General features: G+C 38.6%; 1 protein-coding gene across 3 annotated transcripts; it reads right to left on the bottom strand.

Annotated features, from left to right (window-relative positions):
• Nucleotides 1–5,481: 5,481 nt before the first annotated feature.
• On the bottom strand, nucleotides 5,482–122,566 carry ARK2N (arkadia (RNF111) N-terminal like PKA signaling regulator 2N). 3 transcript variants are annotated; one of them, XM_049900056.1, is made up of 5 exons: nucleotides 122,424–122,566; nucleotides 57,510–58,292; nucleotides 34,954–35,136; nucleotides 16,777–16,903; nucleotides 5,482–5,839 (listed from the first exon to the last, which is right to left on the bottom strand). In XM_049900056.1, exons 2-5 carry the CDS (start codon nucleotides 58,222–58,224, stop codon nucleotides 5,650–5,652), a joined length of 1,215 nt encoding a protein of 404 aa, XP_049756013.1. In that variant the 5' UTR covers nucleotides 58,225–58,292; nucleotides 122,424–122,566; the 3' UTR covers nucleotides 5,482–5,649. The 3 variants fall into 3 exon arrangements, with proteins under 3 accessions (XP_049756013.1, XP_049756012.1, XP_049756014.1); XM_049900055.1 differs by lacking the exon at nucleotides 122,424–122,566 and adding an exon at nucleotides 121,814–122,106; XM_049900057.1 differs by lacking the exons at nucleotides 34,954–35,136; nucleotides 122,424–122,566 and adding an exon at nucleotides 121,814–122,106.
• Between the last annotated feature and the right edge of the window lie 594 nt (nucleotides 122,567–123,160).

Genomic DNA, 123,160 nt, shown 5'->3' with positions numbered 1-123,160 from the left:
TACTGTGAAAAACAAACCAATAAGGGAAAAAAAAAAATAAGGGAAGGCAAGGCCAAAAGCCAGCTGAGAGTAGAAGGAAGCCAGAATGAGATTAAGATGGGCCACATAATATTATACTTACTCATGCCTAGTCTATTATTTAAAAGAAGCATCCAAGCACAAAAGAGTTCAAAAGCAAGGCCCTAGGTAAACAATTTTCTTCTAGAGCCAAAGGAAAACAAGGTTTCTCACAGGCACTAATGCATCTACGTTGCAGATACAAAGAACCATTTCAAAAAAATGTTTCTTAATTGTTAACAGTATATTGGTAGATCTCTTTTCAGTGCAAGTAGAACTGAAGATTCTTGCAGGAAATTTAGAGAAACAGGACTCTGCTGTTTTAATAAATACAGATCTCTCTCTCCCTGGTTCCTCATTCTCCTTTACATGAAAATAAATTACAAAAACCATGAGATGTTAATATGGCAGTTACTATCATTTTGGATATTCAAATAAAAATCTCAAAACAGAACCAATTTTCGGAAAAATTTTTTCAGCTATTTTTTGACACATCTACATTTGTTTTAATATTCAGTCATGTTGTCTTACCCTGGTGCACTTTCTGGGAAGTGACTGGCAGCTGTGTTTTGTTCCCAGGAGCAAGAGTGCCAATACTACGGAAACCTTCCCCCTCCTTGAACTCTCCCTGGATATTCTACCTAATCTAGTCTAGCTGGAGAGGAAGGTAGGGGCTACAGGAAAACAAATGCAAAGTTATTTTTATCTAGCCCCAAGACACTACAGGCCACTTGCAAAACATCTTGGGAGTAGGGCCTTGGAGAGATAGATTTATTGCTTGGGAAAATCAGGCATCTTATAACAATTAAGTGTTAAAACATAATCTACTTTCTAACTGGCCTAATAACATATTTAGTGCTTCTGCTCTACCTCCTAGTTTGCTGCGTAATGCTTGGGGTCTTAAAAGCTTGCAAGCAGCCATCCAAGGCACAACAATTGGTCTCTATTTACCGGAAGCAACAGGGAGAAGGAGAGTCAGAAATAGGAGGAGAAAATTGAATGTGTGGCTAATTGCCTCCATGAACAACTGCCTCCTTTGCTATGAGACCAGAAGAACTGAATGGTGCCCATCTACCATTAGTGAACGTTTTGATCAAAGGTTCCACAGGAGAATCCTGATCAAAAAGGGGAAAATGCAGAACAGAATTTCAAGTTCTCACGGACTCCAGACTTTCTGGAGCTATGGAAGCTGGCTAAACCCCCAAAACTACTGCCCCAAGATAATCTTTAAACATTAAACCAAAAAATATCCCCTGAAGCCTTCTTAACGCCAAACAATAGCTTAGCTTAACTAGTAAAAAATATCTGCCTTGAGCATTATGCTCTTTTAAGAACTATCTATGTGGGATCAAAGTGCCAAAAACAACTTGAAAGATTAGATAGGAACCTTAAGGGGCAGTGAATTTATGTTAAGGAAGGAAGAATAATTCAGAAAAGGAGGGTGAGAATGGTTGCACAACTCAAAAGAATGTAACCAGTGTCACTGAATTGTACATGTAGAAATGGTTGAATTGGTGTACATTTTTCTGTGTATATTCTCAAAAATAAAATAAAATAAAAAATTAAAAACCACAATCTACTTTCACATACACCTGGGAAGAGCTCCAGGTACAACCTAATTAGCTGAAGCAGACAGGAAAAAAAAAAAACTCCTCAGAAAATTATCATTGTTTAAATACACTCTATTTTATTTTGTCTTAAAATAGTTTAACCTTTATGCTACAGACTTATTTCAAAAAACAGAAAATCTTATCTTGCACCAAAAAATATATATATAACACTCTGTTTTATTATTTTTTTCTCCAAAGACCATTAAATACTAAATGGAAACACAAACCAAATAATGAATGTAAAGAAGAACCAAATTTTCTTTTTAAAAACTAGAGTTGCACATTTGAAAACATTAATTCTAAGCAATGATTTGTCGTCACTGCATCAAGTTCCACGCTCAAGCTCCAGCAACAGCAGATTGTTAACCACCAAGTGCATTGGTTCCTAGCCATACAATGGCTAACGTTTCATTTTCATGGTAAGAGGAGCAGAAGGCTTCCATGACCTTTGTACTCTTTAAAAAATAAAACAACAAAAATATTTCCTAGTTATCCAGTGATTTTTTTTTTAATATCACTACCCTTTAAAATTTGTTAAAAGAATATGTAGTGTTTTAAATAAAATGAAAAAAAAAAAATACAACAGCATTGGACTAAAATACGTGATTATTTTAAACAAACAGTGCACAATCTGAGGAAGTTTGGTTAGGGCACAATCATTTTTATATATACATGGAAGTCACATCATACACATACTGGAAAACAGGGGTTAGAGGCTCTGTGCCTTAAAAAAAAAAAAATTAGAATAGACAAAGTTGTGTCCTCAGCTTTTTCAAAACCCTTGTGAAATAGTACAAAAAGCAAGCAACAAATTCATTTTTAAGTTACCTATGAAGCTAATCTGCTTAAAGTAACAAACAATTGACTAAATTAGCAAATCAGATGGTTCATATTCACAACTGGTAACAATAAGGGCAGAATTTATGGGATGTTCAATTGTAAATATGGAGTCTAGTCTATTCAGTCTGGCCCCTTCTATCAAAAATGAAAAGACAACTATGGGACAGCAGCAATTACACATGCCGGGCAGTTGTGAGGATGCAGGAGCTAGGTTACTGCTCTGTGGTTCAAACTGGAGGAGGGGAGATGTAACCAAATCTGTAGAATAAATCCATCTATGACCCAAGTACACCATTTTCGCAAAGATATTGGTTTGAATAGACAATGTCCTGTGAAAGCATAAAAATCCACTTATGCTACCAAACGCAAAACTTTGGTTTAAAAAAAAAATCCCTTTAAAAGAAATTACAAATATCAAAGAACTGTTTACCACAGAATTTTATCATTAATGCATTTCCAGAAACCATATCCCCACTCTTCGGGATCTAACAATGAGAGAAGAGTTGAAACCTAGTCTCTCTATAGTGAGTTAGGTGGAAAAAGAAAGTCCCACCCCAGCAAGGGAGAGAAACTGTCTCTACTACCCCCACTCCTCCTTTTTCACACCTTAATCTCTAAATCTCTGTTCTGGTCATCAAATCAGGAAGTCAGCCCACTTGACTAGGAAGAGGTGAGGGAAAAGTAAAACCTAGTGTAAAAGGAAAAAAAGCAAGAGAAGAGTTTGGTTACCACTCCACCCTCTGCTCCCAGTCCACAGAGCACACAGCACACCATAGAAGTTCTCTCTTTAGAGAATGAGTGTTAGGGGCTAAAGGAAATATAGCATGGGCAACCACCTGCTATATGGAATTGTTAACATCAGAATAAGACAAACAAACAAACAACCAAACCTGCTGCCATTGAGTTGATTCCGACTCACAGTGACCTTATAGGATAGAATAGAACTGCCCCATAGGGTTCCCAAGGAGGGCCTCCTGTATTCAAACTATATTTGAACTGCTGACATTTTGGTTAGCAGCCAAGCTCAACATTAAGAACAGGTAATGCAAAAACAGCTTTTAAAATGAGGCTCTGCCCTGATACTGGGGAAAAAATAAACTGTAAAAACTTCAAGTCATATAATCCACCCTTATTCTCCTCCCAATGATTTTCCTGGAAAACACAGACCAGAAATTGTACATTTCTGCTTTGTCTAGCATTTTAGTTCAAGTCAAAAAAAAAAAAAACAATATGTAACAGTAAAATTCAATAAATTAACCCTAAAGCAAAATGTGAAGGTCTAAGGGTACACCAGTAGTGAATTTGCAGAAGGTCCTATTTCACTCTGGCCTCTGGATCTTTGGTTTCTGTCTAGAATTGTGGCCATGTGAGAGACTGATACACGAGGTGCTAAAAGTAGAGGTTCATGATTTTTATAAAAGCCTGATCTATAAAGGTAGATTGGAGGAAAAATAAAATCGATGAAGAACAGAGGCCAGATCAAATGAGACACTGTCTAAGGAGATCAAAGAACACATGCTGAAATACACTCCAATGGAGGAAGGAGATACAGAAGAGACAAAGCAGCAGGAAGAAGGGTAAGAGAATAAACTTGTCTTTAAAGAAAAAAAGGCCAGGCAGGCGGACCAGGCAGGCTCTGACGCATGCGCATGCAGGGTATGTCTCAGCCATCTCAGCGAGCTGACAGCACCCACCCCACACAGTGCCTTATGCAGATCAGGCACTTGATAAATGTGTGTTTGCAGAATGAAAAATGACAACTGTAGTTCTCGTGCTCCTATGGTAAGCGAGGGCCATCAAGGCATTTGGACAGGGAGACTAAGGACCATCGCAAGGTTACATGGTTAAAATGGAAAAACAAAAAGACTGTGACAAACAAAAGGTAAGGTCTTCTTCAGCCTAAAATATTACTTCACTCCCCCTGTGCACAGACATAGTGTTCTAATTCTAGGTATTGCTTTGAAAATAATTCACTAAGCTACAGCATGTTACAGAAGAAAGGTAGTGACTAATGCCATAAAACTCCAATGCTGGCATTTCCTGAATTCCCTGAAGCTCCCACTACCCTTTGCTATAGTGCCATTAATGTGCTTTACCTCTGATTTTGTAAGTATATTTTTATTTTTCCGTTTTTAGAAGGTAGAGGAGAAAAATACCCAATTATAGCATCAGGTCAACTGCAGCTCAGGTGTTAAGCAGTTGTTATACACCCTTTACAGACAGACCAGCTATGAAAGAAGGCACTTTCCTCTCAACTTTGCAAGTGCCTGTAGCCTTAGAAGCCACATAACTTTTTATATTTTACCTAAATAATAGGTTTCTATGTTCTCCTGCTATTTAAATAAACCATGAAAAAAAGTTAGGGAGAGAGATTTCCCCACTGATCTCTCAATGCTCTCTTCAGATGCCCAGAAAACCTCATGGTGGGTATCTCTCTGAAATGCCTCTGCCCCGAGGAGACACGTTCCAAAGAGTTATCAATTATTGCAATGAGGGGATCAATTAAGTCACCTTTATAGTATTTATAAACATAAAGGGACATGTCAATTATTTGTGCTGTGGGAAGTCAATCAGGAGCAAAGTCAGGGAAGAAGACGGAAGACTTAAGCTAACAGGAAAAGTAATACTTCTGTCTTCTATTTTTAAGCACAGGTTTTTAAATGTATATGCCCTGCTAGGTGCCAATAAGGACCTGACTGGTATGTGTGCAAATGCCCTAAGGTGGAAGTGCCAATGGGGTGGGCTGATAGTGGTCAAGTCTAAACATTAATTTCATTACAAAGAAATAAATACGAGATTGAAAAACTGAAATCCATTTCACCTGGTCATTAAGATATTATTTTGGAAGGAAGGCAGAGTTTTCTAAGACTGAAAGTCGCCAAGTAAAATAAAGTTGTTTAATAATCCATCATTCACACCAAAAGAAATTCTTTTCTCTGTTGATAAGTTATTGTCCTAAGTGACTTTTTTAATTAAAAAAAAAAAAAAAAGGAGGGGGAGTCGCAATTTTCCATGAGTTTCAATTCTACAAATGCCACAAACAGCTTCTGACGCTGAAGCTATGACAATGAACTTCCGTGCTACAAAGAGGAGGAGGAGGAAGTGGAAGGGAACAGTGCAGAGGAAACACAGTGACATCGTATTACAGTAGGTATTTACGTCTGCTATCCTCATCCAAGGTAAGATCAACAACTTCCGCAGGTGAAGCCCAACTCTGCTGGGGAGTCACAGCAGTCCATGACTGTGTTTGCCGGGCGCTAACATACTGCGTGCCTGAACCATGCTTCCATGAAGAAACACTCTGGATCACACCTCCTCGAGGATGAACACACCTGCAATTGAAATCAACAGCAAAAGCATGGTTAATTCCACCACAGGAAAAATAGAAGGCAATATAGCTTTGGTTGTACAATTAATACTTTTTACTTTGCAAGTTCAGGAAACCCACAATCAATACCCTTCTTTTCCTCTCTAAAATGGATCAAGTTTAGCCTAAAACAGGGTTAAGGGTCTCAGTCAGAAACTCCTGAACTGTGTCTAGATCAGTCACTGACTGACCAATCAATAAGATGACGTTTCTCCGGACTCCATTAAAACTATGGGATTTTCAGGACACGGTAATATACAATTTCAGAGAAAAATTAAAATCACCAAACAACCTTAGCCTAAACAATTAAAAACAGTAAGAAATAGGCGAAACTTGTTTTTGAAATAAGTTCTGTGCCCAGTCATCCAAGGCACAATAATTGGTCTCTATTCACCTGGAGCAACAAAGGAAGAAGGAATGTCAGGAATAGGAGGAGGAAACGGATGTGTGGCTGACTGCCTCGTCTGCCATGAGACCAGAAGAACTGAATGGTACTGGCTATCATTACTGAACATTTTGGTCAATGAGTCTATAGAAGAATCCTGATCAAAAGGGGGGGAAAATGCAGAGCAGAATTTCAAATCCTCAGGGACTTCAGACTTTCTGGGGCCATGGAGGCTGGATGAACCCCTGAAACTATTGCCCTGAGATAATTTTTTAAACTTAAACCAAAAATATTCCCTGAAATCTTCTTAAAACCATGTAATACTTTGTTTTAACTAGTAAAGAATGTCTGTCTTGCACACTGTGTTCTTTTAAGATCTACCTATATGGGATCAAAAGTGACAGCGGTAACTCCCAAGATTAGATAGGAAGGAATCTTAGGGGGCAGTGAATTTATGTTAACGGGGGAGGAATTACTCAGAAAAAGAGGGTGAGAATAGTTGCACAACTCAAAGAATGTAATCGTCACTGAATTGTACATGTAAAAACTATTGAATTGGTGTATGTTTTTCTGTGTATATTATCAACAATAATTAAAAAAAAGTTCTGTACCATAGTTGGTAAGAACACCTTTAAAGACAATGACAGTACTACCCCGTCACAGATTAGATTTCTAAACACCTGTAAGTAGTAGGCCATGCATGAAGGATCATTTTCCTTAGTCCTGAAGGTCACAATAGAAACACCTGGCTCTTTCATCAGAACTGCTTATTGCTTTGATTCAATGAAAGTAACAAGGCTGAAGTACTCAGTCTAAACATCAGTTTAGAAGCTCTAAAAAGGTCATATCAGAGGGACAGAACTGCCTTATTGACAAATCTCACCAAGCGCTTCTTGGGAGAAATTTGTTACAGAAACACTGACAGCTTGAATTCCATGTTCCAGTCAAATGACAGACAGGCAGTTCAAGCCATCATTGCTACTTACGTTCTCACATCTATTGGCCAGTCCTTATTTGGGTTATGTGAGAAGTGGCAAAGGCATGATTCTAGTCATGTAACTACCACCGTGGGTCTTGAGTAGCCATTCTAATAAACTGTAAACAACGAGTGATGTTGGCTCACTTGAGAATTCAAGCTTTGACTTAATGCCACTGTACCGCCAGGTTCAAAATAACACTAGGGTAACAATGGACAAGACTCAGTTGTAAAACTGCCCCAAGGAGCCCTAAAATCCTAGAAAGAAGCCCTTGCTCCTAAGGAAGACTAATCTAAAAACTACTCCCTTACTAAGAGAGGCGCCAAAGAACAGATTCCCTTGTGGATACAGTAGCGGGCAGAGCTCAGGATTGTTACAATACCAGAGGCCCGCCATCTGTTCAGAAATGGATTAAGTACCTACTCAGCCAGAGGAGACTACATTTTCAAAGATTAGGTTAGTGAAAAAGCATTAAAAAAAGGGACATAAAGTCCAAGCTCTAATCCAAATCTGCCCAACCCACATGTACACTCACACTAAGTGATCATGTAGTCATGGGAGAATGTCAGCCAAAGGAGTCCATTCAACGTTTATACAGTTTCATGACTGATGACCAACAGAACAATAACTGTTTATTAAGCAGGCTCATGCATATTATCTCATTTGACAATTCCAATAGACCTATGAGGTAGACATGGAAGTTATCCATACTCTACCGACAGGGATTAAAAAAAAAAAAAAACTTTTTTTTTTTTTTTACTGCGGCTTAAAGAAGTCACATGGTTTGCCCAGGGTCACATTGCTTGAAAGTGGTAGGCCAAGGAACTTCAATCCAGGTCTGACTCTGGGTTTAATGCTTTCCACTACATCATGTTTTCGCTTTACAGATGTGTGTACTAAATTGGATGAGGTAAAACATAGTAAGAATTAGTAGTGTACAAAGTTAGGCCCAGATTTAACAATTTAAAAGTTCTTCAACAGTTCAAAAGCTCATCTGTACAGGTACAAATTGAGGGAAAGCTCGCTTAGAAGCTTAGTAGCAATTTAGGAAACGAGTGGCTACAAAGAGAGTCAATACGGTCTTTGGCAGAATTTAATCTTTGAATTAAAGTTATTTAGCCCCAACTGTTACTCCTCACTACACCATATGCAATTATACAATGTAACATCAGGAAGTGGCTTTAAAAGGGATCTGATCCAATCTGTTCATTTTACAGAAAAGAAAGCTGAGGCCAAAAGACAAATGCCCAGGATATTAAGCAAGTTAAACATAGAGCCAAGGAGAAAATCAAGTCTCCACTGGGGGCTTATTTTCCACTAAACAACTTTGCCTTCCTCAGACTATACCTAAAGTACTATGCTTGATTGTGAGTACTGCCTGACCCCTGAGGGTATTCAAAAAACAGCAAACTCTGGCAAGTGTCCCATGAGGGAAGACTAAGAGGGTGACAGGTTTAGAGACTGTGTTTACTACTGGTGAGTGGTTGAAGAGATTGGGAATATTTAGTCTGGAGAAAGAAGAATAAAGAGATGAGGCAATTCTTCAACTATTTAAAAATATATCACTTCTCTACTTATGCGGCAAATGGTTCCCTGTACCAGAAATCATCTTGGGCTGCTTTAAGTAAAAAAAAGCGAGTTTACTGGAAGGACACCAGAGAATCTCAAAGAATCCAAGGATGACGGAACAACTAGGCCTCATTCATTTGACTCAAGCCCCAATCCTCTCAGTACTTTTCCTTCAATATTTAGATTCTCTGGAGAAAGTGATGGTCCCACTTTGGGTCAAAAGCTTGCCTGCTCCTATTAATTGTAAGAGGGGCAGGTCCTAAAGAAGGAAGAATCACTGTGAGCTGGGCAGCCGCCATGAAAGCACCAACTCCACCTTGTACAGAGATCTCAAAAACGTAATAAGAACTGTGAATCAGTTTCTGGGAGGTCATTTTTGGATGATTATTACCACACAACAATTAAACAGCCACTATAAAATGAAGAATGTGAGAGGCTCAAAATTTTGTGAGGTGGCTAAAATACAAAACAGGTTTTCGTGCATTATCACATATCCTTTTCTTTATTATGAAAGATATGGGATGGGAGCATACTCAGCTACTTTTTAATTGGTCCAATCAAATTTTGGTAGAGATACAGCTTTGTTTTTACAAAGCACTTAATGGGCACATGACTGTGGACAGATATAAATACACTAGCTAGAGCTATATTCTGAGCCTTAAAACTAAGAAAGTACTTACGACTGACTTCCCGAAACGCTTGAAGAAACTTTATTAAAGACTAAGTTTTTGATAATTTTCTGCTCTTCGAACATTGAAACCAATAAAGACTTCGTATTAGCAAAGAAGAAAACACAGAGAAATAGAGCAGGCTCTGATGGTCAGCTTTTGATACAGCCAACTTACTATTCTAGGAAAATGACATTAAAAATTAAACATTTTGCTCTCATTTACAGAGCCTGAAGGGGACCTCTTAGATAACATTCCTACTTATTTCTCCCAACTGAAGATGATGTGAATGCTTGCGGTTTTAGGAAAATCTTCCTTTCCTAGACTTTGTTCACTCATCTGCCTCCCTAAGGTTTTCAGGGTAAATGTTCGCAACTGGTTGGAGGAAGCATTCGGTCTTAAAAGCAAAAGCCTTCCTGCAGCAACTCTTTTGCTGAGGGATGAACCAATATTAACACCAATGCCCACAGGACTAGTAGACAGTGAAATGAGGTAAGGGTCTGACTGATTATTCACAAAAAGTCTCAGACAACAGGGACAGGAACTGTTCAACGCAGTTCTATAAATCTCCACTAGAAACCTTCATCTCCCTAGGGCAATTGTCACTGAGGCTGGTAAAAGAAAAGGAACAAGGACAAAGAAAACTATTGACATGAGGGTTATAAATTAAAACTTTTGGCAAAATTAAGTGGGCACAGAAGAACTAGAGATGTTGGAAAAGTCTTCATGTCACTGGCAAAGAACATCTTGTGAACTGGATGGTCCAAAAATTAACATTTGAAATGATAATGTATAGGTAACATCAGGAGTCCAAATCTCAGCAACGCAAGGCAGTCGTAAAAGATGCATTCAACCATTAATTCAGAAAGCATGCTTTCTAGTCTGTGACTAGAAGAAACACAGAAGCTGAACACATGAAAGTGAATACATGAAAGAGGGGAGAATATTAATGTGCAAGAAAAAAAAAACAATCAAGGAAAAAAAAGGCATAATTACAACTAGAATTACTGCCTGCAAAGGTCAAACAAATGCTTCCAATAAGAAAAAATGTCACTTGGCACAAGTCAGAACCACCACAATCCAAAGAGAAGAATACAAGGACCAAGTCTGAATTTCTAAAACTCTCAGAAGGTCCAAAACAATGTACAATAGATAAATAAATTGATAGGTAACAGGACAACTAAATCCACACAATACATCTATGCAAGCAAATCAAATTACAATAAAAAGATGTGGATCAAAACCTAAAACCTTTTTCCATGAGATAACCCTGCCAGAAGCCCATCAAGACTTCATAACTGCAACCTTAGACCTGTAAAAGAAAGAAATTCCAGATGAGATACAGGGAGCCAAAGGGGCAATTCTGAAGCAACCAACAAGAAAGCCTCTTCCCCTACCTACTCCTCATCTTTTTAATTTCAATGTTTCAAAGGTTATCAGTCTACTTCTAAAGAAACTGCTAAAAAAAACTTCAGAAAGAAAAGGGCAGAGTCAGTGAGACTCTACTCAGGCCTAGCCCCAAAGACCAATATAAATGACACCCTCAAAATAATATAGATTTCAGTGAAAAAATAGTCTAACAGAGTCTGTAAAGTCCGCATTTCATTGTGTGGACAGTATTAACCACTACTGAGGTTTCAAAATGGATTTGTCACCTCCAAGACATGAGTTCCCCAGTATTCAAACCAAAGGATCACAATAAAACACATCTTTATGCTTCAGAGCCTGGACGGAAATATCCTTGCAAGTAATGTTAAAGCACATTATTTAAAATGTACCTCAAAATCACTTGACTTAGTTCAAGAGTGGAACAAATATGTCTATAGAATAAATTGACAAATCTAAATAAAAGATCTGACAAGTTCTCTGAACTTGTCAGATCGCCAGTTTGTGTATCTGTGTGTTGGGGGGAGGGGAGCTTATAATTTAAATCTCCAAGTTTTAATAGAAATATCATGATACTTTTAACTCCTCAAAACTCCAGATACCAGAAATATTGGTGAAAAAGACGCTAAACATGACAGAAGAAAATTTAAAGAAGGGAGTTAAAAAGAAGATTGGCTCACTCCGTAAGATTTCTAGGCAAAAGGAAACCGTAAAGAAGGGAAACTTGATAGAAGTTCATAGAGAACTGGACCAAGTGATACATCTCAGCAGAGAGTAAAGATTAGATAAGCAACACAGGTTATCACCTACTCTCTCCCACTTAAATAGGAACATGCGAGCTTAATGAATTATAACTTGAAATGTAAAACACAAGAGGAAGTTGGTGAAGGGATAATGTGCCCCTGGTACAACTTAAGGTAATTTACTTATATCAATCTACCAGTAAGTGAGGAAGTATTACAGAAAGGAGCCCAAAATAAAAATTACTATAATATTCTACAAAGATCCTGACATGGGGTTTAAGAGAACAATGTCTCCTACAATATAAGGAACGATGGTGGAATAAACTAATAGCAAACACATTTTGAAGTAAAGGAAGAAATCAGTAGGTATAGCGCCTCACTATGACTGACAAGTCAGAAGAGAATAAATGAAAAAGGAAGAGGACCTAATATTAAACGTTTCTTATTAAAATAGGAAAAAGGAAAATTCTTTTCTACCAGAATAGGGGAAACAACCATTTTAAAAGAAATGAAAAAGAGAGGAGAAGAAAAAGAAGACAGCTATGCAGGCATACTTAGGGAATAAATAGTCTAGAGGATGAAGTGCTAGGACAATTATACTTCTGATGAAGACAGAACTGGCCACTTTGGGGAGAAGGAGTGTTTAACTATTTGAGTAAACTCTACATCCTTAAAGTTCCAATTGTTTAACTGAAAAACGTTCTCAGAAAGTGTAATCCGATCTCATCAGAAAAGGGAGCCCTCAAATTTACATGCATCCGTGTTTCACCACCACTCTCCACTCTTAAGTTCAGCTTTTATGTAAGCAACGAAAGAAATGACAGTAAATGTTTTTATCATCTTGCTAACCATCAAGTCAGATCTCAGAGTAAGGTGATGTAGGTACCGTGCTGTCTTAGTTATCTAGCGCAGCTATAACACAAATACCACAAATGGTTGCTTTAACAAACAGAAATTTATTTTCTCAGTTTAGGAGACTAAGTCCAAATTCAGGGTACCAGCTCTAGGGGAAGGCTTTCTCTCTGTCAGCTCTGGGGAAGGTCCTTGTCTCTTCTGAGCTTCTGCTTCTGGGCAATCTTGATGTGGCTTGGCATCTCTCTTCCCCCATATGTCTGTTTCTCTTGCTTGCCTATTTAATCTCCTTTATATCTCAAAAGAGACTGACTTAAAACACACCCTACACTAATCCTGTATCATGAACATAACAAGGAAAACCCATTCCCAAATGGGATTATAATCACAGGCAGAGAGGTTAGGATTTACAACACATATTTTTGGGGCATACAATCCAGTCTATAACATTCTACCCTTTGGCTCCCCAAAATTCATGTCCTTGCCACATGCAAAATACATTCACCCTATCGCATCATTCCAAATGTCTTAAACCAACTCCAAGTCCAGATTCCATCCCAGGGCAAAATTCCTCTTTATCTGTGAGCTGTGAAATCTAGAATACAAATTATCTGCTTCCCAAGTACAATAGTGGAACAGGCACAAGGTAGACATTTCTACTACAAATGGGAGAAATTGGAGGGAAGAAAAGATAACAGGCACTAAGCAAGCCCCAAATCCAGCATAGCAAATTACATTAACGTTCAAGGCTTGAAAATAATCCTCTGCTCTCTGAGACCATCTGGGAAAAATAAAAATAGTCCCATTCTCCTGGTCCATTTGAGTGGCACCTTCTCAGCCACGGCAAGTCCTGTTCTTCTGCCCTTTGGGAATGGCAGCACCATCCTCTCAGCCTCAGGCAGCAACGCCACCCTCTTGGTGCACTTTAATGGCAGCCCCACACTCCGCAACCGAGGTGGCAAAGGTCCAACTCTTTGAAACCTAGAAGGCTGTATCCCCACCCTTTGAGATCCAGGAGACCATGGCCCCACCCTCTGAAATGCTGAGAAGGCCCTGCTTCTTGTGTTCCTTCCAACAGTTCTGCTGATCTCCGAGATGCTCCAGGGATGGGTCCTTTTCTTTTCCTGAAGGACAACAGATATAGCTCCTTTGGCCTGTTTCCTGCCTGTAGAATTCCAAGAGGCAGACGGCATTCTCCTTTTCCTTCTTTCTCTGTCCCCTTCTGTCTAAGCTGATGAGTTTTCTACTGTGGTAGTTGGTTATATCCATCAGTCACAGGCTTAATCTCTTTAACAAAAAATTGTGTAGCCACATCTTTGGTGAACATTCTAGGATACATGTCCTTAGTTTGTACAACAGGGTTTTCCAAATCTTTAAGTTTTGTTTTCATTTTGCACAGCTCATTTTCAAGTCCATTTCTTTCCTCTCGCATTTTACTGTAAGTGGCAAGGAGAAATCACCAGGCCCCTTTAAGATGCTGCTTAGAAATCTCATTAGTTCAATATCCAAGTTCATTACTTCCAAGTTCTACCTTCCACGAAGCATCTGAACACAATTCAGACAAGTTCTCTGCCACTCCATAAAAAGCATCACCATTCCTTCATTGTCCAATCACATGTTCCTCATTTCCTTTTAAAAGCCTCACCAGAAGAATATTTAACATCCACATTTCTATTTTCTGTTGCTGGCACCATATGTATTCTCTAAAACAAGAGACTTTATCTTTCTCCTCACTTCCTTCTGAGCCCTCATCAGAATCGCCTTTGATGTCCATAATTCTACCAACAGTTTCTTCAAGGCAATCTAGGCTTTTACTATTAGGTACCTTAAACCTCTTCCAGCCTCTACCCATTACAGTTTCAAAATCACTTCCATATTTCACATATCTGTTAGAGCAACACCCCACTCTCGATACCAAATTCTGTTGTAGTTATCTAGTGCTGCTATAACAGAAATACCACAAATGGGTGGCTTTAACAAACAGAAATTTATTTTCTCACAGTTTAGGAGGCTAGAAGTTCAAATTCGAGATACTGGCTCTAGAGAAAGGCTTTCTCTCTCTTTTGGCTCTGGAGAAAGACCCTTGTCTCTTCTGAGGTTTTGCTCCTGGGCAATCTTCAAGTAGCTTGGCATCTCTCTTCCCCCATCTCTGCTTCTCTTGCTTGCTTGTTTAATTTAATCTCTTTTATGCCTCAAAAGAGATATACCAGACACATCTACAATAATACTGTCTCATTAACACAACAAAGACAATCCATTCCCAAATGGGATTATAACCATAGGCATAGAGTTTAGAATTTACAACACATATTTTGGGGGGACATAATTCAATGCATAACATGTTATGCACCTACTTGGGAAAAATCAGGAAATCATAACTTAACCCTTGTGGCATGGGAGGAAAGCTGTTTGCTATGTAGATCACACACATTTCAAAGCCTAAGTTTTTGTTTTGTGTATGTGTGTGTTAAATGCTCCTTAGGAATGACTCAGAGAGAACTCTAACCAATTCTTATGAGCATACCTTAAAGCAGGGAGCAGTGACTTTTTTCTGCAAAGGGTTTGAGATAGGCTTTATGGGGCTGACAGTCTCTGTTACAACTACTCAACTTTGCCATTGGAGTGTAAAAGCAGCCACAGGCAATGTGTGTAAAAGCAGCCACAGGCAATGTGTAAATGAATGAACATGTGTGTAATCCAATAAAACTTTGTTTATTTGAATTTTGAATTTCAATGTAATTTTATTGAAATTTGAATTTCATGTAATTTTCACATGGCACAAAGAAGTATTCTTTTTTTTTTTTCTCAATCATTCTAAAATATAAAAATCATTCTTAGCTCATGGTCCAGGCAGCAGGCCAGATCTGATCCATGGGCTGTAGTTTACTTGGCCCCTGACTTTAAGAAAGGTACTTGGGTGTTATGAACTGTTTGCGCTTGACTACCGATCTAGAGTTTGGCAGTCTGAACTCACACAGTGGTACCACAGGAGAAAGACCTGGCAACCTGCTTCCGTTATGATTACAGCAAGAAAACCCTATACAGCAGCTCTACTCTGTAACTCATGGGGTAGCCATGAGCTGGAATCAATTCAACAGCAATGGATTTGGTTTTTGAGTTTCAGCCTTAATGCCAAACTTCAAAAAATTATTTTCTGTAGAACAGAGCTCAAATTCATGTAAAAAGACCAGACTTAATGGTCTGACAAGAGCCTGGAGGAATCCCTCAAACTGTGGCTTCTGGAGTCACTGTTAACCCAGAACTGAAGCCATTCCAAAGCCCACTCTTCAGATAAAGATTAGACAGGACTATAAAACAAAAAGGAAACCCTGGTGATGTAGTAGTTAAGAGCTACGGCTGCTACCCAAAAGGTCGGCAGTTTGAATCAGTCACTCCTTGGAAACCCTATGGGGCAGTTCTACTCTGTCCTATAGGATTGCTGTGAGTCAGAATCGACTTGATAGCAATGGGCTTGGTTTTTTTAATAAAACAAAATAAAATACACATGAGGAATGTACTTCTTGGTTCTATCAGATATATGAGACCAAATGGGCAGCTCCTGTCCAGAAGCAGGATGAGAAGACAGCAAGGGATAGGAACTGTAGAATAGACACAGGTAACCCAGAGTGGCTAGGGGGAGTATGCTGTCACATTGTGGGGGTTACACCTAATGTCACAAAACGATATGTGTATAAATTTTTGAATGAGAAATTAACTTGAGCTGTGAACTTTCACCTAAAGCGTAATAATAAATACTTACAACTGTAAAAAAAATTTTTTCATAATACTACACACTTAATTTGATGTCTTGTGGCCTTTTTTTATCCTAAGAAACTGGACTCCCAGTGTCACATTAACATCACTAGAAATAGAGCACTCTGCAGGAGTGACCAAAAAGACTTGCAAGTTTACTTTTAATGAAAGACCAGGAAAGGTGCTCTTAGGAAAAGCACCTATTTCGAGGTAAAGTGAAAGGCAAGAAAATATGAATGACCGGGGAAAAACATGGTGATACTTCTGTCGTAAGACAAAAATCTGTCAAGCTGTCTAGACATTTGCTGAAGATGGAGAAACACATCAACTCTAGTTCACATACATGTATAGTAAACTTGACATGGGACAATATGCAGCACATTGTTAAGCTCAGTGTCATGTCTAGTCATCAGAAAGTATCTTTTAAGCCATTGGAAGCTGATAGGAAGCCTGGCTCCTACTGTTCATGCCAGTCATGCTGTGAGGCCTACCATTTTCTTCTCACTTGTTCTCTGCTTAAAATAAAATTCACAATTTAAAATATCACCATAATGCAGTTAATATCCTACCTTGCATGTTCCTGAACCCCCACAATCTCCACTTCGCTATCTGAAGAGGCGATATTAATTTCTTCATTGAGCGGTGCATTACCAGCGGATGTTTTGTCACTTGCTAGGAAACCTGGATCCAAATGACCTGAGAGGGGAAGGGAGACAAAGCAAATGCCACAGTTTGACTTCTTATAAATAGCCAAAAGAATTCATTGATAGATTTTTCGTCCAGGTTTAGTCACAGAAACAGAAACTTGCTGCGGTGAAACTGTTACCCAAGTCAAATAATTGCAGGCAGTGTTGTATCTGGTTTTTAAATAAACTGGGTTTTAAGAAACGTTAAGCAGGATATATGCTTATGGTTAAAAGAATTTTCAAATACATGGAAGTCTGTTAAAGGAAGAACACTCAAAGTCTCTCACCTCTCTACTATTCCTGAGGAGAAAAAAACTTTGAATGTTTTGGTAAATATGTATTAAGTATATATAAAATGTCATAATATTCTATACTTTATTCTGTAACTTTTTTTTGCATTCAACTCCAGTCTACTTTTATATCACCTGCATAACAGGTTTAACACCATCTAGAGAGTAAAGGGGTTCTCTCCTGTTTACCGTTTCCATAGAATAAAATTCTCAACCAGAAAAGCTCAAAGGCACATGGAAGAATAACAGAACTAATCATTAATACCATGTTTACGCTGGGCTGCTTTGTGAGAAATTAGCATGTTTTCCCTAAAGGAATGCAGATTTGGCAAAATCTGACCCAGAGCTACATCTAAAAGAGAAGGCTAGAGGTAGATCACAAGGTTGGCTCTGTGTAAACTGAGACAAAACCTGCATATTATCGACAGTTCTCACTAGGCAGAAACAGACCACACAGTCTGGAAAAGCACGACAGTCTGCAGCACTGGCACGTGCAGGGACTTTTTCACAAGGGTCTTCATAAAGCATATATTATATGATGCAATAAAACACATTCTCTAACATCACAGAACATGTAAGCTTCACAGGACTCTCTTTCAATAAAGGCAAAAGGCATAGCATCAAAGTAGACAGCTCTAAAATCAATTCTAGCAAGTCAAAACAATTTGGCCTATGTACCCAGCTCATGAATAGACAAATTTTAGAATACCTACAAGTTAACACGGGATAAACAGAGTTGCAATGGGTAAAAATTTTCATTTACTTTTTAAAGAATATTTTTATTTATACAGTTACATGTTACAAAATTATTTCTCTGTGTTAAAAAAAAAAAAAACCCTTCATGACACCTCATACAAACTAAACCAGCATAAGGAAAATAAAACTTTACACATGAAACTCTCTCTTCCCTCTCCCTCAGCCCCTTACCTCACTTATTCCAGTGTAGTCCAAGGTCACTGAACAGCTTTTAGTGTAAACCATTTAGAAAGCTATAGACGGCCTCAAACAAAAACCTTACACAATTTTTACATCCTCTGACCTTCTAATCCCGTCCTTGAGAATTTAGCCTAAGGAAAATAAACTTTAAATAAGCAAAATGTTATGGTGTCTAAAGATACTCACTACAGTGTTATATAGAAACTTAGGAAAATGTATGGATAGCATACAAAGTGTCACATATAACACTATAAAAATATGTGTAAGTGCTGGGTAAAAGTTGTGAAAAGTAATCAAGTTTGAATGACTGTGGGTCTTTTTCACAATTCTTTAATATTGCTTTTATTTTTTCCTTCAATTGAAAATGATCCACATGAGAAAACAGAAAAAAAAAAAAAAGCTTAAGATGGCTTCTCTATATAATTGGTAGTTGAGATTATATTACCGTCTGCACTGACTTGTTAACCTTCAGTATTAAAGAATTGCTTAAATACGATTACATGGGATGTTGGGGTGGGCACAGAGCTTTGAACCCTACAAGCACCCAAAAGGTGGCATTCATCAGAAAAAACTCGTTTTGTTTAAGTCTAAGGTGAATGCTTACATGGAGTTTAGCTTACACAGAATCTGGTAAATCTAGATTCTTACTCTGACCCTAACAATACCTCACCTGTGACCAAGACTTTTATTAAAGTCCTTCTTCAATGTTCTAGTTATATCTATCATCACACACACTGTTCCTACTGCACAGCTAGGAAGGAATGCAAATTGACAGTCTCTCTTTTTTTCAAACTATGTCCCTTCAACTCATCTGTATTCAAAAAGCAGTCAGGTGCACTGTGGCTTGAAAACTGCTCTGACAGAGTAAAAGAATAACAAGTGTCCTGGAAGCACACAGAAAAGGCATGTTTCCCCAGACTTGGGGGTGATCGGGAAGCTGGGCTTGCCTTTTATGGTATAAAAGATCAAGATCGGTGAGATTTGGGGGAATGGCAGTAATAAGAGTGATGAGAAACAAGGCTGGCAAAGCCAGCAGAGATCAGATTATTGTAAGGAGTCTGAACTTGACCCTAAAAATTAGGAAGCCACTGAAGGATTTAAGCAGAGGAGTGATATGATTTGGTTTTGCATTTTAGAAAATTTCTTTCTGAAGTACAGAAATGGAACTGATAGCAGGATAGGGACTACACTATGACTGCTGCAGTTTCCTGGATGAGAAATGACTGTGGCGGAGCTAGGACAGGGACAAAATAGGCAACACCGTGTGTGTGTGTGCATGTGTGTGCAAATGGAGGTTAGGAATGTTGGGAATCAGAAAAATGAAAGGACACAAATAGTAAAAAATGATGCCTGGGTTTCTGATTTAGGCAACTGAATGAGCTACAGTGCCATTTGGTGTGCTAATGAATAAAACAGAAGAACAGGCTGAGGGTAGGTGCTTAGGATATGATGACGATGTGCCATTGAGATGTCCACAGGCAGTTGGACATACTGTTCTAAAGGTCAGGACAGACAGAGGTCTAGACAAGAAATACAGACTTGCTAATCCCCAGCAACGGGTGGGAAGGTAAAGGCAGTCCTGCGAAGTGAAGGGGGCCTAGAACAGAACCCTGATGAACGCCAATAATTAAAGGATAGACAGGGGAAGAGGAGCCCACAAAGAAAAATGATATTGGCCAGAAAGAAAGAAAACTCCAAGATGTAAAGCCATGGACACTACAGGAAGAGCATTTTGAGGGAGAAAGCACTTCACAGTGCCCAGGAGAGAGGTTATATAAGAAGGGGGACTAAGAGGATCCCACTAGAATCAGTGATGAGCATAGAAGAGCTTAGCAAGGGGAGCCTCAGAGGAGTGACAGGGCTAAAACCAATGTAGCACACCGAAGAATAACGGAAAAAAGCAAAAACCAAACCCATTGCTGTCGAGTTGATTCCGACTCAAAGCGATCCTAAAAGACAGAGTAGAACTGCCCCATAGGGTTTCCAAGGAGCGCCTGGTAGATTTGAACTGCCGACTTTTGGTTAGCAGCCGTAGCTTTTAACCACTACACCACCAGGGTTTCCAAGAATAATGGAAGGTACAGTTAAAAATAGACAAATTTCAAGAAGTTTGATTATGTAGGAAAGGAAATAAAATGGTGCTGAGAGAAGATGGGTTTAAGGGAAGGGGATGTGTGTGTGTATATATATATGTATACCTTTTAAAGATGGAATAGACATGTCCACATTTAAACACTGAGGATAGAAAAAATGGCAGAGAACAGCCATAGGTTTGATGGCAGAGAGCTGAGGTAATCTTGACCTCTAACGAATGTGGCAAGTTCATCTGCAGAGCACAGGTGTGGATAGGGGAGCAGGGTTGGGATTTAGAAAAGTGAAGTAGCTATTGCGAAGAGGAACGCTGCCTAAGAAAATAGAGGAACTGCTGAACAGCACTGAGAGCCAGGATGAGGTTGCAGATTACAAAATTAACAAGATCCTTAACTCTCAAAATCCTTAACTCCGCAGCTACGTTATTTTCTCCAGCTATGCTTAGCAGCTGGATACAGGCTCAAATGATACCTTCAGGGGCGAGATTGTGCCAAGGGAGAGTTGGGCCTATTTATGCTACCTAGGGAAGGAAGGGAAGCTAAAACGGGACTCATAAAGGACTAGGTGGGTGGTCTCAATGAGGCAAAGGAACAGATGTAGTGAAGTAACAGATTGAGAAGCTCCCAGTGGCAAAGTAGAAAGCATTAGGAGAGGTAGGAGGAAAACCAATGGTGTTAAAAGTATAGGGAACAGAGAGCCTGAAGAAGACATCTGGACCATTCAAAACTATAAAAAGTCACAGAAATGTAAGTAAGATGATAAATAAGCCATTGTATTTCCACTCTCTTGACTATCTACAAAATACAAGCCTTTGGAATTATCCATTTTCTCCTGTCTTATGCCCCACTCTCTTATCTCCTTTGCTCCAGCCTCCCACTACTCACTGTCCTACAACTTCTCCGCTCCCTTCTGGAAGGCCAGTTCCAGGATAAACCACACTGAATTTTTTCTCATTCTCCTTCTGGAAACCTGATTCTCCTGAAGATGCTACCTCCTTGGCAGCACTCTGAAGAGGAAGTTACTCCTACACCTCAATTTCAGGATCAGAATCACTTACAAACTACTGTCTTCTGTTTTCATGTACCATCAGCAGCAGCCTCTGTCTTCCAGGACATTACCTTTTCACCATCATGGACTGACTCCAGGCCATTTTCATTCATTCATGAAACATTATTTGCACGTTGTTCTTAGGTCTCTTGCTCCACTTCAAGTCCCGCTATAAACGGATACTCAGTATCTATGTGGACAATTCCCCTCAAAACCCTCCATACTGACTCACTTAGAAACAAAGAGCTGAGCTCCAAGAGGCGCTTAAAGTCACTTGTGTTAGACTCACAGCAAGGGGCTCAGCCTGTTACGGGCCTAAAAATAAATTAATGAATTGAACTAAAAAGAGTCATCGTTGCTATAACCAAACTCTTCCTCCTTGATAACTTGATGTTTATAAACAATGATTAAGGAAACACAAGAAAAAGATGACAGAGTTTGTTAATTCTTAGTATCCCTGGGCCCTCTTTTATTACCATAGTACTAATTTGTAATTCCAACTTGGTAAGAATTTTTTATGAACTGTCTCAGTCATCAATATTTCTGAATAACCAGACTCTTTACTGGTTAGGCTTCCCATCCTAACCTTACCACCTACTACAGCCTCATTTCAGAACTGAATCTAGAAATATCTTTATCACTCCACCCAATTCTTTTTTTTTTTTTTCAAAGAAGTGACAAGTTACCATGCTACTTCTGCTCACGATCTTACAATGTTTTAAGAAAAATAAGGTACCCATCACCAATATTTCAGATTCTTGCAACTTCATTGATCCATTATGGATCCACTAACTAAACATTTAGATACTGCTTTCACATTATTAGATCAATCCAAATGATTTGGACACTATATAATTTTGGCCATAAAAATTGCAGCCAACCCTGATGATATTTAGTATTGTTACAGAACCTGCATGATGCTCTAAAGCTGATCACTTAAAATCAAGATCTTCTCTGGTAGCCAGTATCTTTATTCCTTAATTAAAAAATAAGTACCCGATCATGGTTTCATGGGACATCCCAGTTAACTAGCCTAATAGCATGTTTAGTGTTTCTGTTCTACCTCCTACTTGCTTGTGTAGTGCCTGGGGTCTTAAAAGCTTGCAAGCAGCCATCCCAGTCACAACAATTGGTCTCTATTCACCTGGAGCAAAGAGGAAGGAGTGTCAGAAATAGGAAGAGGGTATGAAACGTGTGGCTAATTGCTTCCATGAATAACTTCCTCCTCTGCCATGAGACCAGAACTGGATGGTGTCCAGCTACCACTACTGAACATTTTGATCAAAAATTCTACAGAAGAATCTTGATCAAAAGGGGGACAATGCAGAATTTCAAATTCTCATAGGCTCCAGGCTTTCTGGAGCCACGGAGGCTGACTAAATCCCTGAAACTATTGCCCTGAGATAATCTTTAAACTTAAACCAAAAATATTCCCTTAAGTCTTCTTAAAACCAAACAATGGTTTAGCTTAACTAGTAAAAAATGTCTGCCTTGAGCATTATGCTCTTTTAAGGTCTATCTATATGAGATCAAGCGGACAACAGCAACTTGAAAGATTAGACAGCAACCTTCGGGGGCAATGAGTTTATGTTAGCGGGGAAGGAACAAGTCAGAAAAAGAAGGTGGGAATGGCTGCTCAACTTGATGTAATCAACGTCACTGAATTGTATATGCAGAAACTGTTGAACTGGATATGTTTTATGTGTATATTCTCAACAACAAAACAAATTTAAAAATCAATACCTGATAAAATGAAATAAATGAGGTAAGTGTAGAGGGGACTAAATACAAATTTCCTGGTGACTGTTAACTACTCCTGGACTAATGGTATAAGAGTTTTGCCACATTACCTGTTAGACCCATTAGATAAGATGTGCAAAACAGATATCAAGTCAGCTGGAACCCACGCCAAATCTGCAGGATGCTTTGCTCTACAAGAAAACACCAAAGTCATTCTCAACCATCCAGGAATGCATCCCCTCTTCCATCTATTTCAGAGCCAGGATAATTAGTCCTTTTCCCTCAGTGTAACCCTCTTCAGCATACCACACATTCTTCTGGGAACTCCTGGGCAAAGCCTGACAATCTCTGGCCTTTAGGCCATCCTCCGCTCCCCAGGATGACTTCACAGGAATCCAATGGCAAAGCAGTGTCTAAGGGACACACGCAAGTATGTCAAAGATGCTAAGAGGGTATCTCAAAAACTCCCAGTGGGAGTTGTCTTTTCTGGTAAATACTATACATTAAACTGAGAGTAAAGCAGAGGATTTATACTTAGTTATTGTAGCAGCTGGCTGTCTCTGTGCAGGTCTTTGCCTCTTTGGAAAGATAACTTCTTTCACTCTGTGACAAAATTCTCAATTTTTGTCCTCCCACTAGAGGCCTTTTCAACACATAAAAAAGTCACAAACAGCTACCAAGCTAGGGTAAAACAGCTAAAGCTAGAAAAAGTGCTAACTAAGTTATAGCAAACATTTTTTTTTTTCTCAAATAGAAATACAGTAGCTACCTTTAAATTATAAATTCACTGGATAAGAAGTAGTCCTGAGCCTATTTGCAGCACAGAAAAAGGAGATCATTACATACTAGAGGACACATGTATGCTAGGTATAAAAAAATGTTGATACATACCTTAAGTCACTACTCACTTAGCTTAAAAACTTCCTTTGTATTTAGCTCTTTCAACAAGAATGTTAAAAACAACTTTAAAAAGTAGGGAAGAAGATGTCAGAAATCTAAGAATTAGAGTCCACATGAAGCAGGTTCACAAGGGGAACCTGATCAAACTTTATCATCTACAAAAGATGGATACATTGACTTTAAATGTTAATATTGGAAACACGGCCATTAACGTCTGATGGTAATTCAGGAAACCCAAGATCTGTTTCTCTGCCCTACTACACCAGCGAACCCTATGACAGCTGAACTCAACAGGACTGCCTTGTTTTTCCAGGTCTCACAAGTTTTCTGCCTTGGACAGGGTGCAGTCTTACCACTTTTCTGTCACTCTTTTTAGTGGAAAATAATCTGAATTTTCCTTCTCTGACAAGTTTCCACCTTACACAGGTTCTAGCTTTTTACAGATTTTACTGTACTATGCTTGCATTATAAACAAATCAAGATTACCGTCTCTATTCTAAGGATGGGGGAAATGCTTATAACCTATCTTCTTGACAAGAAGTCTGATGGAAAAAAATGAGATCACGTTCAGAATTTACAATTTCCCAGAAAAAAATTGTTCTAAATAAATTCTATTTATCACAATTATAAGCCGTCCACACAAAGCATACTTCGGAGTTCTGTATTTCTCTTGGTCTCATACATATTGATGCTTAAACTATTAATAGCATTTTAACAAAAAATATGCCATGCTCAGATACAGGCAATCCCCGGGTTATGAATTCCCAACTTACATATAACCTGCAGCTACGAATGAACTTCTATAAAGCCAATCAGGAAAAAATTTACTTGGTGTTCGGGCCCCCAGGTTCCCTCAATGAGCCATGGCGCTTCTCCCATGTACATAGCTGCCACAGTGGGTCCTTGGGCGGCCACTGGAGGCAGGCAGGCCCCCGTGACCTGGTGTGCCCAACCTGTAGCCGCAGAGAGCCCACATGCACCTGCTCAGAACTCGGAAAGGGCCAGCCCTACCGTCCTTGTGCCCCAAGCCCTACCACTCTGCTCCACATGGTGGGCATGCAGGTGGTGGTGCCAGCCAGGATGTGGGCGCTGCACTCCACATGTTCTGCAAATATAACCGGTCAGTGTGCTGCACTGGGCACATGGCCGGGCCTCCACAGTGCCCCCTTGCCCAACTCCCCCCACCACCCCATCCCACTGGGCCCTCTGTACTGTGCAGCCCAGAGGCCATCACAGTACCTCTCTGGGCTTCTATTTCCCCTACCTTACACATGTGGGGTTTCACTACTGCAGTGGTTCTTGGCCTTTTGGTGGCTGGATGGGGCAGAGGGGGGAGCAGTCTTAGAGTCCTGATCTCTGTATGTCCATATGGTTTCCAGTGGTCCATGGAGAACTCTGAACTTGCGTTTCCCTAAGCATCCTCTTCCCAACCCTCGGGCCCTGGACTTGCCCTTAGCACATCCTAAACAGCACTTTCTCCTTCGCCCCGAGACAGGGGCCTCATAGTTGGTGTGTCTGGTGAGGAGGTGATGAGCGAATGATCCGTCTGGCCTTAGCACCATCCTACCCATGGCCCCAACCTTCCCTGCCTCTGCTGAGGAGGGTTCAAAACCCAGTAGAAATGCAGCCAGTGGAACAATGTAGGTTTTTTAGTTCAGGGTCTACACTAAAGTATCTAATTGGTCTCAGTGATTTTACAGAACAGAATTTTCTGAGTATTTTGGGTAACATTTGCCCTGTAGGTATCTCTTCAACTGTGGAGAAGGCACATACTATGGTTTGTAATAACAAACAGTAGTGACCATCAAAACATTCTTGTTATTATTACTGTATTGTCCTGTTAAAGATGTGTTAGTGTATCTGGAAGTGATTCTTTAATTTTTTTTAATGCATAGAAAGGTACACTATACACTCAGACAAACATTTGACTGACATTAGATACGTACCCATACCTAACTCTTTCAACTTACATACAAATTTGACTTAAAGACAGACTTAGGAATGGAACTTGTGCAGAATCCAGGGACTGCCTGTATACTAGTACGTTGTTTCCTAAAAATGTCTGATCCAAGTTACCTGGTGATGGTTATTAAAAACAGATTCCCAGACCCCATTTCAGATTTACTTACAGAACCTTCAGGGAAAGACCTAGGAGTCTGAACTTTTATAAGCACCCAAGTGATTTCTATGCTCAAAGGTCAGGAAATACTAGAGCAAGAACAGTTCATCGCAGGGCAGGATAAACCAAAACCAAACCCATTGCTGTCATGTCCATTCCAACTCAGAGCAACCCTACAGGATGGAGTAAAACGGCCCCATAGCGTTTCCAAGACTATAACCTTTACAGAAGCAGACTGCCACATCTTTCTCCTGTACAGCCGCTGGTGGGTTCGAACCACCAACCTTTCAGTTAGCAGTTGAGCACTTCAACTGCTGTGCCACCAGGACAGGAGAGTAAACTGGAAACCCACTGATTTGGTCCATTAATCACTTCCCTTCTCAGTCAGGAAACCCTGGTGGCGTAGCGGTTAAGTGCTATGGCTGCTAACCAAGAGGTCGGCAGTTCAAATCCGCCAGGCGCTCCTTGGAAACTATATGGGGCAGTTCTACTCTGTCCTATGGGGTCACTGTGAGTCAGAATTGACGGAAGCAGTGGGTTTCTCAGTCGACTTCAGCATAGTAATACAGTAATATTAACACAACACTGGTTAGCATTCCTGAGTGCCTACCGTGCTATACCCCGTACTAAGCACATTACATACATTATTTCACTTAATGGTAACAGCATTTTGAGACAGATATTAGCTTTATCCCAGTTTTGCAGATGAGGGAAACTCAGGCTTGAACTAATTTACCTGAGGCCAAACCATTCGTAAATGCCTACTGGTTCAAAACCAAGCTCTTGAAGCCCAGGCTTTCAGCAGCAAGCTGCCACCCACTAGCTGTTCAACTCCAGCATTAAGGAAAAGTAAGCACATGGAAAAGGCCAGTTTAAGTCTCTCCTTGAGCAGTGGCTTTCCTGATTTCAACTTAGCTTTTTAATCTGCTTGTGATTCAATTACTTTGCCCTGGTTAAAACTAAAATTAAATAGTAAAACTATTTTGAGTATAAGAACATTGTCCCAATGCCTGGAAAAAGAAGCAAGGTACTTTATTGCTAGTGACTTTTTACATGATCCTAAATGGAGTGGGGCTGCAGACGTGGTCTGACATGCTCTACTGATGAAATTGAATCTCTGCATAGTCTGGTCAATGGTTAGGTTTTTATGCTGTTAGGAGGGAAAAGGAGGAGGATCCAGAAAAATCATTAGAACATTTATCTTACACTTGAACTACAAGAATGATAATCTGATACTAATAGCCTAAGTCTGAAAACTATTAACTGGCAATCTAGCATTAACTCTATTAACATTTTGTTGTGACACTACAAGTATACTGGGATTCACACGATGGCTTCCCATTGTGACAATTGCATCAATACTAGAGTATATTAATAAGTTGTACTTTTTATTCATTTATCTGCATTTTCAGATTTAAGGGGAAAAATGAACTTCGAGTGGGAAAAATGACTTTTGAATGAGTCAATAAATGGCTTCATAAAAAAATGTCATGGAGATTTGCTGAACTGTGATGACGACCATGTTCTATGGTATACAAAAATCTACACAGAATGTATGACAACCTAGTATACACAGTGTACTCTATTATATCCCAGAGAAATTATTACACACATACCAGGAGATACATATAAGAAATATTAACACAGTATCATTTGCAATAGCATCCTAAACGTCCAACAAAGGTATACTGTCACCCATTACTGTAGAGTCAAGTCTGACTCATAGCGACCTTATAGGACAGAGGAGAACTGTCCCATATGGATTCCAAGGAATGACTGGTGGATTTGAACTGTCAACCTTTTGGTAAGCAGTAGAGCTCTTAACCACTGAGCCACCAGGGCTCCAACAAAGGTAAAAATAAAAAATTATTATTATTTTTTTAGGTACAGAATGGTAAATTTTGATATATTCATACAGCGGAATACCAAAAGAGCAGTGAAAATGAGTGAAACTAGAGCCACGCATCACTAAGAACAAGGCTCACAAAACGTTGAACTGAAGTTAGAAATTACTACCTTCAATGTGATACCCATTAGTTTTAAAACATGCTATTTACAGATACATAATAAATACATATAGATATAAAGAAATACATAGCAATATCAAACACTGAATACCAGATTCAGTACAGTTTTAGAGTAGGGAGGGGAAAAATAAGGGGAAGAGCTGAAGTCACAGGTATTTCCGGCCTCTCATATTTTTACCATGTTTTGTTAAGAAGAACAGTAGTAGGTACATGAGTCTTATATTCTTTATATTTCTGTGTGACTGAAATTTAAAAAGACAATAAAACATAGAATTAGGCACACAGATGCTATGTTGTTTTAAGTAAACTAATTCCTTGAATGTGAAAGCTATGAATGTTATTCTCAATGCTGGTGACTTTAATGATACTTTAAGACCTGAAACCTTGTACTCTTAGGTTGAATATTATGAAACTGCTAGGTGAGTTTATAGGTTAAAAAAAAAAAAAGGACAAAAAAAAATTTAAACCGACTTTTGATTTCAAGTCCAACATGTCTAACGAGCTTGGAAAAAGGCTAAACAGAAGGAAAATAAACAACTCTTTGTAGCTCCATCAGAGAATTGAGGTCACAAGGCAAACCGCTGCCCCCAAACTTGGAGAGAGAGGTTTGAGTGCAGAGAATCACAAATTACCAGGAGCAGAAGCCCACTGCTGGAGTGACAAATTGCTGGAGGCTCAGTGTGGACCAGTCTGAAAATGGAAAACTCGGAGAGGGGGGGCTCAGTCTTAGACGAGTTCCCACACTTTCTTGAGTTTTACCTCCAGAAGCCATACCAGGATCTCAAGGTGAAGGCTGCAGAAAATTCCCCCTTGCTCCTGCAATGAGGGGTACAGGTGGGAAGCAACTCTTCTCAAATATACCCAGAGCATTCTGTACCCCTTAACAAAAGCCAGACCTCAAGGAAACTATTTTACCAGAGCCTAACTGACTTAGGTTTTTCCAGACCCTATCAAACCTGGGAGAAGGGACCTAGCTATCTAATCCCACCAAACCCACTGCCGTCAAGTCATTTCCGACTCATAGCAACCCTATAGGACAGAGTAGAACTGCCCCATAGGGTTTCCAAGGCTGTAATCCTTACAGGAGTAGACTGCCACATAGTTCTCCTGTGGAGTAGTTAGTGGGTTCAAACCACCAACCTTTTGGTTGTGGCTGAGCACCACCAGAGGTCCTTTAGCCAACCTTAGCCCCTCTAACCTTTCCTGTCTCACTTAAGGGAAGTGGGAGGAAGTGGGAGGAGACCTGAAAAGCATTTCTGCAGGTCACACCCAGGTTTACAAACTCAGTAAAAAAGACCTAATTCATAGGAATATGCTTCCCCTCTCCACACACTTGACCGTATCAATTGGTCTCCTGTATAATAACAGGGTAATAGAGCTGAAAGAACTGGAAGACCCAGACCTTATTTAAGAAGAAGTCTCTAGTATTAAATACTAAAAAAAAATTAATGGCCCTATGTGCCAAGTGCAAAAACCTTTCCAAGAACAAATAAATAAAAATGGCCAACTGTGCCAGGTACAAACTTTGAAAACAACGGACTGTCTAAAAGGCAAAAACAAAACAAAAAACCACAGTCTAAACAACAGAGTATCAAAATACCTAAGAAAAAAAACTGATAGAACTGCAAGGAGAAATAGACCAAACCACTATCAACAACCCTCTATCAGTAATCGACAGATCCAGCAGGCAGAAAATCAGTTAAGGACATAGGAAAACTAAACAGCACCATTAATCACCTGGGTCTAAATGACATTTACATACTGCTTCATCCACAATATACATTCTTCTGAAGCTCACATGGAACATTCACTAAGATAGACCACATCCTAGTTCATACAACACATGGAAATCATACAAAATATGCTCTCAGACCACAATGGAATTAAACTGAAAGTCAATAATTCAAAGATAGCTAGAAAATCCCAAAATATGTGGAGATTAAACCTCACAATCCTAAATAAGGAGTCAAAAAAGAAGTGTCAAGATAAATTTTTTTTTTTACTTTAAAGCAAAGGAAAACGAAAATACAACTTATCAAAATCTGCAGGATGCAGCCAAAGCAGTGCTTGGAGGGAAATTTAATATATGTACTGAATGCGAAAGGACATTAGAGGACTGAACGCATATATCAGAAAAGAAGCTCTAAAATCCATAATCTAAGCTTCCACCTTTGTAAACTCAAAAAGAAGAGCAAAAAAATCAAAGCAAGTAGAAGAAAATAATAAAAATTAGAATAGAAATCAGTGAAATAGGAAATTAATATAGAAAAATCAACAAAACCAAAAGCTGGCTCTTTGAAAAGATCGATAAAATTGATTAACCACTAGCCAACCTAATCAAGAAAAGGACAGAAAAGACGTAAATTCCTAATATAAGAAATTGAAAGAGGGGTCATCACAACTGATCCCATGGACATTCAAAGGACAATAGAGGAATATTATGAACCACTAACTCTATGTCCACGTATTTGGTAGTTTAGATAAAATTCCTACCAATTCCTACCAAAACTCACATAGGAGAAATAGATAGTATTAACAGGCCTATATCTACTAGAGAAAATCAATCAACAATTGTCAACCTTCCAAAACAGAAAGCGCCAGTCCTAGATGGTTTCAATGGTGAATTCTACCAAACATTTAAAGAAAAAAATACCAATTCTCTACAATCCCTTCCAGAAAACAGAAGCAGAGAACCCATCCAAACTCATCCTACTTGGAAAGAAAATTCCAGACCAATTTCTCTCATAAACATAAATGCAAAAATCCTCAACAAAATATTAGCAAACTGAATCCAACAATGCATAAAAAGAATTATACACTACAATCAAATGGGATTTATTCCAGGTACGCAAGAGTAGTTTAACACTTGCAAATCAATTAATGTAATCCATTCCATCACACGCTAGCAAAAATCATATGATCATATAGATAGATGCAAAAAAAGAACAAAATGCCAACACTCACTCATTATAAAAACTCTCAACAATCTAGGAATAGAGGAGAAACTCCTTGACTAGAACATCTATGAGAAACCTACAACTGACATCATACTAAAGGGTGAGAAACTGGCAGCTTTCTCCCTGAGATTAGGAACAAGGCAAGGATGTCCTCTTTCATCACTTCTATTCAACATTGTACTGGAAGTCCTAGCTAGTGCAATAAAACAAGAAAAGGAAATAAAAGATACACTGATTGGGAAGCAAGAAATAAAAAAATATCTTTGTTTGCAGATGGCATGATTGTCTATGGAGAAAATCCTCCAAAAATTAATCACAAAAACTCCTGAAACTGCAAGTGGTTATAATAAGGCTGCAGGACACAAGGTTAATATACAACCATCAATTGCTTTCCCATATGCCAGCAATGAACAATTGGAATTTGAAATTAAAAAACACAACACCATTTACATTAGCACCAAAAGTAGTATGTGAGGAAAACTACAAAACTCTGATGAAAGAAATCAAAGATCTAAATAAATGGAGAGATTTTCTATGTTCATGGATAAGAAGACTCAATTCTGTTGAGTTGTTAGTTCTTACCAATTTCATCTACAGATTCAATGCAATCCCAATCAAAATCCCGGTAACTTATTTTTTTAATATATCAACAAAAATGATGCTAAAGTTTATATGAAAGGCAAAAGACCCAGGACAGCCAACACAACACTGAAGAATAAAGAGACTACCTGACTTTAAGACTTACTATAAAAGCTACAGTAATCAAGACAATGTGGTGTTAGCAAAAGACTAGACACATAGATCAACAGAAAGGAATAGAGAGTGAAGACACAGACCCACACAGACAAAGGCAATATGATCTTTGGCAAAGGTGCAAAGATAATTCAATGGAGAAAGGACAGTCTTTTCAACAAATGGTGATGGAACAACTGGTTTTCCACATGCAAAAAAAAAAAAAAAAAGGCATCTAGATACAGATTTTACATTTTTCACAAAAACTAACTCAAAATGGATCATAGATCTAATGTAAAACTATAAAACTTTCAGAAGATGACATAAGCGAAAATCTAGGTGATCTTGTTTGGCAATGAGTTTTTGCATACACTATCAAAAGCACAATCCATGGGACTTCACTAAAATTAAAAACTTATACTCTGTGAAAGACACTGTTAACAGAAATGAAAAGACAAGCCACAGAGTTAACATGCATCCAAAATATGCAAAGACCTCTTAAAACTCAAAAATAAGAAAACAACTCAACTAAAAAGAGGGCAAAAGATCTGAACAGATACCGTACCAAATAAGATATACCAATGACAAATAAGCATATGAAAAGATGCCAACATCAAGTCATCAGGGAACTGCAAATTAAAACAACGAGATACCACTACACACCTATTACCAGTAAAAACTAACAGATTCTGACTCGTGGCAGACCAGTTAAAATCCAAAACATTGACAAAACCAAATACTTGAAAGGATATGGCACAACAGGAACTCTCATACGTTGCTAGTGGGAATGCAAAATGGTACAGCCAGTTTGGAAGACAGTTTGGTGGTTTCTTACAAAGCTAAATAAACACAGTCTTATTATATAAACCAGCAATCTTGCTCCTTGGTATTTACCCAAACGAGCTGAAAATGTATTCCACGCAAAACTAGCACACAAATGTTTATAGCAGCTTTATTCATAACTGCCAAGACTTGGTAGCAACTAAGATGTCCTTCAATAAGTGAGTGGATAAACAAACTGCGGTATATCCACGCAATGTAATATTATTCAGCGATAAGAAGATATGAGCTATCAAGCAACGAAAAGATACAAATGAAGCTTAGATGCATATTGCTAATAAGCCAGTCTGACAAAGCGACACACTGTATGATTCCAACTATAAGATACTCTGAAAAAGGCAAGACTAGACAGATAGTAAAAAGGATCAGTAGTTGCCAGGAGTTTGGGGCGGGAGGAAAGAAGAGATAGAGCTCAAGAGATTTTTAGGGCAACAAAATTATTCTGGTTGATACCGTAATGGTAGATGCATGACATCAAAGCATCTGTCAAAACCACAGACCTGTACAATACAAAGAGTGAACCCCCATGTAAATTATGAACTTAATAATAATGTGCCCGTGTTGGCTCATCAGTTATAACGAATGTACCACACTAATAATACAGAATGTTAATAATAGAGGAAACTGTATTTGTAGAGACAGGAGGGAATATGAGAAGTCTGTTCTTTCTGCCCAATTTTTCTGTAAACCTAAAACTGCTCTAAAAAATCGAGTCAATTAATTAAAAAAATAAAAATAAGCAAGGAAAATAGTCAAATAATAACAATTTCATATGGTTCAACCCAGTATTAAGAATTCTCTCTATACGAGAGACTGACTTGACTTGTAAACTTTCAATTAAAGCACAATTAAAAAAAAAAAGATATAACCTAAAAAAAAAAAAAAAAAACTCTCTAGGAAGAGCTAAACAGTGGCAATTGTTCAATTTCTTCCCAAGAATTTACCATAAAGTGGTCTATATTTGGTGGCAACGCTAATGGAACAGGGAAATAAAATTAGAACGGATCACTTGTCAATGGATGAAAAATAAAGATAAACCATCCAGCATACAGAACAAATTTAAATTAAGTGAATGATTTATTTAACTTATCAGAAACACATATTGCACAAAACGTGGTCAAACTACTGTCACTGGATATAAGGTAAGATTACTTAATTCTTTTCAAAGTACATAAACATATTAAAAAAAGTCTTAAAAGATGGTTGTTGGGCAAAATAAGTATACATATAAAAACTGAAGTCCAGAGGAGAAATGACTTGCCAAGATCAAACAGGTAGTTAGCTGTTCCAAAATCAGCTACATAAATGAATAAGAAGCTCAACAATAAAAGAGGCTTTTATTTACTTCCAATCAAGATCATGAAAGGAAGGATTACTGAGGCACAATGATCTCTGGAACGGTCTCCCTTCATTATTTACTAACAATTTCAATATTAAAAGTTCTAAACATATAACCCATTGTTATTTTTAACTCATTTTCCACAAAAGCAATATTTTGGGTAATGATTAAGTAGCGACATTAGCTCATAAAAGCCAATGTAATTTACAACATAAACGGAAATCTAAAATCCTTCAATAACACTGAAGTAAGAAAATACATGCTACATAAAGTCAGTCAGTCCCCTCCCTCTCTTTTCTTAAGCACTAGTATTAAAAAAAAAAAAATAAAGGTTTAAATTAGGAAGAATGTTGAAAGAAAGTTTTGAGGAAAATATCAAAGGATACTTGGAGGCACTGTGAGTTTTCAAAAGTAATAAACACCAATGGGATTGTTAGTGAATATGTATCACTCTGAAGAGAGCCAAATCACAGTACCAAGATAAAAAATGCAAGAAAGGTAGAGAGATTTTTTCCCCTGAGATAACAGACGTAGAAACTGAAAGAAAAGGAGTTAGAAAAGACAAATATAAGGACTACTGAAGAAGAGTATCAGGGACATTCCACACCAAAAGGCAGAAGGCACAGCTGCCACACTGCTTTCAAACAGTCCCACAGGGAAAACTCAAATAAGCTCCTTATTAGAGCTACAAGGTCGATTTTTGAGTTAAGTGAGAGAAACCACTGAGAAATGGGGATAAGACAGGTGAGATAGGAGGAATAGGGAGTATGTGGTCATTCACATTGTTTTGCATATGTTGGGCACTTTTAACCCAAGAAATGTCTACTGAAATCTACCTATGTCTACAATTAATGTCTTATATATCCTTATCCTTTGCTTTTTAATGACATGCTACCCAAATGGCATCTCGGATAGTGATAATCATTTAATGCCAGCCGTCTCTGGTATGGCCCACTCTCCTCAGCAGGGCCCACTACCCAGCTACCAGGACACATGCACATTCCACCATTAGGGAAGAGGGGAAGGGGGGAGGGAGACCAACCTGCCTCCGCATTCAGCTCCTCTAGAAGCCCGCTGGTCCTCCAGGTAGCTCCTGTGTCCTGGCCTCCTATAGAATTACTGTGCTCTTGAACTACTGCAGCCGCCAATAAATTGTCCACATTTACCACTTCTGGGTCAGAGCTGGTGTCAGATATATCATAATGAGCTACAACTGGAGGTCCATCTAGGGAGGAAAGAAAATGTATACTTGTATCTAACTTGTGGGTGAAAAATACTTCTGAAACTAAGTAAGAGCCCTCTAAGTCAATTGTATTTACCTTATTATTCTATCTGATCACTAAAATTTTATACATGATGTGAAAGTGGAAAAGATAACCCCAGAGTACAAAGATGAGGGACAAATTTTGGGAAGAGGAAAAGTAGTATTATGAAGAACAAAAGACAAGACTATACTGAACAATGTTATGATGAATTCTCATCATACTCCTAAAGAACAAAAGATTCAGAAAAAAGGGAACACTTGACTGAGAGAGTGGAAACTTTTTTTTTTTTTTAAGAAAAAAACTGATGCAAACTACTAAAACCCAATTTACATGTTTTTAAGAGAATGAATCTAGTTCTTTCTCTTAGTAGGTAATACTAAAAGTCCCTAGTAGATTCAGAGAGAAAAATCGTAAATATATTTTCCCACTTGCTAAAGAAAGGCTAACACTAGAGCTCAATTTGACTGAGTTATCTATTTCTAGTAAAAGAATGTTATACAGTTTATTACATTCTACCAAAACCCAATACCCACAAGATCTACTTTCAGGATTTTGCTTTAAATGTTTGGTGAGGGATATTTATATTTTCTTTTTTCTGAGAAAGACAACTAGCTCACACTCCAAGGAAATGATGTACAATCTTATGGGTGATTTTAGAGGAAGATATTAAGCTTTTAATAGGAAAAATAAGAGATGGCTTCCATTCCCAAATCACCCTAATAGCTGAAAAAGGCAGCTGAGATGAGTTCCAAAATAATTACACTACAGTGATTCATGCTAAAATAATTCAATATTCATGCCTGTAGAATAGATACATGCTTTAAAAATGCTAATACTACCTTTTTTCTAATGTAACAGCAAAACGCAAAAATAAAATCTTCATTCAAGAAAGACAAGTCCCTCTTCCTATTCCCATTTTAGAGTAAAGGAGAAATAAAGGAATGCTGTTTGTCCCCACAGCTATTTATGAAGTGCAGGCAAACCATCTATTTCCATAAAGATTTTTAAAATATCATCCAACAAATGAATATTACAACACACCTAGTTTACAAAACTCTTGACTATGAAGGAACACATATGTCAATGAATCATTAAAATATAACACAATGAAGGATTATTGTTTTAATGCAAACATTCATTGTGTAGACTGCCATTGAACAAAAACACGAAACACACTTGGGGTATTTATCTCTTAAGCTAAGCTCCCAAACTGTAGGTTTATATAGCAACATTTTTAAACAAACAAACAAAAAAATGACTTAACATAAAAGCAAATGAGCTGTTAGGTGCCACTGTATAAAGAAGAGACATGTCACAATATGAAATTCTGACGGTCATGACAACTTCGGTTGACTACATAAAAATAATTGCCAGTTCCCCCAAAAGGGTAAATCAAGTTCATCAATGACCATAAAATTCAACAGTTGGCCTTGGTATCAGCTGGTAATGGATTTTATATCAAAGAGCAAAAAAAAAAAAAAACCAATTCATGTTTGAGACTTTTCTAAGAAAGAAAAGAAAACTGTAGCATTCCGTGGAGTTCTCGTCAGAGTTCAAAATGATTACTGTGGAACTGAGATACTGTGTGATGTCCAAACACTTGGGTGCAGAAGATATGAGGGTAAAGTACAATATTGACTATTTGACCTTATGTTCTTTTTTAGAAAAGGCTTTAAGTGTTGTATATTTGCAATAAATTATTCCACTGATTTCAAAATTATCGCCAATACCATTCACACCTCTTGCCACCACATTCCCCCACCACCAAAAGGAAGCAACAGGTCAACAGTCAAGTCAAAATTGTACCACTCCTACATGTATAATCATGCAAAAAGTATAAGTGTATATATACATGCAGAGTGACATCACCTACCCATGGAACAACTTGTCTGAAAGTCTTCATCAGTAGGAAATACAAGCATACACTTGTTATCTGGCTTCATTCTTGTATCTTCCATATTTTCAAACAGCATACCTTATAACTTAGCTTAAATTTAGTATTTGTAATAAACAAAGATAACAATATTTTCATATTTTAATTACACTTAACAGTTAAATTATGATCATTATCATTTTTCATTTCCAGCATATTCAAATGATGGCAAATCAATGCAATATAAACTTTAATCAAGTGATAGAACGGCAGCCTTTCCAACTTTGTCTTCCAACAAGAAACCACAATTAAGGATCTTGTGTTCTAAGGTCATCTTATACCTATCATTAGCACACCAAGATTAAATATGTTTAGAGCACTTAACACAAATATTTGCACTCAGAACCACCAAATGAATATTAGCTAACTGACGGTGACAACTTGTGATAATTCTTTTAAAATGTAATCCTTGCTGCACAGGACAACTAAGAGATAGGTAAGACTCTGTAGTCATAAGACTCTGTAGTCATTTTATGCTTTTTAAGAGAAGTTTCTCTTGAACAAAATAAAATCAGACCACTGAGGAGGAACTGGAAAACTCAGCACATTAACAACAGAACCAGATATCTATGCTTCCAATTTGACTCTATCAAATCATTATAGGATAAAATAAATGTAGAGACACCATCCTTGCTCTCACTTGATTATTCCTTTATGTTAAGACAGCTGCACAGATACTAAATAAAAGATTATTTTGATTTTCATGAATATCAAAGTAGTCACTTCACGTTACACCTGGAAAAATTTCCCATTTAAGATGTGGTTATTAATGCAAGCACGTTTCATGCTTACAACACTTAAGGTTACCCACTCAAACCACATGTTCTCCCATCTGCCAAACTGTGGTATCTGTCACAAATATTAAAACATAAATTTATAACAATGTTCATTAGTAGTTTCTCTACAAGCATCTCTCTACAAAAGAAAACTTAACACAATTATTCAATAACTACTAGGTCTGTGATTAATCCAGGTGCTGTTTCACTTTCTGAAATCTTTTGAAATTTTTCCTGCTCATTACAAAACAAGAAAAATAGAAGGTCGAGCAATCTACCAACTACTTTTTATTTAAAAAGTAGAATGAATGAGAATTATTTTAAATTGCGATAATTTAGGCTCTTTGCGGTTGTCAAAGAAAATTAGCTATATTCTAGGCCAGGGGTCAGCAAAACTATGGCCCCCTGTGCCAAAGCCAGCTGGTCATCTGTTTTTGTAAACAGCTTTAATAACACACAGCCATGCTCATTCATTTGCAGGCTGTCTGCGGCTGCTCTCGCACTACAACAGCAGAGTTGAGTAGTTGCGACAATGACCGCAACACCTAAAATATTTACTATCTGGCCCTTTAAAGAAATAGTTTGCTGACTCCTGTTCTAGGCCATTTCACCAAGTGTGACCTACTAAGATTTTCCTTTGCCTGAGATCTATGCCATACTATCTATGCTACGTTTATATACTATAAACATTTACTTATTTAAATATAGTAAATATATTTTCTCCTTCACTATTCTGAAAATAGCAATTCATCTATTTTATGATAGAAATAGGTTTGTACCATTTCACTGACCTCCTAGCCTACAAATAGATTCTAACTTCTCAAATACCAAAATACGGACATATCTGTGTAACCACACATTTCTGATACAACCGTAACCTTTTTGTATTATTGCCATTAAATACTTAATTCTATTAACTAATTTTCTTTTCACTCAGAATCGTTCTCTTCTAAATCTCATGGAAATCAATGTGAATCACAAAAGCAGAGAACAAAGCAAAAGAGAATCTCACTATGTTTATCCACGACAACTCCTTTTGAATTTGACAACCAAAAGCACAGTTTTAAAACTAAACCAGGTAATTACATAACTTATACTCTCTTTTTACAGATAAGAAATGTGAGTCCTAGTTAGGTGGAACCAGAACAGACTACAGATATTCCCATTGTTGAGGGAGTGAGGAACATACAGGATGAGGCTGTGAGCAGCACAGGAAGTTCAGATTTTTGGCAGCAGACATGCAAAGTCTTGCCTACTACCTCTTAGCTGTATGACTGATAAATTACTTCACTCCTCGGCTTCTTCATTGGGTTGTGATGAGGGTTAAAGAAAACAGATCATAAAATGTTGCTGTTGCGTGCCATCAAGTCGCTTCCAACTCACAGCGACCCTATAGGTCAGAGTAGAATGCCCACATGGTTTCCGAGGCTGTAATCTTTACGGGAACAGATCACCAGGTCTTTTCTCCTGTGGAACAGCTTGGGGGTTCCAACCTCCAACTTTCAGCTAGCAGTTGGACACTTAACTATTGCGGCACCTGGGCTCTTATATAGAAGTTCAAGTGTTGGTCCATCACCCCACCTTTCCACAATAACTAGTACTTGTCCTACCTCATTATTTGTTTGCTTATCCTTGTATGTACAGTCTGCTGTGTACAGCCTGCATGCAAGAAGCTTTGAAGAAACATCACCGTCTGGGCTGGTGCCTTATATTGGTCATAGGTGAATAAAACATGTTACGCAAATGCTTTGCTGGGATTAGTAAGTGAGGTCATCACAAATGTGGCTTTTATATTCTTATTTTTGTCTGAAGTGAAATGTCAGCTTGGATACATTCATACTACAAGTATTTCAAAGCCAAATAAAGATCATTTTAGATTACTTCATCTTTAGCATCATCCTTGCTTACAGAGCCCTTCCACTAGCACAAGTGTTGTCAGTCTCCCACTACAAAGTACAATCAGATCTAGGAAACAGGAATGCCTCTTGTATCCCAGAAACACCTGGAAATGTCACTCCTCCTTCCCTCTGTATTGCTAAGTCTTAGGTCCAAGGCTGCACAATGGCTACAAGGTTTGCTCCTTCAACCGCATTTCTATGGTTGTAGTAGGAAACCTTATGGGGCAGTTATACCCTGTCACGTGGGGTTGCTATGAGTTGGAATCAATTTGATGACATACAATAACAACAGGAAGAAAGTAAACAATAAAGCCAGAGAAAATTCCTTCTCTCCTCTCTGCCACACCCCATTCCCCAACACCCTCCCCTGCAACCAGGAGAGAAAAAGTCCATCTTGTTGCTCCCAAAGGACCCCATACAGGCTCCTTCTCCCCTGCCTTTACAGGGCCTAGGCCCAATGCCATTTTCCACAACATCAAGAGGAAGGAATAGGGGTGCAAATCACATTCAGCTGCAATTGAAATAGTCAAAAAATGTTACACCTGAAGGAGGAGTTCTTAGAAACTAGTCAAGGGGCTGAAGAAGAGGGAGTGTGTGTGGTGGCAGGTGGGGGAAAGGGGTGTGGGCATGAGGACCCGAGACAAAGCGGCCGATCTCAAGAGCTGCACAAAAAAAACTGCATTTTGTTAAAATATATTCAACAAAGGAAACTCTGGTTGCATAGTGGTTAAGTGCTACAGCTGCTAACCAAAGGGTCAGCAGTTCAAATCTGTCAGGCGCTCCTTGGAAACTCTATGGGGCAGTTCTACTCTGTTCTATAGGGTCTCTATGAGTCGGAATCGACTCGACGGCACTGGGTTTGGTTTGGGTTTTTTTTTTTTTTGTATATCCAACAAAAAAATAACCAAATGAAAGATGAAAATTTATATTTGCAAATGAGAAAAAAATATTTAAAAGAACACTTAATGCCATATTTTTACTACTATCAATAAAGAAAAAATTTTTTACAGAACAACTTGAATAAATAGAATGCAGTCATTCTGAAAGCAGCTCTTGGAAAAGATGAATAGTTAACCTCAACCACAGCACGAAAATCTGTATACAAAAGTGCCATCTCCAGTAAAAGAAGATTAAATTAAAAAAAAAAAAAAACTGCATTTATATGTTTTCTTTAGAATAACATCATAAAGCTATTTTAGTAAAAAGAAGAAAAGGAAAAATGGAAATGAAATACAGCAATAAGTACTGAAATTTTATATTTAGGAGTTATGCCATTTTTTATAAAACTGAATCAATGTCTATTTTGTACTTTTTCTACTATATTCATCTCAGTTATTAAAAATTTAAACTTTAAAAAGTTTCCAAGGTGGGAATACAGTATAAAAATTACATCTTTCCTTATATCATGGCACTAAATGACACTTCATTTTATCCACCCAGAAGAGCTACCCATGATGTGATAAAGAGTTAATTTACCATTTTGAAAAGATCAAAAAAAGAAGAGGTGAAAGCAAAGATTCAAGACGATCAGAGTAATTCAAATGTTCATCAAAAGTAAGAAAATCAATGTAATGTTTCACCACCAACTGCAGAGGTGGGAACCCTCTGCATTAAGTGAGGTTACTGAAAAGATGAACCAGGTCATTTATCTGGATATATAAAGGGAACCTATAAATACTGAAACCAAGCACTTGAAGAGGTCACCATCTTTCAATTTATCTTTTTATTTCAGGGACAAATCCATGATCTACTGCTCTGAGGGTTCAGATCTATACAGAACTAAAATACCTGTATTACATACAACCAGGAAAAACACAAAACTTGGAATTTTAACCACACTCCCATGCCTATGTGCATTATTAAAGATTCATTCATTTCATTCTTTTGATTACTCCTGGAAGTAGTCTAAATTTTGCTATTTTCCAAACACTCCTCAATTTTGAGTAGGATAACTTAGTAGAGCATGTATTTTATAGGAAAAGCAGCCCGACCTTTTTATGTTAACCTTGGTGTTTGTCATTTCCTTTTTCAATATACCAATTAAAAAAATTTTTAAATTTTTTCCAGAAACATTATCTAAAATCTATTATTGGTTATACTGACCACAAACTAACAAACTAACCATTCATTTCATTACAGAAAAGCAGGTTTCCTGATTCAAGAACATCAAATGTGAATTAACTGACAGGGAGTGACTAATAAAAACAACACTGCCCTCAACAGATTAACAAGAAACACTTTAAAAAAAATTTTTTTTTTAATCTAGGTTAGTTGTTACACTTCAAATACACAGTTAGATAAAAGACACAAATAAGATGCAATAAAATAAAAACCACAGTAATTTGACACATTCTCCCAAAATCTTAAAGTTACAATAAGACTTTGTTACCAAAGAATATACTTCTTTGTGGATTATTCCTTCACTTCACTTCTTAGGGTGTCTTTTGTTTTATGCCATGGTAATAGAATAGGAAAAGATCTACTTAATACGAGTAGACTAAGAGTTTGTTTCCAATTCCCAGTAATGTTTCTAAACTGCAGGAGAAGTAAAAAAAAATCTCATATTATTTACACTGTATATACTCATATAACTCTTCTAGACAAATTAAAAAGACAAGTTTCTTATCCCGACTATGATTGAGAGTATATATGCCATTTTGGGGAAGAATTTTGAGAATTTTTTTAAAAACAGTCTCTGCAAAACAAATTTAAAAGTAAATTAAATTTATACGCTAAGTAAGTTTGCTGGAATTGTTCTGAAACAGTATTTTCTGACATGTGGCATTCCATAGAATCTTTTTTTTCGATTGTGCCCTCACTACAAAACCAAAACTGCCTCACAGAGAACCAACAGAGTAGAAGTGCTCCATAGGGTTTCCAAGGCTGTAATCTTTACAGGAGCAGACTGCAACATCTTTCTCCCGTGCCCTCACTATACCATTTAAATAATAGGAAAAAGAGAGAGGGAAATCTACATAAGCTAAACAAAATAGAACAGGAGCAATTACTTTTAAAAGGCACTTCTGTAGGGTCCCTATGAGTCGGAATCAACTCCAAGGCAACAGGTTTGGTTTTGGGGGGGTTTTATTTTGTTTTTTCTATAACACAGCTTGCCCACAATCAGCTATTCTAAATGAACGATGATGGCACAAAGACATGTTTACCATCTTCCCTGACTTCCATGTAAATGTTCCGTTAGGCAAATTCAGATGTACATTAACAATGAAAATTAATAGTAATATCAATTTAGGGTGCTTTGTTTGCTCAACAAAGGAATTCGCCATAGCTCTTCTTTTATTAACAAGTAAACTTAATGCATTTTAAGTTATCTCATTTAAAATATTCTGACTTGCCCTTTGCCTTTTAAGTAATAAATCTTACGTAAATTGAGATATACCCAGAGACTTTTGCTGTTAAACCTACCTAACTGGAGGGGGTGACACAAGCAATGATGCAAAATTAATTAGTTTTTGTATATTAGTTTACTCAGTTTACTAGTAAGACAAATTTTTTAAAAAGGTCCAAACTTTTACTTAAAAAAAAATATATATCAAAAGACTTTGCAAAAAAAATGAAAACTCAAGCTACTGACTAGAGAGTATTTTCAGAAACCATGTATCTGACAAGAATCTAATAAACAAAATACATATAAAAATTTTGATAGCTTAACAACAAAGACAAATAACCTAATCAATATTAAACATTTCACCAAAGAGGACATTCAAATGGCTACCAAACACATGAAAAGATGCTCAGTATCATTAGCCATCAAAGAGATGCAAATCAAAGCCACAATAAGATACCATTTCACTCCCACTAGGATGGCTAAGACTAAAAAAAAAAAAAAGAAAAAAATTGGTGAGGATGTGGGAAAATTGGAACCCTTATCCATTGCTAGTGGGAAGGCAACCTGTTATAGCCATTGTGGAAAACAGTGTGGCAGTTCTTCAAAAACCTAGAAATAGAACCACTATATTTAAAACAAAACAAAACACCAAACCCACACTGTCAAGTCTATTCCAACTCATAGTGACCCTATAGGACAGAGTAATACTGCCCCATAGGGTTTCCAAGGAACGCCTGGTGGATTCGAACTGCTGAATTTTTGGTTAGCAGCCAAACTCTTAACCACTACGCCACCAGGGTTTCCAGAACTACCATATGACCCAGCAATTGCAATTCTAGGTATACACCCAAAAGACTTTATAAAGCAGAGCCTCAAACAGAGACTTGTATGCCAATGTTCACTGCAGCACTATTCACAATAGCCAACAGGAGGAAACACTCTAAATGCCCATCGACAGAAGAACGGATAAACAAAATATGCTACATACATCTCAATCAGTAGGAGAAATGAAGTCTTGATACATGCTACAGTATGCATGGAGCTTGATGACATTATGCTGAAAACAAACCAATCACAAAATGACAAATATTGTATGACCTCACTTCCATAAAAAGACAAGAAAAGGCAAATGAAGAGTTTAGTGGTTACCAGGGGTGGGAGGGAAGGGAAAAGGGGGTGTTATGGATTCAATCATATCCCCCCAAAATTTGTGTATAAACTTGGCTAGGCTATGATTCCCAGTATTGTGTGACTGTCCACCATTTTGTCATGTGATGTCATTTTCCTCTGTGTTGTAAATCCTACCTCCATGATGTTAATAGGGCAGGATTAGTGGCAGTTATATTAATGAGGCAGGATTCAAGCTACAAGATTACATTGTGTCTTAAATCAATCTCTTTCGAGATATAAGAGAGAGAAGCGAGAAGACAGACATGGGGGCCACATACCACCAAGAAAGCAGCACCAGGAGCACAATTCTTTGAACCAGGGTTCCCTGCATTGAGAAGTTCCTTGCCCAGGGAAGACTGATGACAAGGACCTTCGCCTAGAGCCAAAAGAGAAAGCCTTCCCCTGGAGCTGACACCCTGAATTCAGACTTTTAGCCTCCTAGGCTGTGAGAGAATACATTTTGCTTTGTTAAAGCCATTTGCTTGTGGTATTTCTGTTATACTGGCACTCGATAACTAAGACAGAATTTGATACTGAGAGTAGGGTGCTGCTCTGACAGATACCTAAACTGTGGAAGCACGTTTGAAACTGTGAATGGGTAAAGGCTGAAAGAGTTTTAAAGTGCCTAGTAGTAAAAGCCTAGATTGCTTTGAACAGACTGTTGGATTTTGGACTTGGAGTTGATTTAAGACTTTTGCTATGGTATGATGGGGAAAAAGTGTTTACATGTGGCAACGACATGTATTTTGGGAGACCAAAGGGTGGAATGTTATGGATTGAATTGTGTCCCCCAAAATTTGCACATAAACTTGGCTAGGCTATGATTCCCAGGTTGTGTGATTGTTCACAATTTTGTCATGTGACAAAAGATTGATGACAAGGACATTCCCCCAGAGCCAATAAAGAGAGAAAGCCTTGCCCTGGATCTGGCAACCTGAATTTGGACTTCTAGCCTCCTAGACTGTGAGAGAATAAATCTCTCTTTGTTAAAGAGATCCATTTGTGGTATTTCTGTTATAGCAGCACTAGATGACTAAGACGGGGGGGGAGGGGTTTAACAGTGAGGGAAACATCACACTGATTAAGGGTAGGATTGCACAGCCCATCATCATATATGCTGTCAATGAGTTGCACACCTATAAAAAGTTGAATTGGCAAAAGTTGTATGATAGATATATTCAAAACAAAGACCAAAAAAAAAAAAAAAGAATAACTGCTGAAGCTGCATAGGTACAACTAAACACCTCATGGGGTTTGATTGCTTGGTTTGAAGGTATAGGGTCATGGTTTCACAGGACAACCCAGTTAATTGGCCTAATGATGTGTTTAGTGTTTTTGTTCTATCTCCTAGTTTGTGGTATAGTGCCTGGGATCTTAAAAGCTTGCAAGAGGCCATCCAAGGCACAACAATTGGTGTCTGTTCACTTGCAGCAACAGAGAAAGAAGGAGAATCAGCAGCAGGAGGAGGAAATGGAAAGTTTGGCTAATTGCCTCCATGAACAATTGCCTCCTTTGCCATGAGACCAAAATAACTGGATGGTGTCCAGCTACCATTACTGAACATTTTGATCAAAGATTCTATAGAAGAATCCTGATCAAAGGGGGGTAAATGCAAAATAGAATTTCAAATTCTCATTGACTCTAGACTTTCTGGAGCCATGGAGGATGCAAGAACCCCTGAAACTATTGCCCTGAGAGAATCTTTAAACCTTAAACCAAAAATATCCCCTGAAACCATCCTAAAACTGAACAACAGTTTAGCTTAACTAGTTTTTTAATAAGTCTGCCTTAAATATTATACTTTTTTAAGAACCATCTATATGGGGTCAAACTGGACAACAGTAACTCTAAAGATTAGATAGAAACCTTAGGAGTCAGTGAGTTTGTGTTAATGAGGGAAGAATAACTCGGAAAAGGAGAGTGAGAATGGCTGCACAACTCAAAGAATGTGATCAATGTCACTAAATTGTAAATGTAGAAACTGTTGAATTGGTGTATGTTTTGCTGTGTATATTTTCAACAACAACAAAATAAAATTTAGAAAATAAACAAAACACCCCACAGGTCCAATGCACCAGCCAGGAATGAGAAACCACTGAGGTAAATGATTCAATCAAAAAATTGTTCCACATCCTGGATTCTCAAACTGATGGCCGGTTGCAAGTTTATGACTTTGAAGGCAATCTGCGTTCAGACACAGTTTTAATTATGTCGGAATTCAGATTTCTGGGCTCCATGGAGTTGGGGTAACCCATCCAAGTCACTGCCCTGAGATCTTCTTTTGAACCTTGAGCCTGGAGAAAACTGGTTTCCTAAAGTCACCTTTGGGTCAACAATAGCCTAGTTAAGTAGCTCAGTAAAGACCGTTCTGCCTTAGGTATTGTGCTCTTTTGAAGAATTACCTATATGCAGTCAGTTTCAATAAACTGAAACTCCAGGAGCCAACTGGAAGCTGTGTTTTAGGGTAAAACGTTATTATGAAAACACTATTCTGGCCCCACCTCCATGGCAATGTCAACTAGATGGGGTATAAGAATCTTTGAATGTTTTCTCATCTTTGAATGTTCTCTCATCTTTGAATGTTCTCTCATCTTTGAATGTTCTCTCATCTTTGGAACCTTTCTGACTCCCTAAGTCAAATGTTATCAATTTTGCAAACTGTGCATTAAATAACATAGGGTTGCACTGAGTCGAAATCGACTCAATGGCAACAGGCTTTATATTAAATAAATTTCAATTTCTAAAATAAATAAATAAAAATAACTTTTTTCCTACTCTAGTCACCTTAAGTAGATTTATACATGAGTAATTTTTTTTTCTTACATATACTTAGAAAGCAATAAACGGTTGTTATATGAATGACCTGAACCCATTAGAATTCCCGTAGATTACGGTATAGTTATCTGTGTCTAACAATTTGTCGGTATAGCATTCATAAAATTCAGTTAATTTCAGAATTCTGAAGGTGGGTATGTGTGTGCACACACATACACACACAACTTCCTGAGGCTAGGCTCACTCCTCTGACTTGATAATACAGCAAAAAAATAGGTAAGCTTTTATCTTAATCTTAGAGCCCCAAAATGACAAAATCCTTTATTCTAGATTTTTAAATACTAAATCTTAAAATTTTAATTTCATTGTGTTGTGTTCTAAATTAAAATTTTACTTAGGCCTTTAGAGTTGCATTCAATTTTAATAAGGCATACAAAGTACGCAACATGATTAAGACAGTCATTGTTGTCTCATAAGTGGCTCAAAAAACCAGATCACTCTGATCTCCTACTTACCTTCTCTTAAGATGATTAGGTACCTAATGTTCTAGAAGTAGTTTTAGAACACTGAACTGATAAAAACTAGGCAGAAAGCTGTCTGTAGATAGGTAATCAGAAAACGCATTCACTCTTAGTAAAGGATAATGCCCCTTCTAGATGCCAATAATTAAAGGAAAATACTACAAGGAAATATCAACATATTTAATAGCCAGTAACAGAGTTCTGACTGAATTTGTTCCCTAACATCTCCTAAGTTTTTTGCAATGCACAGAAAAAATGTAAAGTAACTTTGTTTAAAGTTTGTAGCTTAGTCTTTTAATTCTCTATTCCATGAAAACAAGCTACAAAATGATAGATTCTGATGGATTTGAGATACGGAAATCCCATACGCACATATTAAAGAGATGGAGCAGTCCAGACATGGGATTTTATTCTTAAGTAAAAAGTATTTCAGCGATGTTTGCATTAATGTTACATTGGTTGAAACATGTTTCTTTGCAGCCTCGGCTCTACCAAAAGGAAAAAAAAAAAAAAAAAATCCAAACAGGAGACATTCCTTATTCTTCTTAAAATTCTAAGGAAATTCAAAGGAAATTAAGACCACTAGGCACTTAAACAATAGTTACTAAAAATGTCAGCATGTAATCCAAAAGTACTTCCCATTTATTAGTACTAGTACTTGTAATCTTAGGAATACATAATTTGCTTCAGTCAAAGAAGAGGCAAAGCAGTCATAAAAAAAATATTAAAATTACTTCAAATACTTGATACTTTTTTTAAATGTCCACAGTAGGAAAAAAAATTATTTGAAAGATGATTTTTTTTAAATTGTGCAATCTGGAAACGGTATGATCATTTTAAAGCACAACTCACATAAAAATCTATTGTTTTTCAGAACAGTACTCCTTAAGACAGCAACACATTTTTTCAAGGCACTGTGCAAAACTAAAAATCAGGATATGGAATTTTTCTGTCTACATATTTCTGCTACAAAATTATTCTTAAGATTAAAGTCTCCAAACTACAGAAATTCAAACTTTGCTTTAGAAAAAATGTCAATACTTTGGCATATGTTCTATGAATTAAATCAATGTTTTCTAATGGTTCTTTTCTTTCTACCAAAATCTCTTTTCACATCTTTATTAAAGGTTTTATAGAAAAGGCTTCTCAACATTATTCGTGTTTAACACTTTTCAAATATTCAAAATGTTATCCATATCTTAAATATCGATTATTAAAGCCTATGCTTAATAATTCCATTAAATTTTTTAATTTTTTTCTTAAAGGTAACAACAAAAATTAGAATACATTCAGTCAATACAATGCGAGCAATAATTTGTCTATATGTTATTCTTAAAAGACAAACTCATATCTTCTATTTTAAAAATAAAAAGCATTTCAGGACATGCTTAATATATCAAATATTAAATCATGAAATAAAGAAGCTTTAGTGTTTGAAGTAGTTTATACATGCAAAGCAATCACATTAACATGCTGAAATTAAATTAATATTTTTTGTCTAAAAGTCCATGTTTAGTAAAATTCATTAATTCCAGGAAGAAATTGAAGACAGCGCAAACATTCCTGAAAACATTTCAGCTTCAAGTAAAGATAGTAGATTAGTTAAAATCCTGTCATCCAATCAAAACCCAATATGCTCTTCTCACTGATGTAAAACAATTAAAAATACTAAAATAGTTTATATATGTTACATTATCTTCAGAGAAAAATCCATCAGTTATAATAAACTCATATATTTTATGGTGAAAACTCACACTAAAGTTATGTAAGGGCTTAACATGTGTTGAAAATTTATTGACTTTGGTGTTCAAACCTTACCCGTTTGTCAAATATTGAGTTCAAGAAATCTGACAGTTATTACACAATAAAAGAGACCAGTGGTCTTCTTCATCTATTCATACATATATTCTTGAATGAAAACTGAACACATTAACAAGCCTTCCTCAAAGTTAACTCCCAATTCACATACATCAAGTTCTGAAATGAAAGAACCAAATCAGTTATTTTTCAATTCAAAACTAGAAAACGAAAAAAAAATTGTCTCAGTCTATTACAGTTAACTTACAGGTTATAAATATTTGAGTACAGAATTGAGTAGGAAAAGTAACTTTACTGACAAATATTGAAATAAGTTAAAGATGTTGATGGTTTATATGTGAAACTTCAATATACCACCCATCCTTCCTCTTATAAAACACAGAACTGGATTTCTTTCAAAGTTGCAACTTCATCAAATATTAAAATAATCAGCACTTTTCATATTAATAAGTTACTAGGTTATAAATTTGTAAGGAAATACTAAGAAGGTTTTTTTTTTAATGTAAATCCAGTAGAAAGCACAGTAAAAGTAAGTGTTAAACACGAAGTTACATATTCCTATTAAAGATTTTCTTCCTAATGTAGCTATTTCTCACAATATTCCCACTACACCTGAAAAAATAAAATATCAGTATTTCCCAATCCTAGGCCAAACATAATGTTGCAAGAGTTTCAATCCTGTGGTATTTTCTTCCCTTTGACACACTACATGGGCTCTTTAACATGCCTATGGGCTATTTACAGTAAAACCCACAAAAGTTGAACCTGTATAAGGCGGAAACCTGTCTGGGAAGGAAAACTCAAATATTTTCTACTAAAATAAGCAACAGAAAAGCAGTAAGACTGAACCCTGTCAAAGGTGGAAAACTTGCGAGACCTAGAAAAACAAGGTAGTCCCGTCAAGTTCATCTCTCGCAGGTTCCACTGTATTTCCACTTCAGGGATTAAAAAACAGCATTTAAATTGGTATTATATTAGCTAACAAGCTTAGTTACTATAATTCAGAAACCCACTGAATACATACCCATGAGACAGAGACCACTTCATCTGTATCCTCCAGAGGTATACTTAACATCAGGGTACCAGGCAATTCCACTGGATGACCTCTGCCAGGGTATCTTATCAGGTATTGAGCTTTAACTTAGAGCTCAAGAGAAAAATTCAGCTATGTAGCATTGAAAATTACTATTTTTCTCATGTATGAAACCAAACTCCTACCTAATCTGCTTTCTCTATAGTATCTTGCATAGAAGGTAAAGAGTAAATATTTGCTAAAAAAATTAATGCATTCCTCCTACATAAAATGCTACCCCTCCATATTATAACTCATTCAAGACTAGCAACAAACTAGCTGATTAGATGGCACATGGAAGGATGGCATATTCATGCAGTTTGAGTCGGCATCGGCTCGAGAGCAAGAGGGGGGCACACTGATTCCCGGTCTTCAGAGCAGGCTTAATTACATGAGCCTCCCAGATTGGAATCAGAAGGAAGTCAACAGTTTTTACAGAATAAAAGCTAAAAGATTCTGAAGGAATTAACTACCTATTTGGGTTCACTAATATTCCTGTTTTATATATTTTTTATATTTTTGTTACTGAAAAAGCATAAAGATGAGGATCACTCCTATTATCGTATAATTATGGTTCTATGTTCTAACAGTACGTAACATTAACTCAATCTAAAATTTATCAAACTCTGCTTTTTGTTTTGAATACCTAGTTTTTTGTTTTTAAACTGTTTACTATTATAGTTTTTAAATCATCATCAAAAGAAACTTACACTGGGCAAAAGCATATTCTTTCTTAAAAAAACAAAAAACAGAGCTGTTAACACATTAATTTCGTGATAGGTTCAAAGGCTGCTCTATAACATTCCCGTTTCCGGCAAAGTCAACTGGAAAATTGTTATTCTAAGTCTGGGAATTTTAATGTACTGTCAACATTTCAACAAACCACATAAGAACAGAAAGGCTGCTGCAGCAGTACTTGGGAGTCAGGCGTCTGCATGTAAGCACCTGACTGCGTGGTGGAGAAAATTCTTTGGCCAACTACCTGCATTAGGTTCCCTGCTTGTTCTCCTCGCCAGTATGAAGGTGAGTTAGTTTTTCCATCTGCACATAGAACTTCTCCTCTGTCTGCCCTGTATCTCAGAAAAACAGCTCATGGCCTCTTCTAGGACACTGCCTATGCAGTTCCTATCACACACAGCACCCCTGTCAAGTAATCCTAGAATTTCCCTGAGCTCTCCTTCAGATCCCCCAGTATGGCTGATACTGAGACCTGGATAAAATTTTAATTCAGAAAATTGTATTTTTACTAAGACATGCTTATTCAGGAAAATGGCATAAACATTGCCAAAAACAGCCAGAGAGATAACAGCATTGGTAAACAGTCTTTAAATTCATTAACCAAATAATTCCAAGAAAAATAATGAAATAACATTGCCATTTTTCATAGCTTCAATATATCTGCCTGGGAACATGTATTCTGTTACCGTACAACTGACTTAAATCTATAATCACCTTTGCTGAACATTAAGAACTACCTGGGGCAGTTTAACAAATACCAGAACCCAGGTCCCTCCTCAGAGAGTGACCCCTGGAGTGGCTCCGAGGCATCTACTTTTTTTGTTTTTAAAGCTCCCTGGGTGATTGGTGGCATAGTGGTTAAGTGCTGGCAGTTCAAATTCACTAGGCACTCCTTGGAAACTCTATGGGACAGTTCTACTCTGACCTATAGGGTCCCTGTGAGTCAGAATCAACTCAATGGCAACAGGTTTTTTTTTTTTGGGGGGGGGTGACTTTAATGTGCCGCCTTAGTTAAGAACCATTGTATCCTTGAGTATTTTAATTACTTTGACTTGGAAATGTTACCTCCTCAAAACTGCTCTTGACTAAAAAAAAAAAAGGACTACCCTACTTAAAATAGTTTTTCTACCCCATTCCTAGTCATTCTTTCTCTCTTATATCCTGCTTTATTGTTATTCCTATAATAAATCCCTTCCTACCTAATAGCATACGATGAATTCATTTATTATCTGTCTCCTCAAAGAAGACCAAGTCCCATGAGGGCAAGGGACTTTTCATTTACTGCTGTGTTCTCAAGGGCACATAGGAGGTGCTCAGATGTTTGCTGAATAAATTATTGATAAAATCAATCAATCTTGGCCTTATACCATTTGCCCACATCAAGAAGTCTTATAAAGAACAGTCCTATGAAATGCTCCATTCTATTTATCCCAGTGCACTTCTGAAAACGTGGCTTGCTTTATCACACAGTGGCTTTGTAAGAGGACAATGAAGAAAAATTTCCCAGGTCTCAGTATCAAGAATAGCAGTGTTTCTCCTAAACAATGAGAAAAGTCTAGTGAGTCCTGTCACTTCTTCTCAATGCCTAAGCAGCTATAGGACAAATCTGTACCCCAATTCTCCCTAGCAAAAAGACTTTTTAAAACCATTGTTGCCAACCTTCCCTCTGACTTCATCTTATCCGTTTTCCCGATTGCTCCATCCCAGATGATTTCGTCACTTAAAAAAAAAAAAAAGTCTTGTTGATTCATACACGTTCTAAAGAAATTCTTGGGATAAGTTCAATTACCCATTGTTTAAGGGACGCACCTTTCCCCAAAGTAAAATGTATTTTGCATATGTAAAAACAGGCTCGATGGACTTCAAAGAATATCATACTTTCTTGAAGCAGTTTATCCCCATTATAATTGCTGGGTACACTCAAGTATCGGACAAGATATCAGACTACTATTTTGATTGTTCTGCTTCAGATTCTGTTGTTGCTTCTTTCTCAGCCAATACTGAAAAATGGTTATTTCAAAGCTGAATTCAGAAGAGTGTGAACACTTAAGCTGGTGGCAGTGAGATAAGAAGCAGCCTCATAAAGATGATTACCAGTAAAAAACACATAAGCAAGATGTTTTGGAGCCTTAAAATAGTGGCCATATTTGCATCCTGAATATACATATGTCCTTTTATTAACACTAAGATATACCCTATTTTGAGAAAAAGACAATAAAAAAAAAACAAAGCTTATACTTTTGCATATAAACCAAAAAACGAAACCCAGTGCCGTCGAGTCGATTCTGACTCATAGCAACCCTACAGGACAGAGTAGAACTGCCCCATAGTTTCCAAGGAGCACCTGGCGGATTCGAACTGCCGACCCTTATGGTTAGCAGCCGTAGCACTTAACCACTACGCCACCAGGGTTTCCTTTTGCATATACAGCGTAGTTAATATAGGCACTCACTTTAGGAAATAAATTAGAAAAAAGGGGGCAAAAATAATACCTTGATCCTTTAATATTAGAGATTTCCAAAGGATACTCTCTAGCCTGAATATCTAAGGTAACATTATCCAGGCATTATTAAAACATATAAAAACCACATTTAAACAATACATACTTTTAAAATAATCATTTAAATGGGGTATAAAAGAAAAAAAGTGCTTATGCTTATTAATATAGAATTTTGCCCCCACGGTTTATAGTAAGATCTCAAAAAACTAAATTCCACTGTTTAGATCTGGATGCCTATTAGCTTACTCTGCATCTAGAAAATTGAAAATAAATGCAGTTCTCAACTGATCCCTCCAAATCTCTGTGCTTTGTTATCAATGTATTTATCAAGTCTAATTAGCTACCAAAATACACCCAATTACAAAAGGCTTAAAATAGGCACCTGGGACTTTTAGCCACTGAGAGAGTCTATCATATTTAATCTAGGAAAAATGTCAACCACTATGATTCATGGGATTCCCTATGTGGTTTTAGGGTCTTTTATCATGAGTCTCCACTGCTTAAATTAATATTAAAAATTTCTAAGTAATTAAATCTTTGGAAAGGTAAAGAACTCTCTCACAAATAAGAAAAGCAAATATGCCAATAGGAAAATGTGCAAAGAACATGAAAAGACTACTTACAAAAAAACACATACAAATGACCAAACATGATTTTTCAACTTCACTAATGATGAAAGAATGCAAATTAACACTAAGATACAATTTTTCTATCAAGTAAGCCAAAAAAAAAATTTAAGTAAATACTCGATGGCAAGAATATAGTGCAATGAACACGCCAAGTTCCTGGATGAAATAAGTTTATTTTTAACATGCAGTTTGTCAGTGTCAATAGCCTTCCATGTTCATATCCTAACTCATAATAGCAAAAACCCAAAGGACCAACGTTAGGGAAGTTATTTTGTAGTTAGCTGAACTATTCAGAATTTGTGGGAGAAGATTTAGTATTTTAGTTCAAATGTTCAAAATGCAATGTTAAGAGGGAAAGGGTAAAATAAACAGTATGCATACTATGACATTTTGCTATATATAATGGAAGGTAACATATTCAAATGTAAACAAAAGCAGGACCACGAGTGATTTTAATCTTCTACTTCACATTTTTCTATTTTCCAAAATTTCTACAAAGGATTTACTATGTAAAAATAGCTGCTGCTGCTTCTTTTTTTTTTTTTTTTAATTTCCAAGTAAGAGTTAACTGATCTACCTCAGAATAACTGTGAGGCTCTACCTCAGAAAAACTGTGAGGTAAGAAAACAGCTTGTCGGATGCATTTCATTGTAAAAATATGCACGGTGAGAAATCAATGAGAGATCCTAGCATTACTGGGGCTGAGCTGGTCTGGTCTGGCCACATGGGTTAATAAGAATTCAAGTGATCCTAGACAGCTGTTTTCAATAGCCTTCCGACATTCTCCAAAACAGACCAATCAGATTTTCTAAATACAAACCAGCCAAAACAACTGACCTTAACTATCAAGTGCCACTCGAATGTCCACGCTGTTGCACTCAAGTCAGTTCACAATTTATCCTATCTTTACAATTTATACAACTTTTCAACAATTGCCATTGCTACAAGCATGAGTACGTTTCCTTCTCCAAAGTTATAATGTGACTCAAGAAACTGAGGTATACATAATTTTTTAAATTAAAAATGCACGATTCATATTTTTTTTTTCAGAGGTAACAATACGGACAGTTTGTTTGCACTGACCAATAAAAAACACTTAAGTGATCCTGGGTCTGGCAGTTAAGAATGGATGTCTAAGAGTGGAAACAGACTTCTTAAATATTTAAGTTCTAGGCTGTTTCATCTTCACTGCTTTGCATAATTCCAGGGAGGAGCATTCAGATCCTGCCTCATGTGAACGGCACCTCCTGAAACTGCAGTGCACAGCCTAGGCGACCATATACAATTGCCCTACACCTTACCTACCATTTGATTCTCCATGATTACCTTAGGAAAGTCTACATATTTTCAAAAGCCACAAGCTTCCTAAATTTATATTGTGAACAACGGAAACTAAAGTACAGATTCAGATCATCTACTTTCATGTTTTGATTAGTGTACAATTCAGAAGTGAAAAGAAACAGACCTCTGGTGTCTCGCAAGCTTTAAAGAATGGTCAAGGCGGTCAGTTAGTAAATAGGTTCGGAAAATAGGAAGAAAGCACACATAACCTATGTAAGCTAAACAGGGAGAACGTTCGTGAAGTCATTTTTCATGCCACCTCTACAGTGGGGTTGTATCTTCAAAAAGAATCTTACTAACCCACCTTCTCCCTTTCCTTAAAAGAAACTTATTGTGTTGGTTATATAAATACCTGCTTAGTAAGTGGAAGTAAGCACTGAATCAGAGATCTATCGTTGTCTTGATTAAAAGATTAGAACAGGACATGACAATGTATGAATCATTTTACAGATGTTAATTTAAAGCTTTCTTTGAAATATTATTAAATGGAAAACTGAAATATACCTAAAACCTGCCTTAGAACAACCCCAAAGTCTGCTTCTCTCATGCAGTTGATGAGCTTCATTTAAATCCTCTTCCTGGGAATTTTAACACAAGGACATATCAAAGGTGAGCTACCAAAGGAATTCAATAGATAGTAAGCAGTAAAAAGCATTTCTAAAGACTGTTAAAAAAGCATATTTAATACACTACATGGATGAGACTTTTATTACAAGTTGAACACCTATAAAGTGCTTTACAACCAATCATTCTTATTACTAAGCTTATATAGGTTTTATCTATAGGTTTAATTAACCAATATGATTTTTCTTGAAATAGTCTTTGTATATCAGCAATATGCTGCCTTCACATTTAGAAACAGAAAACTAGGAAGAAAAACGTGGTTACCCATAAAACTTTGGAAAATTAAAACTTTCCCCTCTTTAACGTGGCAATAAACAAGGCTGACAAGCTATTAAATGCCACATAGCTTCCAGAACATTACCAATCATATTATGAATCTCTTCAATAATGAGAATTCAGCACTTAAGAACCGTTCAGACCTCACCTTTCTTCCACTGTGAAATCTTAAGACTGTCTTTGTAGTACATAGTACCAGACCTGGTATTACGGTAGACGCAGATACTTTAAACTTTAATAAAACTACAGACCCTTATACCAGTGAGAGCTGGAGCCAGAAGATTTCTAACAAACTTTGTATAGCTTGGGGGTGGATTAAGGGTGAAATTTTGCAAAAACATTATTTTCAATGCAAGTGATAACGCAGCATAGAAAAATATGCAACAAGGATAACTGGCCTATCATGCACTGAATCAGAAAAATAAAACACAAACTACTGTTGTAGGAGGAACAGAGTTATTGGGAAACTTTAACGAAAGATAGAACATGTTATTTCAGACACCATAAGCTCAAGTGCAGTGGCTATATAACAAAGCAAGGTGCCTATTCCTGAGGAGAACATATTTAGTAATAATGCTGAACAGTGAGTATTAAATCTAAGCAGAGCTAAAACGGCAATGATGGGGGTTCAGGTAATGTGTTACAGAGAATGAATTGTGAGAAATTCCATTACTTAAAAATAATCCTGTTCCTATCATTAACCATTTAGATATTTTTTGCTGATGTGCTAAAGTGCACTGGAAACCTCAGAATAGGTTTTTTAAATTGGCCATGTCTTGTTAACAGACTGCAGTCTTCAAATTTACACAGAGCTGCAGGTCTCCTGGATTTTCTCAAGTGTCACTCATCTAACTGAGCCTGACGGCTGAGAAATGCCATCAGGTGCTGTACAGTCAGTTTAAAAAACATCCTCTACCTGGTATCTCTGCAGTGATTGTCTTGCTGCTCCCTGAAACCTCTTCATCATCATCCGACGAGCTTGTGCTCGAGTCACAAGTCAGGTCACTATCACTGGTACTACTGTCCTGCAGCAGGTTGTATTTCTTCCGTGCAGCAGCCTCTCGTTTCTGCCTCAGTAGCCTGATTCTTTCCTTGTGCTTTTGGCTCCGATGACCTTTAACCTTGGCAACTCGGCCATTCTGTTTATCACTGGATTGCCGGTTTTTCTTGGCAGCCATAGTGGATGTTTCACTTTCAGATCGGGACCGCCTAGATTTGCGCCCAACTGTGGCACCAGACACTCCGGAAGGGTCTCCTTCTACTGTTGTTTCTGCCTGGGAGGGTTCATTCTCTTCTGCAGAAGACAATGTATCTGAATCAGCCAGATGACCACTAGAGGAAGGGGAAAGCATGCAGTGGTTAGAGGAGTCACTCTCATAAACTCGGCCAGTTGTCGGTTTGTCACTCTCTGTGGATGCTAACTGAGACTCAGAAGAGTCCCTTCTCAGTTCCATCAATAAGCAAGGCATTGAAGAAAGAACTGTAGAATCTGCAACACCATCTTTCTGAACTTGAGGTTCCAGTTCTACAGATCCATCTTCCTCCTTGGCTGTCTCTTGTTCGGATGTTTTTGGTGGGACTTCAGACTCAATGAGTTCTTCGACTTTTCCCACTGCCTCCTCCATCTTCATTTCAGAATTGAGTTAAATCATGGAGCAGAGTCTAGGAAACTATATCAAAGATGCAACAGGAAAGCGACCTGTACAAAAACACACAAAATCAATAAAGAGAAATGGCAGATTATTTAATCAACACAACATGCCTATCTTCCTCGGTAGTTTGGCAAAAGTTACCATTACACAGGCCTTTAAAATATATGTATCTGTTATCTCTCTGACCAACAGTCAAATTCAAAAGACTCAGTACTACTAATATTAAAATCCTAGCATATGTAGATACTAAAAACGACACAATATGAATCCTCTATTAAGGTCCCTAAAACCAAAAAAACCAATCCTGTTGCCGTTGAGTCAATTTCAACTCCTAGGTGGTACAAAATGGTTTACGCTCAACTGGCAGTTCCCACATACCTAGGGGTACTGCTGAAGAAAAGGCCTGGCAATCTGCTTTCTGTAAACAAAACCCTAAAGATCAGTTCTACTCTGTCACACATGGGGATGCCATGAGTTGGAACTGACTTGATGGCAACTCAATAACTGATCCTAGAAGGCAAGTAACTAAATAAGGATTTTCAACTTTAAACTTTATTTGAAGTGTTCAAGAAAGGAATCCTCAAAATACTAACACAGTTAATATATGTTTTGACTTTAATATAAATAAAAAAGAATGCTTTAAAAAAAAAAAAACTAGCCTAGAAAACAATGAGTTAACTGGAATGACTACTTTTACACTGAAATCTTCAAAGAAAGGAGGCAGGGGTGGGGAAGGAGTTACAGTGGAGTTATCATGATTTAAAAAAAAAAAAAAAACTTCTATGCATTTGGCAAATAAGCAAGCAAGCAAAATAGTTACAGGTAATTCCCAACTTACGATGTATTCGAGTTACGATGAACCATACTTAGGCCTGTCTGTTTTGTTTTGTTTGGGGGGGGGGGGCGGTTATATATCTTACGATTAGTAATATGTACTAATACAATGTTAAAATACATCTGTAAATTTATATGCAATGTTTCCAACCCTCAAAGACAAATAAAGATCGGATTTATAAAGATACTGATAATAATGAAAACAAAGAATTTGAGGTGTTCAACTTACATTATAACTGACTTACGTACAACACAGTCACCAGAACATAATCCCTTCGTAAGCCGGAGGCTACCTACACACACATTCAAAGCTGTCTGTGATTTCCCCTCAAAAGGTGCTCTAAAGAGGCAATGAGATGGGAGGCCTGAATTTGCTGTCCCCTCAGTCCTTCTTAGTTCCCACATACTTCTTAGTTCCCACATACTTCTCATCATGCTTAAGTCTAGAATTAAACTGTTTTCTTTCATAAACAATAGCCACTAAATACAACTACTTTGTGAACCCAGAAAACCTAGCGTACTCTATGAATGACTTCAGGGATTCAAGAGAAAACTCCTTACACACACTTCCTACCTTATATGCTGAGTTTGGAACCTAAACTGTCCACCTTGCCACCACCCCACCTTGGTGTGTGAGATGCAACTTTATCAAGGAGGAATGGGACATCACCTTTAAGAGTTGTGACCTATTTAGTGCAAGCTTCACTGACTGGTAGTTTCTCTAGGTAGATGCTAAGAAATGTGCAAAGCAAATAAAATACTTTGCTCTGTACATGGGATGTTAAAGAAGGCAGCTATCATGAAGCCCCAAAGGTCACAGACAGACATGAATATTAAGCTAGATGACATACTAAGTCAGGTGCAATAAGACACTTCTATCGCTTCATTCTATCATGTCACCGAGATAATTCAACTACGGTGAACAGCAACTAAAAGATTATCTGAAAAAACTTTTAATTGCTCTAACACGCCAGGCCTACTTTTTAATTTTTACAAACACAAATATTCTATATACCTGAATACGTCTTTCACGGCCCTGTTTTTAGCTGCCGATAAAACAGGCATTCTGATAAAGTTTCCTTTTCACACTCATAAAAACCACAACACTGACGGTCACGGGAAACACTTATTAACCGTAAAATGATTCCATGTGTAGCCTACTTTATTGGCACATTTGCATCATTACTAATTTTTGTAGTTAAATGAAGATAAGCATAATGTTATTCCTGATGCCATTCTCAAAGGAATGCAACACCTCTGAAAGCCAATAGAGGGAGTAAGAGTTAAACCAACAAACTGCCAGTGTCATAAATGAGCCACACTGGCAATATAAACAGAAAATAAAATATTAACATTCCCAGATATAAAGGCTAAACCCAGGATTTTCTAAATGAGTAAAAAGAGAGGTGATCCTTCGGGAGGGAATCAAGTTATATATTCTGGAATAAAGATTTTAAAGTTGAAATGTCTTAGAAATATACTCAAAGGAAATTAATGTTAGTCCTGCAGCACAGGCTCTGAGAAGTCTCAAATTAATTTCTGAAAGCAGAAAGCACTGAATCTTTTCAAAGTATAGAATATGACATCAGGCTAAAAAGCAAATTTGTTAAAATGACCGTTAAAAAAATCTTGTTTCTTTAGGAAATAAATTGTGTGTGCAGCACAAATAAATCTAGACTGTGTTCATCCGTGTAAGAAAACATGAAAATATCGATGGCTTTCAATATGAGACATCAAACAATTATCTTTTACTTCAAGTTCCTTGAATTTAAGTGTTGAGACTTAAAATTTCTGCTGCCTAAACAAGCAACTATAAGTTTAGTCAAAACCACTTAAATATGCCAAACCAATCACAAAAGATTGGCATAAACTGTAAGCAGGACACCAGTTAGTTCATCATGGTACGTCCATAAAATGGAAAACTATACGCCCATAAAGAATGAGAAAGGTCTTTACATACTAATGTGATATAATTTTCAATACATAGTATTAAATGGACAAAAAAAGGTGCATTATAAATGCTAGGTTGCGTATGATTTTGCAACAATAGCAACAACCAAAAAGGAGGGTGGGGGTAGAGACGCTGATACTAATAAAACATAACCAGTCATCTCTTGGGATTAGTTCTCTTGGTTCAGGGGCTTAGAGTTGTGCTCTCATGGCACAATCCATTCAACTGGCATAATATAGTTTTTAAAATTTATGTTCTACCTTGGAATATGGTGAGTAGTATCTGGGGTCTTAAAAGCTTACAAGAGGCCATCTAAGATACAACTATTGGTCTTTATTCATCTGGAACAAAAGAGAAAGAAGGAAACCCAAGAATCTGAAAAGGAACTGGACTACATGACTAATTGTCTATCTGAACCACTGTCCCCTCTACGGCGAAACCAGAAGAACCAGACCGTGCCTGGCTACCACTACTGAATGTTCTGATCAGGAACACAATAGATGAATCCTGATAAAAAGGAGAAAAACCTGGAACAAAACTTCAAGTTCTTAAAGAATCTAGACTTACTGGACCTACTGAGACTGGAGGAGTCTCCAAGACTATGGCCCTGAGTTGCTCTTCCAACCCTGAATTGGAACTATCCCCTGAAGTCATCTTTAAGTAATGGTTTAGCCCAAAGAGTAAAATAAAGATTGTTATCCTTGAGTATTGCATTAATTTTTTTTTTTAAACCTATATAAGACCAACGGGTCAACAGGTATTTTAAAGCATAGATAAGTGGGTTGGGGGACCAGGAGATTAAGTAAATCAAAGTGAAACAACTAGAACAGAAATAAGGAATGTTGACACAATGTAAAGAATGTAGCCAATGTCACCGATCATTATGTCTAGAAACTGGAATAGGAGGTTTTGCTGTGTATATTTTCACCAAAAACACAATTAAATAAAAAGTAATAGAATAAAAAAAAATTTTACAGGACAACACTTATATATGAGTTTGTTCATAGATGCACAGAATCTCTGGAAGGATACATAAGCAAATAGTAATACCCACTGCCTTGGGAAGGAAAGAGGGTAACTGAAGAAATAAAGTGGAAGACTTTTTATTGTGTGTCCTTTTGCGCCTCTTGAATTTTGTATCACATACAAAGTGTTATTTCTCCAAAAATCTACTCTAACATAAAAGTCTTCTGAAGGAAAGAGAGTTAGTTGCGCTTTGTCTAGACATGACACCAGACTACTATTTAGATGAATTTGGACAGTGCATTCTACTATGCTTTCCCCCCTGTAGTGGAATTCTGTCATAATTAATAAAAGATCAGAATAGAAAAAGTCATGGAAAGTAGAAACACAAGCTCCAACAAAACTCCCTGCAGTGGAATAAAAATGAAGTGCCTTAATCAAGAAGGAAAAGATGTAATACATAAAGATAAATTTCAAACAACCAGATTATTTACAGCATCTATTGTTTTGGTCAGGAAAACAAAGTGGATTCTTCTGGTAGGGGCAATCAAGTAGTTGGAGGTAGAAAATGACAAAATTATTAAAGGAAAATCCCATCTTGTAAATGGGACAAAAGGTTCAACCTACTGATTTAATGTTCACAGTGAATTTATGATGAAATACTGAATATACAAAACCATCCTAAACCCGTTGTTGTCAAGTCGATTCTGACTCACAGAGACCCTACAGGACAGGGTAGAGCTGCCCCATAGGGTTTCCAAGGAGCAGCTGATAGATTTGAACTGCCAACCTTTTGGTTAGTTGCCAAGCTCTTAACCACCAGGGCTCTGCTGAATATTTTTTTTATCCTATTAGAATAGCATTTTCTCCCATGCTGTTCTCTCCAATCCCAAAGCAGCACCCTTCTACATGGGTATTAGAGCCCATTCCCTCTCTCTAGATTCTTATATTGACTATTCCTTGGTTCTCATCAACTTCTCATACTCAGCTGGATCGATCCTTCCTTCCTTCTTTTTTAAACTCTTCCTTCCACCTACCATCTCAGCCTCACATCTCCTCTTCCAAGTACTACTCTAGCTTCTTTTACAGCCAACCTCATTAACAGAGTTGTCTATACTCCCTGCCTCCACGTCCTTACCTCTCATACTCCCTTCCCAGCCCATTCTAATATGACATCTGCTTCGATCCAGGGCTTCTAACTGATTTGTTCTGCTTTGAACCTCTGCTGAGAATTTGCATTTCCATCCAGATATACTGAATTAGAATCTACATTTTTAACAAGATCCTCAGGTAATTCTTATGTATAATTTCCTGGGAACTTGTCAGAAATGCTTCTGTCAAACCAGTGGAACAGTTCTTATCAGGGCCATAAATTACTCCCGTATTTCTAAAATCAACAGACATACTTGGCCCTAATCCTACTTTAATGTCTAAGCAGCCTTCTATGGCTGACTACCCCTTGTCTTCCTTAAAAACATTCTTTGGCTTCAAGGTTTCCCTTATTCTTCTGGATGCTCCTTCTCAGGCTTCTTTGTAGGCTTAACTTGCTCTACCAAATTTCAGCATTTAGTCCTAGGGCTAGGTCCTCTTCCCATTCACCTAAGTGACATGTTCTGTGTCAGCAGTTTCCAATGTCACCTCTACACCAGTAACTCTGTTTCTCCAGCTCAGACCTTCTCTGAACTCTGTAACAGTTTACCGAAGTACCCACCTGACATCTCCATTTGGTTTTCACAAAGGTAACACAATTGTGTCATTTCTAAAACCAAATTAGTCATCTCTGATGTACTCCACCCGACTCCTTCTCTAGTTTTCCTTAGCTCATTAAACATTACCACTATTCTCATAGTTGCTCACGTCAAAAACCTGAGGATTACCCTTAACAATGCCTTCTCCTTTACTCACTGCATCCCGTCATTCACTAATTCCTATCAATTGTACCTCCTAAATAGCTTTCTAATCTGTCCTCTATTCTCCATCTCTACTGCCACCACCCTATATAAAACCTATGTCATTCTTTCTCAAAGGAACTATGGACAGTCTTTTCCTAACTGGTCTCTCCACATTCAATCTTGCTTCCACCCAACAATATGTTCTTCACACAGGAGGCAGAACAATGTGTTTACAAAACAAATATGACATGTTTATATGAGAAAGTATTTTTTAAATGTCCTAGAAGGCTTTTTAGGAGGTTTAGAGGTGACCAAGAAAAGGGTAGTCAAAGGCAACTTGAGCTCTATCTGATATGCTTTACTCTTCCCTTAAAAAAGTAAATGAAAATATGTAAAAATGAAAAAATAAAAAAGTATGTAAAAATGAAAAAAGATAAGCTGTTAATTCTGGACAATGGACAGGGGCCATTTATTAGTTCTTCTACTCTTTCAGAAACTAAGATGACAGATCAAAGACCTAAATATAAAATCTAAAACGATAAAGATAATGGAAGAAAAAATAGGGACAATGTTAGGAGCCCTAATACATGGCATAAACAGTATATAAAACATTACTAACAATGCAGAAGAGAAAACAGATAACTGGGAGTTCCTAAAAATCAAACACCTGTGCTCATTCAAAGACTTCACCAAAAGAGTAAAAAGATTACCTACAGACTGGGAAGAAGTTTTTAGCTATGACATTTCCGATCAGCACCTGATCTCTAAAATCTACGTGATACTGCAAAAACTCAACCACAAAAAGACAAATAACACATTTTTAAAATGGGCATAGGATATGAGCAGATACTTCACTAAAGAAGACATTCAGGCGGATACATGAGAAAATGCTCACAATCATTAGCCATTAGAGAAATGCAAGCCAAAACTACAACGAGATTCCATCTCACTCCAACACAAAATAATAAACATTGGAGAGTTTGTGGAGTGACTGGAACACTTATACACTGCTGGTGGGAATGTCAAATGGTACAACCACTTTGGAAACTGATCTGGCGCTTCCTTAAAAAACTAGAAATAGAACTACCATATGATCCAGCAATCCCACTCCTTGGAATATATCCTAGAGAAATAAGAGCCTTTACGCAAACTTATGCACACCCATGTTGACTGTAGCACTGTTTACAACAGCATAAAGACGGAAGCAACCAAGATGCCCAACAATGGATGAACGGATAAAATAAATTATGGTATATTCACACAATGGAATATTACACACTGATAAAGAACTGTGATGACTCTGTGAAACATTTCGTAACACGGAGGAATCCGGAAGGCATTATGCTGAGCGAAATTAGTCAGCTGCAAAAGGACAAATATTGTATAAGACCACTACTATAGGAACTCAGGAAACAGTTTAAACAGAGAAGAGAATATTCTTTGATGGTTACAAGGGGAGGAGGGAGGGAAGAAGGGAGAGGGGTTTTCACTAATTAGATAGTAGGTAAGAACCATTTTAGGTGATGGGAAAGACAATACACAATACAGGAGAGGTCAGCATAACTGGAGTCAACCAAAAGCAAACAAGTTTCCTGAATAAACTGAATGCTTCAAAGGGCAGCGTAGGAGGGGCAAGGGTTTGGGGACCATGGTTTCAGGGGCATCTAGGTCAACTGGCATAATAAAATCTGTTTAAGAAAACATTCTGCATCCCACTTTGGAGAGTGGCATCTGGGGTTTTAAACACTAGCAAGCTGCCATCTAAGATGCATCAATTGGTCTCAACCCACCTGGAGGAAAGGAATGAAGAACACCAAAGACACAAGGTAATTATGAGTCCAAGAGGCAGAAGAGGGCCACATAAAGCAGAGACTACATTAGCCTGAGACTAAGAGAACTAGATGGTGCCCAGCTATAACTGATGACTGCCCTGACGGGGAACACAACAGAGAATCCCTGAGGGAACAAGAGAGCAGTGGGATGCAGACCCCAAATTCTCGTAAAAGACCAGACTTAATGGTCTGACTGAGACTAGAATGGCTCCGGAGGTCATGGTCCCCAGACCTTCTGTTAGCTCAAGACCGGAGCCATACCCAAAGCTAACTCTTCAGACAGCGATTGGACTGGACTATGGGATAGAAAATGATACTAGTGAAGAATGAGCTTCTTGGATCAAGTAGACACATGAGACTATGTTGGCATCTCCCGTCTGAAGGGGAGATGAGAGGGTAGATGGGGTCAGAAGCTGGCCGAATGGACGTGAAAAGAGAGAGTAGAGGGAAGGAGTGTGCTGTCTCATTAGGGGGAGAGCAATCAGGGGTATATAGCAAGGTGCTTCTAAATTTTTATATGAGAGTCTGATTTGATTTGTAAACTTTCACTTGAAGCACAATAAAAATTAAAAAAAAAAAAAAGATCATTTACAATATACCTGACAAATGGTATTCCAGCCCATACTCTAACTAAATACTTTCAGTGACCAAGAAAATCACTGCCTTCTGCAACACCCCTTGATGTCTTCTAGCGTTGCAGCAACATTCCTTAAGATCACATTCAGGAATAACAACTGATCTATATACACCAGTATCCACAACATGCCAGGCTAAATGGACAGAATAGTTATATCCAAGAAACTTAGCATTTTTACTTATTATCTAATACGCAGCTCCCATTAAAATGTTCCCAATTGTCCCCAAAATGTCCTTTATAGCTTTTTTGTTTGTTTTTAAGTACAGGATCCAATCAAGGAACACATGTTACATTTGGTTGTCATATTTCCATAGTTACCTTAATCTAATCAGCCCCCCCTACTTTTTGTTTTATTTTGTTTGTCTTTCATGGCACTGATATTTTCGAAGATCACAAGCCAGCTGTTTTTCAGTATGTCCCACAATCTGGATTTGTCTGATTGTTTCTTCATAGCTAGATTCACGTTAAATATTTCCAGCAAGAAAGTGTACTGGTGATGTTGCCTGCTTTAAAAAAAAAAAAAGAAGAAGAATATTCCTTACTTGGGTATCTTAAAGTCTTAACAGACTAATGTGATCCCTATTTATATGCATATTGGAGTCAGTGGGTGGTGCTAATGGTTAACTGGATTAACTTGCTTGGCTGCTAACAGAAAGGCTGAATGTTCAAGTTCACCCAGAGTGCCTTGGAAGAAAGGCCTGGTGGGTGATCTAGCTCTGAAAAAACAGCCACTGAAAACCCTATGGAGCACAGTCCTACTCTGACACACATGGGGTCGTCATTGGTCAGAATCAACTTGTTGACAACTGGTACATGTTATACGCATATTACCAACGCTATTTTCTGTTCCAGCGCTTTGCATAACTGCAGTTAAATAACTGTGCGATTGCTTAATGTTCATCCTCCATACAGAAAGCCTGAGGACACAGAAAGGTTTCAAGGAAATTAATTAAAAAATGATATAACCAAGAAAACGCTTCTGGTTTCCGGTTTACCACTATGCATAATAGGTAACACAGACCTTAAGGCAGAATCTATTACTAAGATAAAAGAAGTCATTTTAATCTTGCATAACCCAATGATAAATATCGTGAGAATCTGTGGGCTTTCTCTTCTAACTTGCTAATTTCTGAAGGTCATCAGTTAAGAGTGAGGATGAAGGAGGTGATGTTGGGGTTGGTAAGTGCAGTGGGATGGATAGCTTTTATATGCCTTTCTAGTCATAGTCTTGTAACTCCTACCAAAAGACTGGGTGGGACTATGCAAATAAGGTGCTTATGGCCCATCAGAGGGATTGGACAGCTTGTTAATAATGCAGATAGGGTCCACGGCACCTTGTGGTAGGTGGGACTATGCAAGTAAGGTATATGGAACCCTAATGAGGGGACAGGTCAGTTTTGCCATCCTGTTCAAGGCTTAAAAGGGAGCCAATCGCAGAGCACTGGGGGGAACTGACTACCACAAAGAAGAACAGATGGGAGCAGAGCATGTCCTTTGGATTCAGGCTCCCTTTACCGAGACCCTCCTAGACCCAGGAGACAGAGAGAGAGCTGTAACACTGAAGACAGCGAGACGTTGAGAAGCAGTGGCAGAAAACAGTGGCAGCAGAGGCAGGAGAACCAGGAAACCTGCAGGAGGCGGCACAGTGAACTTCCACGCCCACACAGAGAGAAAGCTAACAGCCTTCAGGTAGGAGGCTTCCGGGTGGAGTGATGTACCTCTAGGCACACGGCGGAGCTAAAGAGCTTTGTAACACTTGGTGAGCAGACAGGCTGAGGGGCAAGGGCCAGAGAGGGGCCTGCCTGTGGGCACAGCTGAGAACTGTCCTGAGCAAAAAACTGTATCCTGAGTCCTTTCTGATCCTGCATTGTGTAGCCTGTTACTTTCCCTAATCCCCCAAGTATCTGTCGGTTTGTCATACTGTGAGGGCTTTGCGTGTTGCTGTGATGCTGGAACCTATGCCCCCAGTATTCTGACACCAGCACGATCACCCATGGAGGGCAGGTTTCAGCTGAGCTTCCAGACTAAGACAGACTAGGAAGAAGGACCCGGCAGTCTACTTCAGAAAAGAATTGGCCAGTGAAAACCTTATGAATAGCAGGAGAACACTGTCTGATATAGTGCTGGAAGATGAGCCCCCCAGGTTGGAAGGCACTCAAGGACAACTGGGGAAGAGCTGCCTCCTCAAAGCAGAGTCAGCCTTAATGATATGGATGAAGGCTTTTGGGACCTTCATCTGCAGATGTGGCATGATTCAAAATGAAAAGAAACAGCAGCAAACATCCACTAATAATCAGAACCTGGAATGTACAAAGTATGAATCTAGGAAAACTGGAAAACGTCAAAAATGAAATGGAACACATAACATCAATATCCTAAGCATTAGTAAGCTGAAATGGACTAGTATTGGCCATTCTGAACGGGACAATCATATATTCTACTATGCTGGGAGTGATAACTTGAATAGAAATGGTGTTGCATTCATTGTCAAAAAGAATATTTCAAGATCTATCCTGAAGTACAACGCTGTCAGTGATAGGATAATATCCTTACGCCTACAAAGAAACCAGTTAATACAACTATTATTCAAATTTACGCACCAACCGCTAAGGCCAAAGATGAAGAAATGTAAGATTTTTATCAGCTTCTGCAGTCTGAAATTGATCGAATATGCTATCAGAATGCATTGATAACTACTGGTGATTGGACTCTGAAAGCTGGAAACAAGGAAGGATAGGTAGTTGGAAAATATGGCCTTCGTGACAGAAACAATTCCTAAGATCGAATGACAGAATTTTGCAAGACCGACAACTTTTTCATTGCAAATACCTTTTTTCACAAACATAAATGATGACTATACACATGGACCTCATCAGATGGAATATATGGGAACCAAATTGACTACATCTGTGGAAAGAGATGATGGAAAAGCTCAATATCATCAGTCAAAACAAGGCCAGGGACAGACTGTGGACCAGATCATCAACTGCTCATACACAAGTTCAAGTTGAAAGTGAAGAAAATCAGAGCAGGTCCACAAGAGCCAAAGCACAAATTTGAGTATATCCCACCTGAATTTAGAGACCATCTCAAGAATAGATTTAGCCTGCTGAATACTAATGACCGAAGACCAGACGAATTGTGCAAGGACATCATACATGAAGAAAGCAAGAAGTCATTGCAAAGACATGAAAGAAAGAAAAGACCAAGATGGACGTCAGAGAGGGCTCTGAAACTTGCTCTTGAATGTCGAGCAGCTAAAGCAAAAGGAAGAAATGATGAAATAAAAGAACTGAACAGAAAATTTCAAAGGGCGGCTCGAGTAGAGTAAGTATTATAACGACATGTGCAAAGAGCTGGTGATAGAAAACCAAAAGGGAAGAACACACTTGGCATTTCTCAAGTTGAAAGTACTGAAGAAAAATTCAAGCCTCAAGTTGCAATAGTGAAGGATTCTATAGGGAAAATATTAAACAACGCAGGAATCGTCAAAAGAAGATGGAAGGAATACACAGAATCATTATACTAAAAACAATTAGTTCATGTTCAACCATTTCAAAAGGTAGCATATGATCAGGAACCAATGGTACCGAAGGAAGAAGTCCAAGCTGCACTGAAGGCGCTGGCAAAAAACAAGGCTCCAGGAATAGATGGAATATCAGTTGAGATGTTTCAACAAACGGATGCAGCACTGAAAGTGCTCACTCGTCTACGCCAAGAAATTTGGAAGACAGCCACCTGGCCAACCGACTGGAAGAGAGTCATATTTATGCCTATTCCCAAGAAAGGTGATCTAACCAAATGTGGAAACTACTGAACAATATCATTAATACCACATGCAAGCAAAATTTTGCTGAAGGTCATTCAAAAGCGGCTGCAGCAGTATATCGACAGGGAACTCCCAGAAATTCAGGCCGGATTCAGAAGAGGACATGGAACCAGGGATATCATTGCTGACGTCAGATGGATCCTGGCTGAAAGCAGAGAATACCAGAAGGATGTTTACCTGTATCTCATTGACTATGCAAAGGCATTCGACCATGTAGATTGTAACAAATTAGAGATAACATTGTGAAGAATGGGAATTCCAGAGCACAGTCAATGTGCTCATGAGGAACCTGTAAATCAGATCAAGAGGCAGTTGTTCGGACAGAACGAGGGGATACTGAGTGGTTTAAAATCAGGAAAGGTGTGCGTCAGGGTTGTATCCTTTCACCATACCTATTCAATCTGTATGCTGAGCAAATAATCTGAGAAACTGGGCTATATGAAGAGTGGGGCATCAGGATTGGAGGAACACTCATTAACAACCTGGGTTATGCAGATGACACAACCCTGCTTGCTAAAAGTGAACAGGACTTGAAGCACTTACTGATAAAGATCAAAGACCACAGCCTTCAGTATGGATTATACCTCAACATAAAGAAAAAAATCCTCACAACTGGACCAATAAGCCACAGGAAAAGGCGGAAGTCAAGCATTTCATTTTACTTGTATCCACAATCAACAGCCATGGAAGCAGCAGTCAAGAAATCAAAAGACACATTGCATTGGGCAAATCTGCTGCAAAAGACCTCTTTAAAGTGTTGAGAAGCAAAGATGTCACCTTGAAGCCTAAGATGTGCCTGACCCAAGGGATGGTATTTTCAGTTGTATCACATGCACGTGAAAGCTGGACAATGAATAAAGACAACTGAAGAAGAACTGACGCCTTTGAATTGTGGTACTGGCAAAGAATGTTGGATGGACTGCCAAAGGAATGAACAAATCTGTCTTGAAAGAAGTACAACCAGGACGCTCCTTAAAAGCAAGGATGGTGAGGCTGCGTCTTACATGCTTTGGACATGTTGTGAGGAGGGTTCAGTCCCTGGAGAAGGACATCATGCTTGGTAAAGTCCTGGGTCAGCAGAAAAGAGGAAGACCTTCAATGACATGGACTGACACAGTGGCTCCAACAATGAATTCAAGCATAAGAACAATTGTAAGGACAGCCCAGGACCAGGCAGTGTTTCGTTCTGTGGTACATAGGGTCACTATGAGTCGGAACGGACTCGAGAGTGCCTAACAACAACAATAACTTCCCTAATAAACCCATAATCATGGGTATTGAGTTCTGTGCTGCCATTGCAATGAATTATCAAACCCAGCAAAGAAGCAGGGAATGTCTTGGTAGGAAAGGGTAGTGTTGGAATTGGTAAAAAGTTTCGAGGATGGAGGCAAGTCTGACCTCAGCTCATAGCAATCAGCCTTGGGCTGTTGATGCTAATAATGATTCTTCTTCCCTGTGAAGTTAGAGGAGAACAGACCTGCCCCCCGCCCCACCACTTTTTTTTTTACAATGAGAGAAGCCAGTGTGAAACAGTAGTGGGAAAGCAAAGGACCTAGGAAAGTACAGCAGAATATGACTTCCAGGCAACAGTAATGGCCCCCTTAAGGGTTGTAGCCATGAACTTAAAAGTGGATGTGTTTTTCTTCTTTCAAGTTCAGCTGCATAAGTGCAAGTGCAGAGGAGGTAGAAGTCAGACTTAACCAGATTATAGTTTTGCCAAGCAAGGAGAACAAACCAAGAGTGTCTTCAAGGAAATGATTCTGATGGCCTCATCAAGGTGGTAAAAATGTGGTAGGACCAATAGATTAGATACCCCAGGGTATTACAGACAGTGAGACAGAAAGATAGATGATGGTGAGTGGGTCAGAGAGTGCTGTGAATGAAAGTGAGGTTATTAGTAGCTCACTTATTGGTAGTTGACAAGATCTACAACAGTCCTATTCAAAGTGTTGGTAAATGACTGTCCTCCTGCAATGAGAGAAGTAAAGAAATCGAGAGTAAGTGACTGGAAACTTAAAGCAATTAGACATTGTTTGGACATCCAAACAGCATTTCAATTTCCTAGTAATTGATTTTCACTGTATTTTACAAAAGAACTGATCCACGAAGGATTGGAAAAAAAAAAAAAAAATACCAGTTCTTCACAACGGATAGCTCAAGAAGCTCTGGTTAGAGTATAACCAAGGAAGTACACGGCAGAGGCAGGATGAAGGGCAAAATCATTACAGGCAGAGTTCACAGAACTGAGTGACTAGTGTTGGAAAAATCATCTACATGCTGATTGAAATTACCAAGAGTTAAGACAAGAGTCTTAGTGAGCAAAATTACACTAAGCAAGGAACAAAAATTGTGGCAATATAAACGGGTAAGTGATCAACAGATAACGGCAACATGGACGTGATGGATAATATAATCTGTTATCATAAGATTCTAAACTGGGTTTTCTTAGGAGGAGGAGAAAAATTATCTGAAACACAGCAGTGAGGAACAGGGAAGCCACTCACCCCTCCTCCTCTATGCCAGAGAATAAGAAAAAATACAGCCACCACTTGCAAGGTAAAAGAGTGTCCTCACGGGGAGAGGTGGGTCTCCATTAGTGTAAGAAGATAACAGGGCAAGTTCAGAGAAGGGTTGAGATTACTGGTGATTTTGCTGAAGATGAACCATGAATTCCAGAGGGCACTGTGGAAGGGAGCTGAAGAAGTGGGGAAGAGAACAAAATGAGGAAAAGAATACAAGGGGATGTGCAGTGTTTTATGGGGATCAGATTGTAGGAAATAAGGAGTGATTTAGGAGTTTGGGGCTCTTGGTGTCACTGATGAAACAAAAACTTACCCTTGCATATATAATGTATTCAGATATTTTCTTTTCCATTCTATACATTAAAAATATTTAGTGCGGGAGCCAAGATGGCGGACTAGGCAGACGTTACCTCGGATCCCTCTTACAACAAAGACACGGAAAAACAAGTGAATCGATCACATACATAACAATCTACGAACCCTGAACAACAAACACAGATTTAGAGACGGAGAACGAACTAATACGGGGAAGCAGCGATTGTTTCCAGAGCCTGGAGCCAGCGTACCAGTCAGGTACGGCACAAGCACAGAGACCTGCTCCACCCCCCTGAACTAACCCCGGGAGGGGGACCAGCCGGTTCCACGGGCGGCGTGGGACGCAGCCGGTAGGAGAAGTCCCCGGGAGGCAGTGACTGATCTTGGAGCAGAAAGAGCAGCATCCGAGCCGGGGAACCGTCCCGCAGGGATTTGGACTGCACGCAGGTACGCCATAAACACGGAGAGTTGCTCCACCCCCTGAACTAACCCCGGGAAGGGGACCAGCCGGGTCACGCGGGCGGCGTGGGACGCAGCCGGTAGGAGAAGTCCCCGGGAGGCAGCGACTGGTATTGGAGTGGGGAGAACAGCGTTCCAGCCAGGACACTCGGTCGCGGCACAAGCACAGGGAGCTACTCCACCCATCTGAACTAACCCCGGGAGGGGGCCCACCTAGTTCACGGGGGCGGCACGGCCACGCGGCTGGAGAGACAAGAAGTCCCCGGGAGGCAGCGACTGATTTTGGAGTTGAGAGTGCACCGTCCCAGTAGGGGAGCCTTGACGCTGGGCGTGGGGCTGGAAGCGGAGGATCTGACCGTGACTCCAGCGGGCCAGACCCCCTGGGGGCAATCTCCACACAGCCAGCACACATAGGCGACGCGCCCGCGGGAATCTCAGATATAACAGTCATTCCAAGCAAGACAAGCAACTCTGGCTATATTCTGAGGTGCTACTCTCCTATCTCTCTGTTCCCTCCCCCACCCTTCCCAGGCGGCTTCATTAACATCTGAATAGCCTGAGCCAAAGGGAGAACTCTGATAGGGATCTGACTGCAGTTTTTTTTTAGCGGATTTTCTGGAAAAACTAGTTTCCCAGTGATGGCTCGGAGACAACAATCCATATCAAACCACTTAAAGAAGCAGACCGGGACAGCTTCTCCAACCCCCCAAACAAAAGAATCAAAATCTTTCCCAAATGAAGATACAATTTTGGAATTATCAGATACAGAATATAAAAAACTAATTTACAGAATGCTTAATGATATCACAAATGAAATTAGGATATCTGCAGAAAAAGCCAAGGAACACACTGATAAAACTGTTGAAGAACTCAAAAAGATTATTCAAGAACATACTGGAAAAATTAATAAGTTGCAAGAATCCATAGAGAGACAACATGTAGAAATCCAAAAGATTAACAATAAAATAACAGAATTAGACAACACACTAGGAAGTCAGAGGAGCAGACTCGAGCAATTAGAATGCAGACTGGGACATCTGGAGGACCAGGGAATCAACACCAACATAGCTGAAAAAAAATCAGATAAAAGAATTAAAAAAAATGAAGAAACCCTAAGAATTATGTGGGACTCTATCAAGAAGGATAACCTGCGGGTGATTGGAGTCCCAGAACAGGGAGGGGGGACAGAAAACACAGAGAAAATAGTTGAAGAACTTCTGACAGAAAACTTCCCTGACATCATGAAAGACGAAAGGATATCTATCCAAGATGCTCATCGAACCCCATTTAAGATTGATCCAAAAAGAAAAACACCAAGACATATTATCATCAAACTCACCAAAACCAAAGATAAACAGAAAATTTTAAAAGCAGCCAGGGAGAAAAGAAAGGTTTCCTTCAAGGGAGAATCAATAAGAATATGTTCTGACTACTCAGCAGAAACCATGCAGGCAAGAAGGGAATGGGACGACATATACAGAACACTGAAGGAGAAAAACTGCCAGCCAAGGATCATATATCCAGCAAAACTCTCTCTGAAATATGAAGGCGAAATTAAGATATTTACAGACAAACACAAGTTTAGAGAATTTGCAAAAACCAAACCAAAGCTACAAGAAATACTAAAGGATATTGTTTGGTCAGAGAACCAATAATATCAGATATCAGCACAACACAAGGTCACAAAACAGAACGTCCTGATATCAACTCAAACAGGGAAATCACAAAAACAAACAAATTAAGGTTAATTAAAAAAAAAAAAATACACATAACAGGGAATCATGGAAGTCAATAGGTAAAAGATCACAATAATCAAAAAGAGGGACTAAATACAGGAGGCATTGAACTGCCATATGGAGAGTGATACAAGGCGATATAGAACAATACAAGTTAGGTTTTTACTTAGAAAAATAGGGGTATATAATGAGGTAACCACAAAAAGGTATAACAACTCTATAACTCAAGACAAAAACCAAGAAAAACGTAGCGACTCAACTAACATAAAGTCAAACACTATGAAAATGAGGATCTCACAATTTACTAAGAAAAACGCCTCAGCACAAAAAAGTATGTGGAAAAATGAAATTGTCAACAACACACATAAAAAGGCATCAAAATGACAGCACTAAAAACTTATTTATCTATAATTACCCTGAATGTAAATGGACTAAATGCACCAATAAAGAGACAGAGAGTCACAGACTGGATAAAGAAACACGATCCATCTATATGCTGCCTACAAGAGACACACCTTAGACTTAGAGACTCAAACAAACTAAAACTCAAAGGATGGAAAAAAGTATATCAAGCAAACAATAAGCAAAAAAGAAGAGGAGTAGCAATATTAATTTCTGACAAAATAGACTTTAGACTTAAATCCACCACAAAGGATAAAGAAGGACACTATATAATGATAAAAGGGACAATTGATCAGGAAGACATAACCATATTAAATATTTACGCACCCAATGACAGGGCTGCAAGATACATAAATCAAATTTTAACAGAACTGAAAAGCGAGATAGATACCTCCACAATTATAGTAGGAGACTTCAACACACCACTTTCGGAGAAGGACAGGACATCCAGTAAGAAGCTCAACAGAGACACAGAAGATCTAATTACAACAATCAACCAACTTGACCTCATTGACTTATACAGAACTCTCCACCCAACTGCTGCAAAATATACTTTTTTTTCCAGCGCACATGGAACATTCTCTAGAATAGACCACATATTAGGTCATAAAACAAACCTTTGCAGAGTCCAAAACATCGAAATATTACAAAGCATCTTCTCAGATCACAAGGCAATAAAACTAGAGATCAATAACAGAAAAACGAGGGAAAAGAAATCAAATACTTGGAAAATGAACAATACCCTCCTGAAAAAAGACTGGGTTATAGAAGACATCAAGGAGGGAATAAGGAAATTCATAGAAAGCAACGAGAATGAAAATACTTCCTATCAAAACCTCTGGGACACAGCAAAAGCAGTGCTCAGAGGCCAATTTATATCAATAAATGCACACATACAAAAAGAAGAAAGAGCCAAAATCAGAGAACTGTCCCTACAACTTGAACAAATAGAAAGTGAGCAACAAAAGAATCCATCAGGCACCAGAAGAAAACAAATAATAAAAATTAGAGCTGAACTAAATGAATTAGAGAACAGAAAAACAATTGAAAGAATTAACAAAGCCAAAAGCTGGTTCTTTGAAAAAATTAACAAAATTGATAAACCATTGGCTAGACTGACTAAAGAAATACAGGAAAGGAAACAAATAACCCGAATAAGAAATGAGAAGGACCACATCACAACAGAACCAAATGAAATTAAAAGAATCATTTCAGATTATTATGAAAAATTGTACTCTAACAAATTTGAAAACCTAGAAGAAATGGATGAATTCCTGGAAAAACACTACCTACCTAAACCAACACATTCAGAAGTAGAACAACTAAATAGACCCATAACAAAAAAAGAGATTGAAACGGTAATCAAAAAACTCCCAACAAAAAAAAGTCCTGGCCCGGACGGCTTCACTGCAGAGTTCTACCAAATTTTCAGAGAAGAGTTAACACCACTACTACTAAAGGTATTCCAAAGCATAGAAAATGACGGAATACTACCCAACTCATTCTATGAAGCCACCATCTCCCTGATACCAAAACCAGGTAAAGACATTACAAAAAAAGAAAATTATAGACCTATATCCCTCATGAACATTGATGCAAAAATCCTCAACAAAATTCTAGCCAATAGAATCCAACAACACATCAAAAAAATAATTCACCCTGATCAAGTGGGATTTATACCAGGTATGCAAGGCTGGTTTAATATCAGAAAAACCATTAATGTAATCCATCACATAAATAAAACAAAAGACAAAAACCACATGATCTTATCAATTGATGCAGAAAAGGCATTTGACAAAGTCCAACACCCATTTATGATAAAAACTCTTACCAAAATAGGAATTGAAGGAAAATTCCTCAACATAATAAAGGGCATCTATGCAAAGCCAACAGCCAATGTCACTCTAAATGGAGAGAACCTGAAAGCATTTCCCTTGAGAACGGGAACCAGACAAGGATGCCCTTTATCACCGCTCTTATTCAACATCGTGTTGGAAGTCTTAGCCAGGGCAATCAGGCTAGACAAAGAAATAAAAGGTATCCGGATTGGCAAGGAAGAAGTAAAGTTATCACTATTTGCAGATGACATGATTATATACACAGAAAACCCTAAGGAATCCTCCAGAAAACTACTGAAACTAATAGAAGAGTTTGGCAGAGTCTCAGGTTATAAAATAAACATACAAAAATCACTTGGATTCCTCTACATCAACAAAAAGAACACCGAAGAGGAAATAACCAAATCAATACCATTCACAATAGCCCCCAAGAAGATAAGATACTTAGGAATAAATCTTACCAAGGATGTAAAAGACCTATACAAAGAAAACTACAAAGCTCTACTACAAGAAATTCAAAAGGACATACTTAAGTGGAAAAACATACCTTGCTCATGGATAGGAAGACTTAACATAGTAAAAATGTCTATTCTACCAAAAGCCATCTATACATTTAACGCACTTCCGATCCAAATTCCAATGTCATATTTTAAGGGGATAGAGAAACAAATCACCAATTTCATATGGAACGGAAAGAAGCCCCGGATAAGCAAAGCACTACTGAAAAAGAAGAAGAAAGTGGGAGGCCTCACCTTTCCTGACTTCAGAAACTATTATACAGCCACAGTAGTCAAAACAGCCTGGTATTGGTACAACAACAGACAAATAGACCAATGGAACAGAATTGAGAACCCAGACATAGATCCATCCACGTATGAGCAGCTGATATTTGACAAAGGACCAGTGTCAATTAACTGGGGAAAAGATAGCCTTTTTAACAAATGGTGCTGGCATAACTGGATATCCATTTGCAAAAAAATGAAACAGGACCCATACCTCACACCATGCACAAAAACTAACTCCAAGTGGATCAAAGACCTAAACATAAAGACTAAAACGATAAAGATCATGGAAGAAAAAATTGGGACAACCCTAGGAGCCCTAATACAAGGTATAAACAGAATACAAAACATTACCAAAAATGATGAAGAGAAACCCGATAACTGGGAGCTCCTAAAAATCAAACACCTATGCTCATCTAAAGACTTCACCAAAAGAGTAAAAAGACCACCTACAGATTGGGAAAGAATTTTCAGCTATGACATCTCCGACCAGCGCCTGATCTCTAAAATCTACATGATTCTGTCAAAACTCAACCACAAAAAGACAAACAACCCAATCAAGAAGTGGGCAAAGGATATGAACACACATTTCTCTAAAGAAGATATTCAGGCAGCCAACAGATACATGAGAAAATGCTCTCGATCATTAGCCATTAGAGAAATGCAAATTAAAACTACGATGAGATTCCATCTCACACCAGCAAGGCTGGCATTAATCCAAAAAACACAAAATAATAAATGTTGGAGAGGCTGCGGAGAGATTGGAACTCTCATACACTGCTGGTGGGAATGTAAAATGGTACAACCACTTTGGAAATCTATCTGGCGTTATCTTAAACAGTTAGAAATAGAACTACCATACAACCCAGAAATCCCACTCCTAGGAATATACCCTAGAGATACAAGAGCCTTCATACAAACAGATATATGCACACCCATGTTTATTGCAGCTCTGTTTACAATAGCAAAAAGTTGGAAGCAACCAAGGTGTCCATCAACGGATGAATGGGTAAATAAATTGTGGTATATTCACACAATGGAATACTACGCATCGATAAAGAACAGTGACGAATCTCTGAAACATTTCATAACATGGAGGAACCTGGAAGGCATTATGCTGAGTGAAATTAGTCAGAGGCAAAAGGACAAATATTGTATAAGACCACTATTATAAGATCTTGAGAAATAGTAAACCTGAGAAGAACACATACTTTTGTGGTTACGAGGGGGGGAGGGAGGGAGGGTGGGAGAGGGTTTTTTATTGATCAATCAGTAGATAAGAACTGCTTTAGGTGAAGGGAAAGACAACACTCAATACATGGAAGGTCAGCTCAATTGGACTGGACCAAAAGCAAAGAAGTTTCCGGGATAAAATGAATGCTTCAAAGGTCAGCGGAGCAAGCGCGGGGGTCTGGGGAGCATGGTTTGCGGGGACTTCTAAGTCAATTGGCAAAATAATTCTATTATGAAATCATTCTGCATCCCACTTTGAAATGTGGCGTCTGGGGTCTTAAATGCTAACAAGCAGCCATCTAAGATGCAGCAATTGGTCTCAACCCACCTGGAGCAAAGGAAAATGAAGAACACCAAGCCCACATGACAACTAAGAGCCCAAGAGACAGAAAGGGCCACATGAACCAGAGACCTACATCATCCTGAGACCAGAAGAACTAGTTGGTGCCCGGCCACAATCGATGACTGCCCTGACAGGGAGCTCAGCAGAGGACCCCTGAGGGAGCAGGAGATCAGTGGGATGCAGACCCCAAATTCTCATAACAAGACCAAACTTAATGGTCTGACTGAGACTGGAGGAATCCCGGCGGCCATGCTCCCCAGACCTTCAGTTGACACAGGACAGGAACCATCCCCGAAGACAACTCATCAGAAATGAAAGGGACTGGTCAGCGGGTGGGAGAGAGATGCTGATGAAGAGTGAGCTAATTATATCAGGTGGACACTTGAGATTGTGTTGGCAACTCTTGCCTGGAGGGGGGATGGGAGGATAGAGAGAGAGGGAAGCCGGCAAAATGGTCAAGAAAGGAGAGACTGAAAGGGCTGACTCAAGACGGGGAGAGTAAGTGGGAGTAGGGAGTGAGATGTATGTAAACTTATATGTGACAGACTGATTGGATTTGTAAACGTTCACTTGAAGCTTAATAAAAGTTATTATAAAAAAAAAAAATATTTAGTGCTAGTCATAACTCAGTAAAACGATTTCACAACCGAAAGGCAGCAACATGTAAGAACTGCCTAGAGGAACTTAAACACATGATAAGAACGTTCATAGCAACACTGTTTTTGTAGCAGATAAAAAAAGCAAAATCAAACATCTAGTACAGCAGAATGGTCAAATAAATCGTGGTAAGTTTCTACAGTGAAATAGCACAGAGCAGTAGAAACAAATGAAGGACAACTATGATACATCAATGTGGATGAATCTAAAACACAATGATAAGCACCCTCTAAGACACATCTATTGGTCCCATCATGTCTGGAGCAAAGGAGAATGAAGAAAATGAAAGACACAAGGAAAATATTAGTACAAAGGAGTAATGGACCGTATGAACCACAGCCTCCACCAGCCTGAGCCCAGAAGAACTAGACAGTGCCCAACTACCACCAATGACTGCTCTGACTGGGATCACAGTAGAGGGTCCTGGACAGAGGAGAAGAAAAATTTAGAACAACATTCAAATTCACAAAAAAAGACTAGACTTACTCATCTGACAAAGACTGGAGGGGCCCCCAAGACTATGGTCCCCAGACACCCTGCTAACTGAGAACTGAAGCCATTTCCAATGCCTACCTTTCAGCCTAATATTAGACAGCCCTATAAAACAAACAATAACACATGTGAGGCACGTGCTTCTTAGTTCAATCACGCATACAAGACCAAATGAGCAACACCTGCCCAAAAGCAAAGGCAAGAAGGCCAAGAGGGATAAGAAAACTAGACGAGTGGACACAAAGAACCCAGGTTGAAAATGGAAAGGGGGAGAGTACTGACACGTTGTGGGAACTGCAACCAATGTCACAAAATAATTTGTAAATAAATTTTTTAATAACAAACTATTTTGCGCTGCAAACTTTCACCTAAAGCACTATAGATATATTTCAAAAAATAAGCAAATTCCAAAAAAAACTTACAGTATCATTCAATTTAAATAAAGTTCAAAACAAGGAACAATAACATGTTATACGTAGATACTAAATTGTACAGTAAACACTACTTCAAAAGACAAGGAAATGGTCACCAAAAATTCAGAATAATGGTTAGTTCTGGGTGGAGGAGATGTGATGGCTTATGAGTATATAGGGCTTCTAAAGTATTGGCAGAGCAGGACTCCTGCTCATGAGCAAGTGAGGGGCCAGCAAAACTTCTAACCAAAATGCAACTATAAGGCAAAAACAAACTGACACAAACAACTTCAGCGTTCTGGACATCAATCAAAACCATACAACAAACTGAAAAGTGTTGCTTTTGGAAAAACTGCTGAATTTTTGTTAAAGACAGTGGGAGTCAGTGGTGTTCTTGCCTTGGGCTACTCTCATCTCTCAGCTAAAGCACCGGCAGGTACTGCTAGAGTGGAGCAGGCCCTGAGGATCCTCACATGTGCTGCTGCAAAGGGAGCTTGCTCCATTTGGATTGGTGGGCCACACCCATGTCCAGGAGCATTGTCAGTGCAAGTGACAATATCAGCAGCAAGTACGGAGGGAAGACTAAGGGCACTTACTAGCCTGATAAAGTGGTCATGAATAGGTTAAGCATACTCTTGGCTGAGGCTGTGGATCTATGCAGAGGAGACGCCAAAGGGTCCAATGCAACATAAAAGCTGGGGCTTACTTGAAAAATGGCCTTGACTTTAAAATATGCTTCCCTATCCATATACAAGGAGCCCTGGTGGCGCAGTGGTTAAACTCTTGGCTGTTAGAAGAAAGGTCAGTGGTTCAAACCCACCAGCAGCTCTGTGGGGGGAAATAACTTGGCAATCTACTCCTGTAAAGATTTCCGCCTAGGAAATGCTATGGGGCAGTTCTACTCTATCTTACAGAGTCACCATGAGTCAGAATCAACCTGACGGCACACAACAACAATATCATCTATGTACAAGGAGTCCTGGTAATGCAGTGGTTAAGCTCTCAGCTACTAACTGAAAAGTCAGCAATTTGAACCCACCAGCTGCTTCATGGGAGAAAAGACCTGGAGATCTGCTCGCATAAAGATTACAGCCTAGGAAACCCTATGGGATAGCTCTACTCTGTCATATGAGATCACTAGGAGTCGGAATACTCAACGGCACACTACAACATCCACATACAGAACCATCAACGGAAAATGGAAAGCCTTACCAGCTCAAGGTATTTGAACACAACCTCTGCCCAATCACTGGTGGAACAATAAACTATGCAGACACAGGAACAACTAGAAAGCCAGGCTTTAAAATAAAAGCAAAAGAGAAAGAGAGGGAAAAAGTGAGCAAAGACATCAACAGCCAAACACTGCAGGAAAGACTGTTTCACAGATTTAGCTTAGTTGTTGAGAAAAGGCGTTAAATTCTCCTGGAATCCAGATTTCTAGGGTCCATGGAGTTGGAATGACACACCCAGGTCACTCCCCTGAGATCTTCTGAACCTTGAGCCTTGAAAAAACTGGTTTCCTAAAGTCACCTTTAACTCAAACAACAGCTAGTAAGTAGCTTAGTAAAACTGTTTTGCCTAAGGCATATGGCTCTTTTGAAGAATTATATATGTAAATGATCTATGGTCAGACTGGAAGCTGTTTCAGGGTAAACTAAAATTATATAAACACTGGTCTGGCATGTTTCCATAGCAACATCAACAACATGGGATATATATGAATGTTTGGAAGTTCTTTAATCTTTGGAATATTTCTGACTCCCAATTTGCAAATCATATATTAAATAAACTTCAACCAATTTATATTATTGGCTTAATATGATTTTTGCCTTAATATTATCTAAAATAAAGAGCAACAGCAGCACTTTCAAAGGGAAAAATAATCAGAACCAAAAGCTGGTATGTTACCTAAAATGCCTGGTTTTCAACAAAAAATTAAGGTATTTCTGAAGAAACAAAAAACCATGACCCATAGACAGGGGAAAAAAAAAAAGCAGTTAACAGAAATTGAATGTCCTCAGATGGAAGACTTAGCAAAGACTTAGAATCAGTTATCCTAATTATGTTCACACAAATAAAGGAAAACATGTTTAAAATTGTCAAGTAAACTATAACAACAATGAATCAACAAATAGAGAATCTCAATAAGGAGATAAAAAATATTTAAAAGGGCCAAATAGAAATTCTGTAGTTTTCTTGAACAGTACAAAAACTGAAGTAAAAGTTTCACTATAAGAGATCAACAGCATATGTGAGGTGACAGAAAAATCAGTGAACTTAAAGATGAATCAATAGAAATGGTCCAATCTGAAGAGCAGAGATAAAAGAATGGAGAAAAATTAACAGTACCTCAGAGGCATATGGAACAACACCAAGAGTACCGACATATGTGTAATGGAAAGACAGGAAAGTGAGGAAAAGAAATAAAAATTAGTCAAAAACTGCCTCCCCAATTAGATGAAAAACATTACACATACAAGAAGCTCAACAAATCTCAAGTTGGATAAATACACAGCAACCTACATCTCGACATATCATAGTCAAATAACTGAAAGACAAAGAGAAAAACCTTGAAAGTAGCAAGAGAAAAATAACTCACTGTATAAAAGGGAACCCAAATCAGATTAACAGTTGACTTCTCATCTCAAACAGGTGCCAGAAGGTAGTGAAATGACATATTCAAAGTGTTGAAAGAAAAAAAAATTGTTAACCGAGAATTCTATACCCAGCAAAACTATTCTTTGGACATGAAGGTGGGAAAGGAAACCTGCCTTACAATAAATACTTAGGAAGTTCTTTAGGCTGAAAGTAAATGGCACCAGACAGTGACTCAAATGATAAGAACTAAAAATTGTAAATATGTGAGTTAACATAAAGACTAAGTAATTTTTCTTCTTGCTTCTCTTCTTTTAAAAAACATAATAGCAATAATTATAACACTGTATTGTTGGTTTATAATATATATAGATATAATAGATATGAAAATAACAGCATAAATGAGAGGGGAAGGGAGGGGAGAGGAGAAAAGGAGACGGAGCTATACTGGAGCAATGTTTCTATACTTTACTGGATTTAAGTTAGCATTAATTTAAAGACGACTGTGATAAATGAATATACACATATAATCCCTAGAGAAACCACTATGAAAACAACTAAAAAATAGTTGAAATATCAACTCCAAAATAAGGTAGTAAAGAAGATACAGAGAAACAACAATAACAAAGATATGAAGCATACAGAAAACAACAAATTGACAAATGTAAATCCTGCCATACCAAATATCACATTAAATGTAAATGGCCTAAACGAGCCAATCAAAAGGTAAAGACTGTAAGGCTGGATAAAAATATCCAGCCATATGCTGTCTACAAGAGACATACCTTAAATTCAGAGGCATAAATAGGTTGAATCTAAAAGAATGAAAAAAAGATACACTATGCAAACAGCCAACAAAGGAGAACCGAAATGTCTATCAATAACAGACAAAACAGACTTTAAGAAAAGAAACATTACAAGAGACAAGGAGGAACATTTCATAACAATAAAAAGGTTAATATATCAGGAAGATATAAAAATTATAAATGTATGTATGCTTAAAACAGAACCTCAAGATACATGAAGCAAAAACTGACAGAAGAAAGCAAACATTCAACACTAATACATAGTTGGATGTTTCAATGCCACTCTAAATGGAAAAAATGAGACAAAAAAGCGCCATAATATAGAAGACTTGAAGACTATCAACCAACTCAATCTAGCTGGTATACACAGAACAGTCCATACAACAACTGGAGAAGGCACTTTTTTTTTCAAGCACACATAGGACACTCTAAAAGAAAGACCATATAGTAAGCCACAAAACAAGTCTCAATATATTTAAAGCAGTTAAAATCATAAGAAGTATGTTGTCTAATCAAAACAGAATTAAACTAGAAATTAACAATAGAAAGAAATCTGGGAAATCCCCAAATATCTGGCAATTAAACAACATTTCTGAAGAACACATTGATCAGATAAGATATCATGAATTGAAGGACAGCAAATACAACATACCAAAATGTATAGGTTGCAGCTAAAGCAGTGCATAGAGGAAAATTTATAGCCTATTTAAATGCCTACTTCAAAAAAGAAAAAAGGATCTCAAATCAATGACTAAAGCTTCTACCTTGAGAAACTTAAAAAAGAGCAAAATCCAAAGCAAGAAAAAGAAAGGAAATATTAAGATTAAGATTTAAGCAAATAAATAAATAAAAATAATTAAAACATGGAAACAGGAGAAAAATACTACAGAAAAAATAAAACCAGAAGATAAACAAAATTGGCAAACTTTTAGCTACACTAGAGTCCTGCATGGAACAAATGGCTGAGCACTCAGCCACTAACCAAAAAGTTGGTGGTTTGAATCCACCCAGAGCACCTCGAAAGAAAAGGCTGGTGATCGACTTCTGAAAGATCATAGCCACTGAAAGCCCTTTGGAGTGCAGTTCTATTCTGATATACGTGGGTATGCCATGATTTGACAGCAATTGGTTTGGCTTTTTTTTTTTTTTATAAAGCTGGACTGATCAAGGAAAAAAAAAAAGACAAATGACCAAACTGAGAAATGGAAAAGTGGAAATCACCATCGAACTTAAAGAGATTATAGAGAAATACTATGCATAACTTTATGCCACAAAAAAAACAGGTAACTCAGATGAAATGGACAAATTTCTAGAAAGACAAAAATTACTGAAACTGACTCAAGAAGAAACAGAAAATCTGAATACACGTATACCAAGTACAGAAACTGAATAATTTAAAATCTTCCTGCTTAGAAAAGCCCATGCCTAGATGACATCCCTGGTAAATTCTATCAAATATTAATGAAGAGAAAAAAAAATAATACCAATCCTTCACAAACTCTTTCAAAAAACAGAAGAGGAAACAATTCCATGAGGCTAGTATTCATCCCAAACCCTGGCAGCTGCGAAGGTGATATTGTTTGGAAATAAGGTGTTGCATCTTCAGGTCATACTGAAGTAGAGTGGATACGAGTCCAATCTGAGTGGTGTCTTTAAAAAAAAAACTGAGAGAGTGTGACAGGAAGAGGGTCATGTGATGATGGCATTACACAGCAGCCATAAGCCAGGGAACACCTGGGGCTACTGAAAGCTGGGAGAGACAAGAAGGATCTTCCTCTAGAGCCTTTGAAGAGAACATGGCCCTGCAGATACCCTGAATCCAGGCTACTATGCCCCAGAAATGCGGGACAATAAATCTCTATTACCAGTTGTGGTATTTTGTTATGGCAGTCCTAGGAAACTAATACACAAACCAAATCCAGCAACATATAAAAGAATTATACACCATGACCAAGTGGGATTTATTCCAGGAATATTACGGTGATTTAACATCTGAAAAGCAGTCAATGTTATATACCATATGAACAGAATAAAACCCAAAAAACCCAGTGCCTTTGAGTCGATTCCAACTCAAAGCAACCCTGTAGGATAGAGAACTGCCCCACAGAGTTTCCAAGGAGCGCCTGGCGGATTCGAACTGCCGACCCTTTGGTTAGCAGCCGTAGCACTTAACCACTACGCCACCAGGGTTTCCGAACAGAATAAAGGACATGTTATTCTCATAGATGCAGAAAAGACATAGGAAGAGAAGCCAACACCCATTCATGATTAAAAAAAAACTCTCAAAAAACTAGGAATAGACAGGAATTTCCTAAACTTAACAAAGGGCTAACATCATACCTAATAGTGAAAGACTGAATCCTTCCCTCTCAGACTGGTAGCAATGTAATGATGTCCATTCTCACCATTCTATTCAACATTGGACAGGAGGTTCTAGTATATGCCATTAGGCAAAAAAAAGAAAAAAACGCCCAGATTAGAAAAAAGTAAACCTGTCTTCAGAGGCCGACAAGATCTTGTATGTAAAAATCTTAAGGAATATTCAATAAAACTACTAGAACTAATAAACAAGTTCAGCAAGGTCACAGGATACAAAATCAATACGCAAAAATCAATTTCATTCTAGGTACTAGCAATGAACAATCTGAACATGAAATTATAACAATTCCATTCATAACAGCAGCAAAAATACTTAGGAATACATTTAACAAAATTAGTGGGAGGCCTGTACAAAGAAAACTACAAAAAATTGTTGAGAGAAACTGAAGAAAATCTAAATTCCAGAGGCTTTTTTTTTTTTTTTTTTAAAAAGAAATTGGCAAACTAATCCTAAAATTTACATGGAAATGCAATATACTCAGAACAGCCAAAACAATTTTGATGAAGAAAATTAAAAACGTTTGTACTTCAAAAATAACACCATTATGAAAATTAAAACATTTTCTCAGACTGGGAGAAAATATTTGCAAGTCATATATCTGATAAAGGACTGTGTCCACAATATAGCAAGAACTCATACAACTCAAGGTATTCACATATGCTCTTCCCTCTTCCTTGAAAGGCTCTTCTGTTCCAATCTTTCCCAACTAACTTCCCCATCCTTCGGCTCAGAAGACATGTCCTCACAGATGCCTTCCTTGATCACCTCCAGACTAGATTATATTTTCTATTAAAACTCTGTGGCAGATCCCTTCTTTCTTTTGGTAAAATAATCCCTACCTTAAGTAGCTAAGCACATAGCTGCTCACCTAGAGACTACATTATCCAGCCTCTCTTGCAGCTAAGGTGTGTCAATATAACTAATTTCTGGATAATGAGATATGAAAAGTCATGCGTTCATCTTTCCAGTAATGTGCTCTACTTCCTTGGTTTGCTTTTCCAACAGCTGGACTTTGATTTGGCAACAAAACAAACAAAACAAAACAAACGAACGCGTTGCCACTGAGTCGATGCCGACTCATAGCGGCCCTATAGGTCAGAGCAGAACTGCCCCATAGAGTTTCCAAGAACATTTGGTGGATTTAACCACCAACCTTTTGGTTAGCAGCCGTAGCAGTTAACCACCATGCCACCGGGTTTCCACAGATACTTTAAATCCAAACATTGATCCAAACAAGGAATCAAGAATTAAAGTTGGCTGGACTAAACCAAAAGCAAAGAAGTTTCCTTAATAAACTGAATGCTTCAAAGGTCGGCAAAGCAGGGGCAGAGGTTTGGGGACTATGGCTTCAGGGGACATCTAAATCAATTGGCAAAATAAATTCTATTAAGAAAACATTCTGCATCCTACTTTGAAGTGTGGCGCCTGGGGTCTTAAACGCTAGCAAGCGGCCAGCTAAGATGCATCAATGAGTTGCAACCCACCTGGCTCAAAGATGAATGAAGAACACCAAGGTCACAAGGTAATTATGAGCCCAAGAGACAGAAAGGGCTACATGAACTAGAGTCTACATCATCCTGAGACCAGAAGAACTAGATGGTGCCCGGCCACAACCAATGACTGCCCTGACGGGGAGCACAACAGAGAGCCCCTGAGGGAGCAGGAGAACAGTGGGATGCAGACCCCAAATTCTTATTAAAAAACCAGACTTAATGGTCTGACTAAGACTAGAAGAACCCTGGTGGTCATGGCCCCCAAACCTCCTGTTGGCCCAGGACAGGAACCACTCCCGGAGACAACTCATCAGACATGGATTGGACCAGACAATGGGTTGGACAGAGATGCTGATAAGGAGTGAGCTACTTGCATCTGGTGGACACTTGAGATTATGTTGGCATCCCTTGTCTGGGGGGGAGATGGGAGGGTAGAGGGGGTTAGAAGCCGGCAAAATGGTCACGAAAGGAGAGACTGGAAGGAGGGAGTGGGCTGAATCATTAGGGGGAGAGTAAATGGGAGTATGTAGTAAGGTGTATATAAGTTTATATGTGAGAGACTGACTTGATCAGTAAACTTTCACTTAAAGCACAATAAAAATTATTTAAAAATATATATATATACATATTATGAAGAAACTTTAACACACACACACAAAAAGAATTAAAGTTGGCAATGTAAAATTTTGTCCTCTGGCCCCTATCAGTTCACACACATGAGAGAAAAAAAACAATTCTTCTGTTCAAGGTACTTCATTTAGTCTCTACTGAAGCAGCTGCCACGATATACTATTTTTCTCCCTCATAACACTTAAGAAAACTGTAATTAAATTATCTGATTATTTGTGCCATATCTATGTCCCACACAAGTTTCTATCCTCATGACAGAAGGGACATTGCCTGCCATATTCTTTATCATACTGTTATCAGCACCAAACCTAGCGACTGGCACAAAAGAGGCAATCAAATATTTTTTGAATAAAAACCCTGGTGACATAGTGGTTAAGCGCCATAGCTGCTAAACAAAAGGTGAACAGTTCAAATCCACCAGGTGCTCCTTGGAAACCCTATGGGGCAGTTCTACTCTGTCCTATAGGGCTGCTATGAGTTGACATCGACTTGATGGCAACGAGTTTTTTGGTTCCAGAGTCTTCCTTGGCCTTCCCAGGGATAGCTAAACATCCTGTTCTGTACTTCCAGTATACCTTACAATACTTGTATTTCTGGCTATGTGTTTCCTGTATTTTAAGTAGTCCCCAAAACCTGGCAGAGAGATTGTCAAAGAGTTAGTGTTTAATGTCTAATAAATGAATTGATTATGTAAATGAGATTACAATCGTATCAGTAAAGAAAGATTTGAAAAACATTTAAAAGAGAGAACAGACAAGGCTTGGTGACAGATGGATAGTTATTTACAAGAGGAAAAATGGGGCTGAAAAACACTCGTTGGGACATCATCAATAAAAGGATAGGTGGTAGCTGAAAAACATCAGTTCATCCAGGGGGAAAGAACAGAGTAAACAGAGATGAGATTTTAACAGACTTTAAAGTTAAAAAAAAAAAAAAAAAGGATGTGAACCAGTTGCTTCAGCGTATAAATGAGTATGTAAGGAATTATCATTGGAAAAGATATATAAAGATATCCATAAAACACATACACGGAGGAGAAAGCCTTCCTTCTCACAATACTCTTCTTAGACGGTTAAAAACTTCCTGTAGACTTGGAATTGTCGGACAGGACCATGACTAATGGGGTCTTACCTAAGTCCAACCACTACAGGAAACTACTACTAAGAATTTTGACACAGAAATGTATAAAGTCATTAAGCACTCAAAATAATAAAGGCTTCCCATTCTTTTACCCCTTTCAGTTCTACCCCTTGTGAGTGATAACCATGGATTTTAAACATTTTTAACGCTACTATAATGATGTAACACTTCCATTAAAACGAATGACTAAAACTGCAGTGTTTTTCCTGATATGACAAATGCAAACCAAGTTATTTGCTGTTACAAGTTTACTTTGTTGCCACAGGCGCTTTTCCGTTGAAACCACAACTTGACACGAGTACAGCCAATTAAACGATACTGTTTCTGAGCAAGATTCTGCTCTATAGTCAGACACAATGGGGCATTCTAATCGATGCCACTCCTGCAATTATTTATTTTATATCACTGCCCTAGGGCTTTACATAATATAAGCAGTTAATGCCTCAAACAGGATTGATATGAACCAGTTAACTGACACTTCTTCTCCACGTGTACGAGCTATATTAGATAATTCATGAATTCCAACTTTGCTCTCTTGTACCAAACAATACTCTGAACTACTGGCTTTCTACTTAAACAATAAAGCAATTTTAAAGGGGGTAAACGTTTTACTGACAAAACAAGAATGCTTTTGCCCACCAGAGTGGAGACTACAATACTTTTCCTGTCACAGAAATTTAAACTTAAAAAAAAAAAAAGGGGTGATCCTGTCTCTTTCCTTGCAATGTAGGATTGGTCCAAACAGGGCACCTTCAACTGTTTAATTCAGAGTCAAATATCAAGCGACAGGGCTTATATTCACCTCTCTTGGGAGAACACTGTGTACTGAATAGAACTTAGGGTAAAGTTTTTTCTAAGATTGAATCTACTGAAGTTCTTCATTTTATTTAAAATTTATGATAAAAATTTGTCTATACCTGTGACCAAAGAACATTAAAATAAAAACAGTCTACAAGAAGCACACTGAAGATCAACTGTTCGTGAGCCTGCTCTTATTTTCCGTATTTAAACTCTTTCTGCATTTCCCTTTTCCTAAAAAGATGTGGACATACAAATTTCAAAAGTATTAAGCAGGTATCAGACCACTAAAAAACAAACTGGGGAGTTTAATTCCCTGCTCTTTAAATCAAAAGTTATGGTCACATTTTCTCCTCTAAGATTTTTTCTTTTTTAAAGAAAACATTTTTTTGAAATATGACCAAAAAGAAGTATACACATCGTAAGCATGCAACTTGGACTTCTGCAGTGATCATACCCACGTAATGACCAAACATACACAGAACATTGCCAGCATCACGGAAGCCTCCCACACAGCCCCTCCGTCACTACCCACACCCATTAAGTAACCACTGTTTTGACCTTTATCACCACAGATAAGTTTTGCTTGTTCTGGTGGCACAGTGGTTAAGCGCTTGGCTGCTAAGTGAAAAGTTGGCGGTTCAAACCCACTAACTGCTCCGAGGGAGAAAGACGTGGCAGTCTGCTACTGTAAAGATTTACAGCCTTGGAAACCTTATGGGACAGTTCTACTCTGTCCTGTAGGGTTGCTATGCGTCAGAATCAACTCAAGGGCAATGGATTTGACCTTCATAAATGGAATCAGGCAATATGCACTCTTTTGTGTGAAGCTTTTTGAGTTAAACTTTGTCTCAGATTCATTAATGCTGCTGCAAGAAGTAGTAGTGCATTTTCATTGCTGCAAAATACTCCATTATGTGACTATGCCACAATTTATCTATCTATTCTACTGTTGATAGACATTTGGATTGTTTTCAATTTGGGATATCATGAACAATGCTTCCATGAAAAGTGCTGTCCATGTCTTTTTGTGCATGCTTGTAAATATTTCTGTTGTATATATTCATATATTTAGGTCACAGAATATGCTTCAGTAGAAAGTTTTCCAAAATGGTTGTACCAATCTGCCCTCCCACCAATAGTGCCTGAGAGTTTCAGTTGTTCCACATCTTCACCAACATTGGTATTGCTAGTTGTTTGTTTCATCATTCATTTTACCCATTCTTATAGAGGTAAAATGGTATCCCTTCTAAGTCTATCACATCTAGTAGACATGGTAATACTACCCTCATCTACATAGTTCTCTACATGAGTTTTGAACAGGGGGGGAAAAAAAAGAAACTTCAATAAAATCACTCTGCCAAGATATAATCTCTTCCTTCTCTATACTCCCTTCTAATGGCACATTTAAAGACACTGCCTTGTTTTGCAATTATCTGAGAATATCTTATTTCCCCCCACTAATCAAAGTGGCACTGAAAACACAGCTGAATGCCTTTCCTATGCCACAAGTATATGGGTGCTAGCAGGGCACTTCTGAGCATCTAAAGGGGATAACTAGATTCTGGAAAAACTACAACAAACATTTACAATGTTTTGCTGACCCATTAAATGCTCAGTGCCTACCTCCTCCTACCCCTAACCAAAAGTGAAGGAACACTGTGCTGAAACCCAAGCATAAGCATCTTGGAAATACCAGAGATGCACTGGAGACAAATTACCATACCATTCTGAGAACAGGAGATTAAGCCTTATGCCAAGGCAAAGTAAGAAACCTGTATCTGATACTCCTACATTGAGCTGGGACCCTTGCAGTGGTTTATACTACTAGGAAAGGGAGGTCTAGGGGGAAAACATACTTGCCAGCAAAGAAGGCTTACAAGAAAACGTGTAAATAGGGAGAAAGGTGGAAGAGGGGGCTCAGCACCCTGGGAACCTGCTACCATTGGCTTATTCTTACTTGGGCCTAGAACTAAAATTTACACTGCTTATGCAGTCAAGACAACTGCAAAATAAAAGAAATCTGCAATGGAAGAAAGCAGCCCAACTTAGGGTCTCAGGACCCCCATAAGTTTAACCAAATAGGAGCTTATCGTAAGAGACTTCCAAAATCCACAAGGGAACAAGTCCACTTGACAAACAGACAGCTGAAACTACAAAAACATATTCAAACTCCCATAGAATTATCCTACACAGATTTTTAAAAAAGGTTATATAGTATTTGAAAACATGCAAAAAATGAAAAATACACAGTCAAAATGAACAAGTTACAAACACTCAAAAATATCTAGAGACAGTGCAACACTGAAATAGAATGAAATGAAAAAGCCAACTTTTCACAGACACTGCCACTTCAGAGCCAGGCTTGTAGAGTCCAAGCTGTGCCAGACCCCAACCACAGCCAACTCCATCCTATGCTTCAAGACAGAACCATACTTCACAGATGTTGAGAACCTAGACCACATTTCCATCAAGATGTTTACAAAATTCCAAAGACAGCAGAAAACTTCATATCCTGAGCACTGAGGATGTGAACAGAAGAGTTTCTGCTGTCACAGTTATCCCTGGGTTTATGTGTCAGACTGGTGACTTCACATACCATAATGGCGGTGGTGGCAACACCATTTCTGTTATGAAACTTCCTGATGAGAACTCCACCCCGCAGCATACAGGTCCTGGCATCTTGTCCATAGCAAATGCTAGACACAACAGAAATTATTTCCAGGCTTCATTTGTGCTGCTGAGGCTGATTGGTTGAACGGCAGGCATGTGGTCCTCGGAAAATGTGTAATTCAGGGCTTAATCAGAGGAACAGAACCACCAGGTTGCACACACATTTACACACGCACATTATAAAGATCTGACCTTATGCAATTGTGGGAGCTGGGTAAGAAGTGCCTGAAAGGCTACTGTCTTCACATCTGATGCTGGAGCTTAAAGTTCACAAGGCAGGAAGTCATGAAGGGAATATGGATGTGAGAGAGAGCAACTGGGGGAGAGCAAGAACAAGCTAAAACCCACAAGCACAAGCTAAATCCACAAGAACAGAATGAACTATACGCTAGTTATTATTGCCTATAACCTTGATGGCAAAGATGTCCTACAGAACTAGGGCCATACCCAAAGTCTGTTAAATGGGGAAAAGACAGTAGTCTTTAACAAATGGTTCTGGCATAACTGGATATCCATCTGCAAAAAAACGAAACAAGACCCATACCTCACACCATGAACAAAAACCAACTCAAAATGGATCAAAGACCTAAATATACAATCTAAAATGATAAAGATCATGGAAGAAAAAATACGGACAATGCTAGGAGCCCTAATACGTGGCATAAACAGTATACAAAACATTACTAGAACTGCACAAACAGCAAAAGAGATATTCGATAACCAGGAGCTCCTAAAAATCAAACACCTATGCTCATCCAAAGACGTCACCACAAGAGTAAAAAGATTACCTACAGACTGGGAAAAAGTTTTTAGCTATGACATTTCTGATCAGCGTCTGATCTCTAATATCTACACGTTACTGCAAAAACTCGACAACAAAAAGACAACCCAATTAAAAAATGGGCAAAGGATATGAACAGGTATTTCACTAAAGAAGACATTCAGGTAGCTAACGGATGCATGAGGAAATGCTCATGATCATTAGCCATTGGAGAAATGCAGGTCAAAACTACAATGAGATTTCATCTCACTCCAACAAGGCTGGCATTAATCCAAAAAACACAAAATAATAAATGTTGGAGAGGTTGTAGAGATACTGGAACACTTATACACTGCTAGTGGGAATGTAAAATGGTACAGCTCACTTTGGAAATCCATTTGGTGCTTCCTTAAAAAGCTACAAATAGAACTACCATACAATCCAGCAATCCCACTCCTTGGAATATATCCTAGAGAAGTAAGAGCCGTCACACAAACAGATATATGCACATCCATTGCAGCACTGTTTGCAGCACTGTTTAGAATGGCAAAAAGATGGCAGCAACCAAGGTGCCCATCAATGGATGAATGGATAAATTATGGTATATTCACACAATGGAATACTATGAATCAATAAAGAACAACAATGAATCTATGGAACTTTTCATAACATGGAGGAATCTGGAAGGCATTATGCTGAGTGATATTACCCAAGTGCAAAAGAACAACTATTGTATGAGACCGCTATTATAAGAGCTCAAGAAAAAGTTTAAACAGAGAAGAAATTATTCTTTGATGGTTACAAGATGGGGTGGAGGGAGGCGGAGAGGGGGCAGAGGAAGGGAGGTAGGGAGGAAGTGAGAGAGGGGGGATTCACTAATTAAATAGTAGAAAAGAACTAATTTAGGTGAAGGAAAGGACAACACACAATATAGAAGAGGTCAGCAAAACTGGACTAAACAAAAAGCAAATAAGTTTCCTGAATAAACCAAATGCTTTGAAGGCCAGCACAGCAGGGGTCAGGGTTTGGGGACCATGGTTTCAGGAACATCTAGGTCAATTGGCATAATAAAATCTATCAAGAAAACATTCTGCATTCCACTTTGGAGAGTTGCATCTGGGGTCTTAAATGCTAGCAAACGGCCATCTAAGATGCAACAATTGGTCTCCACCCACCTGAAGGCAAAGGAGAATGAAGAACAACAAAGACACAAGGTAAGTATGAGCCCAAGAGTCAGAATGCACCACATAAATTAGAGACTACACCAGTGTGAGACCAGAAGAACTAGATGGTGCCCGGCTACAACTGATGACTGCCATGATAGGGAACACAACAGAGGATCCGTGACAGAACAGAAGAGCCGTGGGATGCAGACCTCAAGCTCTCGTAAAAAGACCAGACTTAATGGTCTGACTGAGACTGGAGGGACCCTGGAGGTCATGGTCCCCAGACCTTCTGTTAACCCAAGACAGGAACCATTTCCTAAGCCAACTCTTCATACGGGGATTGGACTGGAGTATAAGACAGAAAATGATACTGGTGAGGAGTGGGCTTCTTGGATCAAGTAGATCTAAGAGACTATGTGGGCAGCTCCTGTCTGGGGGGGAGATGTGAAGGCCAAGGAGGGCAGGACCTGGCTGAATGGACACGGAAACACAGGGTGGAGGAGTATGCTGTCTCACTAGGGGTAGAGCAACTAGGAGTATAAAGCACGGTGTATATAACGTTTTGTATGAGAGACTAACTTGACTTGTAAACTTTCACTCAAGGCACAATAAAAATTTAAAAAAAGACAAAAACAAAACTAGTGCCCTTCATCACAAAACTGAACACATATACCTGGCCCAGGAGTCAGAGAAACTGAAGAATGATCTAGGGAAAATGGAGCGGTTGCTTGCCTGGCCACTGCCTCAAGCCAAACAGGTGAAACAACAAATAAGTGGCAGTGTGTATAAGCTACAAAATGGCTGTTGCTTCACTTCTGCCCTCCAACTCTCCCACAATAGTCTCTTTTGTGGGTCAATTTTACAAGGACCACACCAGAAAGGAAGTTTAGTCCAGCCTAACCAAGTTGATACATTATAAAGCCACCATAAAAAGGCAAAAGATGATGTGGCATGATACTGTGGAAGCAAAGGAGGATTTGGGGTCTAGGAATACAAGACAAGCAAGAAGGTCATTACTGCTGAGTGTAGACAATTTTCTAATTTTATTTTATTTCATTCTACTTGCAATCTCCTCTCAAACCCTATAATCTTTGTGTGGTGATTTGCTGCAATTTTGGGAGTTCCATATTTCCCATTCCTTGCTCCAAATCTACCTGGACTAAAAACTTAAGTTTATGAATAAGTAGAAATTAAACTACACAAAGAAAAAAGAAAGAAGATGCCATGGATTCAACTGCGCCCCCCCAAAATATCTGTCAACTTGGCTAGGTCATAATTCTTAGTATTGTATAGATTGTCTACCATTTTGTCACCTGATATGATTTCCCTATGTGTAAATCCTGTCACTACGATGCAATGAGAGGGATTAATGGCAGTTACACTGATGAGATCTACAAGATTAGATATTGTCTTAAGCCAATCTCTTTTGAGATATAAAAGAAAGAAGCCAGAATCCAAGAAAGCAGGGCCAGAAACAAAGCATATCCTTAGGACCTAAGGTTCCTGCACTGAGATGCTCCCAGACCAAGGGAAGACTTATGACAAGGACTTTCCTCCAGAGCCACAGGAAAAGAAAGCCTTCCGGTAGAGCCAGAGCCCTGAATTCAGATTTCCAGCCTACTGGACTGTGAAAAAACGGCAGTGGGTTGTAGTGGGCGGACTGTGAGAAAATAAACTTTTCTTGTTAAAGCCATCCACTTGCGCTATTTCTGTTATTGCAGCACTTGATGACCAAGACAGAGGAGTTCCATATCAGGAAAGATCTCTAGGATTCATTTTTTTGAGGGGGGGTGGAACAAGCAGATGAGTGTGTACAACATATTACTATTGTATACAATGAGGAAAAAACAAAAAATTGTACTTATGTACTTAATCTAGAAGGAAATAGGTAATTAGTAAATAGTTGTTACTTGTGCAGAGTGAGAAGGTAAAAAATGAACTAACAGGATAAGGATGGTATAGTGCAGTGAATTACTTAATATGGCCCTTCTCCCCATAGTCGTTGTGATTCCCACACAATTCCCACCAAATGGGATGGACGGCTTGCTATCAATGCAAATCAAGTGCATGGAACCCTTATGGGTGGGTGGGGGGGGGACGTGCAAATAAGGTGTAAGGAACCCCTAGCAAGGGGATTGGTCAGTTTTGGCATCCTGCTAGGCTTAAAGGGAGCCAATCCCAGAGAAGTGGAAAAGGGGACTTCACTGCCATCGGAAGAAAAGCCAGGACAGGAGTGCGTCCTTTGGACCCAGGGTCCATGCGCTGAGAACCTCCTAGACCCAGGAGACAGAGCTGTAACACCGGAGATGGCATGAACAGCATGAAGTGGCAGCAACCATGGCAGAAAATGGCAGCAGCAGAATCAGGAGACTGGCAAGAGACGGCACAGTGGGCTTCCTGTTCCACAGAGCAAGGCGGCTACAGTGGGCATGCCAACCCACAGGGTGAGAGAGTTGAGCACCTTCAGGCCCAAGGCTTAATGGCGGAGTGGGGTGCCTCCGGACATCTGTTGGTGGAGCTAAAGAGCTGTACCACTTATGTGAGCAAGAGGCCAGGCCAAGGGGCCAAGGACAGAGAGCTGAGAGAGGCCTGCCTGCGGGCACGGCCAAGAAGAAGCTGTCCTGATCAAAGAACTGTATCCTGAGTTGTACCTGTTACTTCCGTAATAAACCCCATAAATGTGAGTATGGTCTGTGAGTTCTGTGTGGCCACTGCATCCAATTATCGAACCCAGCAGAGAAGTACAGAGTGCCATGGGAGGGATAGCTGGTGTAAGAATTGGTGAAAAAGCTGGAGAGAGGACAAGTGTCTGACCTCCACCTCAAAGGAATCAGCCTTGGACTGATGCTGACCTTGATCCTTTCTCCTCCCCCTTGTGAAGTTAGATGAGGAAATCTAATGGCATCGCCACACGATTTTTACAGATGGGAAAACTTTTTATTGTCTCATAGTTCTTTTTCTTTTTGGACCAATGTTACAATCAACCTTTTTAAAGTTGTATATATAATCTATTAAAAGGACAGATATTTTTGTCTCCCTTGAGCACTATGCTCTTTTAAGAACTATCTACATGGGATCAAATTGACAACAGTAACTCAAAAGATTAGAGAGAAATCTTAGGAGGCAGTGAGTTTATGTTAACAGGGGAGGGACAACTCAGAAATAAGAGAATGAGAATGGTTGCGCAGCTCAAAGAATGTAATCAATGTCAGTGAATTGTACATGTAGCAACTGTTGAATTGGTGTATGTTTTGCTGTATATATTCTCAACAACAAAATAAATACAGTTTTTAAAAAAGAAAGATTTTTTTAAAGAGCCGAATTTTCAAAAATGAAAACATTTTTAAAAAATTGAGTAGATGAAATAGCAGATTAGACACAGATAAAGAGAATAGCAAAAATACCCAGAATGGAACACAAAAATATGAAATGACATATATGAGTTGGGAGTGATGAAAGAAATAAAACCAATCGAACTAAATTGGAGAAATATTCCATGTTCATGGATTGCAAGACTCATTACTGTTAAGAAGTCAATTCTTCCAGATTTAAAGTGATCAAAATCAAAATCCCAGCAAGCTCTTTTGTAGATATTGACAAGCTGATTCTAAAGTTCATATGGCATGGCAAAAGACCCAGAAGAGTCAGCAGGATACTGAAGGAGAACAGTCAGAAGACTGACACTACCCGACTTCAAGACTTATGATAAAGCCACAGTAATCAAGACAGCACGGTGTTAGCAAAATAATAGATACATAGATCACGGAACAGAACAGAGAGACCCAGAAATAGATCCACACAAGTTTTGGCAAAGGTGCAAAGACAACTCAGTGGAGAAAGGACAGTCTTTTCAACAAATGATGCTGGAGCAACTGGACATCCACATCCAAAAAAAAAAAAGAAATCAATCTAGACACAGACCTTAACACCTTTCACAAAAATTAACTCAAAATGGATCACAGACCTACATGTGAAATGCAAAACTATAAAAATTACTTTAAAAAACACAGGCAGAAATCTAAATGACTTTGGTTTCACAATGAGTTTTTAGATGCAACATCAAAAGCACGATCAATGAAAGAAAAATTGGTAAGTGAGACTTCATAAAAATTAAAAACTTCTGCTCTGCAAAAGACACAATTAAGAGAATGAACAGTTTTAAAACATGCCCAAGCCTCACTTTTACAGAAACAAAAGCACACACCTTCCTTGGCTCTACTTTTACTTCTACTGACAAACTTTAAGAACTGTTTAAGGTCGGCATCTCCAATTCCTTATTGTCCACAGCTTAACTCACTGCTATCTAGTTTCTACTACCGTTATTCCATCCAAAGTTTTGCTAAGGCCACCCGTTAAACCACGTCACCAAATCCAATAGACATTTTAAGTTTTCAATCCTTACCTCTCAGCAGCATGACAGTTAGCCATTTCCTCCTCAAAAACTCTCTTTCCCTTGGTTTCTACACCATCACACTATCCTGATTTTTCCTCCTCCCTCTCCAATCTAACCTACTTATATATCTTTTGTTGACTCACTCTTCTCTTCTTTTTAAATTTAGCTCCTCACAGCCAGGTCCTAGGCCTCTTTATTTTTACTTCTAAGTGATCTCATGTGCATTGCTAGTTCCCCAATTCCTATCTCTAGCCTAGAAGGTTCTTCTGAAGACCCTCAAATCCAGATATCAACTGCCTCCTCAACATTCTACTTAGATATCTCAAATATATGGCAATTTTAATACATAAAAAAAAAAAGCTATAACAAAACCTGTCTTTCCCTTTCCAAACCCCATATCCATTAATGTGCACATAACTCCTTTTCTCAAACCCCCAAAATTCCACTCCATCACCAACTCCTGTCAATTTGGCCACCGAAAAATCTTTCGAGTGCATCCATTTCTACACTGCCTAGTCTATTATAATAAGTGGTCTCCCTGCATCCACTTCTGATCAGTAGAATCGCAGCCAGAATTGTTTTGGTTTAAAAATAAAAATCTGATAAACTCTTTAAATTACTAAAACTATTTTTTAAAAGACTAGGACAGGAGATATTTAATTCAGCTAACACATATCAAATGCCTATTATGTCAGGAAATGTGCTAGGTTTGGGATTACAAAAATGAGTATATAAGAGTATCTTTATTCATGTATTCACACTCAAGTGTGATCAACAACAAATATCTGTTGAAAATCTAGTGTACTCACATAGTTGTACACTAAGTGTTTCAAAGTAAAGACAGTAATATTCGCTTTCAAGCAGCTCACACAAATGAATGGATGAGTACAACAAATAGGACTGAAAAAGGTAAGTGCTATAAGGAGAAGTATAAACAATTCACAAGATCACAGCTAGAAAAAGAGTTTATGAAGATAATTAATTTAACTGGGCTTGGAAAGAGAAGAACGATTTCAATAAATACCAACACAAGTAAGAGGGGCTATTACAGAATTTTACATCTCTAGTCCACAACTCCTTGGGAGCTACGGGGCAGTTCTACTCTGTCCTACAGGGTCACTATGAGTCGGAATCCACTCAACAGCACTGGGTTTCTGGGTAGTCCACAACAGAAATGAAAAAATCAAAAGAAATGAGAAAGGTCAGAGGCACTTGACTTAAAACCCAAGGTGGGATTTCAAAGTTTCATGTGAGATAAAGCTGATTAGATTTAGATAAAATCTATTTTAGCAAAGACAGTAATGTGGTAGAAATAATAAAACTGCTGTCAGTCGGTTTTCATGAATGCCGTGCTCAGCACTAATACAGTATGGTGACAGCCAAGAGATATGGTGATCCAACAGCTTTCAAAAATAAAAACAAAGAGTTCATAAAAACACCAGTCCTAAGGCTAGAAGAAAAAGGGGATGTGAAGTGTCTACTGACAAATTATTAATATTCTCTAAGTCTCTGTTTGCAAAACCTCAGAGTCCTTGGTACGATAAAATGAGTTACATACTAAAAGCATTTAGTACACTGCAAGGACAGAGTCAGATTTCAAAATACAGTATTTTTTATCTTTCTATTCTCTCTTCTCCTTTTTCCTCTTCACTTCAAGCTTATCACAAAATTAACAAATCATTCTGTACAAGTGAAGTCATCTGGATTCACTCATACATTCAACAAAGAAAAATGAGACTTAATAGGTTTATTTAACTGTGATAAGTCCAAGCGTGCAATTGGCCTCTGCCATAATCAGCCACTATGCCAGGCACTGGGAAAGACACAGCACCTTCTTAATGGAATTTACAGTCTAGGGAAGAGACAACTGAATAATCACACAAATAAATACGAAATTATTACTACAGTAAGTCAAACAAAGGGAAGGCACGTTTGATGTACCCTAAGAGGTCAAGGAAGGCTTCCCTGAGCATAATGGGAACTCAATGTTTCAAATAGGAGCGGGAGAGATAGGTTTAAGCTGATTTGTATTCTGGCTGCAGTGTAGAGACTGGATGGGGGGGTAAGAGTAAATTCAAGTAGAACAGTTTGAAGGCAAGGCAAGAAATTACAATGACTATGGATTGACTGTGGTGACAACATAGATATGGGTGGATTTGCGAGAATCATGGAACAGATACTGGGGTGAGAAAGGCAGTTGTCAAGGTGTCTTAGCTCTGCCACTACCTGTGTAACCTAGGACGACTTTCTTCTTCTGTTCTTCAGTCCCTGATCTGTAAACCTAAAAAGGAGTAGGGAGTGGAAAGTGTACTCTAATGGTTGTTACCGTACACTGATATATGGCATAATATAAATGCTTTAAAAAGTCTAAAGCATCATAGGCATGAAATATATTTGTTCACAGCATACCTCTTAGACACTTCTCAATACATACCATGTAATATGTAGAAAAGAGGGGCAGTTATTTTAGCAGTATTTTGGAAGTAATCTTAAATTACTTCTAAATAACTGCAAATAACTGAAGTCTTTGGCACAAGTGGATTAGACTGTTCGATGCCTAAGGACACAAAATATCTGTTTACATATATATGAACATAACACTACTAAAATCAAGCAGTTTCAATTTCCCATTCACTTAATAGGTTTATTTAACTATTAATAATAACAGGCTGATTGCATACTTGGACTTATCACAGATAAATAAACCTATTAAACCTCATTTTTGTTTGTTGAATATAGGAACGAATCCAGGTGACTTCAGTTGTGCAGAATGACTTTTTAATCTTGTGATTATCTTGAAATGAAGAGGAAAAAGGAGAAAAGAGAATATAAAGATAAAAATTTAGCTATTAATAAATCAGCTGAACATTTAAATGCATACCACCCTAACAACTTTATAAGGTAAATATTATTACCCCATTTTATAGGTAGGTGCACTAAGATGCAAGGTGAGGCGATCTGCACAAGTTCACAGAGCTGGTAATAGAGAGTCTGGATTTTAACCAATGCCATTCCACTCCGGAATTCATACTCTTAACTACTCCCCACCCCAGAGTATATCCCACCTAATACCACATCCTATAATAATAAGTTGCTCAATAAATATATACTATTGATGGCAATAAAGTCAAGAGAAAGTGTGTTTCTGCTGTAATCCTACTCTTAATATTGTGATTTTCAATCAAAGATGCTGAAGGAACTTAATAGCTTGGAGCTGATGGGGGCCAACTCTGCCCTCATGAGAAAAAAGCCTGGCTAAAAACGAAGCCCAAAAAGAAAAACAGTGCACAGAGCCAGCATCCAAAGGCAGAACAACATAACATATGACACCAAATGAGCTCCCGGATCCAGCTGGGGCAGAGGCTGATTGCACACTTGGACTTATCGCAGTTAAATAAACCTATTAAGTCTCACTTTTATTTTCAAAAGGAGGCAAATGCACAGCAAAAAAAAGAATAACCTAGATGAAATGGACAAATTCTTAGAAGCATACAACTTATCCAAACTGACAAAAGAGGAAATAGAAAAGTCTCCACAAACCCATCACAAGTGAAGAGATCGATTCAGTGATCAAAAACTTTCTAACAACAACAACAAAAAGTCCTGGAACAAGGGCTTCACTGGGGAATCTATCAAATACTTAGAGAAGAACTGACACCTATCCTATTTAAACTCATCCAAAAAAAAAAAAAATTTTTTTTTAAATGACAGAGGGAGAAATGCTATCTAATATATTCTATGAAGCAAACATAATCCTGATACCAAAACAAGACAAAAATACCATAAGAAAAGAAAACTACAGGCCAATATTCCTTATGAATACAGATGCAAAAATCCTCAACAAAATACTAGCAAAGAGAATCCAACAGCGTATTAAGAATCATACACCATAACCGAGTGGGATTTATTCCAGGAATCTGGGGATGGTTCTTTCTTTTTTTTTCAACATTAGAAAATCAATCAATGTAATATACCACATCAATAGAACAAAGGAAAAGAACCACATGATTATCTCTATGGATGTAGAAAAAGCACATTTCATAATACCCAACACAGCTTCTTGATGAAAAACCCTCAAAAAGATTGGAATAGAAAGGAAATTCCGCAATATGACTCAGGGTATATACTAAAAGCCAACAACCAACGCTGTACTTAATGGAGAAAGATTGAGAGCTTTCCCCTTGAAATCGGGAACAAGACAAGGGTGCCCACTCTCAGCCCTTCTATTCAATATTGTATTAAGAGTCCTAGTTACATCAGTAAGAAAAAGTATCCTGTTGGGAAAAGAAGAACTAAAATTATTTTTAGTCACAGACGAAAGAAAATCCAAAAGGGTTCACAAGAAAGTTTGTGCAGCTAATAGAGGAATTTACCAAAGTTGCAGGGTACGAGGTCAACAAACAAAAATCGATTGGGTTTCTACACACCAGGAATGAAAAATTTGAAAGAGAAATAAGGGAAACAGATCCATTTACATCTAAGAGAATAAAATACCTAGGAATAAATTTAACTAGGGATATGAAGGACATATAAAGTAAATACCATAAAACACTGCTGAAAGAGATTAAAGAACACTTAAATAAATGGAAAGATGTTCCATGTTCATGGACTGGAAGACTTAATACTGTTAAGTTGTCAATGGTACCCAAAGCAATCTATAGATTCAACACAATCCTAATCAAAATTCCAAAAGCCTTCTTTACATAAGTGGGAAGACCAATTCTCAATTTTATATGGAATGGCAAGAGACCCTGAAGCTAAAGCAATGTTGAAAAAGAACAAAGCAGAAGGATTCACACTTCCTGATTTTAAAACATATTACACAGCTACAGGAATCAAAACTCCTTAGTACGGGTGTAACAATAAACACAGAGACACAACTAGGGTCATCTGATTTTTGATAACAGTGCTAAGTCCGTTTAATAGGGAAAGAAGACTCTTCAGTAAATGGTGCTGGGAAAACTGGATTTCCACATGCAGAAAAATAAAACAGGATCCACGCCTCATATCATACACAAACACAAATGGAAAATGGATTAAGGAGATAAATGTGAAAACTAAAACCATAAAATTCTTAGAAGAAAATGCAGGGCAACACTATCCTAGCTTTTAATAATGGATTATCTAATTAATATGACAACAAATGCACCAACAGCAAAAGACAAAATAAATGGGACCTCATAAAAATAAAAAAACTTTGTTCATCCAAAGAATTTACCAAAAAAGTGAAAAGACAAGTTACCGACTAGGAGACTATCTTCAGAAACCATACATCCAATAAGAATCTAATAACCAAAATATATATAAAACTTTGACAACTTAACAGAAAGACAAATAAACCCCAATCATAAAATGGGCAAAGGACTTGAATAGACATCTCACCAAAGAGGACATCTAAATGGCCACAAAACATGAAAAGGTGGTCAACATCTTTAGCCTTCAGAGAGATGAAACTACAAAAAGGTATCATTTCACTCCCACTAAGATGGTCACTATGAGTCAGAATTGACTCGACGGCACTGGGTCTGGGTAAGATGGTTAAGATTTTAAAAAAACAGAAAATAACAAATGTTGGCGAGGATGTGGGGAAATTGGAACCCTTATCCATTGCTGGTATGAACGCAAAGTGTTACTGCCATTGTGGAAAACAGTGTGACAGTCCCTAAAAAATCTAAAATTAGAACTACCATAACCAAACCAAACCCAGTGCCACTGAGTCGATTCCGACTCATACCGACCCTGTGGGACAAAGTAGAACTGCCTGATAGAGTTTCCAAGGAGCGCCTGGAGGATCTGAACTGCCGACCCTTTGGTTAGCAGCTGTAGCACTTAACCACTACGCCACCAGGGTTTCCAGAACTACCATATGACCCAGCAATTCTACTCCTAGGTTTATACCCAAAAGACTAGAAAGCAGAGACTCAACACATACTTGTATACCAAAGTTCACTGCAACAATAGCCAAAAGTTGGAAACACCCTAAACACCCATCAATGGATGAACAGATAAATAAAATGTGGAATACAATGGAATACTACTTATCCAGTAGGCAAAATGAAGTCTTGATACATGCCACAATACAGGCAGAGCTTGAAGACATGCTAAGTGAAGTAAGTCAATCACAAAAGGACAAATACTGTATGACCTCATTTATATAAAAAGACAAAAACAGGCAAATACATAGAGACCAAGGTTTCTTAGTGGTCACCAGGGGCCAGACAGAGGGGGTAACCGGGGGAGGGGTGTTATTGTTTATGGAGTACTAATTTTTGGTTTATAGCAATGGAAAAATCGCATTAAGGGTAGGTTTGTACAGCAATTAATGTAATTGCTGTTAATAAGTTGTTCACCTGTAAAAAGTTTAATTGGCAGAAGTCGTGTGACAGATTTATAACAACAACAACAAAAAGAGTAGCTGCTAAGGCTCCTTATATACAACCAAACACTTTATGAGATTTGCTTCCTTGGTTTGGAGGTTTAGGATCATGGTTTCATGAAACATCCCAGTTAACTGGCCTAATAACATGTTTACTGCTTCTATTAAAATCAAGATCTTCTCTGGTAGCCAATATATTTCTTAATCAAAAAACCAGTGCCGCAGCCAAGTTCACTGCAACACTATTTACAGTAGCAAAAAGATGGAAGCAACAAAGGTGCCCATCAACGGATGAATGGATAAATAAATTGTGGTATAGTCACACAATGGAATACTACGCATTGATAAAGAACAGTGAGGAATCTGTGAAACATTTCATAACTTGGAGGAATCTGGAAGGCATTATGCTGAGTGAAATTAGTCAGTTGCAAAAGGACAAATATCATGTAAGACCACTATTATAAGAACTCGAGAAATAGTTTAAACAGAGAAGAAAATATTGTTTGATTGTTACAGAGGGCAGGTGGAGGGAGAGAGAGAGAGAACTATCCACTAATTAGATAGTAGATAAGAACTACTTTAGGTGAAGGGAAAGACAACACACAATACAGGCGAGGTCAGCACAACTGGACTAAACCAAAAGCAAAGCAGTTTCCTGAATAAACTGAATGCTTCAAGGGCCAGCATAGCAGGAGTGGGGGTTTGGAGGCCATGGTTTCCGGGAACATCTAAATCAATTGCCATAATAAAATCTATTAAGAGAACATTCTGCATCCCACTTTGGAGGGTCGCTTCTGGGGTCTTAAACGCTAGCAAGCAGCCATCTAAGATGCATCAATTGGTCTCAACCCACCTGGATCAAAGGAGAATGAAGAACACCAAGGACACAAGGTAATTATGAGCCCAAGTGACAGAAAGGGCCACATAAATCAGAGACTACATCAGCCTGAGACCAGAAGAACTAGATGGTGCCCGGCTACAACCGATGACTGCCCTGACGGAATACGAAAGAGAACCCCTGAGGGAGCAGAACAATGGGATGCAGACCCCAAATTCTCGTAAAAAGACCAGACTTAATGGTCATGGCCCCCAGACCTTCTGTTAGCCCAGGACAGGAACCATTCCCAAATCCAACTCTTCAGACAGGGATTGGGCTGGACAATCGGACAGAAAAAGATGCTGGTGAAGAATGAGCTTCTAGGATTAAGTAGACGCTTGAGACTAGGTTGGCATCTCCTATCTGGAGGGGAGATGAGAGGGCAGAGGGGGTTAGAAGCTGGCAGAATGGACACGAAAAGATAGAGTAGAGGGAAGGAGCAGGCTGTCTCATTAGGGGGAGAGCAATTAGGAGTATATAGCAAGCTGTACATAAATTTTTGTATGAGAGGCTGACTTGATTTGTAAACTTTCACTTAAAGCACAATAAAAATTCAAAAAAAAAAAAAAAATCACTGCCAGATGATGGTTTCACAGGACATTGTAGTTAACTGTCCTAATAATGTGTTTAGTGCTTCTGTTCTACCTCCTAGTTCCTTGTGTAGTGCCTGGGGTCTTAAAAGCTTGTAAGCAGCCATCCAAAGCACAATAACTGGTCTCTATTCACCTGGAGCAACAGAGGAAGGAAAGTCAGGAATAGCAGAAAGAAATGGAATGTGTGGCTAATTGCCTCCATGAACAACTGCCTCCTTGTCATGAGACTAGAAGAACTGGATGGTGCCTGGCTACCATTACTGAACATTTTGATCAAAGAGTCCATTGAAGAATCCTGGTCAAAAGGGGGGAAATGCAGAATAGAATTTCAAATTCTTAAAGATTCCAGACTTTGAGGAAACATGGAGAATATGCAAACCCCTGAAAACTATTACCCTGAGATAATCTTTAAACCTTAAACCAAAAATATCCCCTGAAGTCTCCTTAAAACCAAACAATAGTTTAAATTAACTTGTAAAGAACATCTGCCTTGAGCATTGCACTCTTTCAAGATCTACCTACCGTATTTTTACACAAATAACACGTGTCTTCTACGTTTGCTTGCCAACTGCACCCTCTCCCTGCAAGGTATTTTTTGTATGCATGCTAAAAGTTAGCATAGCAGGCTTAGGAACATACCTCGCAGTGGGAAGGCGCTGTTGGTAAACAAATGTAGAAGGTGCACATTATCTGCATAAATTATGGTTTATGGGATCAAAACTGACAACAGCAACTCAAAAGGTTACATAGGAAACTCTGGGGGCAGTGAGTTTATTTTAATGGAAGAGGAATAATTCAGAAAAGGAGAGTGTGAATGGTCATATAGCTCAAAGGATATTATCAATGTAACTGAATTGTACATGTAGAAATTGATGAATTGGTGCATGTTCTGCTGTGTATAACTCAACAACAGCAAAAATATAGTATAAAAAACAAAAATGAAAAAAATGGCAAATTCAAATGAGGAGAGTGTGTAACAGTAATCTTCTGCATAAACATCTTCATGGGGTTCGAGTCACAGCATACACAAAACCACTTCGGTTAATGGCTCTACTTGTAGATGTCATGGATAAAGCAACAAGGCAGTGGTCTGCATTGCCCTGGGCTATGCATCTCAGCATCCAAAAACCAGTGCCTCCAACCTGCATTAGAGGGTATCACTGGTATCGCTAGCAAATTTCAGACATAGTATAAATCCTCAAACATGAATTAGCCAAGACCTCAAAGTTTTCTAAGTGTTTCAAAGAATATTCAAAAAGCAAAAGAGGCCTGATCTCTAAAATCTACATAATACTGCAAAAACTCAACTGCAAAAAGACAAATAACCCAATTAAAAAATGGGCAAAAGATATGAATAGACACTTCACTAAAGAAGACATTCAGGTAGTTAACAGATATATGAGGAAACGTTTACGATCATTAGCCATTAGAGAAATGCAGATCAAAACTACAATGAGATTTCATCTCACTCCGAGGCTGGCATTAATCCAAAAAACACAAAATAATAAATGTTGGAGAGGCTGAGGAGAGACTGGAACACTTCTACACTGCTGGTGGGAATGTCAAATGGTACAACCACTTTGGAAATCGATTTGGCGCTTCCTTAAAAAGCTAGAAATAGAACTACCATACGATCCAGCAATCCCACTCCTTGGAATATATCCTAGAGAAAAAGCAAAAGAGTTGTAGGCGATTTCATTTGAAAAATTCACCAGAAAAAAAAAAAAAAAAAGCTTCAGTCACTAATAGGGCAAAAAAAAAAAAAAACCTAAATTTTTTTATTGTATATTTGTAGGCTTTTTAGAAAGCTGCAATTTAAAAACACTATGTAGCCTACCCACAATACAAACTATATCTAAACAATTCTATTCAGGTTTTCAGAACATTTTAATTATTTTTATTAATTATTGCTCATAGCTAACCTGTAATGTATAATCCTCATGTCTAAGAAAAGAATATGTAGGTCAATGGCTAATGTATATTTAGAACACTTTCTGATTTCCAACCTGCTTCTTAGCCTAAGACTACATCATGCTACACAAGTAGCCAGCTTCCTTTAGCCAAACATGAAAGCTCAGAACATCTGATTCTTTACAAAAATTAGGTTATACACTTAAAACATGAAGTTTTAACACAGACTTCTTTAAAATAAGTTTTTCCAAATGTATTTGAAACTTAGTACTTAGAATTTGGTTTTGCCCACAAATATACAAAAACCAAACCAGTTGCCGCTGAGTTGATTCTGACTCATAGTGACCTGGTAGGACTGAGCAGAACTGGCCCACTGAGTTTCCAAGAAATGGGTGGTAGATTCGAACTGCCAACCTTTTGGTTAGCAGCCGAGCTCTTAACTACCGCAACACCAGGGCTCCACAAATATACAAGGATATAGTTTTTGTGAAAACAAGGCACATCTATATTTTACACTTAAGAAGGTAAAAAAGGCTGTTACTTGTCTAGATTTACAGTTTCTCTATATGTTTCCCTCCCCTTAGAATAAAACTTCTTTTTTAAGGGTTTTGGTATTGATTAAATCTCACTTTCAGCATCATTTTCCTTCTCTGGGCTCCAAATCCTTCAACACACCAACATCCTTTGTTACTCAAAGGGCTGCACTTGCTGTTCCCGCTGCCAGGAAAGTCTTCATGAGGCAGACTCCTTCTTATTCTTCAGGTCTCAACTCAAACTCACCTTAAAAAACCTTCCCTAAACGCCTCCTCTTACCCACACCCCATTACCACTTAAAAACCATGTCTAAAATTACCTTATTTATGCCTTTAGTTCACTGTCTGCCTCACAAGGATATAAGATACAAGAGGGCAGGGGCTTTGTTGCATTGATTACTGTATCCCCAGCATACCGCCCCCCCCAAAAAACAAACTCGTTTACCAAAAAAAAACCCAAACCCGTTTACAAAAAAAAAAAAAACCCGTTGCTGTCTAGTCGACGCAGGCTCGTAGCAACCCTAGAGGACAGAGTAGAACTGCCCCACAGAGTATCCAAGGAGCACCTGGTGGATTCGAACTGCCAAACTTTTGGTTAGCGGCCACTTAACCACTACGCCACCAGGGCTTCCCCCCAGCATACAGTAGACACTTAATATTTATTGAACATACATCTTAAATTCTGTGTTATTAAGCAAAAGACACTTAGTAAAGGCCCTGCGGATATAAAGTCCCATAACTTAGGTGTTTAAAAAGCATTTTATTAAAGTAGAATATTAAGGGCATTCTGATTTTTTAAAAAGATGACATTTTAAAAATCCTATTACTTACATTAATAATTTCTAAACCATTTAAAAATTTTAAAGACAAGCTCTTCTACAAGTGGAGAGTTACCCTTTACCTCAGCACTGACTTTATTCACAAATATACCATTAGCATCACATCAGCCCTTTGGATATGCATAACCATGAGATAAAGCTTTAGAAAGGAGTTGTACAAAACAGTCACAGGATATGCAGATAAAACGCCATATCCTTGGTCAGATCTGTGGTTCAACTACTACAAGCTGTTCCAGTGCTTAAATAGCCAATTCTAAGCCATTTCAGGAATTTACATGCTGCCGATTTGATCGTTTCTCCTAAAAACAAAATATCCATTGTTTTGATTCATTTTATATAAACCACACAACCATTACCCCTTTGGTATCTTTGTTATATTTGAAGAAAAGTGGCTAATTTTCCACACTGCACCCACTTAAAACTGTGCCTAAGGCATAACAAATGATCAATCAATAAAAGGAAAAACTATGCCATCTTTCACAACAAAAAAGAGTGCAGAGGGAGTTATGAGCAAGGGAGTTACAGTTTAAAAACCTTTGCAGTAGTCTAGTCTAAGCAAAATTTTTAACTTTTTTTTTTTAATAGGCTTAGCTTCAATATTCAACAATTGTTAGCTAGCCATACAACTTATATATTCAACCAGGTATGTTTATTACTGAACCCATGATTCAAAAATAGTGCACTACCTTAGCACCAAAAGTCAAGGCAACTGGACTGCTTCTATACTGTTGTAAAGACACTTATTTCTTATATGTATGAGACTTAAAAAAAAAAGTGAAACCACCAACAAGAATGTAGTTAACTCTAAGATAACACAAGTTTCTGCCTCCAAGACAGTTATAAAACAGATTATAACCTGCATCTACTGTTAGATCATTTTTTAAGTAGTATTGACTTCTTTAATGGTTGGAGCCAAGGTTAAAAAAAAAAAGAAAAAAGCCATGACAATCGATTTTGAGTCCTTAATATCACTCTCCCAGCTCTTTGTCAAACTTGGCTTAACTATAGAAGCTGAAATATATACATGTATATATACAAGTTAAGATGTTTTGACACTGCTTGTTTTGTTTTTTTAAATATAAACAAAAAGGAATAGTGGACAGAGAACATGCAGACTGGAGACCAAGAGACAAACTGTAACCCATGAAGATAAAACTGGAACTAGAATGAAACAGGGCTTTCAAAACAGCATTGTGTGCCTACTTCCTGCTGATTAGGGCAATTGTCACAGAAAGATTTTAAAGTTATTCTAGTGTTAGACAAGATGGCTATCTGCATGGAGTATTGTGGCAATCTAATGGTGGGGGAGAATTACTATACTAGTTATCACCCAAGAAAATTAGCACCTAAAAATTATCACCTGATTTTTCTGACTGTGGCACACAAACACACTGCTGTAAGAGGATGATTTTTAAACACACACACACACACACACACACACACACACAGAGTAATGGTCAGGAAAATTTAAGCCCATGAAATTAAAAGTTAACCTGATACATGGGGGAGGGAGGGAATAGCACATTATGAGAAAAGAAACAAGTTATCTGTGCAAATAACAGCCCCATTATACTACCATCTCCTCTGAAAACAGACGTCATATTAATTATCCTCAGATCACTCACAGTTTCTAGTCTATAATATTTAATAAATACTTGTTGAATTGATGGACTGAATCTTTTTTAAAAAATCACCAAGACCACTAGTGAAATAACTTATTCACTTAACATTACATTGACTTATACATAAGAATATATTCCATTACATGAAATTAATTACATAATTCTGATAAAAGTAACTTCCCTTTTATTTTACCTTTCCACATAAACCATGGGACAACTGCTAATAGCCTAGTAAAGCTGTTTTCTTGCATTGAGAATACCATATACAAAGTGACTGTGCATCTATGCATAAAAATGCAAAAATGAGATACTATGAAACTAATTTTCTTAAGCCGTTAACAAATTAAGGTAAAATGCAGTATCTTGCTAAAAATAAAAGCAGAGTTCCCCCCAACCAGATGTTCAGTTCTAGGAAAAGATTCTATGACTTATTCCATCACAGTGATGTTCTCAAATCTGAAAGAGGAAAATAATTAACTCTTTTCTAATTTCCACATATAAACATTGACTTAAATGACAAAAGGATTTCTTTCAATAACTTGTCAGATTTTTGGGTTAGTTTTTTCACTGAGAAGCTGCTGCGGCGTGGATAATGTGGACAGTGCAGGAACCAAAAAGGTTAGGAATGAAATGAAAACATCTACAAAAGCAGAATATGATAAGAACAGCCTTTTTTCTACAGCAATGCATCCCTTCCCTTTGCTATCTCCAAAGGATGTGGGTGTAGAGATTGTAAACAATATACATGAAAAAGACCCAACACCGGGACTGAAGAAAGGCATTCAGAGTGAGGAATCATGAGTAATTAATTAATGGCACTGGGCAAGGAACATCAACAGCTGCTAACATCACAGAGCGAGCCAGATGTTACATGCCTGCTGACGAAGTACTCGGCATCATCTGTAAAGTATTTTTGCCCCCCCACCAAAAAAAAGTGAGTATATACATTATAGAAACTGAATCCGATCAAGCCACTAAATCTAAATACCAATTAACAAGAAACCCATGGCACAGAGGAACATGTTTAAAACCACCACAGGGATGAGATCTGCAAATTCAGACTATGGGAAACCCAGGGCTTGTGACGTTGGTTCAAACCCCTGCTGAGAATTTGCATTCCTGCCCCCAGATGTACTGATTCGGTATCTATATTTTAACAAGATCCCCGGGTAATTTTTAAGTATAACTTCCTGGGAACTTGTTAGAAATGTAAATCTGAATGACTATAAAAATACATTTATGAGATAACTGGAGAAATCTGAATGCTGACAGAATATCGTACGTTATTTGGGAATCACTGCTGATTAATTGTAGTTCACTTAACATTACTACTGACTGGTATATAAAAACAGAGCCCTGGTGGCACAGTGGTTAAGAGCTACGGTGGCAAATCAAAAGGTCAGCAGTTCAAATCCACCAGCTGGTTCCTTGGAAACCCTATGGGACAGTTCTACTCTATCCTATAGGGTTGCTATGAGTCGGAATCAACTTGAAGGCAACGCATTTTTTGGTATATAAAAATATAAATCAACATGATTTCAATAGAGTAACTGTCCTTTTATTTTACCTTTCCACATAAACTGTAAGACAAAAACTGAGACACCTGCTGATAGCCTAGTAAAGCTGTTTCCTTACATACAGGGATTTACAGACATGAATTGACACAATGACATCTCAATGAGATGTACTGACATTAATTGGTTGTCTTATTCAGAATTTCTGCCTTTAATTTACAGTGTTTAAGTTTTGCTTCTATTCTCTTTCATGTCTTTATTCAATATAAAAACAAAAAACCAAACCCACTGCCCTCAAGTCAATTCTGACTCATAAAGACCCTACAGGTCAGAGCAGAACTGCCGGATAGAGTTTCCAAAGAGCGCCTGGCGGATTCAAAATGCCCACCTCTTTCTTAGCAGACGTAGCACTTTTACACCACCAGGGTTTCCTATTCAATATAAGGAAACTTATATTGCATTAATTAATGTTAATTAATGGCTGCAACCATGGGCTCAAGCAACGATTGTGAGGATGTTGCAGGACCAGGCAACGTTTCATTCTGTTATACACAGAATCACTATGAGTCAGAACAGACTTGATGGTACCTAACGATGACAACTGTTTTTCAGTGTGATAATAGTTACTGTGGTTTTTTTCTTCTTTAAGAGTGAAGTTGACTAAGAAAGTAGAGTGCTAATGGGCTGGGGTACAGAATAGGAGGGAACACTAAAATCAACGTAGCTGGGTGAATTCGGCCATAATATGCAGGGTTTGGCCTATCCTGAACCAAAATATAAATTGTAAGCCTGCAACCACGGGAAGAGAGCAGCTTTGCCTGCTTGCCAGCCAACCTTTTCTCCACTGATATAAGCTCTATAAATAGGCCAAGAGTGATAATGGCTGCCCAACTCACTTCATATTGCAGATACTACCTACCACTGCTGGTATGTACCTACCCCAGCACTAGAGCTGTGAATAAACTATCATCGAACAGGAAGCCAAGGAAGCTACCAAATGCAAAAAATGCACTGTGGCTAAAGGAAGATCCTCTAAGGTACCGAGGAACCATCACTTTAAATCAAGAATAATTTAAAACACAGGTTCTAGATTTCCTGCAAGATTTCTGCTCTGTCCATTTTCCACCTCCTGCAGAAGACAGCTGACGTAAAGATGGGTCGCCACATGCTGGGACCTGAGGTCCCCAAGATACATATTGCCAAAAATCTATCCATTGTACTCTCAGGCTCACAGCAAATTGTTTAGTGAACTGCAGCTGAGGAAAAAAAAAAAAAGGAAACCCTTGATGATAAAATGTTGATTTAAGAACTAGGCTTCTATGCTAGGTTAAGACTAAGGCAGACAGGATACTCCTTAAAATCTTAACCACATGAGGTTTTTGTTCTTTAATACAGAAAGGAAAATAGCCCTGTTTTCCTAGCATTTTCATCCACACCCAACTTCCCTATCCCCAACAATACCTTTCTCTAATTATTAGGCACCTAACAAAATCCTGATTCTGGACATCCTAAAAGTCATTTCCTTTAAACCAAACAAATCAGTATGAAATAACTTCTACTGGTCCCTTTGGTCAGTATCTTGTTTCTCTAATATTAACCATGCTAATGAAAACTTAATTTCAAGACTCCCTAAGCACAACCTAAGTTTATAAACATTCTTAATGATGACTGCAATAAGTAAGCTCTAACAGAATTAATTTTGTTCTGTGAAATCAAAACTAATTTACTAATCTATGGACTTAAATTCCAGGCAGAGGAAAAAAGTATTTTGCAAATGACTGGCAGTATAAAAAAGGGCACTCCAGTCTCCAATCACTTTCTTTTAAGCTTAGAGACCCATTTAAGAAAAACGCTATTTTCCAATACCTTACTTAAAATGATTTTATAAAGGAAAAGACTAGTTCCATACCATGGTTGTTTTGCTATGCAGTACTTTTTTCCCCCATAGCCAACTTTCTTTTCTCCACATTTTAAAACAGGAAGGAAACTTAGACATCATCTAGTTCACCAGACTGGACTCCTCTTTTATTTTTACCCAGCCCCATCTGGCACATAAGTGGTCACTAATAAATGGGTTTTCAATTTAATGAAATATAAATACCTCTCAACATACACACACACACAAAGTAACGTCTGCTGATAGATTTCCACTTTTGATTAATCTTCACTTAATGAAAAAATACTCATCCAGGTAGGCTTTAAAACAAAGCCAAGTTAATAACTTGGATTTACATCATCTACCTATTGTTCTACCCTGTTCTATAGGGTCGCTAGGAGTCGGACTCGACTCGACGGCAACCGGTTTTTTCTTTTGGGGGGTTCACCTATTGATTATTATTGATTATTGATTAAGTGACAGAGTCTGAGGAAAGAGCAATGAGGCTCCTTATACTGAATAAAGACACAAAGAGAACAGAAGAAAAACTTAAACACTGTAAATTAAAGGCAGAAATTCTGAATAAGACAACCAATCAAATCTGAGTCACAGTGGCTATTTTAAAGTATTTTTAAGTCACATTTACTGCTATTATCAGCTGCTACTAATACTTTGATACATAAACACACACACACACACCCATTGCTGTTGCCATTAAGCTGATTCCAACTCATAGTGACCCTATATGACAGAGTAGAGCTGCCCCACAGGGTTTCCAAGGAGTGGCTGGTAGATTCGAACTACCACCCTTTGGCTTAGCAGCCAAGCTCTTAACCACCGTACCACCAGGACTACATATACACACACACACACACACACAGAGTCATGCGTCACTTAACGTCCAGGATATGGTCTGTGAAATGGGATGTTATGCAGACATGCCTAAATCACGAGCAATAGTAACATTTTCGAAAGAAAATTAAACAGAGATAATGCTACAACACTCAAGAGACACACAGTACAGGAGATTGGAAGCTGCTGCCTATGAGTCGAAGTATACATTGTCATACGGTAAATTTTTTATTTGTAAACACAGAAAGTTTACATTAAAATAACTACAGAAAGTACAGTACATACATAAGCCAGTAACACGGGCCTTTATTATGACTATCAAGACATATGTTATAGGTTATATGTGTACTGTACCATTACACGCCCGGCAGCGCAATCACTTTGTATACAAGAGACACGAGATACATGTGTTGCGTGTGTGAAGATGTTGCATTTGCTACGTTACATCAGCTATGGTCCATTCTCCCATGGGGATTTCTGCACTATATTACAACTTTTTCTTTTTTATTACAACCTTATGGGATCAAGGACGCATATGAAGTCGGACATTGCAGAAATGGACATTATGCAGCGCATGACAGTATACCTACACACACAAATACACCATACACACATATGTACATGTGAACAAATCTGTCTTGGAAGAAGTATAGCCAGAATGCTCATTAGAGGCATGGATGCTGAGACTACACCTCATACACTTTGGATATGTTATCAGGCAGAATCAGTCTCTAGAGAAGGACATCACCCTTGGTAAAGTAGAGGGTCAGCAAAAAAGAGGAAGAACCTCAATGAGATGAACTGACACAGTGGCTCCAACAACAGGCCCAAGCATAACGATTGTGAGGATGGTGCAGGACCGGGCAGTGCTTCGTTCTATTGCCCATAGGGTCGCTATGAGTTTAAACCAACTCGACGCACTTAACAACAACTATATGTATATGTATACACACACAGAGACATGCATACAGTTCTGTATTGTTTTTACCAGTTGGTGTTAAATCGATCCGATCCACGGCACCCTATGTGTGTCAGAGTACAACTGTGTTCCACAGGGTTTTCAAAGGCTGATTTTTCAGAAGTAGATTGCCAGGCCTTCCTTATATACAACACATTTCTTCTTCTAGCTGTTCAGACGTACAGAAGAGAATAAAAACAAGCAAGATGCTCTTTAGTTTTACCTCATTCCTGCCTTTTACCACATGGCCTCATGAATTGAGGGTGAAAACTGACTAAAGGACCAATTCCACTGCTGCTGAGATAAGCTTCCCACACAGAAGTAGAAAACACTGTTGATTTCCCTTAAATTCAATCACAAGAGTTCTGAAAGACTAGGAAAGTAGGTACAACAGAAGTCCTTTTAAAAGGACTTATAAAAATTTGGTGACAGTAGGCAAATTTAAATTTAAGACTGGAGTTTGACAACTAAAGAAAAAAACTATCAAATTATTTTAGTCTGATACTATAAAGAATCAAGCCCATAAACAAGAAAATCTAAATACATAAGAACTAAAAAAATTTCTACTCATTCAACTTAAGGAGAAATGAAGAAAAATCCTCAAAAAGGAATGACTATCTCACCCTCCATAATCCATATGAGTTTTTTCCCCTAAAAGAAGAAAATTCATAATTCATTATAATTTAAGTTACCTTCACAATCTGGCCCTACCTCCATCTACCCTACTCATCCCTCCAGACACTGAAAACTCTGGCCACGCTTAACCAATCCCCAGCACTGATACTCATGACTTTGCTCAAGCTGTTCCCTACCCTGGAGTGTTCACCTGGAAATCTATCTCAAACCTCAGGTTTAAATACATAATTTCTTGAGCACCAGGATCTTGTCTGTCTTATTCACCACTATAGCTCTAGCAACTAAAATGCTACTGACTGGTACACAGTAGCAATCAATAAAGCTGTGCTGTGAGAAGGAAGCGTTCGACCCAAATATCTTGTCAGTGTTTCCTCAATGGCTCTTCACTGCTTCTATACTCTCACAGCTTTCTACAGTCATTACACGTCTGTTTCATTTTGCCTATGTTACTACGGCTACCTGAGAAACTTTATTTGGCCCCAAATTGTTTCCAAAAAAACCAGAAAATACCGAAATCAGTGTAGTTCAAAATAGAACATGTTAAGTTCAAAATAGAACATGTTAAGAATACAGCCTTTATCCTCTTTTACGGGTTTTCCCAAGTGTTGTCAATTCAGCAGACATTGATGAATGTCTTCATTTCCCTAGTTACTACATGCAGGAAAATGAAAAGGTCTAAGATGATTTACCAAAATTACAATGTAGCATTTGCATCTGGAGTATACACCAGTTCCAAACTTCAAAAAGAAGTCCAAAAAAAACCTTTCATTGCGCATGTATCTCAGACTTAGTTAAGTCTATTCGTGCAAATATCAGAACAAAATCATGAGGTTGGGATCTCAGCAAAAGTAACAACCCCTTGAATAATTAAAACAGAAGTTACTTGTCAGGTAGTAAGGAGATGTAAGGCACCAATGTCACTATAAAATATTAAAAATAAGAAATCTTTGAAGGACATACTAGTTATGCACCAGTTAACATCCAGTTCTAATAAAACTGCATTAAGTTAGAACCTAGAGCTGAACTTATATTTAATACACAGGTCTTGGATTAATCATAGAGACTGTGTAAAACAGAGTAAACGACAATTATGCTTACATAAACGCGTGTAAAAGTAACATGAAGTAAATCAATGAGTTATATAACAACGACATTGTGACCATAATAGGAAGCTAACAAGGGGATAAAGTCTCCAGCTCCAAAATCCAGTGCACCCCATTTTCCACAAAAAAGTGTCAGAAAAAAATTTTTTCCATTAAGAAACCTGATTCAGTTGGCCCTTTAAATATAATTACGTTCAAGTTTCTGACTGGTCTTTTAAGAAACCACACTTTCATATTATATGCACCTATTTTGAAGTTTCCAGTTATAGTATGTTCCAGCTATAGTATAGTATAGTATAGTGGTACAGAGGAGCCTGATTTAGAAATGTCTAAAAAATATTTCATTTCTGATCTGATGGAACCATATACAATTTCAGTAAGATTCTTTTAGTCACATACAGGTCACATGACAGTCAATTCCAACTCAATTTCCTGAATGCAAATTTAATCCATAATTTTATATTTACTGAGCACCTGTGTGCACAAAGCACTCAACAAGGCATGGTAAGGGGCATATTAATTGGCTAAAATACTACACTCTGCACTAAAAAAAAAGGCTAAAGTTGTGACTCTCAGGCCATCAGGTAGTGACTCCCAATTGCAGGGCTTTAAAAATGCTTGTTAAACCAAAAGGCAACGCTCTGATTACCGGAGGAATCCAGACTGCCAGAATCAGCAGAACTACATTAGAAAGTTAATAGCCTCCATCCTTAAAATATCCCAGGAGAAGAAAGGGAGTGATTCAAACTGTTAGCATGTGCCCAACCACACTACACAATAATAGCCTAAGCGAAACTGCCAGATGTATTTGTAATTAAGAGGTCCAACCTCGACAAAGCATCATCAGTGGGATTTTCCTCCTACTGGGTGGAAGGATTCAGGAAGGAAAAGCTCAGGGAATAAGTAATAAGCACATCCAAGCATAAACTGCTCAAGCGGCGAATGAGCTGGGTGAACAAGAACAGACGTTCATTCCTTCAACTTGTGGGCATCTATTTTATGGCCGGAAGAGGACGATGCAAAAGAGAGAATGAATGAGATGCCGGTCCGATGGGGGCAGCTGCATAAACAGCACAAGAACACTGCGGTAGGTGCTATAAGAAATAAAGTATGAAGTGTTACTGGGGGAAAAAAAGCGAGCTCTCCCTGGGAAGCTCAGGGAAGGCGATGATCTTAACTTGGGGCTCGCCCGTTTACAACCTTGCGGGTTTTTTAATAAAGTTGACAGACTCGCCAAAAGAGGTCAATTTTGAAGACCGACACAACCCTCCTTTTAACCAGAGGCGTCTGCAGACCGAAGGCAGTGGAAGCGCCGAGAAGCAGGCGGCGCCAAGTCGGAGGAGAAGCCTCTTCTCCCTCCCCCAAGGCCACAGCAGCCGCGGCGCTGGGGCAGCCGCCTGGGCTCTCGCGGTAGGGGCAGGTGTCGGCGCCAGACACGGTAGCTAAATTGGCAGAGCTGCGGCCACCGCGGAAAGTTGCGCAAAGAGAACTCGAGGCCACGAAGCCGCTCCCCCACGCGGCCCCAGGGCTGCGACACCTCCAACCTCCCTGTATCCCCCGCCGAAAGGGACCCGACTCGACTCGCCTAGCCCGGGCCCCGGCGGGCGGGCGGCCGGGGAGAAGGACGGCGCTCCGCCCGCCACCTCGGCCGGCCCGGGAGGACGCGAGGGTCAACAGCCGGCAGGCGAGCAAGGGGTCGTGGCTGCTCGGCCCCACCTCGTCGGCCCCGCCCGGACCGCGCTCCTGCCAAGTCCACTCGCGAACACCCCACAGCCGCCAACCTGGCCAGTCACGACCCGGGCGCCCAGACGCCGCCGAGCACTCGCGCGCGGCCCGCGCCGCCCGGACTCGTCCCGACCCCTCCCCAGGACGCAGCCCGGGTCAAGGCTCCATCCCGCGCCCATCCCACCTCACCTGCGCTCCGCTGCGGCTCCGCACCTCCTCGCCCGCTCTGCGCGCCCCGTCGGGGCACGCACCGACCCCCGGTCGGGACTCCCCCGGCCGCAGTGACCTGGGACGCGGCGGCCACTGCCGCCCTCTTCCCTCTGCAGAAGCCCCGGCGGCAAGCGGAGGGACGGGGTCGGAGCCCTGCCGGGGCTAAAGCGAACCTCGCCGCCTCCGCAGCCTCCACCACCACCAAGTCCCTTGACTCGTCCGCGCCGCCCGGAGAAAATGTCACCAGAGGCCGTTCCGCTCGGCTCCTAACTTCCGCCCGGAACCACTGAGCCCGCAACGGCCGGCTAGAGCGGCCACTGCGGCGGAGGCCCCTGGGGATCGGCGCGGGAGGCCCGGGGAAAGCCAGACAGCGCCATCTGGCGGGACGGAGCGGCGCTCCTCCCGATGCGGAGAGCCGGGAGCACGGCGTGGGCATGCAGGCTTCTTCCCCTGCTCCTTCCTCCTATTCCTAGGCAGCTCCTTTACAGAGGCTTCTTTCTCGGGAATCAGAAAGCCAGTCAATGCATACCAGGACAATATTCTAAGAAAAGGATGGAGCTCCCATTACCATGCGCTGCTTAGTACTCACCCACTCCCTGAAGTCTTCCCGGATAAGCTCGTGGTGTCTGAATCCTTGAGTCACCAGAAGGGAAACCCGCTCCCTTCTCTCCTCACTTTTTTGAAGATGCCAACAGAGCTGCTCCAGGCAACTGCGACGTGTTCTCTTACGGAAGCATCAACATCCCGTTCAAGTTTCTGGACGGGAACCTTCCAGGCCTTGCAAATAGACCGCCACCTGCTGGTGAGACCGGTTCCGCAAGGGACACCCCGCTCCGCCCCCCACGCGCGTTTCAGACGCCCCAAATTCCACCTCTGCAGAGTCACTCTTGTGATTTGCAATTCACCCGGGGAAGGATGACGCACCGGCACACTGTGAGTTTTGAGGCCCTTCTTTGAGGGCTAGGACTGGGAAAACCGTGCTAGACGCGTGGCCCAGAAGAAAGGTGAGGTGGGCGCAGGGCACCTGGCTGGTCTTATGAAAGAGAAAGAGAAGGTGCTGAAGATCTGACCGAGGGCCCGCCCTTCCTAAAAGCAGTACAAGGTATTTGAGGAAAATGCAAAAGGCCTTTACCTTTTAAGGAGCTGTGCTGGGACCCGGAGTGAAACTCCCCAGGAGGAGATTCTAAAACTCCTTTAGCATTGGGTTCACACTCCCCCCCCCCACCTTAAATCAGTCTCCCCTTTAGACTAGTCCTTTCAATTCCCTCAGTTCTCATTTATGCTAACTGCCTACAGGCACGGAAGTTTTCCATCCTTGGCTAAATG

The sequence above is a fragment of the Elephas maximus genome, chromosome 11, assembly GCF_024166365.1.
Source record: "Elephas maximus indicus isolate mEleMax1 chromosome 11, mEleMax1 primary haplotype, whole genome shotgun sequence".
NCBI classification, from domain to species: Eukaryota; Metazoa; Chordata; class Mammalia; order Proboscidea; family Elephantidae; genus Elephas; species Elephas maximus.
The sequence above is the reverse complement of the archived record's forward strand: the minus strand, read 5'-3'. Positions and strand labels throughout refer to the sequence as shown.

Coding starts and splice junctions, on each gene's coding strand:
- ARK2N (XM_049900056.1), bottom strand. CDS start 58,224: ATGAAGATGGAGGAGGCAGTGGGAAAAGTCGAAGAACTCATTGAGTCT. Junction 35,137..57,509: donor AATCACTGCAGAGATACCAG/GTAGAGGATGTT, acceptor TTTCCTCCCTAG/ATGGACCTCCAGTTGTAGCT. Junction 5,840..16,776: donor GGGGTTCAGGAACATGCAAG/GTAGGATATTAA, acceptor TTTCAATTGCAG/GTGTGTTCATCCTCGAGGAG.